The 144,179-nt window shown below is 44.9% G+C and overlaps 1 protein-coding gene and 1 long non-coding RNA gene across 4 annotated transcripts; one reads left to right on the top strand and one right to left on the bottom strand.

Moving 5' to 3' along the window:
• The first annotated feature begins 24,556 nt into the window (after positions 1–24,556).
• Positions 24,557–42,161, top strand: LOC137226058 (uncharacterized). The gene is made up of 3 exons (XR_010944152.1): positions 24,557–24,853; positions 34,559–34,724; positions 39,661–42,161. It is a non-coding gene; the product is annotated as an uncharacterized lncRNA (long non-coding RNA).
• A 14,693-nt stretch (positions 42,162–56,854) lies between these two features.
• Positions 56,855–142,655, bottom strand: COL6A3 (collagen type VI alpha 3 chain). Of its 3 annotated transcripts, none has more exons than XM_067740124.1 (43): positions 137,791–137,962; positions 126,296–126,413; positions 118,307–118,909; positions 114,109–114,693; positions 111,831–112,430; positions 109,977–110,549; positions 107,942–108,550; positions 104,576–105,181; positions 102,609–103,223; positions 100,775–101,374; positions 99,795–100,132; positions 98,632–98,710; positions 97,486–97,631; positions 95,834–95,926; positions 95,269–95,322; positions 94,088–94,159; positions 92,916–92,942; positions 92,781–92,825; positions 92,608–92,661; positions 92,092–92,154; positions 91,428–91,493; positions 90,940–90,993; positions 88,707–88,742; positions 88,047–88,109; positions 87,489–87,551; positions 86,101–86,163; positions 85,150–85,212; positions 83,660–83,710; positions 83,435–83,470; positions 82,892–82,954; positions 81,576–81,638; positions 80,278–80,310; positions 80,160–80,196; positions 80,045–80,056; positions 79,454–79,947; positions 77,740–77,836; positions 76,422–77,120; positions 75,127–75,229; positions 72,094–72,635; positions 70,439–70,717; positions 69,308–69,406; positions 58,401–58,565; positions 56,855–57,645 (listed from the first exon to the last, which is right to left on the bottom strand). In XM_067740124.1, exons 1-43 carry the CDS (start codon positions 137,893–137,895, stop codon positions 57,605–57,607), a joined length of 9,207 nt encoding a protein of 3,068 aa, XP_067596225.1. In that variant the 5' UTR covers positions 137,896–137,962; the 3' UTR covers positions 56,855–57,604. The 3 variants fall into 3 exon arrangements, with proteins under 3 accessions (XP_067596225.1, XP_067596224.1, XP_067596223.1); XM_067740123.1 differs by lacking the exon at positions 137,791–137,962 and adding an exon at positions 124,161–124,778; XM_067740122.1 differs by lacking the exons at positions 56,855–57,645; positions 58,401–58,565; positions 69,308–69,406; ... (5 more) ...; positions 79,454–79,947; positions 137,791–137,962 and adding an exon at positions 142,454–142,655 and having other exon boundaries at positions 80,013–80,056.
• Between the last annotated feature and the right edge of the window lie 1,524 nt (positions 142,656–144,179).

Raw genomic sequence — 144,179 nt, 5'->3', positions numbered from 1 at the left:
TAACATCTGTGCCAGGCTATGTTCTTGGTACTACATTTATTATCTTATAATCATAATCTCACCTGACAGGTAGGTATTAACCTCCATATTTTGCAGAATACCAAAGGGTCTAAGATGAACTTCTTATTTCTGTAAGCATGGTTCCAAGTTGGAAAAATAAAATAAGAAAGGGAAAAGGGGTTAAATTTGACTATATGGCTTAACAGACTTCTGAAAGCACTTTTTTTTTATGATTCAGGCAAGTGCTGGGACAATCATGTATTAGAGTTGCCTTCAGTGGGAGTGATTTTATTAGCAGGGAATTTGGTAAAACAGATGTGGGCCAGGCTTCCACAGCCATCACAGACCCCAGACACGTCTTATCTCCAAAGTCTAGAGAAAAGTGTTTTTCATTCTATTTCTTTTGGGGGATAAAGGAGGAGAACGTCAAGAAGGAAGGAAAGAGGAAGAAGGAAGCCAGGGAAAGTAATTCTTTGATGTTTGCTAAATGTAGGATATCTTCCTACATGTTGCTAAGGACTCTCATCTCTGAGAGACTGAAGCACTTTCTAGGAATGGTAGAGCTGTAAAGTTATAGCCTCAAGTCCGTCAGAGACCAGAACCCACTTTAATCCAGTGGGTGGTTGCTTGCATGGTTCGTTGTTTGGTTTTCTGGCTCCACATCCGTAATTTACATGGGATTCTCCACGCAGAGCTCTGCAAGTTTGAATCTTTCAGGATGACTTTAAATACAATATTTTAAAGTGAATGTAAGGCGAAGTTAAACACAGTAAAGAATTTATGGTTTTGTGCCCTGTGGGACTCAGCAAGAAGGTGGCCTTCTGAAAGCTAGGGAGGGACTTCCCTGGTGGTCCAGTGGTTAAGAATCTGCCTTCCAGTACAGGGAACCTGGGTTCAATCCCTGGTCAGGGAGCTAAGATCCCACATGCTGCCGGGCAACTAAGCTCACCCATGTGCTGCAGCTACTGAGCCAGTGGGCCACAACTAGAGAGAAGCCTGCTCGCCACAACTAGAGAAGCCCATACACCACAAAGAAGAGCACGTGTGCCGCAAGTAAGACCTGATGCAGCCAAACAAATAAATAAAATTTGTAAAAAGTAATAATAAAAGCTAGGGAAAGAGCTCTCACCAGAACCCGACCATGATTGCAGACTTCCATTCTCCAGTAGTTTGAGAATATAAACGTCTGTTGTTTAAGCCAGTATTTTATCACATGGCAACCTGAGCTAATACAACTGTCTTCACAACTTTTCTGTAAATCTAAAACTATTCTAAAATTAGAAGTTTCTATTTCAAAAAATGTATAACCTAATCAATCTATTTCATCAGCCAGGAATTCAAGCATAGACATAACTCTGGTCTTTCAAATTAGTTGTTTGCCACTCCTTTACCCTTATTGTCAGAAAAGCAGCTCTATCCTAAAGTCTGCTTCCAAACTCCAGGAGGAGAGACCTGGAAAGGCCATGTACGCCCAGACCGTGCTCCCTGTCCTGAAGTCTTGCTGTCGGACGCTGGCAGGCACCGCTCACGGATGCTCATCACTTGTCAGGGTGCTTCTACTCAGCCATACCCCTTCCAAGGTCCCCCAGCCACTTTAGGGGTGCTCTCTTGGGTCCCAGGTTCACACCCATTCCTTCTGCCATTGTTTCCCAAACACCAACACTCACAGACTGGGGGCTCCTCAGGGCTTCTAGCTCCAGGGACCCTGAGCCAGAGGTCACGACCTTGGATGTCTCCATGGCCAGGCAGGAAGGTAAATATGTAAAGGGGCCGGTGGGTAAGCCTCTGCCAAAGAACAAATTAGAACTTTGACTTTGCTGAGCCATACTGCAACCAGACGATAACGATTTTAAAGTCTAAAGTCAAAAAATACAAATAGAAAAAGAGAAATCATCTTTTATTCAGTTGTTTATTTGAAATTTATTACTTCTTTAATTTAGAATTAAAATTCTGATTTTTTTTTCTGTCCTAAATTGTCAACAACAGGCATTGCGTTTGGCGTTGCTTCTGAACACTGTATACTCTTGGTAGCACGGGACCTCTACCAGTGGAGTGGTGGAATTCAGGTATTCCAAAGTTATCCTGTGGGATCGTCAAGCATCCTTTGGTTTTCTATGCTAAATGGAATGGCGGTTCAACAACTCCTATCTCTAGCTTTCATGCACACTGCCATACAAACGAGGGAGGCACACTGAATGATGACAGGTCACATTCAGAAAGCTTGAAATCAGAAAACCTTTCCTGGGTCTCCGTGTTCATCCCTGCAGTTTGAGGGCTGCCATTCAGGCTGAGCTAAGGAAAATGGGCCAAATCATTCTACATGAGTTGCCCAAAGAAATGTTGCTCCAATATACAAACTGAATCTCAGATCTGTGTAACAACCTTTATGTCCCAGCAGAGACCAAAAACCCAAGTGTGATGTAGATTTGTTGAGTTTATGAGGAAGCTGAGTCCTGATTCCAAGTTTGCTCTTGGTGATACGGATTTTTCCGTGTAAGATGCTACCTTTTGAGTTTAAAACACCTTCTTGGCACCACACCCAGGCTAAAGCCCCTGAGGGTCCTATAGCACAGCCAACAGGGACGTTGCACATCAATTCTGCAGTCCCCGTGGACAGCTGCTAGCGGGCCCTGTGCAGGAAAGCATGGTATTTACTGAGTTAACTCTATGTCAGAGACACATCCTGCTTTAGCACAAAGCGTCTCCCGGGGAATGATGTAATGGACTAATCAAGTTCTTTCTTGGGGAAAGCACTGCCAGCTTGGGTTGAACAGCTTGGACTGGGTCACAAGCCCGGCATTTGGAGCAACTATGGAAGGAGCCTAGTGTGTGGTCACATATGTTAATTTTGACTAGTCTGTGCTAAACTGTAAGACTTTTCTCAATATTTCAAACCAAGTCACTCCTCAGATATCCAGGCTTTCTTGCACAAGAGGTCCGAAAGTTCTGTACTCACAAAGATCCTCCCTAACACCTGGAATCCATGCGGCTTACTGGGGAGCAGTATTTATATCTGGACTCTCATCAGTTACAAGAAAATAAGGCTTATTGGGGAGCAGTATTTATATCTGGGCTCTCATCAGTTACAAGAAAATAAGGCTACAAAATAAGGCTGGGATTCCCTGGTGGTGCAGTGGTTGAGAGTCCGCCTGCCGATGCAGGGGACACGGGTTCGTGCCCCGGTCCGGGAAGATCCCACATGCCGCGGAGCAGCTGGGCCCGTGAGCCATGGCCGCTGAGCCTGCGTGTCCGGAGCCTGTGCTCCACAACGGGAGAGGCCACGACAGTGAGAGGCCTGCATACTGCAAAAAAAAAGAAAAGAAAAAAAATTTACAAATCATTAAGAAAGCGATAAATATATACAAATTGAAAAAAAGACAAACTGAGGAATTACAAAGAAATAACACAAGGAACCAAAAAATATATTTAAAAGGTTTGAATTTAGTTTATCAAAGATTGATTTTAAAATAATTAAGATGATCACTTTTAAAATTCTAAGTGAAAAAAGAAACGAAGACTAACAAAATTCCTTTGTTGGCAAAAATGTAGAGAAGTAGGCTATGGCTCTGCTCCTGGGGGAAGACAACTTGGTTTAAGGTTTTTAGAGAACAATCTGGTCACAGACCCTCTGGCCACTTGAAGGGCTTTAGGAAATCCTACTAAGGGGCAGTTAGTCATGCAGATAAAGTTGTTAATCACCTCACTGTTGTAATAATGAAATATTGGGAGAACTCTACATGCCCCAAAATAAACAATTGAAAAGCCAAGTAATGAGATTCCATATAACCATTACATGAATCATGTTGCAGGACAGTGTCTGATGGCACAAGGATATACTTCCCCTTTAACTTTAAGTTAAAAATTGGTCCATTCACATAAACATCCATATATGGACAAACATTTGAAGATTTTATACCGAATATTAATGATGGCTATGGTTAGGCGATAGGCTGTAGCAAATTTAATGACATGGGAAAACATGCATATATTAATGTTACAGGAAGAAAAATACAAATTTATGAATGATTGTAATTTAATAATATTTTAACTTTGTTTAGAATTATATACTTATTTTAATTTTGTTCAAAAACAGAAATAAAGAGTAGGCATAATATTAATATCCAGGGTACAACCGTAAGAGAAGAAAAGCAAAAATATTATATAAATTATTACACATTTCTTTAAAAACACAGAATGAGGAATAAAAGGAGTGAATAAAAGAATGGCACCTAGAGTCAAGGATAGATGTGGAAATTAGGCTTTATTTTCTCTTTTATGTTCTTCCTTCTTCCAGTGTTCTTCAAGGAATATTTATTACTTTTATAATAAAAATATTGTTAGGGCTTCCCTGGTGGCGCAGTGGTTGAGGGTCCGCCTGCCGATGCAGGGGACACGGGTTCGTGCCCTGGTCCGGGAAGATCCCACGTGCCTCGGAGCGGCTAGACCCGTGAGCCATGGCCGCTGAGCCTGCGCGTCCGGAGCCTGTGCTCCGCAATGGGAGAGGCCACAAAAGTGAGAGGCCCGCGTACCACAAAAAAAAAAAAAAAAAAAAAAATTGTTAAAAATAGTTTTTGCCTTCACTTCTTTATAAAAGAAATGAAATATCCTTTGAAAGGACCCAGACAACATTTGAGTTTCATGGGAAACAAATTCTGCTGTTCGTATGTTTACAGATTTCCTTTTCATCAAACAAATGTTATGTTGCAACCTATAAATCACAGATCTCATTTTTCTTTGATATTCGATCAATATATTTCATCTGCAGTAAAATGATTAACGACTTTCTTTGGGAAGATCATTCAGATATGTAAGTGTAATAAGAATTTTATATACATAAAGGCAGAGAACCTTTAATTCTCCTGTTGACTGAGAGGAACACCTAAAAGTCACTTTATTCTGGAACGAATAAGATGGTTCTATTTCTGTCCCAAGTGACCTCATGCCGTTTCTCTGGTAAAGAGTCTTTATCAATGGAAATAGCTCTTTCATAGAACACTCAGGCTGCCCAGGTTTGATGTCACATCTATACTTGGTGTCCTTTTTGGAATTGTCACCAATGGGTGATGGTGAGTTTGGATCATCTACCAAGTACCGTCTGTCAAGGAAAATAACTCAGAAGCTGCCACATTGGACCAGGCGTTTGCCTCATCTGGAAGTTTCCAGACCTTATCTCTTGTATATCAAAGACAGCTTTTGGAATGGCTTCAGTTCTGACACTGGTGAAACTTCAGTCTCAGGGTCCATTGTGTGCACTAGGCCTCCTCCAGGGCACGGTCCATCTGGTCCACCCTCCCTCATCCCAAGCCCCATCACCTCTTCCCCCCGGAACAGCTCTACCCCCGGTGCCCAGAGGCACAGCTCTGCCTTCTCTTTTGGCAGGTCTTCACTCTGCCCTCTCTTTTGTCACATGTGTCCTTCCTCCTGTCCTTTCAGCAGGTGCAGGGGAGAATCTCACAGCTCACTAGGACACCTTGCTTGCACGAGCTCCCAAAGAAGCAAAGAGCTTGGACTCTGGATCCACACAGACTGGGTTCGAATCCCTGATCGGCCCTCACTGGCTGTGGGGTCCTGGGGAAGCCCCTCACCTGCCCTGGAAAGTGGAACAGTGAAGGCACCAGGCTCCACAGAATTTGTGGGGGAAGAGAAGAGCTAATGCTTTTTGTCAACTGAAAAAGAAAAAGCAGAATGTGAGAGCTGTGAGTTAAGGTTTATTTGGGGCAAAATGAGGACTACAGCCCAGGAGACAGCGTCTCAGAGAGCTCTGGGGAGCTGCTCCAAAGGGATCGGGGGGCAGTATTACTTGTGATTTTAGTGGACAGGGACGTGCAGTCAGGCACACATGTTGGCAGAGGCTGGCTGCCCATCACGAGGAGCGGACGTCACTGTTAATAATTTCAGTGCTTTTCCAGATACGAGGAGATGCAAGGAATTGAGCTAGAAAAATCTTCTCCTCAAAGTACCTATCTGAAGGTCTGTTCTGCCAGTTTTTCCCAGAGCACAGAGGGCCTCATTCCTGATCTCCACCCTGCACTCCTTTCAGGGTGTGTTGAATGACTGCGGTGGCTAATGACTCAATCCCTGCAGAGCCAGGTGGCAAGTGCCCATTGAGTTGGCATCTCCAAGTGCTGAGCGTGGGGTCGGCAGATCCCTCACGTGGTGAAAAGAAGTAGGTAGCATCATTTCCCGAGCACCTGCTTACAGGCGTTGTATGTACGTCTCAGTTCATTCTTAGAACAATCTTCTGAAATGTACATTATCGACATAGGACTGAGGCTCAGAGAGGTTCTGCGGCACGCCGGCACTCCCGGGCACCAGGACTAATGGAGTCCCAAGCAGTCCTCACTCTTCTCTGCTTTCCCAGGCCTTTCAACTCAAACGGTAAAGGAGACTCCCTCAACAGAGCATCTGCCTGAGCACTTCACTCTGTTATTTATTTATATAAATAAATAAATGAACCATCAATTCATTGGGTGCAATTACTGTGTGATTAGGTACTTTGATCTGTAGTGTTTATTCACATGGCTAAAAAACAATCACAACTAAATGAAAAAAAAAAAAAAAACCCAGGGCTTCCCTGGTGGCGCAGTGGTTGAGAGTCCGCCTGCCGATGCAGGGGACGCGGGTTCATGCCCCGGTCCGGGAGGATCCCGCATGCCGCGGAGCGGCTGGGCCCGTGAGCCATGGCCGCTGAGCCTGCGCGTCCGGAGCCTGTGCTCTGCAACGGGAGAGGTAACAGCAGTGAGAGGCCCGCGTACCGCAAAAAAAAAAAAAAAAAAAAAAAAATGAATATGTAAATGCAGCCACCTAGGAAACACAACGTGGGCTTATGTTTGAATGGCTTGAATAAATATCAGTATTTCTGCCTATGAACATAGACAAAGAGGGCTACCGAGTTCCCTGTGGCTTTTCCCTTGCCCTTTCATTTGGCAAAGGTTGGTTGCAGAACTTGAAATTGGAGTTTGAATTTTTTTTCCATACTGGGCTGGTCACTGCCAACTGGGGAAAGGAGTTGGCCTCCCGATACTGCCCGCCGGCAGAGGCCCTGGAGGCCAGGGTCCAGGCCAGGAGACGAGGGAGCACGCTCCGCCCTCCCCCGCTCCAGCAAGCTGGCAAGCGGGGCTCACGACCCGCTCTGTGTGTGTCGAGTCCAGGCAGCAGGCTCAGCCCCGCACGTGGGAGAGTGTGTGACGACTCCATGCAAGAGACAGGGCAGTCCTCGTCTTCCTTTGGAGTTTTCTGGAGCCAGGCAGGGAAGCAGCTGTGACACTGCCCTGTGGATGAAGCCACAGACATCCACCCTGTGCCAGGCCTGACTCCCAGACTTTCGCCCAGTCCTCTGACTCTCCTGCAAGGGGGCTGCTGTTATATCTTCATATACCTTGATGTGATTATTCTCAAGTGGAATTAAGAGTTTTCCAGGGACGTGGCTTTGCAGAGTTCCAAACCAAGGACCACTCCCCACACATCTTGTTTTCCTCCAGTACTGAGATGGCAGTTCGGCTGCCACGTCCAGCCTCGTGGGTGTCAGGGTCCCGCATGTGCCCCACACTTGCTTCCTCTGCTCTCTAGCAAGTGTCACACGAGTTTCCTGTCTAGGAGAGCCGGGGAGACTCCCTTTATCCCTCGGGGACGTGTTGGGGGACCCCTGAGCTGATCTGGTTAGAAAGGAAAGGCGGCAGTAGGCAGGGAATCTTCCTTCCGTTCAAGCCTGTGATGACAGTTACCTTAATTTGATGAACTACCCCGGTAGAGACTGCATGGATTTAGGGGACATAGGACTTTTGTTGCCGTTACCAACTTTGTTCATCAGCTAGGGCCCAAGCACAGCAGCAGGTGATGGTACAAGAACCAGCCTATTAGCAGCCATTCCAGGCCTGGGTGACCCCGCTGCCCAGCATCCCACCACCTTGTAGCAAACTCCACTGAGATTCAATCCAAGTCCCCTGGGCCCTTGTGTCCTCGCAAACATGAACTCCTAGGACCACCAGGCTGATGACAATGGAGGGTCTTCTGACATCCAAAGGCAGTTTCTCAGGCTCCCCGGGGACCCCGCTCCCCTCACGGTGTGTCCCCGCCGGGCTAGCACATCACTTGCAGAGCAACTGAGACCTTTATGTTGACTTGAGCCGAGCCCAGGAGAGGCCGCTCTGGCACCCAGCTATGCAGATCCCCGGGTTTCAAACTTCCATCCCCCACCCACTCACTCAAGGAAGGCAGGAGGCTCCCTCCACAACCCCGGGGGCCAGGGAAGTTTCTCAGAGAAGGCTGAGGCTCGAAGCAGGGTAAACCTGAAGCTGAGGCTCGAAGCAGGGTAAACCCTGTGGGGGAAGAGCGTTCGCAGAGGGGAAGGAGGGTGAGCGGAGGTGAGGCAGTAGGCAGGGCCTGGCAGGACCAGGGGTGGCCAGCGGGCGTGATGGAGACAAGATACAAAGCAGGGGTGGGAGGGGACACCGAGGACAGAGAGACTGTCAGAGCAGCAGTCCTGAGATGACCCCAGCGTCTAGGGTGGGAGGAGGGCATGGCAACCATGACCATGACCTCTCCTGTCAGCCAGCCAGAGGTCGGACTCAGCCACTTTCTCGACCGTGTGACCACGGGTGGCTCACTGTCCTCTGTGAACCTCTGCTTCCTGTTGCAATAGAGGCCCCGGAGAAAAAGCAAAGGCATCTCAGCAAAGGATGGGGCCTGGGAGAAGACAGAAGGGATCTTGGAAAAGGACAGGGACCCAGGAGAAGCCCTGCCTGTAGCAGTTTCTGATCTTTCTCTCTACCCATCTCTCCCTCCCTCCCTGGGCCATCTCCCTTCCTTCCACATTCCAGCACTCCTGGCCTCTCCTCCCAACTCCTTTCCCTTAAAAAAAAAAAAAATCAGTTTGCAAAGATAAACACCAGAATAGATTAAAACAAAAACTGAGTATGAGAGGGAAAAGAAAAATAATAACGATCCAGGAATAATAATAATAATGATAGAGAAAGAAAAATGATCAGGAGTGAAGTCAGCACCCAAGATGAAGCCTGTGAGGATCTCACACTCGATACAGTTGCGGTTAAACGTGGTTCTGCTCTTTCCAGCAGCAAGAGAGGAAAACTCGATTGAGTGCATGAATCAGAGTGTCCCTGAGGAGAAGATAAATGAAAAAGTTACTTTGACAGACAGGCAATGATAGCTGGTTTTCCTCCTACAGTTCATCCTAGGTTTCATATCTATCTATCTATCCTTCTATCTACCATCTGTCCATTCAACCATTCATTCATTCATCTATCTACCTGTCACCTATCATCCATCTGTCCATCCCTCCCTCCCTCCGTCCATCCATCCAACATCCATCATCCCTCCCTTCCTCCCTCCCTCCATCCATCCATCCATCTATCATCTATCTGGATCTCTTGATTATCTATCCATCACACTTTCTATTTTCACAGAGAATGCAGGATCAGATTCAGTATACAGAAACTCCTACCCTTCCATACGTTCACCTTGGAAACTTTAATATCATGAAAAGACCTGTGACCTGAGCAGAAACTCCAGCTAGACCCTCCACTCACATGGGTAATGACAGTAATCTGTTTTGTGAGGCTCTGGACCTAAACACAACAGAACTTAAGGAAAGGAACCTGGATGTGTTTAGAAGACAGGACTGAATGCAAGCCTGCATTTCTAAGTCACAGTGCAGAACAGCCTGGTTTTAAAATTGTTCAGAACTTACATGGCTCAGCTTCTGGGAGCTGGAATGTTGACCTCTGTAGGGTGATCAGTTTACAGTCATAGATCCTTAGACTTAAATGAAGCTGAACACATGGAATAATTGCCTATTTTTTTCCAGAAACTTACATTAGAGCATGAAAGTGTTCGCAATCATTCCATAGGTTAGACAGATATTTGAAAACATACACTTTGACTCAGCTCTTATTTCGTCCAACTACTATAAACACAATAAGCAACAGGGAAGCTGCCACATGTTTGCTCTGTGTTTGGGGTAACACTAGTTTGCTACTCCTTCGTGTTAATCATTTTAATAACTGATTAGTGGTGTACATCTCTCCTCTATCAGTCATAATGCAGGATGAAATCTAGAATATCCTCTGTCTATATTTTTAGTAAGAAGAATCTAGCCAACAGAGAGAAAGGATGTTCTATCTTCCATCCATTGTTAGGACTGGTGGAGTCCGAGAGAAAGGATGTTCTGTCTTCCATCCATCGTTAGGACTGGTGGAGTCCGAGAGAAAGGATGTTCTATCTTCCATCCATCGTTAGGACTGGTGGAGTCTGAGAGAAAGGATGTTCTATCTTCCATCCGTTGTTAGGACTGGTGGAGTCCGAGAGAAAGGATGTTCTATCTTCCATCCATTGTGAGGCCTGGTGGAGTCCCACTTGCTCATTTTTGCTCTTGCTGCTTCTACTTTTGGTATCATATTCAAGAAATCATCTCCAATCAAGAAGTAGCAGAGTTTTGTTTTTATAGGTGACCATGTGAAATATCACACAAATTTGACACATTGATCTTATCTGTTGAAATGAGTCACTTTTTTTTTTTTTGCAACTTGTTCAGTGGCCCAAATTACAAAGCCTTGCCCTAGACTTTTGATCTTTTTATTTTGTTTTGACAGCTCTCACTGGACTACCAGGCTTTCTGAGCCATGATGTGATCTGTAAAATCCCCTCACGGGACATGAATCTCATAGAAATTCATCACAATTGCTCACAGTCGGCCTGGCCTGGTTTTAGTTAAATTAGTCCTGGTTACCAAATGAGGCCACTGCTTCCCGTTGCTCAGAAGTGTTACACCCAGCGATCACCAGAATGCCGACCGGTGATCCATTTTATGACCCACCTTGGAGAGAATGATTTTAAAGAAAAGAGATTGCCTACCCTGCTATCACTGTCAATATAACCTCGTGACGTTGCTTTAGAATTGTTTAGCAGTGTATTTAAATATTGAATGAGCCTTTAATTCATAGCCTAACCTATATTTGTAATCTGTATTTCCACACACGGAAGTCCTACTGCCTCTGCAAGGGCCTTGTTTACTTTAAATTGGAAGCAGTGATCCCTCTAATTTAACCTCTTACTGACTCTCAGATCTGAAGGCTGATTCCAGCTTGACCATCACCCCTCCCAAGGCCCCCGAATCACAACTATAGTGTGCACGCTCCTCTGTGTGTGTGATGCGGGGAAGGGGGGGGCGGTGGCAGGAAGCATTAAGGGGAGAACGAGAGGACACCAGAGACACAGACTCAGACCAGATCAGGCAGGACACTGCAGCGAATGGAAGGAAAACCAGGAGATAGTAGAGTCATGGCAGCTGAGGGAAGAAAGGTTTTCAAGGAGGTCAAGGTACTAAAAGGCCCAGCAGTTTAGGTAAGATGACAACAGAGTCATAGCCATGGAATTGGTAACATGGAGGGCATTGATGATCTGGGGAAAAGCCACTGCGGTGGATACAGAAGCCTGGTTATAGTAGTTACATTATAGCCGATAGAAGGGGAGGCTTCACCAGGACATAGAGTTGAGAAGTGAGGTGGCTGGACAAGTTCGTGGAATGAAAAAAAATGGACGATGTTGCTTGTTTTAGGCTCTACACACAGTAGACACTCAAAGCTATGCTTCTACTCAACTGTCAAATGAGACTGATAACATCTGTATCTGTATCACCAACCTCACCAGGTTATCAGGGGGCACAAAGGAGAGACACTGCTGGGAGTCTTCGCAAACATGGACGTTCTCCAAAAGGTATATTTAGCCCTTCCTGAAACGTATAACACCTCAAATAGGTTGGAAATAAGTTTCTAGTTGACTGAATTTGGGGGTTAATCAAATATTCTTTTTGTTTCAACCTATTTGGATGGACCTAGAGTCTGTCATACAGAGTGAAGTAAGTCAGAAAGAGAAAAGCAAATATCGTCTATTAACGCAAATATGTGGAATCCAGAAAAATGGTACAGATGAACCTATTTCCAGGGCAGTAATAGAGACGCAGACATGGAGAACGGACATGTGGACACAGTGGGGGAAGGGGAGGAGGGGATGAATTGGGAGATTGGGATTGACATAAATACACTATCATGTGTAAAATAGAGAGCTAGTGGGAACCTGTTGTATAGCACAGGGAGCTCAGCTCAGTGCTCTGTGATGACCTAGACGGGTGGGATGAAGGGGTGGGAAGCAGGTCCAAGAGGGAAGGGATATATGTATACATATAGCTGATTCACTTTGTTGTAGAGCAGAAACTGACACAGCACTGTAAAGCAATTATACTCCAATAAAAAAAGTTTCTAAAATGTTTGTCCATGTTCATTCTTTAGTAACACCATCTGGGAGGCAAATTTTAGCCCCCTTGGCTAAAGGGTACAGAGTCAGGGGTGAAAGGTTGGAGCTGAACAGAAAGGATATTGGCCCCATTAGTATGTATGTTTCATTTCTAATCAATTTCCTGGCTGAGACAAGCTCCATGAAGACAGCAGTCATGTCTGCCTTGTTCACAACAGGATCCTTAGTAACCAACAAAGCATCTTACTTTCAGGAGGTGCACAATAGATATTTGTTACATGAAGAAGTTCCTGATATTAATCTTGTTTTTATTTCTTTTTCTTCCAAAGAGATAATAATTAATAAGATTGATGTTCTAATTGGTTGAAATAATTTAGGGTGTTACCATCTTCACAGAATAATAATTATCTTCAAATGGAAAATCAGAATGTTTAGAGAATGACCACTGATTGTTCTGTCTACATGTAATCAAAGCGTAAAGTGAATTAAGAACTTTGTAAAGCAACAATTCTAATGTCTATCATCCTGGTGGCAAAGCCCAGAGGCTCTCATTGGCTTGGGGCAGGACATAGGGTCCTGCAGGAGAGAGCAGGCAGAAGGATGAACATCAAGGAGATGGGTCAGGTTAATTATGAAGACTAGAAAAGTCCAGAACAAAAGAGGTTCCTCGGCAAGAAAAATTCTAGAGACCTAGACAAACGTGTCTACATCTCCTAATATCGTACAGACAAAATCACAATGAAATTACTGTAACTTTGAAACAACTTGAACCAAACAACAAAAATCTTGCCCTAAGTGTGCATGCGAAAAGGGTCCTGCCTTAGCTTCAGAGTTACTTCAATTTCCTTTTATTAACAAAGGTTCAGTGTAAAATATAATGTCATTTTTCTCCCAAAAGGATCTGACTCGATGGTAAGCGGTGATGGAGGTGGTAAGGCAGTGGATGAGTCTCTGACACTTGCCCTGGGGAGTAAATTGAATAGAGCTGGAGGCCTCTGTGACCACAGCCCAGGCAGAAACCCAGCCACTTCTCGATGGTAGGACTTCTCAGAAACAGGCTGGTTTGTGGGAGATCCCAAGAAAAGTGTTCCAAGTTCATTGACCTCAGTTTGGAAATCACTCATGTCTCCTCTCAAAGACAAAGGAGCCCACACACAGGGATATGGATGATAGGATTTACAAATCCAACCACAATTTAAATGCCAAAAGCTTTCTAGACCTGCAGTTTCAGTTATGTCTACAGGGATAATCATATATTAATGTGTGGAGCAGTGCATACCTTTGTGAAAAACACTTACTAGAGAAATGTTTGCAAGGGAAAATGGGGAGGGGACAAGAGGAGGCTGGGGAGCCGTCAGACCACGAGGAATGTTTGATGTTTTGTCAAGGAAAGAGGGCAGGAATGGAGGTCAGTGGAATAGTCAGAGACTACAGTGCAGCTCAAGAAAGTTTGGTAAGGCCAATGGGGAGTTCCTGGGCCAAAATCAGCTTTCAGAAGAGTCAATCTCTCCTGGAACAGCATGCCTTAGAGTTCCTGCTCTGCCCACTTATAGAGAAGCATGGTTTCAGTAGGAACATGATGTAGATTTCAGAGTGCAACAGCTAGGGCATCAGTTCACTAAGGTCCCCATCTTTGGAGATCTAAGAGGTACATTTTCAGTCTCCACAGCCTGCAGATCCTAAGGGAGATGTCCATACTAGCTCAAGACCCTACCTTAGAACTCCCATACCACCCAACACTCTTTCTTTATACAGCTCATTAGATATTTAATTGTTTACTTGTTTTAATATCTGTCTGCCCAGTCAGACTATAAGTTCCATGAGGGCAAGAATTATATCTGTTTGTTCTCTGGTAAGTTCTCAACACCCAGTAGAGAATCTGGACTAAGACGTCCTCAATAAAGATCTACCTTTCAATGAGTGAATAAATGGACAACAATACAAACACAGCCATAAAGAAAACAAATATCTGGGCTTGCCTGGTGGCGTAGTGGTTGAGACTCTGCCTGCCGATGCAGGGGATGCGGGTTCGTGCCTCGGTCCGGGAAGATCCCACATGCTGTGGAGCGGCTGGGCCTGTGGGCCATGGCCGCTGAGCCTGCACGTCCGGAGCCTGTGCTCTGCAGTGGGAGAGGCCACAACAGTGAGAGGCCCACATACCTCAAAAAAAAAAAAAAAGAAAAAGAATACAAACATCTCATCGGAATCCAGATCCCTGAAGTGCAGGCAGGACTCATAGATTTGACCAAGACAAGATTCAGGACTTTGTTGGATTTGGGGCAACTCCAGGAACTTGATCAAGCTGCTTCTTTGGCCTCTCAGTAGCAGAAGTCTACTCCACTCCTCCGTTTCCGCTTCTCTTTTGGGTGTGTTCCCTTCTCAAGGTTAACTTGTGAATTACCAAAACTTCTCAATTTAAATTCTGAGAGAAATGAGATGCTACTTCAGCTTAGGATGGAGAAAGTAGGAAAGAGCACCAATCCCACCCTAACAACAAGAAAAGCCAGATAAATTACAAAGTCATAAACATCCTTCAACCAATCAGAGGGCTGAGGTTACAGGGAAATCAAGTGGCCTAAAATCCAAGGAAAAATTGGTCCCCCCCCCCCATAAAAGAAGCAGAATGCAAACACAGGAGGAAGACATTCCAGGTACAATGCAAGCAGATAAGAGGTATTCAGATAAATTTTGTAACACTTTTCTAAAGCAAAGTGTGGGGTGTGACAGTTAGGAGCTCCTGAGATTTCCAGATAAAAAGGGAGGTTGCCACCATCAGTGCTCTTATCCATGGACCTCCACCTGGTGTTCATTACTGAAACTGGGGGTGGGGGTGCATTACATCAACCACCCTGGGCTGATTCAGAACTGAAGGAAGGACTAGAACATGGTGCAAAAATTTTAAACCACTGTGGAAAGGGCAGAAACCACTGTCACCCTCAGGGTAAAGACCCATTGTACCTCTTGGAAGAGTAAGAAGAAATCCCTCTGTCCATGGGGAAGGTACAGAAAGAGTCCTGGTCCAGAATTCTATACCAATGTCATTAGATGTCTCCTGCTATTGGAGAAAGGGACAGGATACTAAAAAATTTGGCTGCCATGAGGAGGAGAAGAAGGACCATTGAGAAATACCCACCCCCGGTCTGCTTAAGACTAAGCCTGGACCAGGACAACAAAGAACTCCCATCATCTCCCCCACCAAGCTAGAAACCACAAAGAAATGAGAAATCGCAGTCTACAGCTTAGAGAAGGGCAAGGCCATGGACAGAGAGCCTGTCCAAGGATCAGTCTCACAGAGAAGGCTGAAAGCAGAGCAGGGATGTTGAGAAACACCCTTGAGCCCCACCTCTAAGCACAAAGGAATATTAGAGGAATTTGAAGCAGGAGGCTCACTGAAGGTAACCCTAGCAACAGCAAAGTCAAACTGTAGTTCAACTCCTGGCTAGACAGATTCAACTCCCAAACTAGTAGCCTATCTAAAGAAAAGGTATGCCCATTTCCAGGAATAAATAGTATTGACTCCACACTTTTCTGTTTTACACATGATATCTGGCATTTGATCAAAAATTACGAGATATAGATAAAAAAGCAAGACATAAACAACCCACCACCAAGAGACAAAATAATCAATAGAACCAGATTCAGAGATAACCCAGATGTTAAAACTATCAGAGAATTTAAAATAACTATGATTAACATATGAAAGGCTCTAGTGGAAAAAGTAGGCAGTATGCATGAGCAGATGAGCAATTTCAACAGAGAGATAGAAACTATAAAGAGTCAAGTGAAAATGTTGGAGAGGGAGGGAGGGACAGATTAGGAGTACGGGATTAACAGATACAAACTAGTATACATCAAATAGATAAGCAACAAGGATTTACTGTATAGCACAGGGAATATTCAAAATCTTGTAATAACCTATAATGGAATATAATCTGAAAAAAAACTGAATCACTATGCTGTACACCTGAAACTAACAAAATATTGTAAACCAAATCATCTTCCATTTTTTTAAAAAAGAAAATGCTGGAAACAAAAATATAATTGAAGAAAGTTTCCACAGGCTCTTCACTAGACTCAACACAACCAATGGAGGAAGAACTTCAAGATGACGGAGGAGTAAGACATGGAGATCAGCTTCCTCCCCACAAATACATCAAAAAAACACCTACATGTGGAACAACTCCTACAGAACACCTACTGAATGCTGGCAGAAGAACTCAGACTTCCCAAAAGACAAGAAGCTCCCTGGCTGACAGGGTCTTGGTGCTCTGACCAGGTGTCAGATCTGAGCCTCTGAGGTGGGAGAGTCGAATTCAGGACATTGGACCACCAGAGACCTCCTAACCCCACATAATATCAATTGACGAGAGCTCTCCCAGAGAACTCTGTCTCAACGCTAAGGTCCAGCTCCACACAATGACCAGCAAGCTCCAGTGCTGGACACCCCATGCTAAACAACTAGCAAGACAGGAACACAACCCCACCCATTAGCAGAGAGGCTGCCTAAAATCATACTAAGTTCAAAGATACCCCAAAACACACCACCGGATGCAATCCTGCCCACCAGAAAGACAAGATTGAGCCTCATCCACCAGAGCACAGGCACCAGTCTCATCCACCAGGAAGCCTACACAACCCACTGAACCAAACTTAGCCATTGGGGGCAGACACCAAAAACAATGGGAAGTATGAACCTGCAGCCTGTGAAAAGGACACCCCAAACACAGTAAGTTAAGCAAAATGAGAAGACAGAGAAATACGTAGCAGATGAAGGAGCAAAGTAAAAACCCACCAGACCAAACAAATGAAGAGGAAATAGGCAGTCTACCTGAAAAAGAATTCAGAGCAATGAGAGTAAAGATGATCCAAAATCTTGGAAATAGAATGGAGAAAATGCAAGAAACGTTTAACAAGGACCTAGAAGAACTAAAGAGCAAACAAACAATGATGAGCAACACAAGAAATGAAATTAAAATTTCTCTAGAAGGAATCAATAGCATAACAACTGAGGCAGAAGAACGGATAAGTGAGCTGGAAGATAAAATAGTGGAAATAAGTACCGCAGAGCAAAAAAAGAAAAAAGAATGAAAAGAATTGAGGACAGTCTCAGAGACCTCTGGGACAACATTAAACCCACTAACATTCGAATTATAGGGGTCCCAGAAGAAGAAGACAAAAAAAAAAAGGGACTGAGAAAATGTTTGAAGAGATTATAGTTGAAAACTTCCCTAATATGGGAAAGGAAATAGTCAATCAAGTCCAGGAAGCGCAGAGAATCCCAATCAGGATAAATCCAAGGAGAAACAGGCCAAGACACATATTAATCAAATATCAAAAATTAAATACAAAGAAAAAGTATTAAAAGCCACAAGGGAAAAGCAACAAATAATATACAAGGGAATCCCCATAAGGTTAACAGCTGATTTTTCAGTAGAAACTCTGCAAGCCAGAAGGGAGTGGCAGGACATATTTAAAGTGATGGAAGGGAAAAACCTACAACCAAGATTACTCAACCCAGCAGGATCACATTCAGATTCAGAGGAGGAATTAAAACCTTTACAGACAAGCAAAAGATAAGAGAATTCAACACCACCAAACCAGCTTTACAACACATGCTAAAGGAACTTCTCTAGGCAGGAAACACAAGAGAAGGAAAAGACCTACAATAACAAGCACAAAACAATTAAGAAAAGGTAATAGTAACATACATATCATAATTACCTTAAATGTGAATAGATTAAATGCTCCAACCAAAAGACATAGACTGGCTGAATGGATACAAAAACAAGACCCATATATAAGCCGTCTACAAGAGACCCACTTCAGACCTAGGGGCACATACAGACTGAAAGTGAGGGGATGGAAAAAGATATGCCATGCAAATGGAAATCAAAAGAAAGCTGGAATAGCAATTCTCATATCAGACAAAATAGACTTTAAAATAAAGAGACAAAGAAGTACACTACAAAGAAGTACAAGAGACAAAGAAGTACACTACATAGTGATCAAGGGATCAATCTAAGAAGATATAACAATTGTAAATATTTATGCATCCAACATAGGAGCACCTCCATATATAAGGCAAATGCTAACAGCCATAAAAGGGGAAATCGACAGTAACACAATCATAGTAGGGGACTTTAACACCAGACTTTCACCAATGGACAGATCAACCAAAATGAAAATAGATAAGGAAACACAAGCTTTAAATGATACATTAAACAAGATGGACTTATGATATTTATAGGACATTTCATCCAAAAACAACAGAATACACTTGCTTCTCAAGTGCTCATGGAACCTTCTCCAGGATAGATCATATCTTGGATCACAAATCAAGCATTGGTAAATTTAAGAAAATTGAAATCATATCAAGTATCTTTTCTGACTACAACACTATGAGACTAGATATCAATTACAGGAAAAAACTGTAGAAAATACAAAAACATGGAATCTAAACAATACGCTACTAAATAACCAAGAGATCACTAAAGAAATCAAGGAGGAAATAAAAAAATACCTAGGAACAAATGACAATGAAAACAGGACAGCCCAAAACCTATGGGATGCAGCAAAAGCAGTTCTAAGAGGGAAATTTATAGCAATACAATCCTACCTCAAGAAACAAGAAAAATCCCAAGTAAACAACCTAACCTTACACCTAAAGCAATTAGAGAAAGAAGAACAAAAATCTCCAAAGTTAGCGGAAGGAAAGAAATCATAAACATCAGAGCAGAACTAAATGAAAAAGAAATGAAGGGAGCAATAACAAACATCAATAAAACTAAAAGCTGGTTCTTTGAGAAGATAAACAAAATTGATAAACCATTAGCCAGACTCATCAAGAAAAAAAGGGAGAAGACTGAAATCAACAGAATTAGAGTTGAAAAAGGAGAAGTAACAACTGACACTGCAGAAATACAAAGGATAATGAGAGATTACTACAAGCAACTATATGCCAATAAAATGGACAACCTGGAAGAAATGGACAAATTCTTAGAAAAGCAAGACCTTCTGAGACTGAACCAGGAAGAAATAGAAAATATAAACAGACAAATCACAAGCACTGAAATTGAAATTGTGATTAAAACTCTTCTAACATACAAAAGCCCAGGACCAGATGGCTTCACAGGTGAATTCTCTCAAACATTTAAGGAAGAGCTAATATCTATCCTTCTCAAACTCTTCCAAAATATAGCAGAGGGAGGAACACTCCCAAACTCATTCTACGAGGCCACCATCACCCTGATACCAGACAAAGATGTCTCAAAAAAAGTAAACTACACAGATGAGCATAGATGCAAAAATCCTCAACCAGATACTGGCAAACAGAATCCAACAGCACATTAAAATGATCATACACCATGATCAAGTGGGGTTTAACCCAGGAATGCAAGAATTATTCAATATATGCAAATCAATCAATGTGATACACCATGTTAACAAATTGAAGGAGAAAAACCATACGATCATCTCAATAGATGAAGAAAAAGCTTTCAACAAAATTCAACACCCATTTATGATAAAAAAAAAAAACTCTTCAGAAAGTAGGCATAGAGGGAATTACCTCAACATAATAAAGGCCATATATGACAAACCCACAGCCAGCATTGTTCTCAGTGGTGAAAAACTGAAACCATTTCCTCTATGATCAGGAACAACACAAGGTTGTCCACTCTCACCACTATTATTCAACATAGTTTTGGAAGTTTTAGCCACAGCAATGAGAGAAGAAAAATAAATAAAAGGAATCCAAATCAGAAACGAAGAAGTAAAGTTGTCACTGTTTGGAGGTGACATACTATACAGAGACTCCTAAAGATGCTACCAAAAAACTACTAGAGCTAATCAAAGAATTTGGTAAAGTAGCAGGATACAAACTTAATGCACAGAAATCTCTTGCATTCCTATACACAATGATGAGAAATCTGAAAGAAAAATTAAGGAAAATCCCATTTTCCATTGCAAGAAAAAGAATAAAATAACTAGGAATACATCTACCTAAAGAGATAAAAGATGTGAATGCAGAAAATTATAAGACACTGATGAAAGAAATTAAAGATGACACAAACAGATGGAGAGATATACCATGTTTTTAGATTGGAAGAATCAGCATTGTGAAAATGACTATACTCCCCAAAGCAATCTACAGATTAAATGCAATCCCTTTCAAACTACCAATGGCATTTTTCACAGAATTAGAACAAAAAATTTCACAGTTTGTATGGAAACAGAAAAGGTCCTGAATAGCCAAAACAATCTTGAGGAAGAAAAACAGAGCTGGAGGAATCAGGCTCCCTGACTTCAGACTATACTACAAAGCTACAGTAATCAAGACAGTATGGCATGGTACTGGCACAAAAACAGAAATATAGATCAATGGAACAAATAGAGAGTCCAGATATAAACCCATGCACATATGGTCACCCTATCTTGATAAAGAAGGCAAGAATTTACAATAGATAAAAGACAGCCTCTTCAATAGTGGTGCTGGGAAATTGGAAAGCTACATGTAAAATAGTGACATTAGAACACTCCCTAACACCATACACAAACATAAACTCAAAATGGATTAAAGACCTAAATGTAAGGCCAGACACTATAAAACTCTTAGAGGAAAACATAGACAGAACACTCTATGACATAAATGACAGAAAGATCCTTTTTGACCCACTTCCTAGAGAAATGGAAATAAAAACAAAAATAAACAAATGGGGCCTAATGAAACTTAAAAGCTTTTGCACAGCAAAGGAAACCATAAACAAGATGAAAAGACAACCCTCAGAATAGGAGAAAATATTTGTCAATGAAGCAACTGACAAAGGATTTAATCTCCAAAATATACAAGCAGCTCAATATCAAAAATCAAACAATCAAAAAAAGGAAAGAGACCTAAATAGACATTTCTCCAGAGAAGATATACAGATTGCCAACAAACATATGAAAGGATGCTCAACATCACTAATCATTAGAGAAATGCAAATCAAAACTACAATGAGGTATCACCTCACACCAGTCAGAATGGCCATCAAAAAATCTGTAGACAATAAATGCTGGCGAGGGTGTGGAGAAAAGGGAACCCTCTTGCACTGTTGGTGGGAATGTAAGCTGATACAGCCACTATGGAGAACAGTACGGAGGTTCCTTAAAAAACTAAAAATAGAACTACCATATGACCCAGCAATCCCACTACTGGGCATATACCCTGAGAAAACCATAATTCAAAAAGAGTCATATACCACAGTGTTCATTGCAGTGCCATTTACTATAGCCAGGACATGGAGGCAACCTAAGTGTCCATCAACAGATGAATGGATAAAGAAGGTGTGGCACATATATACAATGGAATACTACTCAGCCATAAAAAGGAACGAAATTGAGTTATTTGCAGTGAGGTGGATGGACCTAGAGTCTGTCATACAGAATGAAGTAAGTCAGAAAGAGAAAAACAAATACTGTATGCTAACACACATATATGGAATCTAAAAAAACAACAAAAAAGGTTATGATGAACCTAGGGACAGAACAGGAATAAAGATGCAGATGTAGAGAATGGACTTGAGGACACAAGGAGGGGGAAGGGTAACCTGGGACAAAGTGACAGAGTGGCATTGACATATATACACTACCAAATGTAAAATAGATAGCTAGTGGGAACAAACCGCACAGCACAGGGATATCAATTTGGGGTTTTGTGACCACCTAGAGTGGTGGGATAAGGAAGGTGGGACAGAGACTCAAGAGGGAGGGGATATGGGGATATATGTATGTATATGTATAGCTGACTCACTTTGTTGTACAGCAGCATCTAACACAACCATGTAAAGCAATTATACTCCAATAAAGATGTTAAAAATAAATAAATAAATAAATAAAATAAAATACCCACAGCCAATGAATCACTGAACATAATGGAAGCTCAATAGTAAATTACCAAATTAAAACACAAATAGAAAAATAATGGAAAAAATAGAGAGAACAGAGAACCCAAAAGCTTTGGGGTAATATCGAAAAGTCTAACATAAGTGTAATTGGCATCCCAGAAAGAAGAGCGTGGGAGAGAGAGAATCAGAAGAAATATTTGATGGAATAATGGATAAAGACTTATTGAAACAGTGAAAGAAAGACATTAGACCACAGATCCAAGAAACTGAAAGGATCCCACAGTGACAAAGAGAAAACACACATAGACACATCATATTCTAACCACCTAAAAATGAAAATAAAGAAAGAAACCTTGGAGGCATCAGATACAGATACATGACCAACATAAGAACAGAGATGAGAATCAGGGGACTTCTTGTTGAAAACCATGCAAAGTAACTGCCACAGAGTGAGAGAAAGACTGATCTTGACTGTCGCAGCTGACTACTATCCTCTGAGCTCTGTGTGTCAAGCTGACTCATGGCTCTCACAAAGTGACCACCTTCACCCCTCCTCAAGCACGGAGTGACTCTCCCAAGCAGGGCCTCTACTGAGAGGCACATGTGGGCTTTTGCACACTTATTTGATAAGGGAACATTCTGAAACAGTTACAGAAGAAAATGCTGTTGATAATTAAATTTCATTTCCAAGTGCAGTCAAGTCAAAATACATTATATAGTCAGCTGACCTGGGCACCAAAGAATAGACTTTCCAGCAGGAAAAAAAGACAAAATCAGAGTATCCCGGAAGGAGAGGTATTCCAGTCCAGAATACTGAGGTTGGCCTAATGCAGCACATTTCAGACTCCATGGGAAATAAAATCTAGAATGAAATCTTGTGACCTCTCAATGATTAGAGTTTTATTATTGTGGTTTTTAAAAGAAAAGGGAAATAGAATATGGATAATAAAGATTTATTTTTCAGTTCCATTTGCACCCTGCATATTTGTATTCAAACACTTTACACTGAGCCTTTCTACATTTAAGAAGGAATAAGGTAGTGGTTAAGACTCTTCTCAGTCCATGGCTCTCCCTCTTAACAGCTTTGACTTTGGAAATGTTACTTTGACTCTGAGTCTGTTTCTTCATCTTCAGAAATTTATGATGAGGATTAACTATAATTCCAGGGAAGTGATTAGCAAAATGTCTGGCCCCTTATAAACACCCAATAAATTGTAGTTGCCGTTAGCTTAACTATTATTTTTTTGTTTATTACATTATTATTTTCATTATTATTTGATCAGAGCCACTTTTATCTCAGCAAAGGTATAATCTGGTAACTGCTTCTCTTTGCCTTATTCCTTGGGTCTCTCCAAAGAGCCGGGCACATTTTTCTGTGACTTTTCACACTCACTGCTCATTCTCCTTTCTGAGGTCGGAAAGGTGAGTGCCAGCTCTGACACTGGAAGCTGGATAGCTCTGTGCAGACCCAGAGCGTCATGTGCTTTCCCTGCAATGCAGCCAGAGAGCCTTTCCGTCCCTGCCTTTCCGCCCATGTGTGCTGCCTGTTAGCTTTGCCCATTTTTGAGGATGGGGTACAGTGGATTTGCATGAAGGGATCATATGAGCTTTAACCAAATCAGCACTGCGTAGGGCTATAAAAATATGTCTCAGATTGTTTTGTTTGTGGCAGTTATCATCAGGCTGACCTGTTATCTTATTTCCTGGCTTCACTTGCAATGACGTTGCGTTTTAGATCCGGGGTTAGCAAACTTTTCTGTAAAGGACTAGGTGGCAAATATTGTGTGCCATGTGGGCTACACACAATCCTGTTTCATATTCTTTTTATTTTTTTTCACCACTCTTCAAAGATTTTTTTTAAAATTCTTAACCTGTGGGCTATACAGAAACAGTCTAGGGGCCCAAACTGACCCAAAGGCTGTAGTTTGCTGACATTTCTTCTACTCTCTTATTTCCTTTGTATTAGACAGTTTGGCATCAAGAAGAATGCACACTTAAACTTTTTTCTCTTTGCTCCCATTAAAAGTCAATCTTGTTTTCAGGTTTTCAGGAAACTGGGTTCTTTCAGAGATGTAATTGAAAGCGAAGAGGTATTTCATTGAAATAACTTTTGAAATACATTGTGTATATTTACAGACACTCACACGCATATGACCTCTGTACTCCAAGTTAACAAAAATGTCCAAGCTTTCTCAGTTGGTTTCCAGGTTTCCATGGGAACACAGGTGAAAACAAAACGTATATCCTAAACAAGTACCAGGTTTTCTGGCTGATGAAACATTTTATGAGTTGACTTTGGGGGGGTGGGAGTTTCATTTCCATCATTGCCTGCCTGGCCACCCCTCCTCCCTCCCCTCTCCTCCTCTCTCCCACCCCCTCCTTCCTCTCCGTGTGCTCCCTTTGCCACATGTGTTCCCCATGGTCTCCCGTCTGCGGGTCTCTCCCTTTCCTCCCTCCTTCGCCCTCTTCTTTATGCTGCCCTCGCTCTGTGAGCCTCTGAGATGAAGTTTAAACATCTGGTTTCCATCTCCCTGCACTGTTTAACTGAAGCCCAGCCGACCCAGATTTCCTGTTCATAAATCATGACTCATCTGGAACACACTCAGGACCACTTTGGGGACTGTTTACTCAGCGTATCTCCTTTTTTAGAAGAACTGTTTCCCTTCCACTTTGTTTCGAGTTGGCTGCCATCTTCTACGTTGGTAAGTTTCTCAATTTTTATTTTCGAAATGTAGAGAAAAGGAGAATGAATTCCTTTGATAAGGTATTGAAATAAATTGTATCAAAACTCGAGTTTGACAGAACGTGAGATTTTATGATAATAAAAGTAGTGAAAAATTGGAGGTCCACGTATATTGTGTTAATAAAATAAGATATTTGTTATCTTAAACTTTTCAGAAGTAGAGGTGTTCACACATGATCATAGCTATGTGCCAGGTGGTGCTTAGAATGTTAACTCATTTAATTCTCACAACATTACCTCAGAACAGGTACTATTAACCTTGTTTTACAGATGAGGAAACAGAGGCCCAGAAAAGTTAAATACCTTGCCCATACATTGAGTAAGTGGCAGTCGTGTGAAGAGACTCCAGACAGTCTGGCACCAGAACCTACTTTCTTAGACAGCTGATTCAACTGCGTCTTATTTTCTTCAACTATAGACTTATCCCCATTTCACAGATGGGGAAACCAAGGCACAGAGAAGTTCAGCAAATGAAGCCATTGTAGCTATTTTCAACTTTTTCTAAACATTGTCTCTTTTCTTCATACTTCTGGTATATTTCAGTGCTGCACTCTCTGTCTAGGTTTACACTAAATTTCCAAGAAGTGTTTTAATTCTTCTCTATAGAATTAAAGTTTAAAAAACTATTTCCACTTTCATATTTTTCACAGAAACATGTGATGCATAGATTTCTCTTAACCAACATCTCATAAGAGAAATAAAATGAATGTCAAAATATTTTTACCTAAAAATTGACCAAGTCAATCAGATGTTTCTCCTATGGTCATAATTATTTCAGAGGAAACTAATAAAATGAAAATGTGAATTAAGGTAAAGGGCAGTGAGTTGTGCTCTAGTTCTTGATTGGGAAGGACTTGGCCATATGTCCATACATAATTTTAAGGGTCATTGGAAAGCAGAGTTTTGGTGTGCATCCAAAGAAGAGAAGACTGGATTTTGCTGAACAGCTTCCAATCTCTATAGAATGTTCTTCCACTAAAATGTAAGTTACTTGAAAACGGCAACTTTGTTTTGTTCATGGTTATATGCACAACGCCTAGGACAATGCCTAGAACATAGTAGACATTCGATAAATTCATTTTAAATGAAGGAAAATATGAACATAAGTAAATTTGATGTGAATGTAACCTGAGAAGGCTTGGGCTACAGTCCAGGGCATATTTGAGAACAAACTCCCCCAGACTCACACCCTGTTTATCTCCCCAAGTGTACTTCCCGCAGATCATTAAATTCAAAACTAAGGAGATTCAAAAGCCACAGAGTTGCCCAAGTATGGGCAGTTCCCTTTAGGGGGCCGGACGAATAAAAATCATGATTATCCAAAATTTCTGGCGTTAAAGATTTACAAGTGTATACCCCAAAAATAGAAGAGAAAGGAACCTTGGCAATATTTTAAGTACATAGGTCACTAGAAAACTCTCCAGCTTAGCTAAAAGAGTCTTGAGATTTTTCCATCAGTTTCCAGGATTCACCCCCATGTTTCCTGATCTTCCATGCACCCCGGAAATGGATTAGAATGACTAGTTACACAACACACACACACACACACACACACACACACACACACACACACACACACACACACACACACACAGGAAATCTGTCTTTTTCAGTCCACGTCCAGGGCAACGTCTCAGCCCAGGGCTGGGCTCCTTCCTGGGATCTCAAGGAGAGAGTCTGGCCCCTTGGCCTCTCCTTCTTTGGAGGCTGCTAGCATTCCTTGGCTCATAGCCCCTTCCTCCACCTTCAAAGCCAGCCACACAGTATCGCTCTGACCTGTTGCCATTATCATGCCTCACTCTCTGATTATGATCTCCAGCCTCCCTCTTCCACTTTTAAGGACCCTTGTGATTATATTGGACCCACTGGGATAATCCAAAATAATCTCCCTATCTGCTGTTTAGCAAACTTAGTTCCATCCGCAAAAATCTCAATTCCCCTTCGCCATGTAACGGAGCATAGTCACGGGTTCCAGGGATTAGGATGTAGACATCCTTGGGGGTCCATCATTCTATCTGCATCAACGTTGCACAGCTAACAAGTAAAAGAGTTTGCATTCATATACGAGTCCAATTACAAAACTCATAGTCATAACCATGACATTCTCCAGCCTCTCATCTGGTTACCATGCTGCTGTTTCTGCCCCTTGAATGACTTCTTGGGACACTTCAAGCCTGCATCCAAGACGTCTTCATTCTTCAAAACTCAGCGTGACTTTCATCTCTGCCGTGGAGCATTTCCTGAGCACCAAAGCCATGGTCAAACCCGCATCTGTAATCTTCCCTTCCAAGTGTTTGCAGAGTCTGGGATAACTGGAACCCAGCCTTACGCAGGCCACTTCATCTTCTACCACCTACCCATCTGGTTTTAAACCTTAGGAGTGAAAAGAACGAGAATAATCTTTCTTCTATAGGAAAGCTTTTCACATATATGCAGGAAATAACCAATGACCTCTCACCCCACGTCTTCTCTTTGCCACGTAGAAGAGCTCTGTTTCCTCCAGGCATCCTCACAGGCCAGGGACTGGTACCACCTCCACACCGTGGGCATTCTCTCCTACACATACAAGTTTACCAGTGGGCTCCTTATGGAGCAGCAATTCCTTTGGTGTGGTCTAACCAGACCTCCACCTAGACACCATATTTCTATAAACTCATGTGAGATCAAACTAGCTATTCAGTGGGTATTTCATAGTGTTTACTCAGATTTAACTGATAGTAACATTGATTAGAGTCCTTCAGATACTTGCAACATGCTATTACTATTATTCCTTTATCCTATATTGGAAGGTAGTTTATTTGTGTGATTTGGATGAGCAGATCCAAACAGAAGTATTCACATGTATGCCTATTAAAGTGGATTTTTACAGATTCAGCCCCCTTCAGTCAAGGTCTCCCTCCCAGTTTCACGCTACCTATAACTGTAAAAATAGTGACTTCTGTTTCCGTCCATGGCACTGATAAAAATGCTCAATAGTCTAGAATTGGAGAGAGTTCTACAACACAAAGACCAAAAGCCTTTGGGTGACTGAGTCAACAACTCTTTTGGACACCATTAGCCAGCTAGTAATTCACCTCATTGTCCCAGACTCCACCCCATATTTCTTCAGCATGTCCACAAGAAGATCATAAAAACTGGTCAAATACCTTGACAAGGAAGAGATGATTTACTATGCTGACAACATTTCCCAGCTAAACTCTTATGAAAGAAAGAAATGAGATCTGGGTAGTGGACCCTGTACATCGAGTAGCTATTTTCCCCAGATCTTCCAGTGAATGACATGCAGTTGTAGAAATATTTTCAAACCAGTCACCTTACACAAAATTACAAGTATCTTTTTTTAATATTGTGGAAATTATAGAATCAAAGAGCAGAGTCATATAACCAAGTCTCCCTTCGATGCCTTTGGACATGTCAGTGTTCTGTCAATGAAACGAACGTAGTATCTGCTGTGCCTGTCTACCTGGGCTGTGGTGACTATCAATTTAGCCAAGATAATGAACCTGCACTGTGAAAGCCACAGCACTATGCATTTAAGGTGACCTTGACATCATCCGAGAACACCTTTCACGGCCCTGCCTCATTATCCTCAACCAGCTTGGGAACGCCATACATATGGGTGCAAACCTCAGGTGAATTGTAGTAGCAATAATTTCCTTAAAAATGCATCTACTACGGATGGACAGTTTGAGTGTTAAGAACAATTCATGTATTTTATGTTTTATTATATGAATTGCTCTTAACTTCCAAACTGTTCATATGTAGTAGGTGCAGTTTTAAGGAACTTATTGAAACTAGAACTACTGTATATAAAATAGATAAACAACAAGGACACAGGGAACTCTATTCAATATCTTGTAATAACCTAAATGGATAAGAATTTGAAAAAGAATATATATATATATATATATATATATATATATATATATATATATATCTGAATCACTTTGCTGTACACGTGAAACTAACACAACATTGTAAATTAACTATACATCAATTAAAAAAAAAACAATTCATATAGCCAAAAACTTTAATAGTACTAATCCCAAGAGAAAGGTAATCCTTTTAATAGAACAATTTCTAATTCACAACCGAATTTGTATTTGTGAAAGTGCTTAAGCCGTAGTTGTGGCATCCTTGGGTTGGTTTGTCCAAAGAAAAGAGTTAGCCAATCACATTGAAAGGATACCTTTCATACATGTGTGGTCACACCTGCTAGTTTAGCACCATTCAATAACCAGAGAGATGACCAACACAGAGAATGAGGGTGTGTTTTCTCCAACTCTCATCTAAACACACAGAGCAGGGACCTGAGGTGTGTGAAATGTGGTGAAACAAACATAATAGGCAAAAGACCAGCACTCTTCATTCATCAAGTGTGTGATCTTGATGGGGCCACTCCAAGTCTCAGAACTTAATTTCCTCATCTGTAAAATAGGTTCATTGTGCATTCTCCACACTGCACCTTCTTTATAGAGCTTTTGTGAGGGTTAAGTGAAATAATGTATATGAAATTGCCAACGCCAACGCCAGGCTAGACCACAGGATTTTCCAAGACTAACACGGCAACAAATGTTTTCCTTGAGATGAACCATGGCTAATTCATACAAGACCAACTTCCACAGACGACTTCCACAGAGGAACATTGCCTTTGATCTCCATCTTACCATTCATGGTGGTGTCAGAGATTTCAGTCAATATACCACAGTCCCAGCATACCCACTTTGGGCTAAAATAAAACCTTGTTTTTGTACTTGGAAGTATAAGCACTTCCAAATAAACTGACTTGTCTGCATTTGCACTAACAAAATCCCAAATGTAAGAAGTCGCTTAAAAGTAGGGAGCAGTGAGACCATTCACTCTTAACTAAGATCTGAAATAACAGAAATGCAGAGTAGCTTCCAGCTTCAGTGGTGATGTTTGTAATATACCTTTTTGAGTTTTATTTATTTTTAAAAAATTTTTATTGGAGTCTAGTTGATTTACCATGCTGTGTTAGTTTCAGGTATACAGCAAAGTGAATCAGTTATACATATACATATATCCACTGTTTTTTGGATTCTTTTCCCATATAGGTCATTACAGAGTACTGAGTAGAGTTCTCAGCAGGTTCTTATTAGTTATCTATTTTATACATAGTAGTGTGTATAATATCTTTTGATAACGAAGAAAAATAGTGTTCTGTAGTAGAATAGTAAATACTAAAGATTTAAAACAAAAGAATATATATTGATCTGTGCAATTTACTAAGAACATTCCACACACCTTAGCTCAGTGAACCCCTTCTGAAGATGAGAAAACGGAAGCTTAGAGAGGTTAGGAAGCTTCCTCAGTTCTACGCAGATGTTCAGTGCTCAAGCCGAAACCCGAATCCAATCTGTTCCACTCCAAAGCCCGTGCCTTTTTTCTCTGACAGCAGACACTTTCCTGTACACCAAGCTGCCTCCAAGCTCTTAAGTCACCTCTTGCCACTTTCTTCCCTATTACTTGATAAAAGCAATGTCCATGTATTGAGGTTTGGGGAAGTTGTTCTGGCTTATACACGAGCTAACTTGAATTTTATGCTAACTAAAGCAATCTATCAAACGTACATTGTACATCTGCTTCAATCATTAAAGAAAAGGGTGCATTGATCAGAAGTAAAGAATGTCCATGTTAAAAATAAAGATGAAATGCCTCCCTTCCTGGGACGCCGATGCCGGTTCTTCTTCAGTGATAAGACTCCCTTCCCAGGGCCAAGGCCATGCTGACTCTCTGTGTACATGCTGGTCTGTTTTTCTGAAACCTTGAAGAAATGTATCCCTGACATTGTTTTTTCTTTCTTTTTTTTCATATTCTTTTCCATTATGGTTTATCACAGGATATTGGCTATAGTTCCCTGTGCTATACAGTAGGACCTTGTTGTTTATTCATTCTCTATGTAATAGTTTGCATCTGCTCATCCCAAACTCCCAATCCATCCCTCCCCCGCCCCCCTCCCCCTTGGCAACCACAAGCCTGTTCTCTAGGTCTGTGAGTCTGTGTCATAGATAAGTTCATTTGTGTCTTATTTTAGATTCCACTTACAAGTGATATCATATGGTATTTGTTTTTCTCTTTCTGACTTAGTATGATAATCTCTAGGTCCGTCCAGGTAGCTGCAAATGACATTCTTTCTTTCTTTTTTAATGGCTGAGTAGTATTCCATTGTATGTATATGTGTGTGTGTGTGTGTGTGTGTGTGTGTGTGTGTGTGTCACATCTTCTTTATCCATTCATCTGTCAGTGGACGTTTAGGTGGTTCCCTGACTCGTCTGATGCTCTCTGTTCTGACAAGGTATGCAACTCTGCTGAAAACCGTGCTCTTCCAGAACAGCTCCTCAGAGTTACCTGGGAGGCTGGCTTCCGGGCTGTAGTCCTCAGCTTGGCTCAGATAAAAAACACTGCCCTACTTTTGTTATAGACAGCTTCCGATTATTTTCATCGACTTTTACTGAAAATGCCTCCCTGAGCTCTCTCCACTGATGTTTCCCTGTCTGGTTACGATGAAGAGTACTCGGAGGTGAGAGATGAGGATACGGGTCACACAGGTTGTGGAGTTAGAGGGGAATAGGACATGGCTGGGGGAAGCCAGGAAGCCCCATGGCTCGTGTCCAAATGGGGAAAATGCATTCAGAGGTATCCAAATGAGGCCAATGAGGCTACCAAGGAAGAGCCATCAGGTTGCTTCGCATGTGGGTCCGCTCACATCCCGAACAGGAGGATCTCGAGCTCCTTGTGCACTGGGCTCAGGTCATCTGCAGCCAGGGTCTGGAGCAGAGGAACCAAGACCCAGCGCTCCTGGAGGGGGCGGGGTCAGGCAGGAGTCAAGACCTCAGCCAAGACAGGGGTTGAGGCTGAGTTCCAGACTCAGGGTGAATGGCAACATCAGGCAGGGAAACAGAGCAGCCACGGTCACTCCAAGTGCGTCTCACTAGGGGCTGGGGAAGCAGGCATGGGATACCAGGCAGAAGAATAAGTCAGGATCCTGCCAGGTTAGGAGCCAAGGATGCTGACGGAGTCCCTGCCCTGGTCAGAACTGGCCCAGAAAGCATGAGAACTGATCCACCCAAGGCAGGAGGTCAAAGTGAGCCCAGCTAGGAAGGGTCAAGAAAGAAGGAACTCAGAACTCATCCAACCTGCATCACCTCTTCACCTCTGCCCTGTGACCACTGTGCCTTATTATTATTGCTGTTGTTGTTATATTATTAATATTATCACTATTATTAAAGAATTATATGTCCATTGATCAATAATGATTCATTGAGTTCCTACAACAAGCTAAGGGTTGTACCAGGTGGTGTTTATACAATGGTAAGGGAAGCAGTCTGGTCTCTGCCACCACAGAAATGTACAGGCCGTGAAAGGACATTGGTAATGGGCAGAGGGAGGATGAGATCAGGGTGGGGCAGATGAGTCACTCACTTTGGTCACAAAATTTAAGGGAGAACCAAAAACCTCAGCAATCAAGATAAATAATATTTAAAAACAAAATAAATGCAAGAAAATCCATGATTAACAATATATGAAAATATCAAATAAAACAGAATCTTCCAAGAGAAACACGCAGGGAAGAAACGAAAATCCCCTACTTTCCTGAAACCAGGGACAGTACTGCAGTGAGCCTTTCCTTCCTGCTTTTAAGTATGTTTATTTGCATTTTCAAAGGGAGTCATGGCTCTACCCTTAATTTGATCCTTCAAGGTTGCATTTTAATCAGGATCTATCACTGGAAAGTGTTCTCAGTTTCGTAGTTTACTAGTTGAGCTTAAGTAGCAATTGATGCTTCCAAGCTGCAAATTAACTACAGCCACCATATTTCCTACTCATGCAATGTGTCTACCCAGGGAACTCTCCTAACCCTAGCCCTTGGGATCCAGGCTGATGGAGACCCATGTTGTATTTACTTCCTCAATTGTAGAGGCAGGAAAAAGGAGTCAGGCCATCGCGCCCTCTTCCAACTTCTGCTTCAAAGTGAGCTTGCCGATTCCATCCACCTTATCGTTGGCCAAAGCCAATGATGTGGCGACTCCCAGCCTACAAGTGTCAAAGAAGGTCAACTGTACCATGGCTTGTGATGGACTTTAGTGACATCACAGCCACCCTCTGACCAACCAGGACAGTGAGAAATTCTTGCCCCTTTTGGCCACCATGGAGGAAGGTGAGCACCAGGTTTGTTGTTCCAACAGCAAAGAAAGAAATGACTGTCTGGAAGAGCAGAGAATGCTGGGCAGTCCACAAACAACAACCATGCACTGCAGTAAGCTGTTCAGCTATGCACCGTCCATGCACCCTCGACAGGGGCCTTCTCCAAAGAACAACACTCCCAGTTAATGTTTTCCTATTTGGATGTCATTTGGTTTGGGGTTTTGGTTTTTCTGTTTGTTTGGTTTTTTTTAATTAGTAGACTTTATTTTTTAAAGCAGGTTTAGGTTTTAAAAAAATTGAGCAGAAAATATTCGGGAGAATTCTCTTGGATCCCTTCCCCAACACACACACACACACACACACACACACACACACACACACACACACTTCCCTTATTATTAACATGGTGCATTTGTTATAATGATGAACTCAGTTGGTTGAGGTTCTTAGCCAGGGAAGAGCCTTAGTTCTCCTGGCTGAGGAGTCTGAGCCCTTGGTGGTCCTGCCTCCATGGAAGAGCAATCGTCTTCAGTGGACCTCAATCACTGTACGTGACGGTTCAATGAGGCACAGCAGAACATCCCACGGGCTGCCTCCGTACTCCTCTCCACCTAAATGTAGCAAACAGCTTTTTACCCTTGAGGGTCAGGATCAATCACGTAGGCACTGTAACCCTTCTTTGCTTTAATCCAGTAGCATGAGGAGTCCTGAATGGCCAAGTGGCAGCAATATTTCCTACTCAGTGGATGTACCATTATTGAAAGAATGGAAAGCTTACTCAGTCCTTCCTAGGGTACTGAAATCTTTAACCCAGAATATCCCAGAGTCATGTAACACAAAGGAGAAAAAGGCAGTCAGGTTATCGGGGATACTTGTGGGAAACTGCACATCCCTTTTCACGTCATCGTTCTTAGATTCATATTTATTAACTGCAGAAGAAACAGCAGCATATATTGGTCTCTGGCTAAGAGAATTTAACACAGGCTGAAGGTCAGCTGTTCAAAATCACAAGCCAGGACAGATCTGATCTTCAGTAAGACATTTCTTTTAATCATTAGGTTGATCACATATATTCTGGTTCTCCTCTCCTTCCCGAAACCTAGTAGGAAGGTCCTTCCTCACGCCCTGGGAGTCAAGTTTAACCTTGTAACTTGATTTGATCAATGACATATAATGGGAAGAGATAACTCATGCCAGGGTGTGAGTTGCCTTATCTTTTTTTTCCCTACCTCGATAACTGTAGACACATTTGCCAAGATGAAACCTCTGTCAGCCTAAGTCCAGGTTGAGTTGAACCTGAAATGTGAGTGAGAAATAAACCATTGTTATGTTTGGGCTTGTTGATTATGTCACCATAACCTAACCCATTCTAATTGACTCACCATTTCCTCTCTAAAGGCCAGTTGTTATGGGCCATGGGGTACATGATGAAAGTAGTGAAACTTCATTTGCTATGAAGAGATTCCCTTAATTTTTTAATTATTATTATCTTTTTCAGAGGGGGGCATGCTGCATGGCTTGTGGGATCTTACTTCCCTGACCAGGGATTGAACCTGTGCCCCCTGCATTGGCAACACGGAGCCCTAACCACTGGACCGCCAGGGAATTCCCAAGAGCTCCCCTTTAGAAGCAAGCCTGTGTGGCATCCTGTGACAATGAATAAGGTATTTGATAAGCCCATGGATGGTGGTGCTGGCAGAGCATGGTAACCAGGAAAAGCAAACCCAAATTCAGAACAAGTGTCTGTTCCTAGTAGGACAAATCACTGCTCCCTTGTGGTGGAGTGAGACCAGTGCTATCAACCCTCATGGAGTTGTAGGTTGGTCCCTCAAGATGCCACATCAGGAGATCGGGGTCAGCCTTCATTGGCTGGCAAGTAGACCACACAACAGCAGCAATGGCCAGACTTGATGAAGTGGAACCCACGCCACGGTTTCCACACGTAGGCTTTATCACAAGCTCCAGGGCCACTTGGTTTGTTCAGCCATTGATCGCTGGAGGAAAGAAGCTAACGAAGATGCCCCAGGGTCTTTGGGTGGGCTTTCAGACAGGATGTGAATAGTCTGAGCTTCTGGGCTCATCTCAAAAGGTCCAACCTTTTTCTCCAGGTGTCGTTGTCTCTAATCCTCCAGGCATGCTCATTTTGAGTCGATGACTCTCACTCTATGGTCCATGGATCAGTGTAGAGCCTCATCTTTTGCCCTGTCTCCCCTCTGGTTACCACGAAAGAAGTAAATGTGAAGAGGACATGGTACCTAGCACATGACTGCTGGTAGTTACCTTCCTCCCTGCTAGGGTGACTTCATGCTAAGTGGATAAGGGAATGGTTCAGAGTTCTGCCTGTAGGAAGGTTTCCCTTCTCTGCTGAGGACACCCCAAATAAGAGCTTAACACAGCATCCACCCACTGTCACATGGCATTGACACTTCTTGCAGAAACATCTATACACCATGTTCTATTTTTCCTCTCCGTAAACTGTTACCGGTGCGGGTTGAAGAGGTGGTGCCGTTGTAGCAGAAGTAGGAACATGAGCTACTTGCTCACGCCAAGGTCCAGTGTCTGCAGACCTGCTTGTGTTGACCCAAATATTCCACTGAATGATGGAGTGATGCTGAGCACATCTGACTAGGTGGGTGGCTAGGTAGGCTGGGAAACAGCTGGTTCATGACTGGGGACCTAGGTGGCATTGTCACCTTGCACTTACTACTATGACAGGAGCTGTTTCCAAAGGAGAGTCTTTACAATCGTCAAGGGGATGGGGATGCCTCCAATCTCCATGGGATTCTGTGGTGACTCCATCCCCTGGGGGGTTGTCACTGGCTCTTCACAGTTCCCTCATGTCCACGGAGCGTTTGGGGAGGACAGGCTATGTTGGACCAAAGACACACATAAGGGCCTCACAGCTGGTCCCCATATGCTGGTTCCATGTGTTTGTCTTATGATAAACTCAAAAGTCTTTAAAGAAAATAAGCGAATAGCTGTAAAAATAAATTTAAAAGATCCAAGGCCTGAAGTTTACAAAGTAAATTTTGGAAGAAATGGAAAGAGTAAATAAACAACCTAAAAAGCTTTTACATTTGAAAAGGAAAAATGAAGCAGCATAAACTGAGATTATGAACAACAAAGATGCTATTAAAAAGGACTTAAAAATGACACAAAGTTTTGAAATGATTCAAGAGGATTAAAATAAAAATAATTGAAAGATGGAGGATTAGGGAATAAAGCTGAAAAGGGCAGAAAGACAGTAATGAAATAAGATGGCAATTCAAACTCGAATGCTTTACTTGACAAAGATGAACCCACTGAAGGACCCTTCAAATGGTCTACATGGACCCTCTGACCTCCAGTTTAGAGGGGAGACCAGGCAATGTCCTCAAGTTGGCATCCAATCAAACACTTTGGCTCCCTGCCTTTGAATAAGCAAGGGTTTGGAAGCTGGAAGCCTTGGTGGTTGAGGCAGTTTTGCCCTCAGCGGGACATTGGCACATAGCCGCATGTGTCCCGAGAGATGTCCTAATAGCCTTCACTGCCAAGCAGCCAGCATGCACACATTCATTCTCCATTCCATGCATACGCGTTGAGTAAGAGGTCCTGTGGGTCACGAGGGACACACACATGAACTAATCCAAACCTCACTCCCAAAGACTCATGGAATCATTAGGAACAAGAGTTATACACAAACATTCCTGGAACCCAAATGTCTGCTTTTTTCACCCCCACTGACCTCTGACCTTGAGCTTTTCCCATCTGCATGGGAAAAGGGTCTTTGCTTTGGGTCCACACCAACTTTGAACTGATATTCCTATGTTATAGTTTTACTCAAATGTTTTTGGCTCAGAAGAGGTAATGCATTACATACAGAGCATTTCACTGAAAAAGTCAGACACCTGCTCACCAGATCTCTTTCCTGGTACCCGACCACGGGGTGCTTCCTGACTGCCACAGGTCAGGGACCCCAGACCTGTATCTGAGGTGGAGATTTGCCAGCAGAAAGGTTATTTATTGGGACATGCTCTGAGGATCAACTCTGCCATCTCTGAGAGTGGTCACAGTTATTAGGACGGAGGAGACTGTGGTGAAGACAGTGATAAAGAGGTGGGCAGATGACAACAAATCAAATGGAAGGGAGGTGTCCTCGTGAGGTTGGGGGCAGGTCAGTAACAGCCCCGGGAGGTGGTGATGGGGAGCAAAGACAGCAAACTCATCCTCCGGCACCGGCATCAATGGGATTCAAAAAAAAAAAAAAAAAACCCTTGAAAGAATGGAAGCAGAGAGCATTCCCCAGAGCAGAAAACCAGTCTTCAAGTAAGGCAAATAGGAGAAAAAAAAAATCACTCTGAAAACTTTATTGACATTACAAGGGGAGTTTGCTGATGGTAGCCATGATTCAGAAGACACAGGGGAAAGGTTTGGGAAGCAGGGAAGAAGCGGAGGATGAAGAGTCTAATTGGACGATGTAAAGAGCGTGTGGGAGGAGACTGTGTGCAGTGATGAATGAGAAAACCTCTCATGAACAAGCGATAAGATATAGCCTCACACTAGCTAGTCCGGAGCTTCTTCAGAAAGGCTTCTGGGCTGCTTGTGAAACTTACAAGCAGCCATGCTCCTGCATGTTTCAACCAAGTAAGGCACTCTTCCAGACCCTACCAAAAGGAAAAGAAACCAACACTCTGAGGTGTCAGAGTCAAGAAACAGAAGACGGACGAGGCACCACTTCTGCCATGCCCTGCATTAAGCAAAGAGGAAGATGTGCTCCTGGTCTGGGCATCCTGCCAGGAGAGGGGGGAGGCTGGGCAGCCACGTGATGCCATGGTGCTGCTGCTGCTGTGGCCCCATTTCCAGAGGACTCTCTTTCTCCACATGCAGGCCACTTAGAGCTGGGGTCAGACACTTGGTTCTCCGGCCCAAGGATGACAGAGATGCTGAGCGACCTAAGGCCTCTGTTCACGAGCCCTGGGTTTTCCCTGGCTACAGACCCTTGGTGAGCTGCCTCTCAACTTCCGTTTGTGGTACCTGTGGTGTCTGTGCCACGGCAGGACATCTCTGAGCCAGCCATTCTTAAGCCCCTGACTGCCTAACGCAACGATCAAAACCACTTTGCTTCTACTGGTTAACAGTTGGTCTGGGGGTTTTTCCCTTTGCTGTGGTTCCTTGAGTGAGATATGGCTTCTGACCCTGCGGCTGGGGGGATCAGGTCACAGAGCAGTTGTCATAGAAGGGGCCCAGGGCCTGGGCAGATGGCCAAGCAGCATCTAACGCACAGTTTTATAACCTGAAATAGAGATTTCATTTATAAGTATGGTAGCAAAGATGAAGTTTATAAGGGAAAATAAAGATAGATATGAGTTCAGAAAAGTGTAGAGCCTCATAAATGAAAGGAAGATGGTGAGTACTTTAAAAACTGGCAGCATCTGTGAAAGTCACTTAATACGTAAAGAAATCTTTCGAATAGAACAATAAATAGGCCAAAAGGAAAACAGGCAAAGAGGACAAGAAGTCAAGACAGACTTTCAGACCATGTTGAATTCAAAAGCCAGTTTGTCCACTAGCAGCTGTGTGGCTAAGGGTGATCACAAAACCTCTCTGAGCCTCCATTGCACTGCCTACAAAATGAAGAGCTGTTAATAGGCTCCTTTCCTACCTCCCTGCTCCCCTTGACATAAACCTAACAGTTCTCAACAACAGAAAGTGGGAGGAGATTGTGCAGCTGTGCTGAGATATAATCGTGTCATATCCCTGCTTACATTTCAAGACAGTGTCCTCTGCCTTCAGAGGACACTGAAGGTATGAAACACACACTCTTTTGAGTGACAGCAGGGCCCTTGAAGACTTACTAGCTGGCTTTCAGTCCAGCCTCATCTCTACCATCTCAGGAAGGTCCAGCAATAACAAAGTTCACATCCCCTGAACACTTACTTCTCTCCAAAGCCATCAAGTGTTTGCACACACTCCCGGACACACAGCGTTCTTACCTCCATTGGAACAAATATCTTGTATCTTGTCTGTACATTGGCCTCTAAATGCTATTTAAGAGCCATGGCCAAGGTGTTTCTTTTTCTCGTCCTACCGCCTTTCTCAGGGCCCGACGGCAGCGGTGTGTCCATCGCGTGCATGCCTTTATCAAAGCTCTTGCCCACAGGGAATTCTACTCAGTGTTCTGTGGTGACCTCAATGGGAAGGAAACCCAAAACAGAGGGGATATATGTATATATATAACTGATTCACTTTGCTGTACAGTAAAAAAAAAAAAAAATCTTTTGCCATATTGCACTGAGAATATTTTGTTTTTAATTTTTATTGGGGTACAGTTGATTTATGTTAGTTATGTTTAACAAACTAATGTTGTGTTAGTTTCAGGTGTACAGGACAGTGAATCTGTTATACATAAACATATACCCACTCTTTCTTAGATTCTTTTCCCAAATAGGCCATTACAGAGTATTGAGTAGAGTTCCCTGTGCTATACGGTAGGTCCTTATTAGTTATCTGTTTTATACATAGTAGTGTGTATGTGTCAATCCCAATTTATCCCTCCCCGCCCTTACCGCCCGTAACCATAAGTTTATTTTCTACGTCTGTAACTCTACTTCTGCTTTGTAGATAAGTTCATTTGCACTGCGATTATTGTGTGCGTGTCTGTCTCCCCTACGTGACCAGACAGAAGACGACTCCAGCGTTTCCACTGCTGTCAACACAGAGTCCAGCTGAGCGACGCACACACAGCCCCAGCCCTGAGGGTCTGACGGCACGCACCAAACCAGTTGTCAGACTCACACGTACCCCCATGCACGCCAGCATGACTGCTCTTAGAGCTGTTTGGATTTTGTAATTACTAGGTATGATGATGACCAAAAAGGGAAAAATCCCCAAGGCTGGAGTGAGAAGGAGGAGCAGGTCTGAGCTTCCCTTCCAGAAGCTTCTTCCTCCAGGCACTTCGTTTATGATAACATCTTAAGCATTTGGCTCATGTGACAGGTCGGCCTCCTCTTTCCTCGAGACCCTGAATGCCCTCCAGGACACTCCCTGCATTGTATCATGTACTCTGTTTGTTCTCTGTGAAAACAGCCTTGCTGAACATAAGGAATCTGCAGACAATTCTGACAACTCTCACGGTCAGGCACGCATTCACCATTAGACCTGCAGACCTTGTCATCTGCTCTGTCCTCCTGTTGGGGTCACATCCAATGATTCTGAGGTCAAGTTGGGGTGTATTTCCAGGCCACAGCTCAACGTCTTGCATAGTCGTATAGAGCAGAACAGACACAGCAACAATGAATTTTAACTCAGTGCCTCCAAACAGGAGATTGCAAAGTGGTGGCCCGAGTTGACTTGGTATAGCAGCGTATTAAAGCTATAAACCCGAATGCCCGTAAGGTGGACATTCCCCCCTCCACACCCCAAGCCCTAGCAGTCCCTCCCCTGGCCTTGCTCACCTATGAAACCTGCCAGGCCTTGAAGGTATGTGTGCCCATGAGACCACCCACCCCACATACTGAATGAGCTCCAAACAGATATGGGGGCTGGGACTGAGGGTAGGTCTCTGATGCATCATGGTGGCTGCTTTGGCTGCTTTGAAAGGACACCTTTCCTCTGCACTGCCCCATTCTGTCCACTTTGAAGGGTGGGGACCCCAGGGCCCAGAAGCCTAGGAAGGCGTGAGCCTCACTGTCACGGCGATTACAAGAGGGCGTGGCCTGAGAGCCCCACGCTGGTGAAGCTCTTCTCTGAAAAGCAAAAATTAATTTGGGGTGGGGTTGGAGTAGCAACTTCTGCCAAACAAGGGAATCACAGAGTCCCAGCGAGACCCAGCAGTGGTTCCTATATTTTCACAACAGCTGAGAATGGCTGTCGCAGCGAAGCCTGCTTCACCCCGCCTGCTATTTTTAGCCTCCTCTCTGCCACGCTGGCGAGGCCGTGCTGCCACATGGCAGGGAATGGGATCCATGTGTGCAGACTGGACCACTTCCAGCGGCCGAGTGTTCCCTTAAAAGGCATGAGAATGTCAAATCCGACGGCTACAGGGACAGGAGCGTGGACTCCAAGCGGACGGCGAATTTCCATCTCAGAGAGCTCTTTGGGGACCAGGAAACTAACAAGAGCCTGCGTGTCAGCATCCTTTCAGTGAAGACGGGTTTTCATTTTGAAACTGAAATCAGGATGAGAATTTGAGCTGATATATATGTTGCATTCTGGTCGTCCAAGGAAAGACTGCCCCTGTGTGATTCATTTGTGGCAGAGACTTGAGAGCCGCTCATGTAAATTCCCTTCAGACATTTACTTTACAAATCAAAGCTGTTTGGCCATTTGGTTAGAGCTGGATGCTAAACAGACCCAGTCTCAGCTCAAGCCTTTCCCAGGGCAATCCCACAGAAGGAAACAGTTTTCTGAATGTATTCTAATATAGAATAAAATGAATAGAATAAAGTAGAAGACAATAAAACAGAATTAGAATATATTCTAATTTAGGACGCTTATTCTGAATAGTATAAAGCGTGCATAAGTTTTTGTTTCTGGAAATGATTAATACTTATTTTTATTATCCTGAAGTTGTGTCTTATCATGAGTAGCATAAATTCCCTTGATGAGGTGGGAAATCTAACCAACTATTTATTGTATATAAATAAGGGCCAAACACTCTAACACCGAATCCCTCTTTTACCTCACTAAAGTAGAGAAAAACAACGATGGAGAAATGTTTGAAGTCTTTTTTCACCTACTGTTTTCCAAGCATTGCCATGGGTCACGAGCATTAGGTCTGGTGCAGGGATGAGTTAAGGCCACCAGAAAAATTCAGAAGGTGGGGAATTAGGCGTGGGGCACGGACCACTGACACCCACGGTGAGAGATGCAGCGAAGCAGCTGCCTTGCTGATACAGTTAAGTTGACAGTCATGACTTTTCCTGGACCACAGTGAGGGAACCACAATAGACAGGAAATGTCAGGAAGCGCCATTAGTTCAAGTGCTTTCCTTAATGAAAACTATATAACTTTGTTTCTGCTGCTCTGTTTTGCTTTGGAAACTATCAGGAGTTAATTTAGAAGAATAAAGATTACGGCATTGGGTGAAGTACACACGGTTTGTTAAATGGCACATTGCTCTGTCATGGACACACACTCACAAACCTACGCACGCACAGCAATGAATACAGTCAACCCCCATCCCCCTGACCAGAGTCCCACTGACCTTCGTCACGGGCCTAAGGGAAGTGGGCTTGTTTGTCTGGGAGTAACATCAGTCATCTTGCAAATGATTGGCTCAAGGAAGGCCACCTCAGCCAATTCTAAACATTGGAATTCGGGCGGGAGGGAGCTGCTGGGAAACACGCTGTCACTCCCGAGAGAGCCACAGAAAGAGATGGTCTTCCTTTTCCATTAAATATTGCTGTGTCCAAGTGAGGGGACCATCTCATTACCAACCTGAGGGTGGAGCCCACACTGAAAATAGCACAGAGAGATGAATAGCAGCTGGTCTTTGATGACATCATTCAACCATCTAATTGACTGACCCTACAGCCCATGCTCTGGATTTCCTGTGAGGTGGGGATAAAAAATATCTTTATAGGCAAAGCTAATATGATATGGGGATTCTGTTCCTGGCTGCTGAGGCCACCTAATACGCCTGTCAACATCTGCACGAATCTTCTCAAGATTTCCCCTGCCCTCATTTCAGCAGCATTCAACACAGCTGAACATGCTTATTTTCTTGAAATAGTTGCTTTTCATACTTTCCAAGATACCATATTCTCTCCTGGTTCTCTTCTATTTGTTCCAGATGTTCCTTCTCAGACTCTGCCTGGGCCCCTCTCCTCTGCTCACCATCTAACTGTCAGTGTGCTGAGAGGTCTATTCTAACCTCCTTTCCCTTCTCTGTGTACACTCGCAAGCTGGGTTATCTCCTTTGGACCCGTGGCTTAGAATATCCTATGCTCTCCCCAAGTGCCAGCTCTATACCCTCAGCCCCAGTCACTGCCCTGAACTTCAACTGCCTTCTTGACGTTTTGACTCAGACGTTCAACTGGCATCCCAAATTATGATGCATGTGAGGGAATTCTTGATTTTACACCCGTTTCTAAAAAGAAGCAAATGGCACACCCAAAACACCATTTCTCCCTCATTTGCCCTCATCACAGTAAAAGGCATCTCATCAGCCATTTATCACCCTTTCCTTCCCCGTGTGTCTAATTCGTAAGCAAGTCTTATTGACTTTGCTCCCAAAATAAGTCCAAACCCACCCTCTCTTCTCCACGTCCTCTGTCTTTTCCAACCAGGGCTGCAATTCCGAATCACCCCTCCCCGGTGTGCTCCAGGCCCACTAGCCACCTTGCTCGTTCTCCAACATGCCAGACTCAATGTGTCAGACTCAGAAGACCCAGCTCTACTCCAAACCCAGAACCCTCCTCCCTCAGGTCTCCCTGTGCCTGGCTCCCTCTTGCCTTTGGGGTGTTAACTTATAAATCAACTCTTCAGGGGGCGGAATCAAGAGGGCATACTAGGAAGATGTGGAATTCACATCTCCTCAAAACTAAGGCACCTACCAGGTACCAGTGGGGGACCATGGACGCTTAAGGGGACGGGAAGAACCCCCAGCAACCAGCTTGCGAGATCTTGGTTCCCAGGCTGGAGGTCGGGCCCAAGATCCTGTGGTGGGAGCTCTGAATCTAAACCGCTGGACTAACAGAGAACCTCAGACCCCAGAGAATATCAATCGGAATGATTCATCCCAGAGGTTCTCATCTCAGCACCAAGACCCAGCTCTATCCAACTGCCTGCAAACTCCACTGCTGCACGTCTCAGGCCAAACAACCAGTAAGACAGGAATATAACACCACCCATCAAAAAAAAAAAAGAAAAAAAAGAAACAACAAAAAAATATATTACAGGCAAAGGAGCAAGGTAAAAACCTACAAGACTAAATAAATGAAGATGAAATAGGCAACCTGCCTGAAAAAGAATTCAGAGTAATGATAGTAAAGATGATCCAAAATCTTGGAAACAGAATGGAGAAAATACAAGAAACATTTAAAAAGGATCTAGAAGAACTAAAGAGCAAACAAACAGTGATGAACAACACAATTACTGACATTAAAAACACTCTAGAAGGAATTAATAGCAGAATAACTGAGGCAGAAGAACGGATAAGAGAGCTGGAAGATAAAATGGTGGATATAACTGCCAGGGAGCAGAATAAGAAAAAAGAATGAAAAGAATTGAGAACAGTCTCAGAGACCTCTGGGACAACATTAAATGCACTAACATTCGAATTATAGGGGTCCCAGAAGAAGAAGAGAAAAAGAAAAGGTCTGAGAAAATGTTTGAAGAGATTATAGTCAAAAACCTCCCTAACATGGGAAAGGAAATAGTCAAGTCCAGGAAGCACAGAGAGTACCATACAGGATAAATCCAAAGAGAAACATGCCGAGACACATATTAATCAAACTATCAAAATTAAATACAAAGAAAAAATATTAAAAACAGCAAGGGAAAAGAAACAAATAACATACAAGGGAATTGCCATAAGGTTAAAAGCTGATTTTTCAGTAGAAACCCTGCAAGCTAGAAGGGAGTGGCAGGACATATTTAAAGCGATGCAAGGGAAGAAACTACAACCAATATTATTCCACCCAGCAAGGATCTCATTCAGATTTGATGGAGATTACAACCATTACAGATAAGCAGAAGTTAAGAGAATTCAGCACCACCAAACCAGCTTTACAGCACATGCTAAAGGAACTTCTCTAGACAGGAAACACAAGAGAAGGAAAAAACCTACAATAACAAACACAAACCAATTAAGAAAATGGTAATAGGAACATACATATCTATAATTACCTTAAATGTAATTGGATTAAATGCTCCAACCAAAAGACATAGACAGGCTGAATGGACACAAAAACAAGACCCGTACATATGCTGTCTACAAGAGACCCACTTCAGACCTAGGAACACATACAGACTGAAAGTGAGGGGATGGAAAAAGATATTCCATGCAAATGGAAATCAAAAGAAAGCTGGAGTAGCAATTCTCACATCAGACAAAATAGACTTTAAAATAGGGCTTCCCTGGTGGCGCGGTGGTTGAGAGTCCGCCTGCCAATGCAGGGGAAACAGGTTCGTGCCCTGGTCCGGGAAGATCCCACATGCCACAGAGTGGCTGGGCCTGTGAGCCATGGCCGCTGAGCCTGCATGTCCAGAGCCTGTGCTCCACAACGGGAGACGCCACAACAGTGAGAGGCCTGCGTACTGCAAAAATAAATAAATAAATAAATTAATTAAATTAAATTAAATAAAGACTATTACAAGAGAAAAAGAAGGGCACTACATAATGATCAAGGGATCAATCCAAGAAGAAGATATAACAATTGTAAATATTTATGCACCCAACATAGGAGCACCTCCATATATAAGGCAAATGCTAACAACCATAAAATGGGAAATAAACAGTAACACAATTATAGTAGGGAACTTTAACACCCCACTTTTACCAATGGACAGATCATCCAAAATGAAAATAAATATGGAAACACAAGCCTAAAATGACACATTAAACAAGAGGGACTTATGATATTTATAGGACATTCCATCCAAAAACAACAGAATACACTTTCTTCTCAAGTGCTCATGGAACATTCCCCAGGATAGACCATATCTTGGGTCACAAATCAAACCTTGGTAAATTTAAGACAATTGAAATCATATCAAGAATCTTTTCCAACCACAATGCTATCAGACTAGATATCAATTACAGGAAAAAAAAACCTGCAAAAAATACAAACACATGGAGGCTACACAATACGCTACTAAATAACCAAAAGATCACCGAAGAAATCAAAGAGGAAATTAAAAAATACCTAGGAACAAATGACAATGAAATCATGACGACCCAAAACCTATGGAAAGCAGCAAAAGCAGTTCTAAGGGGGAAGTTAATAGCAATACAATCCTACCTCAAGAAACAAGAAAAATCTCAAATAAACAACCTAACCTTACACCTAAAGCAATTAGATAAAAAAGAACAAAAGCACCCAAATGTCAGCAGAAGGAAAGAAATCATAAACATCAGAGCAGAAATAAATGAAAAAGAAATGAAGGAAGCAATAGCAAACATCAATAAAACTAAAAGCTTGTTCTTTGAGAAGATAAACAAAATTGATAAACCATTAGCCAGACTCATCAAGAAAAAAAGGGAGAAGACTGAAATCAATGGAATTGAAATTCATTTCTAATAGAAATGAAAAAGGAGAAGTAACAACTGACACAGCCGAAGTACAAAGGATCATGAGAGATTACTACAAGCAACTATATGACAATAAAATGGACAACCTGGAAGAAATGGACAAATTCTTAGAAGAGCAAAACCTTCTGAGACTGAACCAGGAAGAAATAGAAAATATAAATGAACCAATCACAAGCACTGAAATTGAAACTGTGATTTAAAATCTTCCAACAAACAAAAATGCAGGACCAGATGGCTTCACAGGCAAACTCTATCAAACATTTAGAGAAGAGCTAACACCTATCCTTCTCAAACTCTTCCAAAATATAGCAGAGGGAGGAACACTCCCAAACTCATTCTACGAGGCCACCATCACCCTGATACCAGACAAAGATGTCTCAAAAAAAGTAAACTACTGGCCAATGTCACTGATGAACATAGATGAAAAATCCTCAACAAAATACTAGCAAACAGAATCCAACAGCACATTAAAAGGATCATACACCATGATCAAGTGGGGTTTATCCCAGGAATGCAAGGATTCTTCAATATATGCAAATCAATCAATTTGATAAACCATGTTAACAAACTGAAGGAAAAAAACCATATGATTATCTCAATAGATGCAGAAAAAGCTTTTGACAAAATTCAACACCTATTTATGACAAAAACCCTCCAGAAAGTAGGCATAGAGGGAACTTACTTCAGCATAATAAAGGCCTTATATGACAAACCCACAGTCAACATTGTTCTCAGTGGTGAAAAACTGAAACCATTTCCTCTAAGATCAGGAACAAGACAAGGTTGCCCACTCTCACCACTCTTATTCAACATAGTTTTGGAAGTTTTAGCCACAGCAATCAGAGAAGAAAAATAAATAAAAGGAATCCAAATCGGAAAAGAAGAAGTAAAGCTGTCACTGTTTGCAGATGATATGATACTATACATAGAGAATCCTAAAGACGCAACCAGAAAACTACTAGAGCTAATCAATGAATTTGGTAAAGTAGCAGGATACAAAATTAATGCACAGAAATCTCTTTCATTCCTATACACTTATGATGAAAAATCTGAAAGAGAAATAAAGGAAACACTCACATTTACCATTGCAACAAAAAGAATAAAATACCTAGGAATAAACCTACCTAAGGAGAAGAAAGACCTGTATGCAGAAAACTATAAGACACTGATGAAAGGAATTAAAGATGATACAAACAGATGGAGAGACATACCGTGTTCTTGGATTGGAAGAATCAGCATTGTGAAAGTGACTGTGCTACCCAAAGCAATCTACAGATTCAATACAATCCCTATCAAACTACCAATGGCATTTTTCACAGAATTAGAATAAAAAAATCTCACAATTTGTATGGAAACACAAAAGACCCTGAATAGCTAAAGCAATCTTGAGAATGAAAAACGGAGCTGGAGGAATCAGGCTCCCTGACTTCAGACTATACTACAAAGCTACAGTAATCAAGACAGTATGGTATGGTATGGTACTGGCACAAAAACAGAAAGATAGATCAATGGAACAGGATAGAAAGCCCAGAGATAAACCCATGCACATATAGTCACCTTATCTTTGATAAAGGAGGCAAGAATATACAATGGATAAAAGACAACCTCTTCAATAAGTGGTGCTGGGAAAACTGGACAGCTACATGTAAAAGAATGAAATTAGAACACTCCCTAACACCATACAACATAAATTCAAAATAGATTAAAGACCTAAATGTAAGGCCAGACACTATAAAACTCTTAGAGGAAAACATAAGCAGAACACCCTTTGACATAAATCACAGCAAGATCCTTTCTGACCCACCTCCTAGAGAAATGGAAATAAAAACAAAAATAAACAAATGGGACCTAATGAAACTTAAAAGCTTTTGCACAGCAAAGGAAACCATAAACAAGACAAAAAGACAACCCTCAGAATGGGAGAAAATATTTGCAAATGAAGTAACTGACAAAGGATTAATCTCCAAAATTTACAAGCACCTCATGCAGCTCAGCATCAAAAAAACAAACAACCGAATCCAAAATTGGACAGAAGACCTAAATAGACATTTCTACAGAGAAGATGTACAGATTGCGACAAACACATGAAAGGATGCTCAGCATCACCAATCATTAGAGAAATGCAAATCAAAACTACACCTGTCAAAATGGCCATCATCAAAAAATCTACAAACAATAAATGCTGGAGAGGGTGTGGAGAAAAGGGAACCCTCTTGCACTGTTGGTGGGAATGTAAACTGATACAGCCACTATGAGAACAGTATGGAGGTTCCTTAAAAAACTAAAAATAGAACTACCATACTGCCCAGTAATCCCACTACTGGGCATATACCCTGAGAAAACCATAATTCAAAAAGAGTCATGTACCACAGTGTTCATTGCAGTACTATTTACAATAGCCAGGACATGGAAGCAACCTAAGTGTCCATCAACAGATGAATGGATAAAGAAGATGTGCCACATATATGCAATGGAATATTACTCAGCCATAAAAGGAATGAAACTGAGTTATTTGTAGTGAGGTGGATGGACCTAGAGACTGTCATACAGAGTGAAGTCAGAAAGAGAAAAATAAATACCGTATGCTAACACATATATACGGAATCTAAAAAAAAAGTGGTTCTGAAGAACCTAGGAGCAGGACAGGAATAAAGACACAGACGTAAAGAATGGGCTTGAGGACACAGGGAGGGGGAAGGGTAAGCTGGGACGAAGTGAGAGAGTGGCATGGACTTATATATACTACCAAAAGTAACATAGATAGCTAGTGGGAACCAGCCATATAGCACAGGGAGATCGGCTGGGTGTTTTGTGACCACCTAGAGGGGTGGGATAGGGAGGGTGGGAGGGAGATGCAAGAGGGAGGAGATATGGGGATATATGTATATGTATAGCGGATTCACTTTGTTATAAAGCAGAAACTAGCACACCATTGTAAAGCAATTATACTCCAATAAAGATGTTTTAAAAAAAACTTGTTTGAACTAGTAAATAAATAGACTTTTTTTTTCCCTCGAATATATAGAGGCTCCACCAGTTTTTTCGTATTGTCTCACTATTTCTTTGTCTAACCTTTCCTGGAAAATTTGCGCAGACACTGGAACTTCTGCATTCCTCTTGAATTCAAACATGCTTGGCTGGTTTTCTCTGCAGCTCCCCGAATCCCTTCCACTAGATGACTTTTTGTACCAGTAGCCTGAAAGTTTTCATAGACACCTTTTATTTAAGGCAGGAAAATCGTACGTACTTTCCAGGTTGAGTCTTACTTGGAAAGTGTCACCCTTATGCAGAGTCCCTTTCTTCTTTGTTTCCCATTACCCTCTACCAGGTGTCTTTGGGCTGGAGCGACTGGGTTTTTAAACACTCCTTCTTCAGTGTTTCACTCTCGGGCAATTCTATGCCCACCACGTGAGTCGCAGAATCAGGAATAGTGCGGAAAGGGATCACTGAACTTGTTCACGCTGGGCCTCGGGACCTCTGAAGGACTGTCCAATTCTGAAGTCCTGACTCCAAACAAACAGGAAGACCCCCCTGGGAATCCGATGGCACTAAGAATAGCACTTCAGCTCCAGGGAGAGACAGGAGGCACACACAACATCAAAAGTCAGAACCCTGAACTAAAATCGGAGAAGGAGCAGACCCCTGGGCAGCCCCTGGACCGGGGCCTAGCAGCTCAGCACCATCAGCAGACCCCAATTTCCCCGGAAGCCACACCCAGAAGGCCGGACTCCGAGAACCTGACCAACAGCCAGGTCCAACTGGAAATATGACAACGAGGGAAATTTGGCAGTGTAATCTGAACAATTCCCTAAAAATGAATCACCGTGGGGGAGAAATCTCAAACTGATGTTGAGGGTTCAGGATATTGGCTTCCTACAGAAAGACTGGTGCCCATTCACACTCCTTGTGATTTTTTAAAAATTATGTAGAATGTTGTAAAGGGGGTGGGGGTGGGGGGGAGGAGTAGAAGGCACTTATATTCACAGATCCAGCAAAGCTGACGAAAGGATCGAAATGTGCTGATAGTACAGTCCAAACAGATGTCTCAATGACCTGGCCTCGGAGAACCAGGCACAAGCCCAGAACGGCTAGCTTTTCTAAGTCCTCCCCTGAGCAGCTCCGGATAATGAAAAAGAGATGGGAAAACTGTCATTAAAGGAAAGGGAAAGGAGAGAGGGACTTTCTGCCCGCTGAGAGTTTCAGAAGGTCTTAGAAAGGGACTGGGTAGGCCGTGCTTTGTGCTGGACGAAGATACGGAGCTTGAGATTAGATCCAACTTTCAGGGAAACAGCCCCTGGGGAATGACAGCGAGGATCCCGCAGGAACCAGTACACCTTTGGGAGCTCAGGGAGCGCTTCTGGGTCATGCTGACTTTCTCAGATACAGTCTCCATTAGGTCGTAACTGGGTGAACTGGAACACTCTGACCCTCTGTTTCATCATCTAAAGAACTAGTATAGTGACCGCTACCAGACAGCACTGCCTGAGATAATGTGGGTGAGACAGTTAGTACAGTGCCTGACACACAACTGCTACTGGGTAGAGGTAAATTGTGTTAAGATTACACCGTCTTCTAGAACAGCCCAAAAACTCAGTGCATTACCCGAGTAGAAGTTTAGTTTTGCTCACAAAATTCAAAACAGGTGTTCTTTTCTGGCAAGCCACCTCTGTGCACACAGCCAGGCTGGAAGGTGTCCAAGGTTGCCCCATAAAGCACTGGGTGGACCCTCGGGTCAGGGGCACGCTACAGCGCAGGCAAGGATGTGGAGACCGTGGCACCGTCTGACAAAGAACAGGCCTCAGAAAGAGGTCCACAGCTGTCTCAGGTCAGGAGTGCAGCTCAGACCACGCTTTGCTGAACACAAAGTCAGCACAGATGATCTAACATCTGTTTGGTTCTAGTTCCTTTGTGGAAATAATGGGTAAAAAACTGTACACAGACATTACCTCAATTCTTGCACATTTTAGACCAAAATATACCCAGAGTCCACACTTCATTTCCTCTGCTGTTGCTCTGGTCTTGGTCACCATCGCATCTCACCTGAATTTCTTCCATGGCCTCACCACTGATGTCACCACCCCATCACTGGTGTCACCGCCTCATTGCCTGAGGTCTTGTCCCCACAGAGCAGCTAGTGGATCCTGTGGAGTTCAAGGACGTTCCTGTCGGTCCCTTGATGGAGCTGCTGAATCATGGCTCCAGGTCACTGAGTAAAAGCCTGTAGATCGACCCGGGCCACCAGTGGCCCCTGGGCCCCCGCCCTCACTTGACAGAACCCAGCCCAGGGCCTTCTCCTCCATCCGAGGAACACGCTGCTGTAGGGGTCCCATCTGCCCTGAGCTCTCTCCTCAGTTACCCCCTTGACTCACCTTCTTCAGGTGTTTCTCAAAGTCTCCTTCTCAGCGAGGCCCACGGTGATCGCGCTACTGAAACATGGTGGCTGCCCCAGCACAGCACCGCCTGCCCCTTACCCCACCTTCCCTGCCCCAGAGCCGCGTCACCTCCTGCAAAAGCACTTCTACCGTTTGCTTCTTCTTCATGGTCCTTGCATTCTCTCTGTCTCCCACCAGCAGCATGTAAGCCCCTCGGGGGCAGGGACCCTGTCTGGTTTGTTCAACACTTTATCCTAAAAGCCCAGAGGAACACATACAATGTGCTCAGGTGTCAAATGAATTAGTGTAACCAACTGTCTCCACTGAACAAGGCAGAATTATGTGGAAATGGGATCTTAGCGTGAGATGCAAAATCAGCCTGATTTTCCAGGGGTGGGATGAGCCCACTAACGACTCTCCCTCTCTATTTTATAACTAACATCGGGATAAAATGCAACTTCAAGATTAGGGCCTAGACACTGGGAAGGGTAAGTGCTGTAGTTGGGTGGGGGCATGTCTGGTGGCCAAATGGGGTTTCTAGGACCACAGCCCTCCCTCCAGTGGTGTCTGATTCTGCACATCTGAGCACCCCTGGGTGTGGAGGTAAGCTGGGGCCACAGGTGCTGTGTGTGCCCTCAAGCTCTCCTAAAGTCCACGTTTTCTCTTCCTGGGAACCACATGCTAAATGCACGAGGGCAGGGTAAGAAACCGAGGGAACTGGAGAGGCGGCTGCGGTTATTTTTCTCCTCAGCTCTTCCCACGTCTTCATGCTTTACAGATGCATTTGTGTTGCCTGGTTCCCCCAGTAGGTCAGTTCCAGCGGAACTGCATTTCCAGTGCCTAGACCTGGATCTAGCATGTGACACATGTTCAGTAAAGACTTGTGGAACAAAGGAATGAAGGAAGGAAGGAAGGATGAGTGGTTAGGTACATCCACACAACACAGATTCTAAAACAATTAAAATTTATGAATAGTGCAATCCGTATATAAAAATATGTTCAAGTTGAAAATAACTGTTTGATAAGGGTAATGCACAGGTTTATTTTAGAAACAAATTTAAGTGTAGGAATATTTAAAGAACACTTAAATCACCACGCCAGAAACAACCGCTGCTTAAATTTTGTTGTATTTGCTTTTGTTATTTTCCTTCACAAAAGGGAAATATAGGTGTGTGCATGTGCACATATATATGAAACTATCATATTAAATATACAGATTTCTATCTTTTTAACATCATATCGTATATATCAACTGATTAATGGCATCGACCATTTACCAGCATCATGATGTATTTTTTAATTAAATTTTATTGGAGTATAATTGCTTTACAATTTTGTGTTAGTTTCTGCTGTACAACAAAGTGAATCAGCTATCTGTATACATATATCCCCTCTTTTTTAGTTTTCCTTCCCATTTAGGTCACCACTGAGCACTGAGCAGAGTTCCCTGTGCTATACAGTAGGTTCTCATTAGTTATCTATTTAATACATAGTAGTGTATATATATCAATCACATTAATGGCTATGTTTTTCTTTTGTTGGTGAAGCAGGATGTATGTAAGCATCCTTTTCTTGTTGGTCATTCTGATGATCTCGCATTCACTTTTGTCATTGCAAATAAAGCCATATCCTTAAACATAAATTTTTGTGCATCTCCGATTGTTTCCTTAGGATAAATTTACTGGGAGAAAAGTCATGATAACTTTAAATGCTGTTCACTCGCACACGCAGCTGGATGGGGCTAAGGGAATGATGGCCATCACGAGTGTGGTGAGGGTTCTGTGCATGTATTCATTTGTCAAAACTCATCAAGCAGCACACAGAAGTGGATGCATTTTATTGTACGTAACGTTGTTTTTTTTTTTTTAATGTGATGGGGTGAACCGACCCCACGTGAACGGTGCAGGAAGCAAGATGCCCACCATTCCGCCCTCTCTCGGGCTTTGGTTTTCCCAGTCAAAGCGCCCCCACTGAGGGGAAGACCTGGAAACTGCTGTAAGGACGGAGGGGATTTCAAGCAGCAGGGGAAGGAAGAGGAGGGGAGACTTGAGGTCGTTGTTGGGCAGAGGAACTTTGGGGCTGAGAGAGCTTGTTAAAGGGTGTGTGTGAAGCCAAACCATGGACATGTGATGAGCCTTCTCCCTCATCCCCTCGAGGAGACTTCAGTCACTAACGTGTGGCGAGGCAGACTCACACACACCAGTGGGGTGCCTTGGGGTGCCAAGGCTCACTTCTAGGAAATCGAGGGGCAGAGGAGGAAAAGCAGTGTTCAGCCTGCACTAGAGATCTGGGGCTCAGAGCTCTCCACTCATCAAGTTCCTACAAGAGGCTGGTGGTGGGTGCCTGGTGGATCCTGTTTTCCCAGAGTTGACGGCTAAGGGCCCCAGCTTAGAGCACAGTAACCAGTCACTAATGAGGTAAAACAGGGCCGAGGGAGAGGTGGGGGGGGGACTTTCGAGAGCAACAAAGCGCTTATGAAGAGGCCACACTCTTCCCTCACTCCCTGCGGCATCAGGAAGGGGTGTCCACTGGACCCTGTCCCTGAAGACAAAGAAACACTCAAGACTTGGAGATGATGGTCTGAATCATTCCTTCCCACCACCACCAAGTCAGGGGCTGGAGACCAGCTCTCAACTGACCATGTTCCTGACCCCTGAACCCGCAGGACCCCTGACCCCTGGTCGAGTGGAAAGACGGATGTGGCAGTTGATGTGGCAAGGTCATGGGCATTTCCTATGGATTAAGTGACCCGAGAAGGTGGCTGGACTTGAGCCAACTGGCTTACACTGCTCTCCAAGGGGATGCTCTCCTGCACAAAGACACCAGCACCGAGGGTCTGTGAAGAGGATGACCCCCAGTAAGGGGCTGTGAGGGGCAGAAGAGGTTCACAGAACTGCCAGGCTAGGGCCCCTCAGCTTCCGCCAGAGAACCGACATACACCCCGAGAGAGTCAGCACGGGACCCTACCACAGAAAGGAGTCAAGGAGAGAACAGAAGCCAACAGAGAGTCAGCTCCAAGTTCACCTATGGAGCCTGGGAAGGAGCTCCAGCCCAGAACTCCACAGGCTTGGGGAGAAAAAGGAAGGTGGGAGGGAACAAGCCATGGGCTTCTCCACTCTAATCATCCAGTACCTGCGCTGGTCTACAGGGAAAAGGGTCTGCACAGCATCTGGGATTTAAGTTTTGAAATGAATAGGACCCAGCCTGAAGATCCAGTAGTGATGGTTTCAATAACCAATGCCAGTGAGGAAGTGACAGCATTCAACTGAAATCTCTTAACTACAGCTGCTACCTTGCTGTTAACAGTGGATCGACAGATCAGAGTTGGGAACTGGTATTGGAAACCCTAAAACTGTGTTATGGGTTGAATTGTGTCCCCCCCCAAAAAAGATGTGCTGAAGTCTTAACCCCCAGGACCTCAGGATGTGACCTTATTTGGAAATAGGGTCATTGCAGATATAGTTAGATAAGATGAGGTTATACCAGAGCAGAGTGGATCCCTAATCCCGTTTGACTGGTGTCCTTATAAGAAGATGACCATGTGAAAACAGGCAGAGATTGGACTCACATGCCTATAAGTCAGGGAATCACGAGAAAGTAGGAAGAAGCAAGGAAGGACTGCCCTACGGGTTTCCGAGGCAGCATGGCACTGCCAACACCTTGATTTTGGATTTCCAGCCGCCTGACCTGTGAGCGAATACATTTCTATTGTTTTAAGTCACCTGGATTGTGGCACTTGGTTATGGCAGCCCCAGGACAAATGCACACAGACGGTCCCATCCACTACACCAGTGAAGCTGCCTTTCCCAATCCCCCTGCAAATGTTTCTCTGCTCCAGTGGGATGGGATGCGCTTGGCTTGACTACCCACAGCCTGAGGGGAGGCACGCAGGCCTGTTTCTGTGGAAGGGGGCTGCTCCTGTGGGGCTGGAGAGAAAAATCTCTAAGAAAGCCATAGAAGGAACATTTCCCACCCAGGTTGAGTACCTGTTTGAAAGGGATTCATGGCCATCACGGGGCCCTTGGTAGTTCCATTTGCTTGGCCTCACGCTAAAAAGGGGGCCCTTCAAAGGTGGGGAGGCAGTCAGCATGGCCTAGAGGGCGGACGTGGTCCAGGGGCCCCCTGACTGTGAGAGCTTCTCAGGAGTCCTCAAAGCCATGCAATCTACCCCGGGCTACCCTGATATTCAACCAGGCTCTCTCCATCCCGACAAGGTGCCCAACGTCTTGGATTGTGAAGTGCTGAGTCCTCCCCCAGATTCCTGCAGATTCCAGCAGAGGGGTCCTTTGCCCACAACATCTTCCTTCCATCTCTGCCTTTGGCTGCATTCTCTGACACACCGACTCGGGGACAAAGCTCAGTTCTTCCTCCAATTGCTTTGCAGATGTGCTCACTTTGAGCTCATTTGTGAATTTAGAAATTGCACCCAAAGATCTGGGTGGAAATCACAAGGAGTGGTCTCTGTGACTTCCCAGCCTCTCCCCACCCATCTCCGTGGCTCTACACACCCTCTCTCTCCTCCTCCCTACCTCTGATCAATAGATTAACTGACAGATCCTTCCCCATCTTACATAAAACCGTTCTGTCCACACCCAAGGTCCCTAGAGCTCGGCAGGAAGCACTTGTCAGAGTAGATGTGTTTTATCAAACAAATTCAGTTTCCTTCCCAAGTGGAGTTCAGGTACCACCTAAATATGTATTTATTTGTTTCTTGTGTTATTTCTTAAGACAGGAGCAAAAGGGTCTTTAAAGAAACAAGAAACTTTATGCTTCATCTTTGAGACTCCAGAAAGGGGACTGGGGATTCCTGGGCCAGTGACATCCCACCTCTCAGCCACTGTAGGCAGGAGCAAAGGGAACCCCCAGGAAACAATTATCTTAAAGGGGCAGGGAAGGAGGCCACATCTCTGGGACACAGCTAGAAGTTAAAGGAGAGCATGAAAGCCAGCCTGGTTCTTAAGACTAGGAAGACTCCAGGGGCCCTAAGCAAGGAACGTGACCCACCCGGCCATGGAGAGCTGGATCCACCGGGTTTCCCACTGTCGACAGAGCGCCCTTGCCCCTTCGCTGGAAATCAAAGGGTGGTACCCAAGACTGGGGGCTTGAACGGGCTCCAATTCCCCTGTCCTGGGGTGATTCTGACAACAGGTGCTAGGGAAACGACACAGCCAAGAACACCAAACCCACACCACTTTCAATATACTTTATTAAAAAGTTTCTTTGTATAAATTTCCTAAAAATTTTAAAATTAAAATTAACACCCCCCCCCAAAAAAAAACAACACAGACACAACATTAGAGGAATGCCAAAAAAATCTCTATTATGACTTTCTTTACATCCTTTAATTAAGGCATTGGTCCCAAAACAGTGCACAAAGATTAGGGGATTTTGCTTCCCTCTAACTACATTGTTTGTTAGAAGCTCTAGAAAAAGGAAAGTCGCTCAAAATCTAATCCAGGAAACTGGGGGGGAAATGGAAAAGTTAGACTCTTGTTTTTTCTCCATACACAGGCTTTCCATCTAAAGTCATGCTTAATTAAGAGGGGAAAAAAATGAACCAAGCAGAAGTATATAGAGTAGCTGTGAAATTGGGGGTTATTTTCTAGATCTTACACTTGCCTGTCACAGGCATAACGTGAAACTCCAGAGGGAATTTGAATTTATAGGAATGTTCACATAAACACCAGCAGTGGATAACTATTACACAACGTTCAAAGTATACAATGTAATTGCCCGGAGACAAAGAGGGTTGACTCCACAGACACATTTAGCACCATATTGATAGGTCATGCAGCAGACGTTTCCTCCCAAGTTCGAGTGTAAATCAAAGCATGAAATGGTACAGTGCAAGGGAATCTATACACAGAGCTTCTACAAAGACGGCTGGCGATGGCGGACTCCTTCTTCTTCAAGAGGTATGTGTCACTGGTCGGCCGCGCTAGGTCCCAATCGCAGCAATGACTCCGGGCTTGATGAGCACTGAGCATGGATGGCGGGGGCGGCGGGTGAGGGTGGAAAGGAAGAGGAGGGGAAAAGTCACATTACTGACCCAAAAGGACACTGTATTTCTCATGAAAATATCCATGGCCTCTGGCTTTCATCACCAATCTCACTTTTCAGTTCATTTCCTTCAGTGGCTCCCCTGGAGCTCCTTGGCCTGGGGTTTGGGGCTTTCTGTGCCATCTGAGCCCTTTCTCTCTCCTGGCATCACCTGCCTGGCCTTTAAGCAAACCCAGCGCTCCCATTCCGCCCCAGAATCTCTGTGTAGCTGTTCTGATTTTATTACCAATCACGTTGCCCAGCATAATGGAGATATCGCATGGCCTGGCGGTCCACATTATCATTTAGAGGAAGCAAGATTATTTAAAGTTGAATAGACTATATAGCAGTTATTATTAATTGTTCATTATATTATTTTCCTAATAACCATGTCTGTTACAGTATTTTATGAATAACAGAAACTTAGTAATATTTCTGAAGGGTGAGGCGTGGTCCACCATATGTTTCCTCATCGGCAAAAATACAAGGATACAAGTATGTTTTTAGGAGACCATAATAACTCAGAAAATTAACCCCGTGTGTTTTATTTGTACACCTTCCTCATCTAAAAATTCAATTTATCTTCTTTTTCAAATCTATCATCATCATTATCATTCAAATATCTTTAAAAGGTGAATTATTGGCCTGGATCCCTTACCTGCAAAAACCACCAACACAAAAGAAGAATCACTTACCAGGAGGGCAAACCTTTTCACATTCATCCTGCGAATCAAATCTGTTTTCATTTCCACCACAGCCTCCATACCAGAACCTGGCGCAGCTTTCAGTAACGGAGTCATAGTACCATTTCAATATAAAGTCCCTGCAAGTTCCTTCTTCTTTTGGCAACTTACATATATCTTGAAGAACAAGATGGGGAAAGAGGATTTATGAGAACGTGTAAGTTACTGTGCTCCCAGCGTGAGGGGCTGAAGCTCTAATCACAGTGCCGTCAGAGAGAGAAAACAGAAGAATTTCCAGGAGGAAAACTTCCTTTACCTCCCCAGTCTTCAGTTTCCTCACTGTCAGGTGGACATACTAATCACCTACAGATCTGAGAGCAATAAATACAATCTTATCGATGAAAGGACTTCATAAACTACACTTGGAATCCCAAATGTTGGCAATTATTATTGGATGATTTCAGATTAAATGAACTGTGTTTTCCCCTTTCCAATCACTGGGTCACTTAGTCTCCGGTTCTTTCAATGCTCAACCCCCGGAGAAGAAACCTAATTTTAAAACCTTGGAGTTTTCTACTCCTTGCAAAATAACAATTAAGTTCTGTCAGAATGTCATTCAAAAACAAGACTCTCCATTTCACTACAAGCCAGGTAGATTAAGAACAAAAGTCAAAGTGCAAAAAGAAAATCCTTTATGAATATGTGTGTAGGGACTTCCCTGGAGGCACAGTGGTCAAGAATCCACCTGCCAATGCAGGGGACATGGGTTTGAGCCCTGGTCTGGGAAGATCCCACATGCCACGGAGCGACTAAGCCCGTGCACCACAACTACTGAGCCTGCACTCTAGAGCCCGCGAGCCACAGCTACTGAGCCCACGTTTCACAACTACTGAAGCCCGAGTGCCTAAAGCCCGCGCACCACAGCGAAGAGTAGCCCCCGCTTGTCGCAACTAGAGAAAGTGCACACACAGCAACAAAGACCCAATGCAGCCAAAAGTAAATAAATAAATAAAATTTTTAAATGTGTGTATATGCACACATGTGTTGTGTCTGTGTGTGTGTAGCTACTACCTTTGTGACCAGTCAAATTTAACAAGCCAAAAGAAGAGCTAACACTGATGCAAAATTCACAGAAGCAAAAATGTCACATAGCAAAGCTATTCTGAAGACAGCATTCTTTTTCCAGTTAAGGAAGTTTTTGTTTTAAATGCATGCTTCTGATGCAGTCCAGCTGCAGAGTAAAAGCTACATTCTCCACCACGCCTGGAAAAAAAGAAAACTTTACAGTTCACACACAGTAAAACTTCTGTTTACAGTGTTTTCTGGCAAACTCTAGATCTGGCTGGAAAAGAGAAACATTAATATCAACTGTTATCTGAAAGTTTGAAAAACGTAAAACAAACCCCTGGAGTGGACAATGTTACATGTTTATGTGCGTAACTAACACCCGTGAATCACCGGCCCTCCCCACACAGGGCTGACATTTCCGGGGGCCTTTCCCCCAGCTCCATGGATGGCAGGGGTGGTAGGCATCTTCAGGGATGGTGGGTAACAAGAAGTAAAAGGAAAATCTAGGTCTTCAGGTAGAAAACCAAAGCTCAGGTCGAAAACCAAAGCTCAGGTCAAGCATAATGGACCAGACTTCCAGGCACAGGATTGAGGCTCAGAATTGGTCTAAGACGCTACCTGGTGACTCTGGGGAGGCTGTCACCCCCGCCCCCAGGAGGAAAGTGGCCCCACACCTACAGCATCTCTGAGTTGCAGACACTTTCAGAGCCCCAGAAGGTCAGCAGTGCTACCAAGCGCTTTTGAAGACCCAAATGAGGCCAGGATAAAATGATGACAACTTACAAAAACAACTTGCTTCCTCTCAGATGTGCCAACACTAGAGGAGAAGGCCTGGTTTGAAGGAATGAGGGGACTGAGCCAGGCAAGATCGTTCAAGCACCAACACACATCCCTTGTTTGCCGGTGGGTCCCCTGTTAGCGTGGGAATTTGGCCAAATGGTCGCCTCATCCCCTCCCCTTTCTTCCCCAGAGCATCCCCCAGTGGCCCAGGTTGGTTCCACTTTGTCCCAAGTGCACCCCGTCCTGGCCATCTGTGTTCAGCTCTTTGGGTCCTACTCCCCTGTGCTCTTCTGAAGCAACAGAAGTCTTCCCAGACCCAAGGACACCCAGCCTGGAGGCAGCCCAGCAGCAGGACCCTGCTCCCTGACCAACTGGCTTTTCCAATTTCCCTTGATTTTCACCTTCAGCCTCCGGTACCAAAGTACGGCTCTTGCATTCTACATCCTTTATTCCAGCAGGAGTTACTGCCAAGACCTTTAAGGTTTACTAATGGAATATGAGGACGCTACTACTCTGGACACGTAAATTCTTGGAGAACCAAGAGAAATATGTTAATGTGGGCCTCAACTTTATGCAAAGACAAGAGCCTGGGGTTCTCTATTTTTAAAGCATGAAAATGGGAGGTTTTCTGTTCTTAAGAAGAGAAAGTTTTAAACTCCCGTCATTTGATCTCTGAGACCCATGCAGGCTGGACTCACCCAAGCTATGTCTGCCTATGCTAGAACAACGGTGTCAAAGTCTACAACATTAAAGTGTCCTATAGTCCAAAGAAGGATGGTTGGATCTCATTGAGTTTTTCCCTAGAACAAGTCTTTGGACATGAGAGCTATGTATGTTTCCCTCCAGAAAGAGATTTCCCTTGGGGCCCAGCCCTGGGGGAGCCTGGGGTCCTTGATCCAAGAGAAGTGTCTGGCTACACATTCATTGATTTTCTCCTCCTCATACTGAGAACCCAACCAGAGCCTAAGAGACCATGGGGAGTGAGAATTATCACCAACCTTTCCTGGTTCACTTTTGCCTAGAATAACAATGTAAATAAGCTTCATTTTATTTATTTTTTATTTTTTTATAAGTTTCAGTTTAGGGCTTCCCTGGTGGCACAGTGGTTAAGAACCTGCCTGCCAACTCAGGGGACACTGGTTCGAGCCCTGCTCCAGGAAGATCCCATATGCCGCGGAGCAACTAAGCCAGTGCGCCACAACTACTGAAGCCCGCGTGCCTAGAGCCAGTGCTCCAAAACAACAGAAGCCACCGCAATGAGAAGCCCGCGCACCGCAACAAAGAGTAGCCCCCGCTCGCCGTAACTAGAGAAAGCCCGCGCGCAGCAACGAAGACCCAACGCAGCCAAAAGTAAATAAATAAATTTATAAAAAATAATAATAAGTTTCATTTTAAAAGAGAGACTTGAAAGGCTGCCTGATTCAGATCCCCATCTGGTGAAACTTCCTGGTGAAATAGTCAACGGTTACTGGGCTTCAGTGAGCTTCCAAACATGAGAGGAAACTGATGCAAGCGTGGTGCCTGGAGAAACCCTGTCCGAGGAATCCCACGCTCACAGAAACCACAGGAGCCAACCTACATTCTGGAACAACAGCCATGGGGTGGAAGGCACCCAAGGAAACACAGCCTACTTTTGCAATAAAGACGTGTGTGTGTGCACGTGTAATATTCATGGGAAAAACCAGGAGAGCTATGCATTGGATCATTAATGGTGGCCATAAATGGCCATCAGTGTTTGATTATGGGAATCATATTTTCCTTACATTCTTCTGTATGTCCTGAATTCTTCACAATGAATATCTATTATGTTATTACTAGAAAAAGTGTTTGAAACCAAAAACATGTTGAATTGGAAAATCTTGCCTTTTTTATCAGTTGAGATTTGTATAGTGTCTAAAAGCAGCAGTTTTTTTTAGTTCTGTGATTCTAAAATTATCATTATTTATTTCTTTAAACTTCTTTTTTAAATTGGGGTACAGTAGCTTTACAATGTTGTGTTAGGTTCTACCGTACAGCGAAGTGGAGTTCCCTGTGCTATGTAGTAGGTTCTCATTGTTATCTATTTTACACATATTAGTTAGTGTATATATGTCAATCCCAATCTCCCAGTTCATCCCACCCCACTTTCCCCCCCTTGGTGTCCGTACGCTTATCCTCTATGTCTGTGTCTCTATTTCAAAGCAGCATTTTTAAAGGCATCAATTTGACATTTTCCAAACCAGCAAGTTATCAGTATTTAAGTTCTTTCTTAAGCAAAATCGTGGGAGCTGAGAGGAGGGGAAAGGGTTTAGGCTGCAGTTGTGAATATGTGTAAATATGTTCCTCGTTAGTTTAATGGTTTCAAAACAAGAATGTTTAATTGCCTTAGGATCAGACATTGTTGACATGATATAAAGTGCTTCCAAACCTCTGAAACAGATACAATTGGCAGGAATGAATAAAACTTTCCTGTGTCTACATTTTGAGTGTGGATTGGCTCAAAAATTACCAAAGAAACTTTTTTTGTACTTTTAACTTTATTTTAAATGTAGCTGTAGTTGCATTTTAAATGTAGTTTCAGGTCTTGACCAATAGACTTTTATTTCATAAGACTTTTATAGCTCACAATAAAAATATACCAAATGCCCTTGGAGACCCGTCATAACCCAAACATGGTAGCTGACTTAGCTACATTCTCATGCAGCAGTAAACACACAGCCTTGAAGACGGCTACGTCTCTTCAAAGTAGAGAAAATATTTGTAGCCATTGAATGTACCTCAACTTGTGGGGTTAAGTTAGTTCTTTAAATTATTATCAACATAAAGTCATATATTTTCCCCATCACATTGTCTTATGGCAGCCAACGCTGTATATTCATGGTGGAACACAGCCAAGCAAATACTGGATTTCATCAAAGCTAAGACATCTTAATTTTATAATGTACTATTGTTTTATAATCCACTAAGTAAGAGAAAATGCTGCCAATAAGCCATGACATGTCATCAATGTCAAGTCACATTTCAATTTCAGAGGCACTACAATGGGGAAAATTATACATCTTAGAATCAACAAAGTAAGTAAAACATTGCTGAACTCATTTCCTTCAGAGCTGTGTAACTGACCCAGGAATGCCTGATCAGACAAAATATGGTCATTTCTACAGATTGCTAATTTCTAGGGTGAGTAGAAAAGAATGTTACACGTTGTGTTAGTTATTTTTATTCTCTTCTGCATTGAAACATTTCTTCACACATGGGTGGGCCAATAATTTAGGATTCATTCTTTTCTGAGTTAAATTTTTTTTTTTTTTTTTTTTTGCTGTTTAGAAACTTCAGAGTCTTAGCTTTACTAATCATATGCGTGTAAAATATTCATCCAAGTCTTCTTTGGCCAAAAATGAGAAGGAGAAAGAGAGAGATGGTAACAAAAACCTAAAACCAACATTAGCAACAACACAGCATCCTCAAAACTAGCAGCCACAAAACATACTGCAAAAATGCCTAGCACAGTCAATACTTTTTTAAGACTGTGATAAGCACTGAAAGATTTGTTTAATTGCTGCTAACTGCCATTTTCAGGCAGCAAATGTATCTCAGAAAAGTGGGTGTGCTGCCCTTACGTGCTGAGGAAAGCAAAGAGTGGGGTGGGATTTTTCTTTTTGCAGGGCTTGTTTTGTTGAGGAAAATACAAGTATTAACCATTTAAAATGGAAGCATGTAGTATTGCAAAGTCTGGAATCCTGAATGGTTAGTAATGGTGCTATTGGTTTGCTGTAGTAATCAACCTTCATCTCAAGCTGAGGCCTTACTGCCACACCTCACACTCCATGTGACACAGGGCCAAGCCTCAGATGGGGGACAAAGAATCCCCCCGCTAGGCTATCCTCCCATTACATGCCTGTGTCAAATTTCTGGTAAAGAAGTACCTATTAAATGTGAATTTCAAAAGGGGCAAATATTAACATATGAAAACTCAAATATTAGTACTGCTCCATCTTCTCCCCCTTGGATGCCATGGACCAAAGACCTTTTATCTCACAGGATTTTTGCCCACAAATTCCTGCATAGATTCAAACACTGGTCACCATGTTTCCTAAACCCCAAGTGGTAAACTATGACAAAATTCAGTTCCTAAAGATAGAATCAAAACCCAGTAAATCTTTTATTCATAGAGGTAAAAAAGCAAAGAAGAGTGTCTAGGGAATTCCCTGGTGGTCCAGTGGTTAGGACTCGGTGCTTTCACTGCTGTGGGCCCAGGTTCGATCTCTGGCTGGGGAACTAAGATCCCGCAAGCCGCATACCAAGGTCAAAAAACAAAAATAGTATCTAGCATTTAAAACTAAGAAAGGAACACATCTCTGTAAGCACAAACTGTGTTTGTGCTTACAGAGATGAACTGTAATGAACTGGTGCTGGAATTCAACTGCATTCACGTCCACATATAAAGCTAGTTTTAAAACTTATTTTTGCCTGAATTGTCTAGAAAATACATCTTTGGAGAAATAATGCATATTGTGGCCATTGATATTTAGATGTGAAATATACCTGAAACTACTGAGCAAAAATATAGTTAGTATATTTTTAAAGTTTCTTATAAACAATGATTTGTTGTTACTCCTTTTCTATCTGCAAAAATAGGAATATATTAAAATGTTTCACCCCCTGGAAAAAATTTCTAAGATGCCTTGATTATATGCGGGAGCGGTTGGTAGGGAGGAGGGAAAACAAGCTTCCATCTCCTAATCCTGTTTACCCATTTTCAATTTATACATTTTAAAGTAAATATCCAACTAATTTCATTGAAGAAGAGCATTCAAAATGGTGTGTGTGTGTGTGTGTACACCTACATATGTTCATTTAGCAGATGTTTATTAAGCGACTTCTCCAGGCAAAGTGCTGGGTTTTTTTTTTTTTTCAAAGCGCTGTTTTGTTACTTGCAGGCTAGAGATGAATTATGCAGAAACTTGTTCTTAAGAAGAGCAAGTAAGGGACTACCCTGGTAGCCCAGTGGTTAAGAATCCACCTTCCACGGGCTTGATCCCTGGTCGGGGAACTAAGATCCCACGTGCCGCCGTAATTACTGAGCCCACATGCCTCAACTAGCGAGAAGCCCGCATGCCACAACTAAGACCCGATGCGGCCAAAAATAAAAATAAAGAAAATAAAGAAAAATTAAAAAAAAAAAAAGAAGAGCAAGTAATTTATATTTTCAGGCTGACTTGAATCACTAGGGGGGAAATACACACACGTGTGTGCGCACACACTCATGAAAGGAAGGGTGAAAGAACATTCAAGTCCTGGGTTTGAGGGCTCTGTACTGATCAGAAGGAAGGAGAAAGGCTTTGGACTCATCTGTATGTAACTACCACCCATCGCCTTGAAGGACACAAAAGCCCCGGTCTCAAAATCTCTTTTCTGTCTGTCACATGAAGAGAGGAGACCTAAGTGTTGAAGGTCTAGATTGAAAACACCTTCCTATGTCTGAATCTGTGACTCAGTCTTAAAAAACAAGACAGCCCAGCCAGATTCTTGCTTAAAGATTGTGTTGTTTATATTAACTCAACACTGTTTATATATTCTTATTCCCTGTGGACCATACATAAGAGAACCAAAAACATCCCCAAATCTCACGTGTAATTTATTCCTAATCATTTTCTCTCAGTGAAGCACTGAATTTTCTAGAAGTTGTACTTTTCCCACACTCTGTGAGGGGTGAAGTTACCAGCAAGTGGCAAATAATATGCACAGATTTCAGGGACTTTGAAGTCAGAATGTCATCTGTCCTGACCCATATCTTTGGTGAAATTCTAGTAGGTCCATTGTGGCTTCTCTGAGCTAAGCATCGTGTTGGGAGATGACTCAGGAAGGTAGCTGGGGTGCACTAGGGCCTGCAGGGAACCCTCAGTGCAGGGGACAAAGGCTTATCCATTGTCCCTTGATTATGAGCAGAAATCAAAGGAGTTGAGAAAACTCTAATTTAAAAAGATACATGCACCCATGTTCATAGTAGCACTATTTACAATAGCCAAGACATGGAAGCGACCTAAGCGTCCAGCAACAGATGAATAGATAAGGAAGACATGGTACATATACATAATGGAATGCTACTCGGCCATAAAAAAGAGTGAAATAATGCCATGTGCAGCAACATGGATGGACCTGGAGATTATCGTACTAAATGAAGTAAGTCAGAGAAATACAAACACCCTATGATATCACTTATATGTGGAATCTAAAATATGACACAAATGAACTTATTTACAAAACAGAAACAGACTCACTGACAGACATAGAAAACAAACCTACGGGTACCAAAGGGGAAAACGGACAGGGGAGGGATAAATTAGGAGTTTGGGATTAGCAGATACAAACTACTATATACAAAATAGATAAACAGCAAAGTCCTTCTGTATAGCACAGGGAACTATATTCAATATTCTGTAATAACCCGTAATGGAAAAGAAAATGAAAAAGAATATATATATATATACGTATAACTGAGTCACTTTGCTGTACACCAGAAACTAACACAACATTGTAAATTGACTATACTTCAATTAAAAAATAAGAAATCAAAGGGGTTGAGACTTGTTTTCTTCTCCATCCCAAACCACCATGCCACATCCATACTGGCATTTTTTTAGTTTGATTTAAAAATCATAGCATTAAAAGTTTTTATAAAATCTTTTTATACAACTCTTAAGTTAAAACTTAATTACCCAATCTACCATGAATTCTTGAATTGTTCCCATAAATTTATGTCAAGAGGAGAGAATTTCTTGGTTTTCTGTCAATCTTTCCATTGGAAAGGCAAAAGGAGTCTGAAAAACACGTGGCTGTCTCGAACACAGACCAATTCCTAAACTTGTTTCTAAAAGTAAACTATTTTAAAACATTTTGCAGCTCTATCAGTAGTTGGTTTTTTGACCCTTATCACACATCTGTGTATGTAATAGTTTCATAATTCCTGCATTGACTCATCATCTTCTTTCTAGTAACTCCTGATACCACATGTCAGTATGGGTTGTGGATGAATTAAAAGATAGATAGGTAGATAGATAAATGTAGATGTACAGATATAGATCAACCATGTATACATGGACACAGGGAAAGTCCATCAATGGAATAAAATACTATTCCAGCCACTATGGAGAACAGTATGGAGGTTCCTTAAAAAACTAAAAATAGAACTACCAGATGACCCAGCAATCCCACTACTGGGCATATACCCTGAGAAAACCATAATTGAAAAAGAGTCATGTACCACAATGTTCATTGCAACACTATTCACAATAGCCAGGACATGGAAGCAACCTAAGTGTCCATCAACAGATGAATGGATAAAGAAGATGTGGCACATATATACAATGGAATACTACTCAGCCATAAGAAGAAACGAAATTGAATTATTTGTAGTGAGGTGGATGGACCTAGAGTCTGTCATACAGAGTGAAGTAAGTCAGAAAGAGAAAAACACATATCGTATGCTAACACATATATATGGAATCTAAAAAAAAAAAAATTGTTCTGATGAGCCTAGGGGCTGGACAGGAATCAAGATGCAGGTGTAGGAAATGGACTTGAGGACACAGGGAGGGGGAAGGGTAAGCTGGAACAAAGTGAGAGAGTGGCCTTGACACATACACACTACCAAATGTAAAATAGATAGCTAATTGGAAGAAGCAGCATAGCACAGGGAGATCAGCTCGGTGCTTTGTGACCAGCTAGAGGGGTGGGATAAGGAGGGTGGGAGGGAGACGCAAGAGGGAGGGGATATGGGGTTATATGTATATTTATAGCTGATTCACTTTGTTATACAGCAGCAACTAACACAACAATGTAAAGCAATTATACTCCAATAAAGATGTTAAAGAAAAATACTATTCTGGTAATAGAGAAGATTCCCTCTAGAAACAACTAAAAGAATTGAGAGCGCTGTATTTCCAAGTGGCCCCAAAGAGATGGGTGTGTGGAGTCAGAAACCACCCAATTTCATTTAAACACTGATGAGATACGATGCAAACTCTACAAGAAGGATGAGGTGGAGAAACAAGGGTCACTTTAAAACTTAAACTGGAAAGAGTAAAATAGGGAATCCTTGCCAACAGCTCAAAACATAATGTGTTGCTGCTTCTGACAATGCAGGGCATATCGAGAAAGCACAGCTGCTTTTAAATCTAGCACTGTAGGAAAGCAGCTGGGCACTCGATATACGGCTTTCGTCATAATCCGTTGCAGAAATTAACAACATAAAGAGATATGCCTTCCTCCTCCTGACTGTGGCCAATATATCAAAAACTAATGAACTGTCCCTATAACTCGTGGAAACCCTTTGCTTTGGGGTCTGTAAACAATAAGATATCTAAATACCCTTGACTGTGGAATTAGTACCAATATCTTTTGCAGAATACTCTTAAGCAAAGCATATCGGCTATTTCAATAACCAGTTTCCCACAGAACAATCATAGCTCATGTTCCCCTGAAGAAGAGGTTACGGGTCCCCAGCGTTCCACTGCCCAGGACAAAAGCAAGTCACAACTGTCACTTCCAGAAACACATCTAACTCATCATGGATTTCACATAAAATGTGCACATGCTTGGGGTCAGACACATAGAGAATGGCAGGCTAGACTAAGCCAGGGCGTGTGCTTAGGAAATTGGGACCAGAACATTGATCCCATGGGTCACTTCCAAACCCATTTATTTCATGGATTCCAGTCTGAATTGTCTTGTATTCTTCTAAGCAGTTTTTTATTAGATTAAATCACCAAGTGGATGAAATCTTATGCTTCGCTGCATCACACGCCGCAAATCAACTCGAGTCCCAAGATGAGGCACCAGGGAAATGACTAAGGGACACATGAGTTCCTGGCTACGGCTCCCAAAGCAGCCCTCATTCAACTTTTTCTAAGATCCTGGGGACAGGCAACTTGGAATGTGCGGAATAAGCCCAGGAGGGGCCACACAGAGCCACTTTGAAACTTTCTCCATACAAGTCTCTCCTGGTCTGAGAATTAGAACCCCAGCAGATTAAACTGTTCAGAAGAATGCTTTCTTAGTGCTGCAGTGGACCTGATAGTTTCACAGCTCACCTGTTTTACTCCCAGCCAGCCGTTCTGCGGTCACCACTAGATTGATGGTTGAACTAGAAGCTGACCTCGCCGTTTGCGGAGATGGAGGCTGAATTTTCTCTATAAAAGAAAAAGATACACCACTAATAGGTAACTCAGAAAATGAAAGGCTTAGGAACCCTATGGGACTGAGGCAGGCTTGCCGTTCTGAGTCATGTCTTATGTAAGGAGGGGCCACTGAAACGTAGAGACCCAAGAAGTCTCCACACACACTGCGTATGTCTGTTGTCTGCACGTTTGATTCATCTCAACGAGCAAACGGAGGAAATTTCTGAACCTGGAAGAGATCCTCCCATTTTTCCACATAACATCTTCTGCTTCCTTCCAAGGAAGCAGAGCCCTGGGGTTGAAGGGTCTTTGGACTCAAACCTTCATGGGTTGTATGGTAACTGATGGGAATTGCCTTTCCTCAGTCATAGTTCCTTGATATGAATAACTCTGGCCCAAGAGAAAAGAATGGGAGCCTCCCCTCCACGTCCCAGGAACAGCAGGGGGTCGAGAAGAGTCAGGGGTGGGGGTGAGGGTCCAGGAGAACTTGGGGACGGGGCTGGGAAATCATGCAGGCCAGGACTCGGGGCAGCAAAGGAGCCACAGGGCCAACACAGCAGAGGGCAGAGCCTGAGCATGATGAGACCAGGGGAGGGAAACGCTGGTGCCCTTTCGACTGTGCCTGTGGACATCCCGTGGCCCCTGGGATGAGACTCCCTAAGGAGCCATGACTCAGTGGTGTTTTCTGTTCACTGACCATGGAAACATGCTTCCGACACGGGACATGGTGGGCAGCCGAGACCCAGCCAGGTTCCATGGCCGTATTTCTTTCTCCCTGGGAAGGGGCTGCACTCGGGCCACACGGATCTGATTTCCTGCATCAAGTAGCCCAGGACCCCCAAGGCAGGACAACAGTTCACAACGAACCCATTTTCCATTTCGTTAAGTTATCAATTGGGTGCAACCGAAACACACAGGATTTCGCTTTAACCTTGTTGCTGTTTCAGAAAAGGTCAGTGAATAAGCACTGTTCCCTTTATGGCACCGTTGGATATGCCACGCAGAGATAGGTACCAACCTTCCTTAAACCGACAGTGCACTTACTTGTACTGAAACTGCCTTGGTAGATGGCTCTGACCTGAGACCTTAGGTAACAGATCACCGTGACATGGTACGTCTGCCCAGGGAGCAGGCCCCCGATGACGTGGTCTGTGACCGTGAGGTTCTGCTTCAGAACCGGGGACTGATCGTGGGCCGAGGTGATGGTGAGGTTGTATAAATAAGGGCTGGGGGGCTCGGGCCTCTCCCAGTGGAGTTTGACGCTGTTCTCTGTGATTTCAGACACGTGGACCTCTCGGGGTGCCTTAACTGCAAGATGGAGTGCTGAGAGCAGGAGACAGAAAATAAAACCCTAAATGACTGTAACACACAGGCCAGAGATGAACTCTAAAAGAGCTATACCAGTACACGGTCGATCTGAAATTTAGGTGAGGCAGACAACTAGCTTCTCTTTCAAGCTCCAGAGAAATACTGATCTTGTAACCCACCAGCATATGTGAAACGTGAAATTCACAGTAATCAAAAATCTCATTGTTCATCGGCCAGGTACACGATTACCCTTTTTTTTCCTGTTGAAAATCTCTCTTATTAAGGAAATACTTTGAAACTGTGTGGTTCGGGGTGCTTAATCTGAAGCGTTCAAGACAGAACGAGGCCCCTAATTTAAAATATATTAAATATACATCATGGAACTTTAGGGTATGACATGAAATTCTTTCAAAGAATCCCTGCTTCTCTCTCTTCATAAAATGAAGACAATCTCCATTTTCTCAGGAGCACATACATCCTGCCTTCACTTTTCCATACAGTTTGTGACTCTATAGGAACTTCTAGCATCTTCTTTGTGGGAAAAATAAAATAACACAGTCTGAGTCCCATTAAGCCCACCAACCCCCAACCCCCGTATCTAATCCAGCCTGGAATGCATTCTTCCCAGGGGCAGTACCAGCACGTAGTTCGGTCTGTGGGGACAAAACAATCGTCTGGGCTCTAACTTTTCAATTTGCTAAACGCAACGCCCCAATGTTGCCACAGCACGAGGCTTGGGCCTCTTCTCTATGGGTACATGCTTCCCAGCGGGGACAAGGCTTCTGCAATTACAAAGCTCCAACCAGACCTTCGGGAGTCATACTCTAAGGGAGGCGGGTCTGGCTCCAGAACTATAGCACAGAAGCATAAGCTTCACCACTTAAGAGCTGACAGCAGGCTTTCTCTCTCTCTCTCTCTCTCTCTCTCTCACTCCCTCGACGGGGTCTAAAACCCTACGTCTACTTAGAACTCATCCCTTTAACTGAAGACAGTTGCATTTCCAGGAGAGGTGGGTGGTGGCCGCCCACTGACACCCCTGAGAGAATGAGCCGCTCCCATGCTTGTCCCGATGGGGGTTTGGGGCTGGGGTGGGGAGTGGGAAAACGGGCAGCAGAGGCGGCGGAGGGGTGGGTATTTCACCTGCTCTTTGCTTGGAACTCACCAGCCTCACGGCAGGCGGGGGGTGGGGGGGGAAGAGAAAGATTACTTTCTAATATAGATAAAGAGGGATGTTTTGGTAATTCCATGCTCAAACCAGCACCTTTCAAAATACATCATCTAGATGTCAGATTGCAGATCAAGGACCATGTCTGGATTGCTTTGTAAACAGCCTTCAAGGGACAAGCCCTGGACACAGTAAATGAGACATCCCAGGTAGGTGGCTTTCTTACCCATGGGCTTAGCAGTGGCTGGCCTGGTGGCGGCCAGTTTGGCTGCCTGGGGCCTGGGGGCCTCGGGCTTTGCGGCCATGGGTTTGGCAGCAGCAGGGGGTCTGGCAGGGGCCGGCTTTGCTGCTGCGGGCCTCGCGGCCAGTGCGGGTCTGACTGTGGCTGTCTTCGAAATCTCCGGCTTGGTGGCCTCAGGCTTGGTGGCCACAGGCTTGGCAACTTCGGGCTTGGTGGCCTCGGGCTTGGTGGCCACAAGCTTGGTGGTCACAGGCTTGGCGACCTCGGGCTTGGTGGCCACTGGCTTGGCCAAGGGCTTGGCGGCCTCGGGCTTGGCGGCCTCAGGTTTGGTGGCCGTGGACTTGACAGTCTCAGGCTTGGTGGCCATGGGTCTCCCAGCCACGGATCTCTCGGCCACAGGTCTCGTGGAAGCTGGCTTTGAGGCTGGCAGGTTTACCACTGTTATTGGTTTGGTGGTGGTGGTCACTGGCTTTGCTGTGGTCACTGGTTTAGATGTAGGACTTGAAGTAACATTATTCGGAACATTTCTGTTAAAACATATTAAATATTATTTCAACTCATACATATTTTCTTCTGCTATCTAAAATAGACACAGACATAACTCCATGCGCTATACAAAATTTGCTATCTCACCAAAATGCATGCAGTGGCTTTTACATATTACATATAGCATTGCATATACTAAGTTCCTTCCTTTTAGGATCTGTGCCACAGAAAGACATTGAACAGCATATAAAAAATAGAATTATTAAAAATGAAGCCTCTATTGTACTATAAATACACCTGAAATCTTAGTTTCAATTTATAAAAGCTGGAAGAGAGCAAAGAAACAGAAATAAATATTGTCATAATAATAATACTTTTTGTTCATAATAAATAGTAAAGATAGAATATTTAAATAATGCTCTAATTATAAAAATTGACCAACTGAAACGCATACACCAAAAACTAAGATCAGTTAATAGCTACGCGCGTTATAAGAAAGTAGCCGCTCAACCAGATGCTGTGTTAAGTAAAGCTATATCTACGGAATAGACAGACATAGAGAACAGACTTGTGGTTGCCCCAGCTGGGGGGGGGGGTGGCTGGGGGAGGGATGGAGTGGGAGGCTGGGGGTTATCAGATGTAAGCTATCATATACAGGATGGATACATAACAAGGTCCTGCTGTATAGCACAGAGAACCATATTCAATAACCTGTGATAAACCATAATGGAAAAGAATATTAAAAAATGTATATATGTATAAGTGAATCACTTTACTGTACAGCAGAAATTAACACAACATTGTAAATTAACTATACTTCCATTAAAAAGTTTAAATTAAAAAAATAAGCAAGATGCTGTGTTGAGCTGGAAAATGATCAAATCGGCATACGCTTTCATTCCTAGGGCGTGTTGTATATTTTTGTTTGTATTAATTTTTGTGTATGTGGTTGTTTTTCTCACAATTTCTTGATTTACTGTGAATCCCTAAAGAGAACAGCAATATAACCATCAGACATGCTAGCGCAGACCCAATTTTGTTCATTACTTGCCCTGAGATGAACATTCATTATTTTATAGAAATGTCATGCTATATGGCATAGGCAGTATACTTTCAAGTTGCTGTCATAAAACTTCAGATACTAGGTTGCTTTGTTCATTCTGTTTTCCTAAAGATAAAGTTGAGCCAACCTGATGGAATGTTCCAGGGAAATTATACAGATAATACAAGGCTAGAAAAACAGAACCTGTGAACCTAGATCAAGCAGAATGAGCATCACAGCACCAGAGAAGGGTCACCGCTGCCTTGGGAATGATTTTCAACTTACTAGGCTGAAATGTGAAGCGTTCCCTCTGAGGACAAAGACAAGAGCTGAAGGAGTTAAGGGGTGTAGGGAGAAGCATGGGCGGTTGGAAGAGGTCACCCTGGGGCTCAGCCAAGCGTAAGGCAGGCAGTCACTTTACAGGGATAATTCGAATCTGCATCTCATCTGAATGCAACAGACAAAACCTCCCCTTCTCCCAAAGCATGATCCTCTGTGGCCTTCTCTTGAGGGACACAATTGCTGGTCAGTGCCTGACCTCACTTCCTGCCACCACGTCCCCCTTGCCCAGCCCTCTGTCACACAGCCACAGTGCCCTCCTGTCTACTCCTGGAGTTGGCACCGACGATGGCACTGGACATAAGGCCACGGAGCATATGCCGAGCAGCCAGCATCACCATGGGCACTGCAGCCCCACCCACCTCCCATCCATCTCATCGGTCTTCCTAGGAGACCATGCATGCCCCCTCCCTTGGCTAACACCATCACCTGTGTCATTACAGCATTAATCATTTTGAGAGACAGCGAGTCCATTTCTTGCTTAATGTATCCAATCTTTCTGTATGAAATCATTGCACACCAGTTATAGTAGACTGTTGGGACATATGGCCCCAGTGGCCCACTTTCTCTGTACCCACACCCTTTGCAATGTGATGTGGCAGGTTCCCCCAACAAGCCCAGCTCCCCACTCTTGAATCTAGCGAGGCCAGCTTTGGTCACGCTTTGGCCAATAGGATAGGGCACAGGTAACAGTGTACCAGCTCTAGCCTAGACCTCAGGAGGCCTTGCTTACCTCCACCTTCTCTCACGGAACCCTCCCAGTCTCCTTGTGCACAAACCCACGCTTGCCACATGAGACCACCCTAGACCACCAGTCCACAGCTGACCAGCAGCTGACCACAAGCATGAAAATGAGCTCTGTAGAGGCCAGAAGAACTGCCCAGCTGAGCCCAAGCAAAACCCACCAGCCCACAGAATCTCAAACTACATAAACAGTTGTTATTATAAGCCACTAAGTTTCAGGTAATTTGTTACACAGTAAAAGCTAATGGATACAACAGACTCTTCCCCTGAAATGCTCCACGTGACATTTGGGAAGTCACGTTTTCTGGATCTCAACATCCTCACCCCATAAAGTTAGGCGTTGGCTGAAGGACCTCTGCATTCCCTCTAGCGCTCTAATTTCTAAGACAGTTATTATAATCACTTACATTTGTTTGTAACCAAACTGCACAAGATTCTTTGCCGGTTGGTCCCCTTGGAACCAATCACACTGTTTCCTGATATCTGGGGACAGGTAAAAAGCATCTTTACCTAGAGAAAAAGAGAGAAGGAAATATTTAAGGGCATGTGAACCACATGCAAATTAAAATCAATCTGCTAAGGTGTTAAATGGATCACGTATAGGTAGTTCGTGAATATTTGTTGAATTAATTCATTCTTCCAGACAATCTAAGTCCAGTGATTCAAAACATGAAGCATAATGGTGCTTGATCCATAAAACGTCTCAAGCCAGTATCTCCTATTTGGCAATATTTGGGTGATTAAGTTAAAGGTAACACTTCCTCAATGTGAGGGAAGACAGGAATAGAAGAAAAATCAAGTGCAGAATGTACCAAGTTCCAAGCTCTTGGACATCACATTATAATAGAATTACTTTGAACATTTTCTCAGTGCTGTTTAACAAAACTTCTGTTTTAATTGTCCGAAGACGGTAATAGTGGCTCCTGGGTGAACTTGCTGGCCTACCCTCGCTTCACATTTTTCCCCTAAAACTTTAGGGAGACAGGTCATACTTTATAAATCTCCCTCATTTGTTAGATGCTTTTCTGCGCCTGACTCCATCAAGGCAGTGATGAATGACACACCTTCTCCAGGATGTGCAGTCTACTGGGACCACATACCCATAAATGAATGACCAACGGGCCATGTGATAGATGCGGTAAGGACAACATCCTGATTAACAATGCCCGAGCCTTGGGAGTGGGGACCATCACAGTGAGCAGGGGGTCTGGAGATAATTTTTGAAGATGAATGCGGGTTTGTTGCTGAAGAAAGTGGAGATCATTTAGCGGAGGGAGAGCCATATCGGGTAAAGGCTCAGAGGCATCCAAGTGTATGGTTGGGGGCTAAGCCCAGATCAATGCTGCTCCTTCTAGAAGCTTCCCTGATCCCCATCAGGGCACACTCAGTGTGACATAACAGCATATCATGTCATGCCTAATGAATGTGCACTTGACCCCTTCACCCACCTAGACTGTAAACTCCCAGGGACACAGTCCATGGCTGGGAGGGGTCTAGTCAAGTCTGGTTGAATAAACGAGTGAACAAGGGCAGGATTCCCGTCTGTGTCAACTGCCAACCCCAGCTCCTAACAGTGTGTCTGGGATGTGGTAGGTGCCAGTATATACTTGTTGAATGAATGGATGGGTCAACATGGGCACACTAGCTATCATTCCCATGCCTGAGGCCCCATCCCTGGGGGCCAAGTGTGCGCAGGACTTACTGCTGATGAAGGATGGCAACAGCCTCCCGAAGCGCATCAGAGGCTCTTCGTTGAGCTCAGTAGACTTGTCCATGAGTTTGAAGAAGACGTCGTTTGGTTCACTGGCGAAGCTGTACAGCTCCTTGACGTTCACCTTCCTACCAATGCCCAGGATCACGAAGAAGTAACCCTTGCATTTGGCCTGCAGGATGGCTCTCTGGGCCTCCTGCAGCTGCTGGTTCTGCACCTCGCCCGTCAGCATCAGGACCACGAGCTTCAGGTCCCGTGGGTTGGGTGCACTTTCAAAGATGTTCTCAATGGTATAGTCGATGGCGCTGCCCAAAGCCCTGGTCCCCTGGAGCTGTGCCATCCTGCTGCCGAGGAAGGCCAGGAGCTTCTCCTTGGAGCCGTAGTCAGTCAGGGAGAATTCCACCTTCACGGGCGGCACGCTGGCGTTGCCCACGGACTCATAGGGTGCATGCTGCACGACCGCCACTCTGGCGAAGTGCTGGGAGGCCTTGGGGTCCAGGCTCATGTCCAGCTGTTGGACCAGGTACTGTATGTACTTCCTCATCTCATTGAACTGGAACGGAGTGGTGGACTCGGAGCTATCTAAGATGAAAGCCATGTCGATATCCACGTCGCTGGCCGCTGCTCTCCGGTCCCTGAAGGAAGGCCTCCAGTTGCCAAATCCACAGGATGGGTCGATGTTGCAGATGTCTAGAAAGAAGCATGGCAGCCCGTTTATTCTGCGACTCTCCTTGCGAGATACTGCACGTCAGTCTGCAGGGAGCCTGGGGTCATTAGAATTGTCACATAATGTAGAAACCTATGTATACCTTGCTGACAATATCATGGCCAGATTTCAGTTTTCATCACCTAGCACTTACTAGAGGAAACAAATCAAGCCGAAATCCTTGTTAACATACTGTGGCATTGGCACAATGAAAGAAAAGGAAAGAAAAGAAAACTACCTTTGCTTCCTTGCCACTCCTTGAAGAAATGTGTTCCAGAAACACATTACCAGATAATAAAACAAAACCAGATAATAAAATTCTGGACTCCAAGGTCAAAATATAAGCAGAGCCCACTTCCTCCTTTGTTACCTATGGAACTAATCATTCTCTTCACAAAGAGAGGCTCTGTCTGGGGGCAGTCGGCTTTAAGGATGGAAACTACTCACGCAGCATAGACACTGGTAAATACAAGACTATGTGAATCTTCATTTAACTTAAGCTCTTTGTGCAGATGATGATTATTCACTCAAATGTCCCTCTGTAGATAGTGTGTTTTGCAATTGCAGCCGGACAGATTTTTTTCTCTTAGAGAAGCATCTTACCCAAGCAAACGTGACAAGTCAGGACTTTCTCCAAGAAGTCCGTGAGGTCTCCACTAGCTGGTAGGACAAGGGCATGACCCACTGCTGTGTTATTGATCTGGTTTAAACAAAAGGAAATCCTTAGTAGGAGTACACAGGGTAAGTTACCATTTGAAAATGCAGCCGAAGAATACACATCAATTAAATAAACACAATTATTTAATAAACACATCAATTAAATAATTATTTAATAATTATTAAATAATTAAATTAAATAATTATTTAATAAACACATCAGTTAAATAAACCCCCCAATAGATCAATATCTTCTCTTTCTTGGGAAGCGGGGTTAGGAAGGAAGGCACTGATTATGATAGGAAAACAGGTTTTCTCCCAATGAGATGAACCGGAGTTCAGATCCCACTCCTGCTGGACCTGAAGCACAATTATTTAACTTCTCTGGAATTCAGTTTCCTTAGCTGCAAAGTGGAGATAATGGTGAATTCCCACGAAGTTATTTGGAAGATTAAATTGGATAATGTATGTAAAGTACCTGGTAGAGCCTCTACCAAAGAGCAGGGACCTAAATGTCATTGTTATCTAGCAATAATAATAGCGACTAACAAATATTCAGTCCGTCCCTCTCCCATGGGCCCAGGTCTAGAAAGGGATTTAACAACAAAGCAAGTTATGAAATCACTTCCAGAAGACTCAGAATGTCCTGCCCATCACAGCCCCTGGCACATCATCATTAAATTGAATAAATGAATGAATATTTGACTTTTTGAACTTGCTGAAACTATGCTTTTTAGGAAACATGCGTGGTTCTGGATCACTCAGCCCTCACAAGGGAGATGTATACATGATCCCCTAATAGGAACGTAAGGCTGGTAGCCCAAGCCGGAGCCGAAAGCCCAATACTATGTTCTCCAATTGGCCTGGAGTTCGGCAGAATAAACCCTAAGAGATGGTGCCAGTGACCCAACTGTCTCTTGCTGACGTGGCAGTGATAAAACCGTAGAACATCCGGTTTGGAAAGGAAGACGCTAGGGACCATCTCATCCACCAGCCCCTGTTACAGGTGAGAAATCTGAGGCACAGAGAGCATAAGTGACAGGGCCATGTTACTTTCGGTGACTTAAAGCTAGAAGGTGGTTGGACTGGCACTAGAGCCAAGACCTCCTCACTCCTGGTCCCGCTGTGTCCCTTCCTACCCATCATCCACCCATCCTGGACTGCAAAGCCAAAATCAGCACTGAGTAAATATTAATTGACTAATTAATCTTTATATATATATATTAGTGGTATAACAATTATACAAGTCATTTAAGCAAAGAATAAGGAAACACTTAGCTGCTTCATAGGCTGAAGCTAATGCTTCCTCGTCCTATGCTTAAATAACTTGTTTCATTGTTAGATGCCAGCCTGGCTGAGAAATACTTGAACAGGGATGCAGCTTGGGTGTTGGGCTGGCTGATGTCTGGAGAACCTCCCAAGGAGACTGTAGGCCTCCAGGGTCAGCCTGGGAGAGTCTCATCCAAGAAGCAAAGAGGGACCTAGTGGGAATAAGTCATGGGCATTTGGATGTCCATCTAGTGCCAGAGCCATCAGGATGTTCTGGAAGTCTCGCAAGTGAGACCAGCCTCATCTAGAAGCTAAGGGGTGCAAACCCATCAGGGAGGGTACAGTTGCACCCAAGCACCTTCTCAGAGTCAGAGATGCCCAGAGCACAGACCTGCAGGGCGTTGACCAGCTGCCGGTCCTCCTGGCTCGTGAGGAACAATGGTGTGATCCCAGCATCCGAGAGCTTGAGCACGGCCTCCCTGAGCTGCGGGGACTCCCTCGTGGGTTTATTGCTGAAGAAAACCGCCACCTTCCTCATCAGGAATCCATTCCGCACCCGCTTAAACGTGTTTCTGGCCACGAAGGACATGGCAGTTTCCAGACTCTGCTGCTTGGACGTCAGAGCCACCTGAAGGTTCTTGATCTTGTCCTGGAGAACAGACTTCTTCTTGGAGTCAGCAAAGCGGATCTCCGTGGTGACCTCATTGTTGTAGGTGACCACGGCCACGCGGGCGCCCCGCGGGCAGTTGCTCTCGGCGATGGTCAGGTCATCCACGATATTCAGGACCACATCCCTCATCCGGCTGAATGCATCCTGGGTGACTCCCTCAGAGGTGTCCAAGGCGAAGGCCAGCTCCGTCGGGAAGACAGGGCATTCCAGGGGCCCTGTGGGAAAGGGGAGGGTTTTCACAGACAAACTACTTCCTGGAAAAGGGATCTTCTGCTTTCCTTGGAAGGAAGTTCAATTACTGAAATGACTTACCGTAGCAGCAAGCTAGAAGAGAACAGAGAAGAGAGTGAAAGCCTGGTCCACCAGGTGCGAATTTCACACATAAGGATAAAAATGAGGCACAGACGGCAGAAAATCGTGTACTTACGACATTTATCTTTGATGCTCTGGACCAGGGCACATTGCTGGAAAAGGAAAGAAGATGTAAGAGAACAGACAGAGAAAGCTCACAGGGCAAGGGCTCGCGAGGCACACATGCAACTTACGTCCATCGAGTCACCTCTGCTGCCTTTGTAACCCTGCAAAACAAGGACGGGGGCTGAGACCTCGCAGATGTGAGGGCTGTGGAGCTTCCCACCAAGGAACAGCCCGGGGCCCACAGACGCATGACAGAGAGAACAAGGTGGGCCCTGACTGACCTTGATCATTTACAGGCTCTCCCTATAAATTTGATTTAACTGCTCGAAGAGCAAAGGAGAGACTTTGAGGACAGAAGTGTTTCCCCTGTAAGATAAATAGCTCCATGCCCTGGAATCCAGGATACTCATTGCAAATCAACGTAAGTCACACATTTGAACTTGAGTCTAAACGCTGCTTCTCCAGAGAGAAGAGCTGCCTTTCCCCTGCTGGCTTCCTACATCCTGTCAGAGGAGGGACACCCAGGAGTCACTTAGCTACCCTGAGGCTCCAGGTCTAAGCATCCCGGGATTCCACCCCAGGGATATATTCATGGCTGCCCTCGGCATCTCATCCCAATGTGTGGCCACCGAGGGTCAAGCTGTCACCTCATGGGCTAGCCAGCATCTTTCCATCCAGTGGCCCCTGCTCATCCGTCCCCCACTTCAACTGGACTAACCATCTCCCGTTAAAGGCTCCTCTCCAGATTCAACACCTGACTCTACCATCTTCTCCTGGGTTCAACCAATCCAATCCTCTAACCTTTCTTTCTAAGGATGATTTTTCCACTTCCTGAGTTATCTTTTCCATTCTTCTGTGAACCTCATCAATTTCAATGTCAGGAGACAGTACAGGAAGAAATTCAAGCAAGGAAACAAAGACATTCATGATGAAGGATATGGAAGGGTTGGAGAAAGGTGCCCTCCTGGCTCTAGGTCGCTAGTGGGGTTTCAACCACAAATCAGTAGCTCCCTTGGGGATTTTATAGACCAAAGGGAATCTTCCCCAAACCGAGGTCTATACTATACTCCTTCCACAAGATGCAATCAAAAGGTATTCAAATGTGTTCTCTTTAGTTTGTCCTCAGCACAAACCTCAAGCAAACCTACACCAGGAAATTGTAAAGGCAAATTACGATACACCCTAGATTATAGAGTTCCATGTGAAACTTGCTTTAAAATTTTCTTGGTACACTAAAGCTCAAAGGCTCTTTTCTCCACTGTGGTATCAGAAGGGAAGTGGTTAAAAAACAAACAAAGAAACCACAACAACAAAAATGCAGACAGCTCTTTTGGGAGGAAAAGAGATAGTGGAAAGTTTTCAAGGAGGACCATGTGTAAGGCACCCAGCCCTCGGGCAGCTTGATTGGAAATGGGTAGGTACTCACAGATGGTCCTGCGTAACCAGGGTCTCCCTTCTGTCCAGCTATCCCTGGAGGTCCTGAATTTCCCTAGAAGCAGAACAAACATTGCTCAATTGTGGCAGAAGATGGAGACTTCTCAGCTTCTGCAGTTGGAAGGGGTGGTGGAGATGATCTTGTCTAATGTCCCCCATCACCACAAGGAATCTCTCACTTGAAGAGAACTTAAGTGTCTCCAAAATTCAGGTATAGGAACAAGTGGCCCTGACAAAACCGATGTGCATCTCCCACAACTCTGTTCTCTGGCAGGTCAAGGTGAGATAGATGCTTGCCTGAGAGCCTTTAATAAGACCACTATGGATGCATAAGAAAGCAGTAACTGACAATTAATTAGCTCACTTTTCGATGTAGATAACCAATCCAATGTTTTAAAACTCTACCGTGAGTAATAAATGATCTAGTTTGAATGTCCTCACTGAGAAAATTAACAGGATAATGACAATGAATTTCACTATATTTTAAGCTAAATATAACTGTTAGAAGCCTTTACCCGATTCTAGGCCACAAGTTGCTAATTCAAGACTCAGGGCAATCTTAAAAGGATGAGTAAACATCCACTATGGAGAATAATCCAGAATGAAAAGTAGCTTAAGAAAGAGGAGTCTGGGCTTCCCCTGGTGGCGCAGTGGTTGGGAGTCTGCCTGCCGATGTAGGGGACACAGGTTCGTGCCCCGGTCCGGGAAGATCCCACATGCCGCGGAGCGGCTGGGCCCGTGAGCCACGGCCACTGAGCCTGTGCGTCCGGAGCCTGTGCTCCGCAACGGGAGAGGCCTGCGTACCTCAAAAAAAAAAAAAAAGAAAGAAAGAAAGAAAAAGAAAGAGGAGTCTTTTCATGGTGGGGAGGCGAGAGAATACATGGGCTCAGCCTGGCTTGCCCCTGAACTTGGAACCCTAGTAAGCACTTCGTGCAGCTCATGAGATCCTGTCTCCACACCATCTGGCGGGCATGACCAAATATGTCTGCGCAGACTTCTGATGTCATTCATTGTGAGACTTGAGTCCCCCGGCACCATGCGCGGAGTGGACCGTGGGCTAGTGACCTTTGAGACGTATTAGACGAGGGGGCCCTCCAGACCTCCCTCTAAAGGGAGCATGACCAAAGGAAGATAGCACAGACACAACCGCAGGGTGTCCTGAGTACATCCCGTCTAAGGTTTAGGATTCCTCTACTCCCACCCCATACTATCTCTGGCCAGGTTGCAAGTGAAGAAGGGTAACTTTCAAAGAAGCAATGGAGTCTTCAGTGCTCAGACCGGCTACCAGGAAGGTGCAGGCAAACTTACCCTTCGGCCTCTGATGCCTTTGGGTCCCAGGGCTCCGTCTGTCCCCGGCTCACCAGGATTGCCCTGGGAAGAGAGCCAGGAAGCAGCACATTAAGCTCTGAGAGGCAGGTCTAGCTGAGGGTCCCTGGGGGCCTCTGGACCACACTTCCCAGCGTGGCCAAATGGCTAATTTTGATGGATTTTTCACCAAGTTACCGGCGCAGCTGTGGCATTTGCAGACTCAGTCTAAGCTTCCTGAACTTGGACTTAGAAGTTACATTAATGATAACATCATACAGATTATACTCGCATCTTAAGGTTTATAAAGTATTTTATTGCAGTGCCACTTCATTTAATCCTCACGAGCACCATGACAAGGGCATATTGTCATCTCCATGTGACTGATGAGGGAGTGTCTTGGAGAGGGTGGGCCTTTCCCAAGGTCACTTGATTAGTAAGTGCCTGACTGAAGACTAGACCCAAGCTATGGTGACCTTCAGTCCATGGTCACATCAGACTCATCCTAAAACAATGATGCTGTTTACCCCCTAGGGGAATATTTACCTTTGGTCCTGGGTATCCGGGAAATCCTCTTTCTCCCTATAAAAAATAAATGACTCAATATTTGATCCCAACTTAAAATCATCTAACAAATTATTCTCGAGCAGAAAAAATATATCCGTAGCATCGGCAAGAGAAAAAATTCACTACATTACAATTCAATTTTGAGAGATAATTCTTTAAAAGTACAGCATGTCAGAAGTTCAAGAATCCTCGGCAGACACATACTTTTTTGCCTCTGCGTCCTTCACTGCCAACTCCATCTCGTCCGTCATCTCCCTAAGAGTGGAAAGACAGCGTTACTGCAGGTGCCCCTGTCAGGCACACCATGACCTTCTTTTTCTAAAGCCCTGAGCAGTGGGTCTTTGTGTCCCTGGAATGTTCCCAGATCAAGGTACAGCTCAAGGAAGAGTTCCTAGTCTTATCCCACCCTCCAGTCCAAATAAGACCGTGTCTATACTAAAGAACACTACAAGCTATTGGTAAAGATGCTGTTTGGTTGTAGAATCAAAGACGCATGGAACCAGGGAATCTTAGAGTTGATCGGACTCTTTGATCTATGCATATATGAGTCTTTGTTTCTACTTCAAAGCAAGAACGCAAGACTCAGTCTCGCACCCTCCTGAGTCTTCTGTGCTCAGCCCTTACTCCCCTCTCCCCGGTGCCCCTTCCCTTCCTTCCAGGTCATGCCTCTAGACTGCCTTCCTTCCCCAAACCCACTTCCCTGTACTCGGAGATCTGCCCCTATCACTCTCTCCTGGGGGGCTTTCCAAACTGGACACTGTTGATTATTTCAAAAGAATCAAAAGAATTTGCATGAAATATACATTAATATCTCTAAAACATGCACAGAACATGCTCTTTAGTTAATTTACAGTTTTAAACAGCTAAAGAGTTGTTGGCCCAAATTTATAGAAACAGAATCAGGAAGAGATTTCATTCAATGGTTTGAGTAGATTTTAAAGTCTGGTTTTTTTCCCCTCCGCTTCTGAGACAGTAATAGCCATGGATTTTTAAATTTCAGTTAGCTGTAGGGAAATTACAAACACAAGAAAAGTATTTTCAAGCTTTGGGGTTGTGAATCAGATCAACCTGGTCCACTTAATGTAGTTTTTAGGTGTAATGACTCATTTTACAGAAAAATTCCCAATGTACTGGAGATTTCTTTTTCCCGGATAGAAACGTATGTTACAACGTTATTGCAAGACAGCAGTTAGGGTGTTTTTAAATAACTTTTTAAAATGAATTCTCAAAGTTAGAATTTCCATTGCTGGGATGTCTCCTTCAAAACAAACCGTTTCAACCTGAATTGAGATCTTATCAAAGCCCATTCCATTTTAAACCAAGGACGTTTATTTCTTTGCAGAAAAGCTCCATCTATTTGAGCTCCAAAAGCATTTGCAAGACCTGAAATGAAGGTGGTTCAAGGGTCAGTAAACCACCACATTCACTTCTCAGAAAGAAATCAAGAAAAAATGTCTCTATTCACTCCTCCTCCAGTGAAATAAAAATTAGTTTGAAACTTACAAGCAGCAGGTTTCACTATTTTCAATCACATCCCCAGTAATATAAGAAGCAGCTACCAAGCTGTCTCTTTGTGGAACCAACCCAAGTTGCAATGACAAAGCCCAGCCCAGCACAAGGCCACATCCCCCTGCTTCCTGAGCACCTCAGCAGAGTCAGCGGCAGCCTGGGCCCCGTGCACGTGTTGATCTTACCGTCTCCCCACGAGGACCCCGGTTCCCGATGCTTCCTTTGGGTCCTGGATCTCCGGGCTCGCCCTAGACATAAGAAACAGGGCTGAGACACCTGTGGGTCTGGGACAATTTAAAATGTAATTCCAAGCCCTGCACTTGTTCTGGGTGACATCATTGGTAGGGCTGCCACAAGCTGCTAACTTCACCTTTTAGATTTTGATGTTAATGATTTTTTAAACTGCAACGTCCACGTGTGGACTCCTGGAAGAGAATCCAGGAAGGCTTCTGTTTGTTCTTTTCATCATCATGGCACGGGGATGTGCCAACGGGGAAGAGAGAGAGAGACGGGATAGAGGAAGGCGTGGAGTCAGCAGTGAAAGCCAGTGGCCCCACGAGGAGCGGAGAGGCAAGGCTGGAGTCACATGAACACACTGCTTTCCCCAAGAAAATGCTGCCTCTCAGACTGGTTATGCTGAATAGTCGTTCTCAAGGCTCACAGAAAGGCAGCCTGCATATAGCAAGCTGCTGCTATCCAAAGCAGCCGGGCTCTGGGACCCTTGGATTAGCTGCACGTGGCCAGCGGGGCTGCTGTGCACAGCGTCAATATCTGGAGAATATTCAGTGCAATACGGAAGTGGTCCTAGTGCCGCTGGTGTGCTCCAAGGGCCCTGGGGATGCTGAGCTGTCCTCACAAGCCTGTGCTCGAAAAGATAGGGCAGTTCAGCAGCGGCTGGCAGTTCTGGTTATGAGAACGCAGGCCGACCCACTGCACACAGCCCATGGGTGCCCTCAAGGCGGGGACAGTGATCCCACTGGCGCAGCCACTGTCAACAGGGGAGGGCTGGTGGAAAAGACCAGAGGGGAGGAGAAGGGATATGCAAGCCAAGCAGCTGGACAGACTGACAAACAAGGGAGCGGTGACATGGTGTCTGGCCAGGCCCAGGCCTGGGGAAACACGAGCTCCAGACAAACCTTTCTTCCCAGGGGCCCGGTTCTGCCACGTTCTCCAGGAACACCTGAGGTCCCCCCGCTTCCCTGGAGCATGAGGAGAGGAGAGAGTCAGTGAAACATTCACCCTCGGAGCCAAAGCGGCGGAAGCCCGCCTCCCGCAAGCCCCACCCCACCCCCTGCTGCTCCTGTGTGGAGGTCAGATCCTGCAGCTCTCTGCCACTCTCAGCCCTGGAGACCCCAGTGCAAACGTGCATGGAGATGGCTTGTGCAAACCTAAAATATGAGTGTGACCAGTTTTCACAGGTGTGCACACGTCTCAGTAATTAACGTTCACCTCCTAAGTTACCAACTAGGGGACAAACACCCGGATTTATATGGCTTTACCTCCTCTCCCTTTCCACACCTCCACAACGAGCACCTGACTTTACAGGTTTGGAAACCTATACACACTTTCTCATCGAGTGAGTGAATAAGTCAACAAAGGAACATAGGTCTTCAAAAGCAGTGCAGCCTGCAGAGTCCAGAAATGACCCTGACAGATGCGGCAGATCCAGGTGGTGGCAGCTGTTTGTACTGTTAACTATTTGAAGAGCTTCAACTCACCCGTGCACCATCTTAAAGTCTTGACTAATCAGAGCTTAAATAAATATTTAAAATGAAATAGGTATTTATCAGATTTCAAACTTGGGAAGGACTTTCCAAGCAAATAGGGGCTCTCACAAAGTTCCTGCTTCCCCTGTAAAACATTCTTGCACGTCTATGTCGCCCCAGGCCAGTTCATTGCCAGTTTATTAGTCATTTACTAATCTCTGTAACAAATTATAAGATGGTTCCCTGTTCCTAGTAGACCCAAGGGACACCAGAGTATGGGCACCTGGTCCTAGCTCAGCTACACCACGTTTCTGCTCATCATGGATAACAGCCAAGATAGATGTTGATGTTTGCATTGACAGCAAGTTTAAGGGACATCTTCCATGTCGAACTTGAGGATGGGGAGCTCCTTACACAAATACCAAACTGCAGGGGCAATTTCCAGGGGCCAAATATGAAATAACACAGAGTAATCTGAGAATTTTGGTCGATTCATCTGACTTTCTGCAGATCCACCCTAAGACTTCTGCAAGGAGGCCCCTCCTTCCTTTGCTCACCTCCCAGGTGGCCTATGTTTGGAAGGGGCAGCACTGGGACTTAGCCCCTGGAGCATCAAGAAAAACGCCCTCTAACTTCCTCAGGGTGAACGAGCCAGTTGCTCCGAGGACTGAGGTTGGCCCCAGGTCTGTGCTGCCAAAGAGTGGGGCTGAGGGGTCTGTCTCCTGTTCCTCCCTTCGCGAAACATGGAACTCTCACCCTGCTGGGGCAACATGCTACCCGTTTAGCTAAAGAGAGGGGTGGGATCAAGACAGACTTACCCGAGGTCCGAGAATGCCTTGTTCACCGATCAGGCCTGGAGGACCGATGGGACCAGGAGGACCCTGAAAAAGTAAAATGCCAATGGAAGTGCCGTGTGGAGGTGGCACACCGTGACTGCCATAGTGTCTACACAACGGAATATCATTCCACCATGGAAAGGAACCAAACACTGACACCGGCTACAGCATAGATAAACCTCAAAAACCTGGTGATGAGTGAGGAAGCCAGACACAAAACCTATTACATGATTCCATTCATATGAAAGGCCCAGAATATGCAAATCCACAAAGACTGAAAGGAAGTTAGTTGGTTATCAGGAGCTGGGGGAGGGGCATGACTGCCTAATGGGTACAGGGTCTCCTTTGGGGGACGATGAAAATGTTTCGAAACTAGATAGAGATGATAGTCTTGCAACATTGGGGATGTGCTAAACGCCACCTTAAAAGATGAATTTTGTGCTCAATTTTGTAAAAGCAATGGTCACCTCAATTTTTTTAAAATGGTAGGGCATCTGGGAACATGTCACAAGGCACGCAACCACACCGGGGGGTACTGACCTGTGCACCTCTGGTCCCCTGCTCTCCCACAGAGCCCTGCTGGCCGGGACCGCCCTTGTTGCCCTTTGAAACAAGAGAAGATGGAGGGAAGGGTCAGCCCTCTGTTCTACAGTCACATCTGCACAAGGGTGCAGGGAGGCAGTCACAGCTGTACCAGGGGTCAGAAGTGAGAGCGCCATAACTCCAGGGAGAGACATTCAGTACTTGGAGCCACTTTGCACTCTTAGGATCGATTCTCACTCTTCCCTCACCTTTTCCTCAAGATGACTTCATGACCTGAAGCTATTTGGGACCCAAACCTGTCTTGCACAGGTGAGAGGACAGAGCCACCAAGACAGGTGACTTGCTGATGACCAGGTAAGTGGGCACATCACGGGCAAGAGGTCCCCAGGACGCTGCCTCCCCAATCATCTCCTTTCCCTTCTCCCCTCCCCATCGTCACTTTCATTTTGATACTCATTTCCACCACCATCATCGTTTCTGCAAGTCGTATAGAAGAGGCTACATTTAAGGAGATGGTAGAAAAGATGGGAGCTACAAGCTTTGATGGTGAAGGAGAGAGTAATTTTTAAATTGTGGGTGGGGTGGGGACCCTCTCCCGAGAGCACACAGTGACTGACATTGTGATGACAGCAAAGAGATGGTGACTTTGAGGCTTACCTTAGCCCCTGCTGGTCCCCTTCGGCCAAAGCCGCCCTGAGGAAGAAATCACACCAACGGTGAAAGGGAGGCAGGGAGGCTGGGGGAGGCCAGGCTCCCTGGGACTTAACCCGCACCTTCACGACACCGGCTGGGCCCCAGACACTGTGCCTACCCAGCCCAGAGGAAACTCTTGTGAAGGGACACCTTTCCTCCTGCACTCCCCTCCTGCCCAGCCCTTCCACGCTGCCCTTGTCAATCCTCCACATGGAAGGTTTGAGGATGACTTCAGACCTGCCAACCAAAATAAGGACCCCTCGGGCTGCACGGCCCCAGACAGTTTCAAGTAAGGAATGTGAATCAGGAAGGTCGACCTGTCTATTTTTCTTCCATTTTCCTAACTGGAGGGAGAGGTAAGACGTTAATTATAATGGAAGGGAGTCCCAGACTCTCCACACTGTCCCGGCCAAATATAACACACACTCGGTTAAGTAAAGTATTCAGCGTGGGCGTATGTGAACCTAAAAGCCTGGCTGTACTTGGTCTGGGCTCATGACTTGGCAGTATCTTCCCCGATGCTCCAGAAGTGAACCTTAGTGCAAATAAACGTGGGCTCGCTCTTAAGTAATCCATGAATTCCCACCTCAAGGCGGCTTCCCCTTCAGTGGAAAGGTTTGGGGTGGGAATCCATCCTGGATATATCTTCGCAAGGTTAGGGGTTGAATGCTGGAGCCTGTAAGGCACCAGCCTGTTACAGGCTTGGCCTATCTTCTGCATCAACCCAGGAACCACCTTCTCTTCACCCAGTGAAAAGCCCCATGATCTTCTGGGGCCACCCTTCTGCCCTGCTTCACTGTAATGGCAGCTTCTTTAATGGAGGACCTTGGCTTCCTTCCAGGGATGACACATGGACGAGAGGGGGAGGGGCGCGGCCAGGCCACTCTCCACAGAGTAGCAGTCTGCCTGCCGCTTCCAAAGGGGACCTCACCGAGTATGACCAGAGGCCACCTGCGCTCAGGCCACGTGAGGAGTGAGGTAGCCCAGGGGAAGGATGCCTTTCATGTGGGCATGAGCCTGGCTTAGTGATATCGTAAGGGAAGACAGCCCTAACTTGACCACACTGATTTCAAACCCAAACTGGCACCCTGTGCATAGAATTAACACAAACTGTATGCCTGACTGTATTTTAAGTCTCTTCATGGAAACAAGCTTTGGCTCTACTCACGAACTAAGTTGTTCAGCACATAATAACAATGGAGTGTTTTCCTCATGTTTTTTTTTTTCATTGTAGAAATCAACAGCACTATTCAAACATAATACTCAAAAGCTTTTAAGATAGTATTTTCAAAATTTAAGTTTTCTTCTGAATTTTCAAAGCAAGGTTATGCCCATAGTATATCATTTGCCTAGGGCCGAGAGTCATTGCTTTTAAAAGCCCTTGTCAGCACACACCTTCTGATCGTCCACTGCAGATCCCTAACCATGTGACTGCCATGGGGGAAAGGGTTGAGGGGGCCCCGATCTGGCCCCCGTCCCCAGCCAGGTGCTGAGCAGACACCTTTCTCAGGCACCCACCAGCGCCCTGAACCAGCCGTGAGAATTTACAGACTTCCAGACACATCTCCTCCCAGCTAGGAGGTCTGAGCTCCGTGTAACCCTGGGCCCTGGAAGCACTCAAACAGCTTCCCAAAGATCATTCATCTCCCTTTGGCTTCAGCAGTTCTTCAACAAGACACAAAGACGAAGCGTGCACTGAGCGGTCTACAACAGGCATTTCTGAAACGTCTTGAAAAAGCAATTGCGAAATGCAATTCACTAGAAAATTGACTCTGGTTTCACTGCTGGAGTTACAGCAGTACGAGAAAAACAACTATCAAACAAAACAAACATACACCCCATCAGCCTCCCCGCCCTTTATCCCCTCACTCCCTCTGTATTTGTGTTTCTGTTTAGATTTTTTTAAACATTCAGTGGGATAAAGCCCAGCCAAACATTCGAAAGCAGCAAAGATATTACTTTTAAAAGCGTCTATTCAGTATGTTTTGGAAGGGGAGGGAAGCAGCCCGGGGAAGTCCAGAGTGAACAATAAGAATGAAGGGTCTGCAGAAGCAGCAACACGTGGGGGACAATCGTTTCCGAAATGGCCTTAAATTCCCTAAATAAAACGTTGCTGAGCAGCTCTGCCCCAAAGGGTGTCTAGCAGAGTTAAGTAAATATCACCACAGAGCCCCCGCAAACCCCAAGAGGCACTCACGCTTTTCCCGGGTTCTCCAGGCGCGCCAGACACCCCATCTGTCCCAGGGAGACCCTGTCATGGGAAAGAAAATTAACGTAAGATTCTCGTCTGCAAAGAAGAACTTGTAGCTCAAATATCACACAAGACGCTGGGGAAAAGGAATGGATACACACAGGGCCAGTCGCACACTCTGGGGGTGCCTTAGACCCAGGTGCACTCTGCCCCCCACAAGGCTCAGGCTTGATGAGCACTTTCTGGAAATATCTATGGGGCACAACTCTGCCGAGAGGAAGCCCCTCTTGGGAGGGGCTGTTGCTGTTCCTCTTGGAGACCGCTTTGCGCGTGTGCACACTGGCTTCCCGGGGCTTCCTGCTCCCAACCTCAGCCTTGTACATCCACAGCCTTAAAGACCACGTTGTGGCCTCCGGGGCTGGCAGTGAACTAGCTTGACTTTAGTTTCTCGGGCTCTCGGCACAGGGGGAGTCTAGGTACACAGAGTACTGTACCATGGGGCCGATGTCTCCGGTTTCTCCTTTGGGTCCTCTCTGCTGGCTGTCCTGTCCTGAGTTACCCTGAAAAGAGAACAGGTCGGGGAATAAGCCACGTGTGCAGGGAAAGCCACTGCTGCTGGGTCAGTGACTAGGAAAATATTAGTGGTGGTCTGAATGCCAGTCGCTTTGGCCACATCCCATCTCCAGATAACGCCTGCCGTGGGGTCAGCAATCACTCTGAGCCCCAAACTGGGGGGGAGATGGCTCTTCCTCCCCACGGGAGGATGGTGGCCAGGCTCCCTCTTGCCTTGTCCTGGTCTGGACCAGAAGAGGCTGGCCCAGCGATGGTCACTTGTTGACAGGTTTTATAGACCCATAAAGCAAGAAAAACCGAAAACTCTTCCCTTTTCCTAAAGTGAACTTAAAGTGTCCTGAGACCACATTTTAGGGAACTTTCTCGGGTCTTCACATAAGAGGCTTTGCAAAGACTTATCTTTGCAGCGAGAGGGCAAAGACATCTCCAACCACCCCAAAATTCTAAGAAAAGGGCAAACCACATATTTTGCCAACATGTTTTAAAGCAATTTCAAGAGTAAAATTCTTCCTTTCAACCCACTTCTCCCCACAAACCCTTTCCCCGGACTCAAGTCTCAAATCGGTGACAAGGATTTCCCCTTACCGGGTCACCTCTGATCCCAACATCCCCTCTTTCTCCTTTGTCTCCTTTGGGTCCTTTGTCACCCTAAACAAAAACCACAAGCAGAGACTGAGAATTAGATGAGTTTCACATAGTTATCTCAACCTCAAAATTGCGTTCTTCCAATCACAAATCTTAAAAAGAACAGTGTTTCAGCATTTGCATTTACTCATTTTCCATGAAGGTAAAATTATTTCCAGATACTTCAGGTAACCCACAAGTATTTATTGGGGACCCACTCTATGCCAGGAGCTGGGGATCTATTTCAACAAAACACACTCAGTCCTTGCCCAATGGGACTCTCCAAACAAGAAAAATATAATGTAAATATGTCACAGCTGACAAGGGACATAGGAGATGCCGAGGATGCACCCCAGGAGGAGGTCAGGGAAGGCTGCCTGGAGGAAGCGGTCTTAACATACACAAGTAAAAGAAATAATCCCTCAGTGAAATGTTCATAGTTTTTCCATGACAGTAACAATGCAGAAATATACTTACCCTTCTTCCTGCATTCCCTTTCTCTCCAGAAATACCAGGCAATCCTTTGTCTCCCTGCCAAAGACAATGATAAAATGTCATTCCTGGCACAACTTCTACCACAGACTGAGGTGTTAGTCACTGGAATCTTCAGGACCAAAAGTAATTTGCACTCAGAGTCCAAAATCACTTACATCTTCACCGTCAAGACCATCCAGTCCAATTTCTCCTAATTCACCCTGTGAGGGGACAAGACACACAGGTGAGTGTAAAATATGGCAAAACACTGGGAAAGTTTTAAATATAAAAAGAAAAGCAAGCTTAAGTACCTTCTCTCCTGGGAATCCACGAGAGCCCTAAAAGGGAAGGGAAAGAGGAAACATTAGCTCCTTCCCGGAGGCTGAATAGAATAGGCTAGAATAGGCTAAGGGCTCCCCTCTCCCCGTCCCCAACTTAAAAGTCAGTGCCTAGGGCTTCCCTCTGGCTCACTGGTTAAGAATCCGCCTGCCAATGCAGGGGACACGTGTTCGATCCCCGGTCCAGGAAGATCCCACGTGCCGTGGAGTAACTAAGCCCGTGTACCACAACTACTGAGCCTGAGCTCTAGAGCCTGCGAGCCACAACTACTGAGCCCGTGTGCCGCAACTACTGAAGCATGCACGCCTAGAGCCCGTGCTCTGCAACGAGAGAAGCCACCGTGGTGAGAAGCCCACGCACCGCATCGGAGCGTAGCCCCGCGAACCACAACAAGAGAAAAGCCTGCACACAGCAGCAGAAACCCAATGCAGCCAAAAATAAAATCAATAAAATAAATTTATATTAAAGAAAAGTCAGTGTCTGAAAATTCAGTGTTAGAGATTCATCTGTTTGGCTAGCTCTCTCTCTATCATGAGGGGATCATAAAACTAACTTGCCTGGACCTGAGCACTTGGGTAGTGTTGGCTCTCTGGCAGGAGGGCTGGGCCGTGAAGGCCCGGGACAGGAGCTCCGAGGAGGCCCCTTTATAACATTGCAGTGGCCTGTCTCTCAAACGGCAGCAAATTGAGGAGAAGGTTCATCAGCCCTTGACTCCAAGTATGTCACACACAGAACCTTCCAGCACATGAGTCCTTTCCCTCTGTCTCTGGCCCCCTCCAATTCCCTCACTCCTCCCAGGTCCAGGGGCTGAAGCTGCCGGGCACCGGCCTTCTCTCTGCCCTGGCCCACATCCTGTCTGTCCTCATCAGTGTGTCCTGACTGCTTCACACTGCCATGCGAAACTGTTTCTCCAACCTCAGGCTCCCTTCCCGGCACGGCGTGCGCTCCTGAACCCGCCAGGCCCTGGGCTGCCTCTGTGAGAGGCCACTGGCTGTCTGCGCTGAGCAGAGAAGCTGGGGCAGGCATCTTCCTTCCCCAGGAGGCACTGGAGAAAGTGTCCCCCTTCTGTACGTGCCACCAACCGCCCTCTCCCCGCTGGGGCCCGGTGCCACGGTCCCCCACACACACGTGGGGGTCACTGTACCTTTATGCCCCTCTGCCCGGGGCAGCCCTGGAAACCTTGAGTGCCGTTCACACCAGGCGGGCCGCGCTCACCCTGTCAGGAGAAACAGAGGCATTTTGCGAGTTGGAACTTCTTGTCACGTGTCTCCACTGAGTAGGGAGCTCTGTGAAAGGTGTGCATTAGGAAGCAGTCCACTGGCTGGCGGGCTGATGTGCCAGGCGGGGCCTCCAGCATCCCCGCCCGCGGGCCCCGCAGGCCGACCTCTGCCCAGGGCCTTGAACCTGCAGTTCCCTCCCCTGGAGGGAGTGGGGTCTGGGGCACCTCCTGGTGGGCGGAGGATAAGCAGGCCTCAGGGTACTGGGTCTGGGTGGGGGCTGGGCCCGTGGAGAACCCTCGGGCTGGCTGCTTCTCCATATGGTCCTGGGCTCCCAGCTCTCCAGTGGGGTCCAGGCTCAGCCCTGACACGCAGCACTGCTGGACGGGACCTTGGGGGCTTCAACTCCTCCCGCTGGGGCCCTCTCTCCCCACCCCAGGGCTGGCCATGGTCCTGGGTTCCCACCTCTTCTATGGGGTCCAGGCTCAACCCTGACACCTGGCACTGCCGGACGGGACCTTGGGGGCTTCAACTCCTCCCGCTGGGGCCCTCTCTCCCCACCCCAGGGCTGGGTCTTGTTCTAGTGTCTCAAAAGTTCTCAAACCACTTCTGGGCAGGATTCTGCTTCCCGAAGGCCCCGCTTCAGGCTCTACCCACCCCCAAATGGACCCCTTGGTGACTGGTAACCCATACCGGCAACTGCCCTCTGGGAGGCTGCCCTCAAAGGGTGTCACCGCTGCAATCCTGACTGGTTTTCCCCTGCACCCCGGCTCCAGCGGCCTCTCATCTCTGCCTGGATGTCTGAATTTGGTAGATGCTGGGTTTGCCATCCTCAGTGGTCCTCTGTCTCAGGAGCCATTTAGCCCCTCCCTCTGAGATGGAACACGTAAAAACCTGCACTTCCTACCCACACGTGTCATCCTCAGATTCTCAGGCTGGTCTCCATAGTGTAGAAATCTGAGTCAAGTTGTTAAGAAAGTTAGAAAGTAATTTTTTTATGATGGAAAAGACTGGAAACGGAACAGATGAGGAGCCCCACAATTCAATCCCAACGTGTAAAGAACAAGGAGGGAATAAAGACTTAAGGAATAAAACAACCTTTACTTACAGGTCCACCCTCGTCACCAGGATAACCTCGATAGCCATCCTCTCCAGAAATACCCTAGAAGAAAGTCAATCGTTTCCTTGGTTAAATGCTGTGGTTTTCTCTGTTTCCTATTTAAGCATCTCTTCACCCCCCTTCATTTGGTAGAGCGGTGCTTTCGGTGTCCCTGGAACGTGACAGTTTCCTACTCATTATTTCAGTGCAATTGTTTTATCAGGATATTTAAGGCTCTTGATCTACCAAGAAATCCTGTGCATTTCCTATAACTTAGAGGCAAATGGGAAGCATCCCTGCTGGCCGTCCTAGTGAGGCTGCCAGTCAATGATGCCACTGGTCTTAACATAATTTTATAAAATGAAGAACCAACACATAAAAGAACCCAGTGGAAAGGGAGGAGGGAGCAGACACAGGGACAAGGTCTGGACCTCAGATCTGTCATACAGCACAGCTAGTTCCTTCGCCTCCCTTTTCCATCTCCCCACCATCATAGCAGAGAAATTCCCCAGCCAAAGTAATGACGGCTCTGAAATCTAGTCTCAGGCGTAAGAAAAGGGTAACACCACCGTACCTTCGGCCCAATGCTGCCAATGGGCCCTCGGTCTCCTCTTTGTCCAGAGCATTTGCAGGGAACCCCACAGCAGGCTTTCTCGGCAATGTTGTCCTACCAAGACAAAAAACGAAGTTCGGATCTCAATAAATGTCTAGAAAAAAGGCATAAATGTGCCGTCTGAGGACTGCGGCCTCCACAGCAAGAGATAAGTCACCTCCTACGGCAACTCCCTTGAAGGCTTAGCCATGGGTGGGTGATACAGTGTCACAAATGGACTCTGAAGAACCACCAAAGATAATGCATCTTATTCACAATGTCACCTCAGGCTGGGCCTTATTTCTAGAAGTTTCCAACATAGATATTCAAGCTTCAGATGTTAAGTATAGCTTACATTTTTTTTTTTTTTTTTTTTTTTGCGGTACGCAGGCCTCTCACTGCTGTGGCCTCTCCCATTGTGGAGCACAGGCTCCAGACACGCAGGCTCAGCAGCCATGGCTCACGGGCCCAGCCGCTCCGCAGCATGTGGGATCTTCCCGGACCGTGGCACGAACCCACGTCCCCTGCATTGGCAGGCGGACTCTCAACCACTGCGCCACCAGGGAAGCCCAGCTTACATATTTTTAAGCTCCAGAAAGCAAAACCTGACAAACCATTGCAGACGGCCAGGATGGAAGGTGGTTTCAGAGCAGAGACCGTATGCCCTTCCCCAGAACCCTGGCCAGAGTCACGGAACATGGCGTCAGCCTGGAGGAAGCCTGGGAGCAGCTGCGGGGTGGGATCCCTGCCTCTGAGCCACAAGCACTGCACCGCCAGTCACCAATGACTCCAGCGCCCATCAGACACCCTGGACATTCCCTCCCTTCCCAGCCCCCGGCCTTATGCGGGAAAGCGCACACCCAAAGTACATTTCTACCTGCTAAACTCATGATGGTCAATGCCTTTTCTGGCAGTGAATTTCCTAGAGCTTTCACTTTCTCCCATGCCCTAGGTTTGTCAATTAACTCAACTTCCTTCCACTCAATAAAAAAATCCGAATTGCATCCCTGGGAAGAAGGTCAGAGGCCCGGAGGGAGTCAGTTCGTCCCACAGGGCACCGCTGCCTCCTCCAAAGAACCTCTGAGTTGAACGCTCAGCCCCCTCACGTCCCAAAAGCCCCCAGCCTCACCCCCAAACCCAGACGTTAACCCCACCTGCTGAGAGGCTGAACCCAAGAGGATTAGGAAGCCTATGGGGAGCCCTCATTTGCTCCAAAGGAAACTAGAGGAGAAGGCGACGGAAGCCCCTTTCCACCCAGAAATGGTCTTTCGTTTCCTGCATATTCTTGTTTTCCCTGTTTCCTGTTTACAGAGGGAAGGGTCAAATCTCAATGTATGGCTTCTCAACAATCTTATAAATGAAAAGAAGTCTCTTTAAAGGGAGCAGAGGAAACTCTAAGGCGACAGCTGCCTCGACACCCGTGCCCGGGTGGCCGTCTTTCCAGTTCTCAGATAGCTCCATTTCCAGGACTCATGTTATGGCAACAAAGTAGGTCCCAAGTAAATTACATGAATTAAATTGCCCACCCAGCGGTCTCTCCTCCGTTTGCCTGGTGATGACGGACTGCGTTATCCTGAGATGCCCAATATTGTGCTATCTAAACCAGTTTGTGTGTAGATACACAAAACACTCACAAGTTGCTCCGCTAGTTCATAGTCTAGGTCCAGCAAGTTCAGTCTCAGGGGCCGGTTGTACGTGAATCCTCGCCCAAACTCCAGCTGCATCAGCTGCTCCAAGTTGGCGACACGTTCAAGGCCCACCAAGATCAGAGCTCGGACGCCTGGGGGGACAGGTACACTTAAGAAGCCTTACCTAGGCATTCAAGAGCCTCAGTGCTTTTCCTCCTGACTCTCTTTTATTTTTTAAAGAAAACTTCAGTATAAAATTTGGCCTTTAACTGAAACTTGCTTAATCACACGGATTAGCTGCTCCGAAGAGTTGAAATACTGGAACTCTGGACTCCTCTGAGCAATTGTTTCTGATTTGTCAGTAAGTAAATGGATTCATGTAACTCTAGGAAACACCACCATGAAGTTTATTCATCCATAAATTCTCAAGCTCTGGTCTTACGTAACACAGGTATGCTGTGGGAAGAATTGAAATCCCACATCTCCCAAGTCAGATGACAGCAGTCTCATCTCCATTGCTCTGGAAAAGCAAGCTAATAAATAGAACATTCTTATGATAAATTTGCTTCAACAAATTCTCCTTAAACCTCTAGTGTGGATATCCACTTTTTTGATAGCCAGTCCTACCAAATTCCAAAGCAGATGAACAAATAGTACACCTGATAACAGGTATCATTGCAAACCAGTCACCTTAAATTTGGAAAGTATGCTTTCCAAATTTTATGTGAAAGTGTATCTTTTCTTAACGCTGGAGTATTTTTGAGCTGTGATAACTGCAAATGGAAAATACAGCAAGATTTTTTGCTATAAAATTAATTCCTAGCTTATATAATACAGCCAAATGAATCAAAACTTCATGTTCTTTTACAAAAGCATCATGCTTTCTAGATGTCCTACCACAGGAATGAGCCTGAGACCCCGTGGGGTCTGTGCCAGGACTTGGTAATAGAGCTGTCTGTGTAAGTATGGGATCCTTGCTGCCCCATCCTGTAGCCCCAGGCAGGTGACAGAAGACCAAGATGCCGGGATGAGGTGTCCTCCAAGAGAAGCCGCTTTCCCAGAGGGTCCCTTGGTGGAGTTGTTTCTCTCTAGCCCAGCAGTGCGCCTGCCTCACCCAGGTTTCCTTCTCCCATAGAAAGCCCCAGAACCCACCTTCTTGTCGGAGTTTCTCCGATGCTCTTTGTAAATCAGCCAGATCTCCATCCACCCCATCAGTAAAATGAATGACCACCTGAAGATAAAAGATACGTCAAGCGCCAGCCAAAGTAAAAGAAACATCACAGACCCTTGAGAGAAGGATTAGCCAGTTCAAAGCCTCCACTTTACAGCAGAGGAAACTGGGGGCCAAGGTTGAGAAACAATCACCCCATGTTCATAGTTCCTTGATACTGTGCAATAAATGAGGTATAAAATAAATGGGTATAGGGTAGGACTTGATTGATTAAAAAGCACAGTCAACAATGGGTATAAAAAGTTTATCTCATTATCTTATTTAGGAGATGTAGTTTCTAGAAATCATGTGTATGCGTGGGTGTGTACATGCGTGCGTGTGTGTTTGTGTAGCCCGTGCTCCAAAATTCATATTTTGAAGTCCTAACCCTCAGTGCCTCAGAGTGTGACCATGTTTGGCAATAGGACTTTTAAAGAGGCCAATAAGTTAACTGAGGTCATTAGAGTGGGTCCTCATCCAATATGACTGGTGTCCTTCTAAGATGAGGCAATTAGGACACAGAGGGAAAAACACGTGGCGACAGAAGGAGAAGATGCCGTTTCCAAGCCAAGTTGAGAGACCTCCAGAAAAACAACCCTGACGCCGCTCTGATCTCAGACTTCCAGCCTCCAGGACTGTGAGAGAATAAATTCCTGTTGTTTAAGCCACCCAACCTGTGGAACTTTGTTATGGCAGCCCTAGCAAACTGATTGTGCGTGCGTGCGTGCGTGTGTGTGTGTGTGTGTGTGTATGAACCAATACAGAGAAAGAGAGAGATAAAAGTAAATACAAATAGAGAACATAATGCATTTAATGGTCAGGACTATGATTAAACATGAATTACTCACAAATTCAATGCATTCAAGCTTAATTACTGATTTCCAAGATTTTTTTTAGAGCTTTAGTAAAACTAGAAGAAGATATTCCATTTCAGCCCAGTTGATAATAAAGGACTCTTACATACAGGCATCACCAACCCCATCAAACATGAAGAGCATCTATAGAAGAACCGTTTGGGGAGGGGGCTTCTGGGCATCGAGGTTTGCCCCTGCCCAGTAAAACCCAGAGATGGCCCAGGAAGCGGAAACGAGGCAGCCGTCCTCACCTTCACACTGTCTGGCGAGGCCTGCCGGAACTTGTTCTGGTAGAGCTTCAGCGTGTCTGCAGTGAGGACGTAGGGGTGCTGGGTGCGCATGTTCTGGAACTTCTCAAACAGCTCTGGCTGGTACTCGGCAAAGTCAAAGGCCTCCACGGGGCCCGAGGGCGCGTTGGCCACCACGGACACCCGCACCGTGGGCAGCTGGCTGCCGCTGCAGCTGATCCTTTGCATTTGGCTAATTCTATTCAGGATGGTGTCCACCTTGGACTCAAAGCCCCTCTGAGCCACAAATATGTTCTGATCTCTTGAACCGTCAAAGCCCAGAATCACATCCAGGTCACAGACTGTAAAGGGAAAAGCAGGCCGTGAGCTCGAAGTCGAGCTGCCGAGATGTGTTCAACCTACAGGCACAGCTCGGGGCGTGGACCAGGATGCCACGCTCAAGTGCAAAATGGGACCTTCTGTGCGTGAGCTCTGAGAAGCAATTAGATCTGCCTCTCTCACTGGGAGAACTCACACTGACTCTTCGGAGCCAAAATTGTTTGCCATTCAGTATGTTTGCTTTCCTGATATTAATCAACTTTGGCAACGTATACAGTCAGTGTCTATCTAAGTGCATCCCGAGTTTGTGCTTTAGACTAAACACACTTGAGAACGCAAACCCTCTGATCTCAAATAATTGATCTGATAAACCTACAAACAGAAACAGGCATCAATCAGTCTGAATTATTTAGGGGATTAAAGAGTAGGGGATGGGGAGTAAATCTGGTAAGAGCAAGAAAAGACAGACATCCACTCCTATCCTGGAACCACATCCGATCACAGTGGTAGGTGACAACCAGGACCCAACCCACGTGGACGTAAGTCAATGGCTGACACACCAGATGCTGTAGGAGCCCAGAGGCCAGCGCTGGGGATCTGGGTAAACAGGTAACTCACCAACATCGACAGGACATGGTTGAAAATATGCACCTAAAGGGCATTACCTTTGGAAACATCAGGCACACCAGGACATAAGGTTTCATGCATTGCGTCATGCAGAGTTTCCAAAACCTGCTCGCTCAATTCCGACAGCTCCTGGACGCTCCCCACTCGGAACGCCGTGGCACTATTGGACGCGATCTTCCCAACCTCCTCTGAGTCGATGTTCTTCACGCCCACCGCGAACACTTTGACGCCTCTCTGGGTGAGTGCCAGGCTCGCCTCCTGGGCATCCTCCACCGACCTTCCTCCAGTGATCACAAAGGCAATCTGTGGGACTCTCTGATCCAGGCGACTGCCTGCCTCTGGTATGAAGTGATTCAGCCGCAGGTGCTGCAGGCCCACGTTGGTGTTTGCGTGCCTCCCCCCTTTGTAGACCACCTTGTTGATGGCATCAATAATCTGCTCCTTGGTGGAAAAGTCCTTCAGGAAGAATTCGTCGGTGGGGTCAGAGTTGTACTGGACCAGCCCCACTTGGATGGAGTCTCCCCCTTCATAAACCGTGTCCACAATTTCAGACACGAAACGGAGCACTTCCTGGAAACTGTCCCTCCGGAAATTGATGGAACCATCCAACAGGAACACGATGTCTGCTTTCTTTTTCTCTAAAGACGATTACAATGAAAAAAAAAAAAGGAGAAATTTGGTTTCTATATCCAGAGCAAAAACACAAAACATAAAATGATTAAAATAAGGCATTCCTGTAATTCATTCACAGTGGACACCTTGGACTCTGTTCCATGACTCTAGAGTTCCTGAATTCACAGTCCTCAAAACACCTTTAGGTGATAAATGATAAATTACCTAAACAAAAGGAAAGGAGACATGAAAACTCAGCGGAACTGAGTCCCAGTTATCCCGTGCAAAATGAGATTATGCCATGGATTCAACAGTCCGTGATATCAGGGGTTTTAGGAAATGCCACTACACACTTTCCTCCTGGTCAAAAATAAATGATAGTGTCTGGAAGGAGTTGGGGGAGTTGTGCTAGAGACGGGGAAAGGGAGGGCTGGGAGAAACAGATTGGAAAATGGGAAGCAGACTCCATGCACCTTTGGAGGATCACCAGCCAGCATGCCAAGAGCTTTGCTGGAGCCTGTGACACTCAATGACATTTGGAGATAATTCCCTGGTTCCAATCAAGGGATCAAGACTGGAGTAGAGAGAAAGGAATCCGGAGCACTGTGAGATGTTCCACCACCAGCGCAGAAGGAAGACAACAAAGAGCTAAGTGGAGTGCAGATGCCCCATGGAAAACCAGCCCTAATCATTTGCTCCAGATGTCTGAGGGCCTATCACCTGGGGTAGGAGCTAAGAAAGACGTGGGTTGGTGGAGGGACTCCGTTTGCTCTTGGCAGCCCCAAAGGTCAGACCAAGGAGCATGAGGTCAAAGCTATAGGTGGACAGCTCTAAATTCCCGATGATACCAGTCCAAAGAAAGAGGGTTGACTGGACCAGGACCCCACCAAGGAGAGAGGCTGACTTCCAATCATGTTCGGAGGGGCGTAGATTGAACAACTTCAAAGATGCCATTTTATTCTGAGAGCCAATGAGTCTGTGGCTAACCCTCAATGCACTTTTATAGAACCTTTCAATGGGGCTATGATTAGCCTCGTGGAAGCTCATGGAAGAATCAATGACCATATGCTTTCTGAGATGCGTTTCCTTCTATTCCTCCTACAATTTCAACTCAATTATTTTTCCCGTATTTAGTTTCTAATTGTATGGCAGCCACGACCCTGAGAGAAGAAAATTATTAAAATGAATGCTAACTGCTTTTTTTCAATTAAAAAAAAAATTGGTGTCCCGCTCTGCCGTCACAGGTACCACAGCTCATACCTGGCCGTGAGGGAGAGGGCATGTCCACTCCTGGAGGTGCAGGGGTGACCTTGGAGGGTCCAAAGGAGTTCACGACCCTTTCTTCTATGTTGGGGAGCTCTCTGAACTCCCGAACCGTGAAGACTAGTCTGGAGTCATTGGTGATGGTCTGCAGCTCCGTTCTGTCGATGTTTCGGTCTCCTATCCCTAAACTCACAATCCCCGAGGAGCTTATCACCTGGGAATACCTGGAAATATCATCCTGGGATTTGCCACCCAGAAACAGAACCAGGTGTTGGGGCACCCCGTCTTCTATCCGGCTCCCGGCAGACTTGACAAAGAAATTCCTTGCCACGAATTCCAGAGCTTTGCCAGTGTTCAGCGGAGACCCCCCTTTGAACCTCAAGCGACGTATGGCATCCAGCACGCTGGCCTGGGATTTATAGGTCTTCAGGTAAAACTCTGGGAAGACATCATTGCTGAACTGCACGACCCCAATTCTCACTTTATTAGGGCCAATGTTAAGTCTCCGCACGACCCCGCTAACAAAGTCCCGAATGTGTGCAATGCCATCTGGCCTCACACTGTCAGAGCTGTCAATTAGGAAGACGATGTCTGCAGCATCACTCTCCAGGGCTGTGGATGAAAAGGAAAAAGGAAAACTCAGTGCAAGACTGGCACGCATCTGGTTTCGTTTCTGAACTTTGCTCTATGTTGCACCAAAATATCAATTGACATGAAAATTATAAGCCAATGTGCATGTGTTTATCTCTTTGGCTTTTTTTAATCAATCATTACAAATTGGGCCTTTTGCATCAAAACAATTTCTGCTTCTTGAAATATTTTAAGTTCTCCAAAACTTTCTCTTTCTGGGTTTACTCAATTTTAATTTTGGCTTTGGTGTCTGGGTTACAACTCATTTCAAAAATATAAACAGCACTTAGAAACGAATCCTGGGTTACCATAATCTATGAATCACGAACTGTTACTACCAGAAGGGATTGAGATCACCAGCATCAACATCTTTGTTGTGCAAGAAAAGAGACAGCTGAGGACAAAGGCCCTCACTTCATCCAAGGCCACCACTTAGCTAGTGACAGCCCGGAGAATCCCAACTCGCTCCAGCAGGCCACACCATCATTCCTGGTGTTTGATTCATAGTATTTCTTTTTCTCACATATCTCTAGCATTTATACGAAGTTTTTATTTTCACTATTATGCCCCTATTTTCTTTGCATGAATCCATTTTTAACTATAAAATTAATCAAAAGTCCTAGGAAAGATGAGCCATGGCTTCCTATTGATTAGAATTCTAGGTACTTCTTGGATGCCATTTATTAAATAGCTCATATCTTGCCTCTCAACAAATTCAACATTTGCCTCATAAATCACTGGCTACTTATAGTGGAAACATAGCACAGCAAAAGCTGAGCAGGTCATGGAATTGAACCATCTATCTTGAGAGAGAGAAAAGCTGGCCAGGCATACACAGCCAGGACTTGGATTCTCCAGTGGCACATAAAAGATTTCACAGAACATCAGTATCAGAGACAGCCACGCCCTGATCATATCTGAACACTGACAAAAAGGAAACAAAAATCACCGGACACTCCCCATCCTGGATCATAGGTGTGACCACTGCTTCTGTATCAATTTCAGCGTTAGCCATGAGATTTGGTAAGATATCCAATCATAAAATTACTCCTTCTCGACAGCATTCGATCCGGGGTAAAGTCCCATTTCCTCAAGCCATCTATGATGAGTTCAAGTCCTATCATAAGCCCTTCCTAACACCCTCCCGCTGAGATGCCCTGTGGCTCACCAGCGTGTGTGTCCTTCCTCCCTGCCACAAGCAATAGACCCAGCTGGTTCAATCTCCGGTGTCCCGTTATTTTAATTTTACTTGTGAGCACCATGGCCTTAGAGCCTGTTATTTTTTATATTTTTTTGAAAAGACACAACAAAGAACAAGAAACGCCCAACCTTACCTGGAGGAAGGTAGGGCGTGCTGGCCAGGAGCTGCTGAATCTGCTCGGAGGTTAGGGTTGTGATGGGTGTCAGCAGTTTCTGCTCCAGGCTGGGCAGCTCCCGGAAGGTGCTCACTGAGAACACGTATTCAGGGCTCAGGGAGATCTTCAGCAACTGCTCCTGGTCTGCGTTCCTTGCGATGGTAAGTGACGCCACACCGAACTGCTTGAGCTCTACTGCCGATTCGTCTACCTCATCATCAGACTTCCCGGAAGAAATGAGGACCAGGAACTGAGGGACACCCTCTTCAATCCGGCTCCCCAGAGGCCTCTTGAAGATATTCTTTGACACGTACTCCAGGGCGCCCCCAATGTTGATCTGCCTCCCGCCCTTGGGCCGCAGCCGCCTCACCGCGTTCTGCACCTCGTCCTTGCTGGAGTGGGCGTTCAGCAGGAACTCCACCCTGGGGTCCTCGCTGAACTGGATGACGGCCACCCGGGTCATGTCGAAGCCCACGTCCAGGTAGTCAACCAGCCTCTCGATGAGGGTACGGATGTACTGAAACTCGGGGCCGGCGCTTTGGGACCCATCGATGAGGAAGACCACGTCCCTCTTGCCGCCGACACCTGTGAATCAAACGTTACCATAGGGCTTCAGCTTCACCGACACCAAATTCTTAGTGTTAATGAACAGCCTCCCAATTTGTCAGAGAATTGCCACCTGACCGGTAAGGTATCCTAATTCAGACTATTTGAGTTAGAATACCAGTCCCAGGAGAGAGTCCTGGGCATTTCAGTGATTAAAAGTCAGAGGGAAGAGGAGGAAGCAGCAAAGGGCAAGGAAAAGTAAGTCAGCAGGAGGAAGAACCTAGACACGCAGGAGCCAGGTCTAGACCGAGTGGGGATGGGGTTTGGGGAAGGAGGGGATCGAACCTGTGACAGATGACACTCATAGGTCAAGTGGGACAGTGCCCGACAACTGACTACTGGGATTTGCCAGATGGAGGGACCTTGACCAGAGCACCTTCTGTGGAGCAGAGAGAGCAAACAACAGGTTAGGGTGTGTCCAGAGAAGAATTGTAGACAGCAACACTTTATAAAGGAGCCTGGAGCACTGCTGCAGGTGGGAGCAGGGCATCAAGGGAGAGTTTTTACGAGAAAAGAAAAGGCATTGCATTTGTATCATGAAAGGAATCACCCAGTACGTCAGAGAACTGATGATGCAGGAGAGAGGAGGAGAGTTGCAGGTGACACCCTTGAGTAGGGAAGTGGTGAGGCTGCCCAGGGAAGCAGTGACAGTTCACCCAAGTAACGAGAGGAAGCTGAGACATGGACACTGATGCTGGGACAGACAGTAAGGCTTCTGGAAGTTCTTTTCCAATTTACTTATATTTTCTCAGTGAAATGGGAATCAGGATCACCAGCTCAGAGTAAGCTGAGGGAAGAGAAGTGTAGAAGAAGCAGGAGAAGGAGAAGGTAGAAAACAGTCATCTTGAAGAGCGGGAGAGCCGATAGACCAGGAGTCGTACTGTTGTAGAAACATAGGCTTTTGTGTATAAGTGGGCTGCACACACACGATGACAGCATTTCTGAAGTGTCTTCTTGGGAGTACCAGTACCTCCAATGCACCGTAAAAAAAGATGGTGGGGGGGATAAATTGGGAGTTTGGGATTGACATAGACATGCTACTATATTTAAAATAGATAACCAACAAGGACCTACTGTACAGCACAGGGAACTCTACTCAATATTCTGTAATAACCTAAATGGGAAAAGAATTTTAAAAATAATAGATATATGTGCATGTATAACTGAATCACTTTGCTGCACACCTGAAACAAACACAACACTGTAAATCAACTAGACTCTAGTAAAAAGTAAAAAAAAAAAAAAAGAAAAAGAAAAAGGACTGCTGCAGCCAAACAAGTTTGGGAAATGCTGTGTTCCCTTATTGTACTGGGGATACACAACACATATCAATTAGGGCCCAACCAAAACCAAAAAGACCCTCACTTCATTTATCCCACTGCCTTCCCAAATTTATTTGATGGCAAGCCCTCTAGAACATTCCAGGGAAGCCTTGCAGGGCGAGCTGCACTCTGTGTGGACATCAGAGAGGGAAGCAATCCCTTTCTGCAGCACCGTGCCCATCAGCAATCCCTTTCTGCAGCACCGTGCCAGTCACCCTCCCTCCCTCACCCACCCAAACAGCACTGCGTCCTACATCGACTTTCCTCTCACTTGCTTTTACTCTTCCCTCCCCCTTCCCCGCGAGCCCTTCCTAGTTTTCCCTCCCCAAGCCTTGATGTGGACGGTTCTGTAGAATGTGAACCACACGGGAGTGAGGATGCATGTGCCTGTTCACCACTGTGCCCTCCCCACCCAAGTGTCCAGGGAGGGCAGGCGCTCTGTGGGCATTTTGGGAAGGGTGGGTCTATCTGAGCCCCCTTCCTTCTGAGCAAGTAAGGTTCCCTCCACTTTCCAGTTCATTGTATCAGGCCTAGGAAAGGGGAACAGGAAGGAGGAGATAGAATAAGCCGAGGTCATAACAGCCAGGTGGCCTTCCTGTCAGTTAAGACACTTACTTCTCTGCACCAAGCAAAGACACAGACCTACTAGAGAATGGACTTGAGGATATGGGGAGGGGGAAGGGTGAGCTGTGACAAAGTGAGAGAGTGGCATGGACATATATACACTACTAAACGTAAAATAGATAGCTAGTGGGAAGCAGCCGCATAGCACAGGGAGGTCAGCTCGGTGCTTTGTGACCACCTAGAGGGGTGGGATAGGGAGGGTGGGAGGGAGGGAGACGCAAGAGGGAAGAGATATGGGAACATATATATATGTATAACTGATTCGCTTTGTTATAAAGCAGAAACTAACACACCATTGTAAAGCAATTATACTCCAATAAAGATGTAAAAGAAAAAAGCAATCTTGACACATTGGGTCTGGAAATAACAATGTTTCAGAGACTGTGCTCTAGCCTGATAGGCCACCTGTGGTCAAACTCCCTCCTCGATCACAGGAGGCGGCCAGCTGGACCGACCAGGGGAAGCCTGGACCCGGCATTGAACTGGAACTATCAGTTAGATGGCCTCTCTTTTCGGTTGGTTATACAGAGCCTTTATGCAGAATTAGGGGTCTGAGCTGAAAGCCAAGCCTACGCCCATCTTTGAGACTTGAATTTGGCCCAAAACATGAATCTTAGCATCTTCCCAAGCCATTTCTGGCACCAAGCCCACGTGGTTCCTGATTCTTCGCGTAACTCTGGTTTTCACTCCCTACAGCTGAGGAAACAAAACTGAGAATACTTTGTAACACACAGGCCAAACAAGTAGCCCCAGATAGTTCAAGGAATGAAGAGCCAAAGAATCCGCTCCTTACCCGGGCTCGTTACAGGGACCACAGATGCCCGCAACCTGCTCAGCTCCTCGCGGCTGAGCTGGGTCACCCTTTCGGAGATGACCTGTTGGATGGTCCCCAGCTGCCGGAAGGTGGGAATGGCCACCGCGAAGTCCGGGATGAGGGAGATGGTCTGCATCTCGGTGATGTCAGCGTTCCCGATGCCGATGCCGATGGGCACGGCCCCTCCCCTCTTCAGGACCACCGAGGGGCCTCTCACATCATCCCCAGACCTGCCGGCCGCGAGGACGACCAGGAGCTGGGGGATGCCTTCTGCTATGCGGCTCCCGGCGGAGCCAATCAGGATGTTCCTCAGGACGAAGTCCAGGGCGGCCCCGGTGTTGGGAGTTGGCCCGCCCAGCAGCGTCAGCCCGCGGATAGCACTGACGACGCTCTGCTGGTCCATGTAGGAATTCAGGTAGAACTCGGGCCTGGTCCGGTCGCTGTACTGCACCACAGCTACGCGCACCCGGTCCGCACCCACGTCCAGGCTCTCCACCACTCTCTGGACAAACTCTTTCAACAGCGGGAAGCCATTCCTGACACCGTCGGAGCCGTCGATCAGAAACACCACATCCTTCTCACCTGAAACTAGAAGGAAGACAGCCCCTGTGACTCACACGGGACACAATAGGGATAATTTCATACCAATCTGTGGTGGACCGAATAACTCCTAAGATATCCAACTCCTAATCCCTGGAATTTATATGGAAGAAAATCTGCAGGTGTGATTCAATTAAGGGTTAGAGGCGTGGGGAGATTGTCCTGGATTATCCAGGTAGATCCAGTGTGATCAATCTCGTGTCCTTATAAAAGGGAGATAAGAGGATTAGAGTTAGAGGGAGAAGAGGTAAGGATGGAAACAAGAGGCCAGAGATATGAGAAAATCTGCTGGCTTTGAAGATGGAGGAGGGGGCAGTGGACCAAGGATGCAGGCAGCCCCTAGACACCGGAAAAGATAAGGAAGTGGGTAATCGGCCAGAAACTGCAGAAGGAAAGCAATGCTGACACCTTGATCTTAGCCCAGTAGAACAGGTTTTGGATTTCCGACCGCTAAAACTTAAGATAGTAAATTCATTCTGCTTTAAGCCACTAAATTTATTGTAATTTATGAAGGCAGGATTAGGAAACTGATGCACCAATACATACAGGTATAGCCCTTTCACTTTAGAACTTTTCCACGTTTGAACAGTATTGTTAAGTTTCAACGTTGTCCTCAAGAAGAAATGTTGGGAGCAGGGAGAGAGACATGGTCGGCGGAGTCTGCACAACCGTTAGCACTTTATAGATGAGAGGTTTCAAATGATGTACTGCAAGTCACAGCGGATAAATGGGGGAAAATGTAACCCAGATGTCCAGGTTACAACCCGAAACCCACAGCGAACGTGCTCAACAGCCAATGTAGAGAAGCTCTAGATGCTCTATTTTCAATCAAAGGGATCATATGTGAAGTTAATTACTCTTTTTGCTGCAGTTTTATCACCAAATGCAAAGTGGTTAAGCATGAAGTCATGGTAACAAAGATGAGTACTGAGAAACTTTAATGCAGCGTTTATAATGGGAATGTGCCTGCCTCTCTTCATGCTTTATGGTTTTCATGAATGCAGAGAATGAATTATGACACAGGGATACCCCCTTAAAATAAGAAATTGGGGAACTACATGAAGATGAAAACCGTGTTAGCTCTAATGTGACCGTGTTATATGGCTTTTATTATATATATAGTAAAAACTGTGTTTTTTTTAAAAAAAAAGGATTATTTTTAACCACTGATATAGCTAAATTTTATAATGTCCTTAAAAATAATCACCCTGATTCTCCTGTTTTGCCCTAGAGAGCAGTTAGAGAGTCACCTCGGGGAAAGAAAAGCCATATTCCATTGTTCCTGCAGAAATCACCTATCTTTCTTGGAAACCCAAGGAGGGCTTCTACCCGGAGACCAGGAGCCAGCCGCCTACCATCGACTCAAGCATGGGACAACTGGGCTGCAGAAGCAACCAGAAGTTCTATGCCTTACCTGGTGCTGGCGCCCCGTTTTGCACCGATTTTAAGAGGTTTACAATCTGTGGTTGAAGGTCTCCAATCTTGGGAAGAGACTCTGCAGCCAGGATGAAAGCAGGGGATGGTACCATCTGCTCCAACTCGGCAGGGTCTGCGTTCTTGGCCTGGAGGATGAAGGGCACCACACCGCTCTGTTTCAGGTTGAGAGCTGGCCCGTCCACACGATCGGATGACCTTCCTGCCACCAGCAGCACCAGGAACTGAAGCACTCCATCCTCGACCCGGCTTCCAGTGGACTTCACAAAGATGTACCTCTGTGCGTAGTCCAGGGCATAGCCCAGGTTGAGGGCTTTGCCCGTCTTGATCTTCATTCTCTTCACGATATTCAGGATCTCGGGCTTGTTCTGGTGCTCATCAAAACGAGACTCCACCCTGACATCGTCGCTGTACTGAGCCACCGCAATCCGGGTCCTGTCAGGTTTCACGTCCAGCTCATCAATGACCTTGTAGAGGAAGTCGCGGACGGCAGGGAACTGGCCCACGAGATTGGCTGAGCCATCAAAGAGGAACAGGACGTCTCGCTTGCTCTCTACAAGGAAGGAGAGTTAGGACACAGTGAGGGACAAGAACACAACAGGCACCAAACTGACCTGAGCCCAGAACCACCAGCTTTTGGTAATGGGAGTTCACAAAATTCATCTGGTATCACTGCACCAGCAAGGGAAGAGAAAACCCACACCAGGTGCCTTTCAAATGCCCCCTTTCATCTATGCACAGGATTAGGACAACTAGATCGGTCTGCCCAACCTAACATCATGCTTCCTCAACAAAGCAAGCCAAGGAAAAGCCCAGAGGGTCCTGTTCTTATATCAGGTGGCAACCACTCTAGGAGAACAGACAGTGTTTTCAAATTGTTATAAAGAGAACTATTGAAAATATGGTCCTGTTGTTCTTCTGCTTAAAAATGGATCTGTCTCTAGTGACAAAGGCAGATATGGGATATCCACCTGACACATAGACATGCTCTAATTAGATTCTCTTTTCATTAAATTTGAGCTTATGGGTTAGAACCCAAAATAGTGTCCAGTGTCGGTCTGTGGGTCAGGATCTCTGTCAGTGATTTCCAATCTGCTGTGATCAGACAACAGAAAACACGGACATAGGGGGCTACGGCATGTCATGTGAACATTATTTTCAGCACACACGGTTCTTAGAACTATTTTGATTATGTTTCAGTGGGATCTATCTTGCTACCCATCTGTGATGTCAGCGACTGGTAGATCTAAGAGTCTGTATCTCATCACCCTAGTAATTTGCAGTCATCGTCATCACCCAGACTTCCTTTGGAAACCGTTTTCCATTTTGCCATCACATAAAGATACAGCCTTCATTGGGCTTATGACAAATAATTTTCTAGATACAGCAGATTTGGAACATAAAAATATCATATCAGGAAAATCCTTTCCATTTTTAAATGCTCCCAGTGCATACTCATGTATGAAAGGGAATCCATCTCTCTCTCTTTCTCTGTTTTTCTCCCATTTCCATCTGGATTTGCTCACCAGAATCTTCAGAGGTATTGGGGCAAAATAAATAAATAAGTAAAGCTTCTGAATCAAGAGTGGGACAACCAGGACAGAACGTAAACTGGATTTTCTAGACTTTCTTTCATGGGCAAACATCCTTTAGACAGAGCATCTAAGCTTGCTGGTAGAGTGTCTCAAGCCCCCCCTTCAAAATCCTTCAACTAAAGAGAGCCCATCATCTTTCTATAGCTTATTGCCACGCTCTGGAGTTCAGATCGGGCCATCTGCCTGCCAACGTGGTGTCAGGGGGGAAGAGGGAGCCCGGAACAGTCGGAGAGCGTTACCTGGCTGGGCGAGTGGTACTTCCTCCACACCTCCACTAACATAAGTGGTTAGGGGCTGAATCAGCTGCTGAGGCAAAGCAGGCAGGGAGCTGAAATCATCCATGAGATACACCAGGCTCGGGTTAAAAGCTATCTGCTCAAGCTCTGCCTTATTGGCCTGGCTAGTGCCCACACAAAATGTCAGGATGCCTGCGCGTGCTAGGGCGTTGGCAGCTTGCAAATAAGAGTCCTCAGACTGCCCGGCTGTGAACAAGAGCAGGAGTTGCGGCACACGGTCCTGGATCCTGCTGCCGCCAGCTTCGGTGAAGTGGTTGTCATGGACATAGCTTAGGGCTGCGCCCGTGTTCAGGCCCAAACCCCCCTTGAGCTGCAGCTGCCTCAGGTGAGCTAGCAATTCTGACTTGGTCTGGTAGGTGTTTAGAGAGAACTCCGTCACCGGAGTGTCACTAAATTGCACTAAACCGACACGAATATTGTCGCTTCCAACATCAAGGCTGTTAACTACATTCATGGCAAAGTCCCGCACGTAAGGGAAATTGGTCTTTCCAACGTTGAACGATCCATCCAAAAGAAAGATGATATCCCTTTTGTTTACGTGAACTGCAGTGGAGCACAGAAAACAAAGTGAGACATACACAACCGCAGAGGGCTTCCTCATGTGTGCCCACAGCCCAGGCACACATGCCAACATGTAGAACACAGAGAACATCAGTGAGGCCAAGCACGTCCATCTCGTAAAATGTGGCATAAAGCTGCTTATTTCCCTCCAGTGGGGGCTGGTGTTTGTGAGGAGAATTGATAGCCGACATTACAAAACAAGTGGGCTCACAGAGAGATACGGTGCCAAAAGCTAGAATGTTTACAACCAACAAAAGTGATCAGAACCCTTGAAACAGAACACTCCTTCCCTGGAAATGAATTCTGCAAGGGTGTTGCTCCTTCTGCACCACTCGCCTTATGACCACGGTCAGAGCCAGGTTTACCTGGGCGAGACTGGGTCCCCCTGGGTTTCCCTCTACACAGTTACAGATAAATTTCCACTTACAGATCGATTAGAAGGGTGAGCCCAAGTTAACCTGAGAACATGAGTTCCCTAAGGCTAAAAAAAATCAGCAAAATTAGGCTGTTCTCATCTTGAAATATTCCTAGGGAGGCCCACTTGTCACTCTCTACCAACTCTCCCATAGAAGAGTCACGGCATTGGCGGGCAATAATCCAACCAGTGCCCACGGGATTCCTCCTGAGTGAGATCAGAGGGTCACGGAAACACCTTAAAATGCAAAGAGACTCCTTGCTATGCTTGGCTGACGTTGTGCTCATGAAGAATCGAAAGTACAATTCTCAGATCGGAGTGTTTTCCCCAACACATGCTACCAGATGCTTTCCCATCTCTTCCCTGACGTTTCACTAAAATGGAAGCCTAACAACTACTTATATCCTACGTTCTGTCAAATTGAACCTTGGCTCTGAAAGTGTGGATTAGAAGTCTTAAGGAAATAAAAGAGAGAGAGAGAGTGGATTTTAGAAGACCAGAGAGCTTGAGGAGAAAGCATGCATCCATGCACCGTGGGACATGCACCGAACATCCTTCCAGGGGTAAAGCTTGTGAGGCAGAAAAGCTTGTTTCTGTGATATCCATCTTCTTTAAGGACGGTGAATTGCACTGATTCAATTCGTAAGCTCATTGACTGTTATCCTGTCTTTAAAAATAACTGTTCAGTGATAACCGTAATAAATGAGGGGTTTGGAGGACCACTGGGTTTTTATCTGCACACGCATCCCCTCACTATGCTTCCCCATTGAAGGAAATCCCTTAAAGAGAGAGGACAGAGGATGAATGCTCAGGTTTGGACCGTTTAGAAGTAAACTGTCTACTTGGGAAAGGAAGAGCCAGGCTTCATCTTGGTGGAGGTGGGAGGGGGCTGGACAGGAGTCACCAGTAGAGACAGAACACTAAGACCTCAAGAGGGATCAGAACAGAAAGGTGATCTCTCGGCCAGAAGCTTCAAAGACAGGCAGTCTCTGGTCCTATAGCCTAAGTCACACGATTCTTATTTTATGACATTTTAAGACATACAGTTGTATCACATGGTGTTTTAAGTCATATATTTCTCAAGTCAGGGTAAAAGGAAACCCGAAATAAATCTTGGTTGCTATGGTTTCCATCATTTAAAAGGTGTTGCTCAGCTGAACACAAATAAAACTTGGGTTTGCTTTTTCCCCAGAGACTCTGCCTGGAGACAGCCCTCTCACGTGTCTGACACCCTCCCCACCGCACCTTCAGTGGTTCCAGTGAGGGTCCTGAGAGGCGCCAGCAAGCCAGGCAGCACACCCTGCAACGGGGCGGCTCGGAACTCGGCAGGAATGAACACCAGGGAGGAATCGAAAGCGATCTCTTCCAGCTCAGCCCGGTCGGCCACCTTGCTCCCGACGGCAAAGGCCATGATGCCGCTTCTCTTCAGCTCCTGGGCAGGCTGGCTGACTTCATCTAAGGACTTACCACCTGTAATCAGCACCAAAAGCTTAGGGACCCCCTCGGCGGCCCGATAGCCGGCCGCCTCCGTGAACAGGTTGTTCCGAACAAAGTCCAGAGCAGAGCCTGTGTACGAGGCCGAGCCATCCATGGACTTCATCTTCCTCACGGCGGTTATGACCTCCCTCTTGGTGGGGTAGGTATTGAAATAAAACTCCGGCCTCACTGTGTCTGCATACTGAGCCACTGCCACCTGGATATAATCCTGTCCGATCTCCAGCCTCTGGATGACCTTGGCAACGAAGTCGCGGATTGCATTGAAGCTGACCAGTCCCAGTGCAGAAGAGCCATCCACCAGGAAAACTATGTCCCTCTTGTTGATTTCAATGACTGTAGGTAGCAACGTGACAAGGTGAGTAGAATAGCCTTACGCATCACATTCAGTATGACTCTCTACACAGCTAACACCACCCAAGGGGAGTTCCCTTTGCCCTGGCCAATGTCAAGTCCACGGGAGCCCCTGAGGAATTTGTCCTAACACACACATTAGTTATAGCTGCGCTAGTTATAGCTTCCCTACGGCTGGCAAGTGGGGCTCCCCAAACCCCCACCCTCTCTTAGTACTTTTTACAAAACAGTTGCACAAAAATCAACGTCGATTTATTCAACACTTATTTACCCTATTGTCACTAAAAATGTCAGCAAGCTCTTTTCTACCATAAATCTATAGCTTGGGTTTTCGAGGTGAGAACGAAGCCATAGCTCAAATAATTAAAGAAGCAGTCAGCGTCTGCTCGGAGAGCCCTGTGCTTCACAATCCTGATTTCATGAACACCTACTGCCAAGTGCAAAACTTGAACAAGCATAAGCACCTCTATTCCTTTTGGTACCCTTGTCCCTGCCTTGATTTTTTCAGGCAAGGGAAAAAAAAAAACACCAATTATTTGGCATCCTAAACTTATAAAAAGGATATCAATGTCAAAACTAGGAAGTGGCCCAGAAGTATTTGCATTTAAGAGAGAGGCGTTGTGCAGGTCCCACGTTACATGTTAAGGTTATGACAACCCAAAGACAACTCACAAAGCAAAAACACCTTAACAAGATCACTGCCTCCAAGTGACTATGAACTTGTGTCCACCTGCTGTATCGACACCCAGGCAGCACACCTGAGTCTCGGGAACCGAGGCTCGTATCGGACCACAGCACCCCATCCAGAAAACGGAGAAGGCTTCCAAGACTCATAAGATCATAAATGGTTCAAGCAGAGGCAGGAGTGTTTGCAATTTATTAAATGATCATTTGCATATGAGGAGGCCTCATTACCCCCTGCAGTCAGATGGATGGCACGTAACACTTCAGTTCACTTGACGTTTGATTATATTGACAGCACTGGTCCAAACTCTCCTCTTTAGGAGAAAACATGTTAAGGTACCGTAGATACAAAGCATTCAGGGACAGGCACGTGGGGACCACTGCTTTGGCATTGAGTCGTGGTGTAAACGGTGAACTCCAAGTCCTCCAATTCTCCATCGAAGCCTGCAGACACGTGGATTCTCCCTACCCGGGGGGTGCTGAGAGACCCTGAGAGCCACACCCCCTGCTTCCTCCCTCTCCCTCTCTCCATATACACCTAAAAGCCATATACACAGTTGTGCAGCTAACCACGTGTGCTTTCTAGACACATACAAGGAGAGCGAGCTCACCTGGAAACACCCACTCTCACAACGTGCCTTCCATACCGTGGGTGTAGGAGTTGAAACGATAAATGCAGAGCTTCCTGAATTCACTAAGGTGCATGCAACACATGGATAGATGGAGAGGAAGGCAGATCCCTTTCACCCCCAGGTCTCTGGGCTGACTCACCCCCACCTCGTCTCCTCCCTCCCCCTCCAGTAAGAGTTCTCCTCTTCCTGCTGCGAGATGCCAACAGAGCCGTCTCCCCTCTTTCACACGGTTCTGCTGGGGCTGGGTGTGAACGCCCTTACCACGGTGACCCTGAAGGTCCTGTAACCAGTCGGCTGCAGCCCTCACCCCCCTATTGACCCAAGGATGCCAAGCCCCCTGCAAGCCCAGGACCGGTGGCAGTCCTCGCTCTCCCACGCTCCTGTTCCCAAGCAAAATCTCCTCCGGCAAACGTCCAGCCCCCATCGCCCTTCCTCGCTGCTGTCTTCCTCTGCACCTTCCTCTTAGGGTGACTCAAGGCTACTCCTAGGTGATTCTTCTCAGTGACTTGGGGACCCTGACCTCCAATAAAGCAGGTCCTCTGTCCCCCCCAGCTTCACTGAAAAAGATAGAAGCCACTGGAGGACTTCACCCAAGCTGGTGATGTGCGCGCCCTAACCCAGAGGCTTCTCCAGGCTTCCAGGCATCAGTGAGCTCCAGCCCCGCCTCCCCCTGACAGTCCTGGGTGCGGCCGGGTTCCCTCGTGCTGCACGACTGACCGCCACACCTGGCACCTTGTTCCTTCTGCTTCTGTCCTGCAGCTCCTCACAGCAGCCTTCCCTGGCCACTTGACCTACAGCTCTCTTTCCCCCTTCTTTCCCTGACAGCCCCCTTTAGTGTCCTCATCTGTCACGCTCTGGGAGTAGTTTTCTGGTCGTTGGTTTACGTTTTCGTGATCTATCTCCCCATTATACTGCAACGAGCCAGTGGCCACATCAGTCTGGGTCCCCAGTGCTTGGCCTGGTGTCCAGCACATACCTGAGAGCTAAGAATATCTGTTGAACATTTACAGATGAAGCACAAAGATTAAAGATGGTTTTGTAAGTGAGGAGTGAAAGTCAGCTAGGGAAAGCTGAAATAAGGGCCTGGACTGCCATAGATAAAAATGAACTTGAAACTTCTCCTGGAACAGAAATATCCTTTCATCCTCTGTCATCAATTCAAAAAAACTGGAGCCCAGAAAGTCTGTGTGGGCTGCCCAGGATCACACAGCTTGTTAACATAAGACCTGGGACCAAAGGCCCACTCTTCGGACAGCAGCCATGGCGCTCTCTGAGTGTCTACAAAACCTATGGAAGTCATTCTTTTGTTTCCAAAACCATGCAAGCCCAGAGAAACTTTAATATTGATAGATTGTATTCCAATCAGAGGGAAGTCTGGAAATATCAGGAGAATTTTCTGGATGTAATTTTGCATCAATTCTTAATTTACCCCCCCAGCAATATGCCTAAAACCATTAATAATAAAATCCCTGACGGACGGGTGAGATCATCAGTGATGTAACCTGGTCCACCTGGATCTGCCAGATTTTTACCTGCTACAGCATCAAGCACCACTGGGTTCTTACTGAAATTTTTAAATACACTTCCCACCTCCCACGTCCGTGAAATGTGTTTTCTTATGTGACTTGCTCAGCTTTATATGTTATTTTAAAATGACTCCAGTCGGGCTCTTTTGCCAAAGGCCTCCCATCTGAGTGTATAATCTCTCCGTCAACAGAGCTACTCTACAACTCAGTAAACACAGGAAAAACGGTTTTCATAAACATCCCCCCAAGCGAGTGCTTTGTTATTTCTTACCTCCAGAAATGCCACTCCTGCTACGCATCACAAAACTGACTTTGGGGAGACAGTTCTCACATGTCAGCACACTCTCACGGGCTGACTTTTAGAGCTCAATGCCATTATCCTGGAGTAACTGTCTCAGAACCATAATGACCCCCAGAGATCCATTTTTAAGATGACTGCATTATAAGTAGATCATACGACAATGTTTAATAACCAACGTAACAGGTTTGTCGAATTAGCCCTAAAAGCACACTTTCTTGACAACTCATGCTCTAAAAAGAACTTTCCACTCAATCACAGATCTCTGTGTTTTTTGGAACACTGCAACCGTCACAGACACCACATCCAAGAACTAGCTCATCGTGGAAGGACTCGGCTGTGGGTACTTACAGGTTCTCCCGAGGCGAATCATTCTGCAAGGTGCCCACCTGACTGCTACAAAAACACACACAGACAGCCCACTACCACACAGATGGTGAGAAAAGCATACGTACCTTGGGTGACAATGGTTGGCGGTTGCAAGACAATGTGCCTTTGGGCCACGCCAACAATGTACGGCAGTAATTGCTCCTGGACGAGCCCAAAGCTACGGAATTCCGGGACAGTAAACACCAAGTTGTCATTGGTAGCTATGTGCTGAAGCTCTGCCTTGGAGGCGGCCTGGGCTCCGAGGCCAAACGAGAAAATGCTAGCCTGCTTCAGTGCTATGACCGCGTCTCGGATTTCATCACTAGAAGGCCCAGCACTTATGAGGACCAGCACCTGGGGAACCCCTTCCTCCACTCGGCTGCCCCCTGCCCGGGTGAAGTGATTCTCCAGCACAAAATCAAGGGCCAGGCCGACATTGGCCAACTCCCCACCGATGAACCCCAGGGCTTTCACTGCGTCCAGAACCTGAGCCTTGGTGGAATAGCTGTTTAAGGAGAACAGCGTTCTGGGCTCATCGCTATATTGGACCACCCCCACTTGGATCTGCTGAGTTCCAACTGAGAGTCTCTCAAGGAGATTTACAAGGAAGTCGCGAATGACTGCGAAATTGACACTTCCGGTGTTGTTTGATCCATCAATTAGGAAAATAATGTCAGCAGAGTCTTGTGCTTTAAAAGAGAGAAATGCAAAAAATGTGAAAGCATTAGAACAAGTGACCACATGCATCGTTCAGTGTTCTGACATGTTTCTTGGGAAACCAATAAGAAACACGAAATATGGACAAACAAAACACACGTTGATTAAGGAATGTGAAATTCTCTTTTAGTTCTGCATTCTGAATGGATAAGAGGCAACTTCTTAACATCATTTCTTAACAGAAATGATGGTGTTTAGTAGGGCATTTGATATCAAATTTTCTTCTGTGTCATCTTTGTAGTCAAATTTCAACACATATTCAATTTCTGGGTATATTCTGAAAATTTCTACTAAATTTGGAGGGAACTGTAGCTGCATGGAATTATGCATTACCGTACCTACAGGAGAAAGTAAAGGAGTATATTAACAAAGGTCCAAAGATGATTTCTAATTTGAGGACGTTTCTCTTATAATCCTCAGGTCATTATAAGAATTTTCTTTGTCCAAATCCACAGCACAAGACAGAATCCCAGATTTAGGGTTTGGTGATTCATCGTCCCAGTATGTTAAACACTTGATTCCTTGAGCAACTGTTGTTCCTTCTTTTTTATTTAAAAACCAAAGTGGCTGTGTATCTACCACTTTGGGAATACGAAAAGGAGAACTCAAACAACATTTACGGTTTTGATTCAAAAATGCTCTGATACATTTTGGTTTGATTTTTGTTTCTCAAATGACGTTTGGTTGCGTGAAACTCAAATGCAAGTCTGGGATTCAGCTAAGTGTTCTCTTCATTTATTTTTGCCATTGCCTCTATATTCAATCACATAATGCAGAACAATGTTAAGCAGAGTGATATGAAACCAGTCATGACATAATTATCCAACCTTATTTTTATGACATCGTAGACCGAGTGCCTGGCAAGCCCATGGGCATCTAGTAAACCCTGAATCAGAATTAGCTCCGGAGTTATACAAATGGACATAAAAAGGCTGACCAAGATCTCTTTGCTCCCCACAATGGCAAACATGACACTTCCATTCTGTTACTGAGAATGGGGGTTTCACAGAAGCACTGAGCAAGGAATAGCAATCAATAAACTATGAACCTGGGTGGAATATTTCAAAGGCTCATCTGCTAGAATGTTTAAATCTGGCTGAGTTAAACGATATGAAAAGTAAAATTATTCTAGCAAATATATTTTAATAACCTAAGTAGATGTTAGGAATAGGAAGAGATTTTATGTGAGCATATATGGTATTTATATTCTGGATTTTAGGAAGTTATGTTTGGAGTATAATTGTCATATTATATATACAATCATTCATTCTGATATTTTTAATGACAGTGAACATTTTATACATAAAATTAATTTTTCCTGGTACCAACAAAATTGCTTTTATTTCCACAATGGAAACAGGAAACAAATCTTGTCTCATGGAATTAAGGAATTTTGCTATAGTGAAATGATGTTCTTACCCAAGCTCTCCCCTTGGGGAATCTTAGCCAAGGATGGCTGCAGTTGGGATTACTGGAATCAGAACTGCTCTCTTTCTCCCCTTACATACATGAAACCCCTAACAGCAATTTTGTAGAGGCATTCCTTTCATAGGGAAAGATACTAATGTGAAAATATCTTGTAAGGTTTTATAAGATATTAACTTAGCGTTTGCTAAGAATTGCAAAGCATTTGCTACTCTTTAACCAAACCGTAAGGTTCCTGAAGGATCTTATGGGATGGTGCGGTGTCAGCAGTGTGAATTATGTTGCAAGCCATAGAAATGGCCCACATGGTGCCGGGAGCTCCAGGTTCAGCAAATCATACCACAAAATTCCTCAACACTTCCCAGGCCTAAACCAATGACCCTGAGGGACAAAGGAAGATTTGCCCCTTACTCAGCAAACCGAGACCTTTAAAGGAAGGACTAACTCTGAACCTAAGATCAATAAAAGAAGAACGATCCCTAAATCACAGATGACTCATTCCTTATTAATTTATTACTTACTTTTTGATTGCAGTTCACAATAGAATAAATAAAATAAACAAACACTGAGGGAAAACCCTTGATTACTGCTCTTCTAAAAAGCTGAACCACAGCAGGTCATAGAAAAATGTTGGATAATTTGTCATCACTGAAAAAACCACGTTGTCCTCTTATGCACACAATGATGGGACACACAAGGGCATGCTGTTATCCAGGAGAGCCGAAGCCTCAGACAGACACAAGAGAGACCGGTTCCTGTGTACAGCAAGGCATACCAGGGATCGATATTAACTCTAAGAGGAATCAGGTCTTTCTAAAATTCAAAATGTGAAGTTGTCTGGTTTTCTGCTTTTATGGCTCATGTATCACACCATCTGTGGCATTTTCTATGGAAAAGTTTCGAAACAGCCATGGAAAAATCATAGGTTCCTTTAACATCGTTGGAAACACTACTTTCCTGAGCACACTGGTGTGGGCACAATGCTTTCCTAAGCTCATGGGATGCTTCCTTTTTCCAAGCAAAATTTAAAAGATCACATTTGTATTTCCTATGCAAACACAAAACTGCAGATAGGTTTTGCGAGTTTTCTAAATCTTTATATTTTGCAAAGAAAAGAAAGTTCATCCTCACGGATACATAGGTCACCTTTAGCTCTTGCTTTAGAAAAGCTTTTGTATTTTATATCCATTGATAAAAGGGATTTAAAAAAACACAACTTTCAGTGATTACTTGAGTACAGTTCATTTAGAACAGCGCCATCATATATATATTCATGGGGAAAAGTTACCTACCTAGTGGGCAGGAAACGGAAAGAAGTGGCCCTAACTTATTAGCAGTCTCCATAATGCCTTCCTGACTACCTTTCCCAAAAACTATAAGCAGAGAATTTTTATTATTATTATTATTATTTTGCTATGGAACATGCAGTGGGACATGATACTGGCAGAATTGCAGAGTGAAGTTAATTAGAAAAGACAACATGAATGGATTAATATCCCACCCCGGTGCTGCTAGCGGCTTGGACACTAGAAGACAGAGATGCTTTCTTGGCATAAAAACAAAGGTTTTGTCATTTGTGTGGAAACAGACTATGTTGACAGGCTCATTTAGCATTCATATGGTAATCTAATCGTTTATCCATTTATATAACGGTTAAACATAATGGCAAACTCATCCACCCTTTTTCCTAAATTGGCCAAAACACCAATAAAGAGAAGATGTTCCATTTCTCACCTGATCCCTTTCATTGTTTTTGACATGGAAGAGTTATTATCCCTATATCCAGAAAAGCAATGATTAGTGAATTATTGATGCTGAGCACATTGTAGCCAATGGAAAAGGTCATTAGAGCTGCCATCTTGTAACCTCCTTGTAACCTGCAGTGCTTGGTTTGGGGTGCTCTCAGGGTCCACCTTCTTTTCCTGTAATCTGGCAGGATCGACACTAGTGTCATAATGCAGAGGTGAGACACATCATTTGAAGTAGGGAATGCTATTCAGGTTTAATGCAAATGATCCAGACTGTGCATCACCCCTCTCTTAGAAGTAGACCCACTGGTAGGGTCATGAGCCCTCCCACCCCTATCAAAGCTGAAATCACGGATAACCATTGGGGAAACCATTTTAATCTCCTGAAACGCCTCGGGGTTGGTTAGTTCTGTAACCCTTCTCTTAACCACGATCTGCCTGCCCGGCTCCTACCTAATGACATCTACCCATCTTGCTCCCCACTCCCTGTTTTCAGAATCTCTCTTATGAAAAACTGATGTCTAGTACTATTTGCCTAAAAACACCATTATTCTGATCATAATCCAGAAAGTCTTTCTCTGGACTCCTCCTCAACTGCCTCTAGGTCTCTTCTGCCTCATCCTGGCCCCTGCTCCTCTGGCTTTCCAGAAGTCTCCCAGCCCCTTCCAGCTCTCATCTGCTTCCCTGCCCAGCCAGGTCCCCAAGGCGGGCTATTTCAGGAATTTACTAGCTACCGTCTTAGCAATGATAAATTTCCTTCCCAAGAAGATCTTCTTGCCCCTCTATCATCCTCTCTTTGCAAGCTCCAACCTTCAAAAATAACTTCGATTCCTCCAAGCTCCCAAGCACCACTGCTTCTCTCCCTCTGCCATCTTCTCTTATTGGATGATTGATGCCTACTCAACCTGAACACTCTCAACGTCTCCCCTTTCCACCTCAGTATCTTAGAAATATGATATCCTTCTCCTCCTTTCCCTTCATCTTGTGGGACACACATCTCTCCTTCTGGAGCTCATCTCTCGCTTGAGCTCTCCCACCCTAGCTTTCTGCCCATTCTCCTAGAATTCTCTCCTACCCACAGTCAGTTGGCGACATGGACTCATTTGGGGACACAGGGAGTTCCCTCTGTCCTACTCGTCGCTGATGAGGAAGCCTAGCCCTGGTCAGAATTGCTGTGGTGCAATACATTTGAAATTTACCTGTGGAATTCCTTCCCTATCAGTCTTTAGGCACTTAGCACTGGCAAGAGAGCTAATAGGTGTGACTGGTTAATTGACTTGCCGGACAATTAGCTCCATGCACATCACCATGCATGAACACATCCATGTAACGTCGCTGCATCATCGGTACTTCCAGAGTGGCACTGATGAGGACCATTGGAATCTCAGAAGCATCTCTATGGGCACAGCCATGGTGACAGCGTGGAGGAGAAGTGGGAAAACCCACTCCAGAGCCAACATGTAAGGGCCTCCAGCTCTAAAACTCAATTTCTTCAAAATAGATTTGGACTGGATCATCTCTAAGGCCTCTCACAATTCTAATTCCATCAAATCTCTGAAATAAATCCCATTGAGTCAAAGAGAGGAGCTCTGCGTGTTGCTTCACTGGACCCAAAGTGGACCCCCCCCCCTTCCCCCTCCACTCAAACTCTTTCAGACACGGAGCTTTCTTTAAAGGAAACAGGCTCTCTATCCCAGAAACAATGAAGGGATTTTTGTTAGATACCTGCCCAGCCACGCTGAGTCTGTCTTGTCCAAGGAAGGTAGAAGCAACCTCTTGTGGGGTCATAATATCAGGATGTGCTTTTTTAGAGTTAGAATATTAATTGTCTCAAAAGCAAAGAATTCCTCTTGAAGGTAGATGAATTGCTCTGTTTTGGAAGGAGACTACAGAGAATATTCAAACCTTTGTTTTTAGACCTGTGAACAGGCATCTCTTCCCTAATCCGCCCACCATCTTTTAGCCGTAATATTGCCTTAATGCCAGCGGTTGCCAAGCTTATCTCCAAAGAAGAGCGAGGCAGGCAGCAGCTTGGCGATGTTGCCATTACCTGTGATGTCTTTAAGGGTCTCTGTGCCTCCAGCCCTTTCTGGAGTCATGGATGAATGCACACAGGCCACTAAGTTTCCTACTATGTCATGAAGTGAGGTAAAATTCTCTAGGTTGAAAATATGCATATTGAGCGGTTCACTTGCTGTTTCTTTTAACGCTCCTTCATCTGCATCCTCAACTCCAATTGCAAACACGTTAACATCAGCAGATTTAAGTTCCGCTGAAGGCAGAGCAAGGGCATCCTTCGAGTGTCCATCAGTTAACATTACGATAACCTGAGGGACTCCATCACTGGCCCGGCTTCCGGCAGCCTCAGTGAGGTGATTTTGCATTACGTATTCTAATCCTTTTCCAGTCTGATTGCTTCCCCCAGTATAAGACATGTTGGAAACATGGGAGAGGACTTCTTGTTTAGAACGATACGTATTTAACAGGAACTCGGTATCTGGGCTGCCGTTGAACCAGACCAGAGCAAAACGGAAATCGTTTTCTCCCACAGCTAAAGATTTTATAACATCATATAGAAACTCTTGAACAAGTTGGAAATGTTCCTTTCCAATGCTCCAAAAGGAATCCACTAGAAATATTATATCGGCAGCAGCACCATTTTTGACATCTTTAAAAAAAGACATTGGTTTAGATGTTTCTCCTGTTCAAGAAATGACTTCCCATCAGTGCAAAGTCTTCCTCAACTCATTCAGTTTCCACTCTGCCGTTACTAAATAATTTACACCTCATGTGTGAAACAGGCGGGGACGCTGACTTACCTGAGAAACAGGGACCTGGACACATGGACCCAACAGCTGCCGGTGCCCAGTCATTGACCCAAGTTCCATATGCAATGACTGCCATACATGGACCAGTAGCAGGTTCCACAATGGGGAAAAACATTCCCTGGCATGTCCTTTAACTCTAGATGATTCTTTGTGGTAGTTTGTACCCCAAGACCCACCTGCTCAGGTGGGAAGGATATCCTATCACAGGTAACCAAGCATCATCTTGGAAATTCCTTCCTCAGCTTTGGGTCTGAAACTGGGCCCCGACAAGATAGAACACTGAAATCTACTACAGTTTTACCTCTCATGCTTTGGGTAATTTGCCAGAAAAATAAGTATTATAAATACATCTTAAGAAGACTTGTATAACTGTAGGGAAGGGCAAAGTCTCATTTTTTCAGACTTTTTAGCATGAAGAAAGGTACCCTAACTCATCACTACATCTTCAGAGCCATCAAGCCCTCTTAGATGCTGAACAGTATTCATCTTTTTCAAAGATGAATCCAGTTCTCTCTTAAAAGTAGGAGCAAGAGGCTCCAGGTGCCAGGCTATGGGTGGCTGGGAAGTGCCCTGCTGCACTGGGCCAGGCTGGCTGTGCACAGCAGGCCCCTGGACTCTACTCACCTGGGGCTGACCTGATGCCCCAAGCCATGCTCCCCTGGCATTGAGGTGGTCCTCACCAGGCCACCATCTAAGAACTACCAGGTCCAGTGGGAGAATCCCCATCAGAAGCTCAGCTCTCCAAGCAAAAGAGAGGGACCCAAGTCACTCCTTCCCAGCTCATAATACATGAACCATTTCTCATTTTTCTAGAACTCTGCAAGCAAGTTCTTAATAGGATGAGTTGGGATCCATTTTTAAGTAGTTTAGGGAAACTGATATTTAAAGATTTGATGATTCTGGATGAAAAACGTCTTTTCCTATCCAGACTGAGAAAGAAATGGCGACATTTGTGTTTGTTTTTGTTGTTTTTTCAGGGAAAATAATTTTTTGCTCTCAACCATTGTCTTCCCTGGGTTTTATGTGCTCAGACATCAACCAGTGCCAGAAATGTGGGAAAGCTCTTCAGACGGTAAAATATTCTCGACACAAACTTTCTGCTCACACCCAAGGTAAAAACAAACCACTTGCAAACCACCGCCAAGATATCAAACCCAAGTTTCAGTAAAAAGAACCTCTCTCTCACTGGATAAAAAGGAGCAGAAAGTCTGTAAAATAAATGAACATCCTGTAGTCAATGGCTTGACTATCTCTTCAAAGCTTATCTAAGCTCTATATTCAGCACATGATGCCTAAGATCTAAAATCAGAGAATACTGTTCCTTTTAATGAAATGAAGAGATGTTTCTGGATCTTACCTGCTTGTTGCTGCGCACGAGTAAAGGAAAAGCCTGAGAAAAAAAGGCAAAAGATGGCCACTAAAGGCAAATGCCGATGCTTCCTCATTTTGATTTTGTCTAAGCACCAAGTGAGAACCTACGAGAGAAAACAGGACAAAGGAGAATGATCAGGTATTGACTCCCCGATTACTAACGAATGAATCAAGGATTTGTCCCTTTTATGAAAAATAGTTTTGACCAAACATAGACATGAGAATTTTTGAATCTAGTGATTGTAGGACTTTGGCCATAGCTAAAAATTGTGCAGTTCAACTTTTTTTCCTCTCAAATTGAGGCAGGCAAAAATAGTATATCACGAAACAAATGGTAGGATGAAAAAGGGTCAGGAGAAAAGGTGCTCAGAGGCACAAAGGGGCAGTTTGGTGATGCCCAGCCCAACTGTCAATCGTGTCTAAAGGAATCCCGCGGGGAAGCTTCCGTTCAGGGAGGGAACAGGCTTCATCCAAATCACAACGTGTGCCAACACAACCATGGCAGCTGGAACCATTTCGAACCTTGCCCTCATTCTCTGTTAATATTTAGCACTTTTCCTCCACCAATAACCTGCTGTGTGTCCAACGTCAATCACAGGATGGAGCACACCCTGGGGTACTGAATTAGCAAGATTGAAGCCAGTCATGAGGGCTGACGGCCACATAGCATGGTCTCCCATGCAAATTTAACTGCCAGCCAGCCGGGCTCAAATCTGGATGGGCGCAGTGGGCTGTGTCACCATCACTTTTCCCTTCAAGCAAACACCACCTTCTCCCCATGCCACATCTGAAAGCACCCTGACCCACACCAAACCTTCAGGTCAGCATCTTCACCCTCCAATCTCCAGTGACAGCAGCTTGAGGGTCTGCGCTCTTCCTTATGACCCTCCAGAGAGCCAGCCTAGGTCTTCTCCACCTGGGCTTAGGTCCCCTTGCAGGACATCACCTCTTTTCTCTTCCCCTTGATCCAAGGCTCTGGTTTCCCCCAACTCTTTCTTAGGTCTTGGGTATATGACCTGTGCAGACCCACTAGACCCCATGCTTGATTTAATGATTTGTTGTTGCTGTCTTAACATTCTTAATAACTTTTGGACAAAGACGCTTCATGTTCATTTTGCATCGAGCCCACAGATTCTGGAGCTGGTCCTGGCTACAGCTGTGCATGTGTATCGATGACTCTTCTTACCCTCACCCAGACTTGGCAGGGGTTCCCTGGTCAGAGCCTTGGGTAACAGCATCAGAGAGGAGGGGCGTGCCGGTCAAAATTATTGGTTATTTTTTCTTGTCCTTAGTTTCAAGCAGTACTATTTAATATTTAAAATTATGTGGTATAAACTACAGTCAAGCGAGAAGTCCCATTTGGTTTAAGAAACCTAAATATTTTCATCTGGAGAGATTGGGTTACCATCATAATTTACAGTTCATTGTTAGGGTTTGAAGATTAAGAAGGTGGCCTTGGGAATTACAGCATGAAAAGGTAATCATCATCAGTATAAATAAAAATCAAAAACCTCTCACTCTGGGGCATTTTTTGGTAGAAACAGAAAAACAAATCCTAAAATGCATACGGAATTTCAAAGGACCCAGAAGAGCCAAAGCAAACTTGAGAAAGGAAAAATAGAGCTGGAGACCTCATATTTCCTGATTTCAAATCATATTACAAAGCTACTGTAATCAAAACAATATGGGACTGGAATAAAGACAAACATGTCAACCAATGGAATAAAATAAAGATCCGAGAAACAAACCCTCAAGTATATGGTCAAATAAGCTTCTATAACAGTACCAAGGTTACACAATGGGGTCAGGATAGTCTCTTCAACAAATGATGCTGGAAAAACTGTATATCCACATGCAAAAAATGAAGTTGGACCCTTACCTTACACCACTTACAAAGAACTAACTCAAAATGGATTATAAATGTAAATGTAAGACCTGAAACTACTATACATTTAGAAGAAAATATAAGAGAAAATCTTCATAATATTGGATTTGGTAATGATTTCTTCCATATGACACCAAAAGCACAGACAACAAAAGCAAGGACAGACAAATGGTACTATATCAAACTTAAAAACTTTTACACAGCAAGGGAAACAATCAACAGAGTGAAGAGGCAAGCTACAGAATGGGAGAAAATATTCACAAACCATATATCTGATAAGGGGTTCATATCAGAACACATAAAGAACTCCCACAACTTTACAACAAGATCTGATTTAAAAATAGGTAAAGGACTTGAATAGACATTTCTCCAGAGAAGACATACGAATGGCCAATAAGCATATGGCATCAGAGAAATGAAAATCAAAACCACAATGAGATAATTCAAAAAGAGTCACGTACCACAATGTTCATTGCAGCTCTATTTACAAAAGCCGGGACATGGAAGCAACTTAAGTGTCCATCGACAGATGAATGGATAAAGAAGAGGTGGCACATATATACAATGGAATACTACTCAGCCATAAAAAGAACCGAAATTGAGTTATTTGTAGTGAGGCAGATGGACCTAGAGTCTGTCATACAGAGTGAAGTAAGTCAGAAAGAGAAAAACAAATACCGTATGCTAACACATATATATGGAATCTAAAAAAAAAAAAGTGGTTCTGAAGAAACTAGGGGCAGGACAGGAATAAAGACACAAACGTAGAGAATGGACTTGAGGACATGGGGAAGGGGAACGGAAAGCTGGGATGAAGTGAGAGAGTGGCATGGACATATATACACTACCAAATGTAAAATAGATGGCTAGTGGGAAGCAGCCACATGGCACAGGGAGATCAGCTCGGTGCTTTGTGTCCACCTAGAGGAGTGGGGTAGGGAGGGTGGGAGGGAGGGAGACGCAAGAGGGAGGGGATATGGGGATATATGTATATGTATACCTGATTCACTTTGTTATACAGCAGAAACTAACACACCATTGTAAAGCAATTATATTCCAATAAAGATGTAAAAACAAACAAACAAACAAAAACCACAATGAGATATTGCCTCACATCCACTGAGATGGCCACTATCAAACAAACAGTAAACAAGAAGTGCTAATGAGGATGTAGAAATATTGGTACTCTTAGGCACTGTCGGTGTGAATGTAAAACACTGCAACCACTTAGAAAACTGTATGGAGGTTCCTCCAAAAATTAAAAATAGAATGACTATATAAGCCAGCAATCCAGCTTCTGGGTACATATCCAAAATAATTGAAAACAAGATTTTGAAGATATATATATATACACCCAAGTTTAATGCAGCATTATTCATAATAGCCAAGACGTGGAAACAACATAAATGCCCATCAATGGATGAATGGATAAAGAAAATGTGGTATATACATATAATGAAATATTATTCAGCCTGAAATAAAAGAAAGAAATTCTGTCATAGGCTACAACATGAATGAACCTTGAGGACATCATGATAAGTGAAATGAGCCAGTCGCAAAGAGACACGTACCGCAAGATTCAACTTACATGGGGCATCTGAAATAGACAAACTATTAGAAACAGAAAATAGAATGGTATTCGCTAGAGGGACGGGGAGGTGGGAAGGAGAGTTAATTTCCAAAGGGTACAGAGGTTCAGTTCTGCAAGATGAAAAAGTTCTAGAGATCAGTTACACAACAAGGTACATGTAGATAACACTACTGTACTATTCACTTAAAAATGATTAAATTTGCTCACTTGCTCTACTCTGGGAATCTTCCAGGCCTTTCTATCCAGTCATACCTTTCTTCCCCACACTCTGCTAGACCTATTCCTGAGTTTGTCCTTTGAAAAAAAAAAAAAAAAAAAGCACATGCAATATTTGTGGTCTAAGTTTTCTTAATTGAGGATATACAGTTTAGAATCGTGTAAATTCTATGTCATGTGTGTTTTACTACAATCTTTCAAAGGATAAGAAAAGTTACCTGAGATTTTTTAAAGTGTGGATTACTCCATACATCTAAAATGTGGCCATCAGTTTAACAGGAATGGTATAAATGTGGCATCTGTTTTTTGAGGCATGAGTCTTTAAGAGCTAAAACGGGAAAACAATACAACAGCACATATCTTCTTAAAGCATATGTATGTGCCCCTATAATTAAATAACACAACATTTGTCCTTGCTCCTAAATAATATTTGGAAAGGAAGAAGAAAAGAAGTATTTGGCAGCAAAATACTAAGGTTTGGGGAAGAGGACTTCAGTCCCAGGAAACTGAAAAGAATCTGATATGAACACTGAGATGTGGTACAAAAGTTATTTCTACCCCAACCAGTGTCATCAGAGCTACAAAATCAGGTCTGCCTAAGGCCTAGGCTTTTGTACCTGCTTGACCTTCCTACCTTGACCTTCCTCTCACCATAGGCCTTCCATGGGCCTGGTGATTCTATTTGTGGTTGTCCGTTGTATATATAATTCAGGAATCCCATTTTCCCCTCATTGCTAAGGAAGACAATGTTAAGGGTGGTCTAAGGTTCTCAACCTTTCCATCTAGAGCAACAGAAATAATGACAGCAAAGGAAAAATCTGTCTGGTTAATTAGCGACCTGGCCTTGGCAGGGGACTCGTGTCTAGATGGACTTCTTAGCAAGATGCACAGAGGGCCAAGGAGCCCCTTATCGAAGGTGTCACCCAAGGACGTGGATGAAGTGGGCTCAGTCCCATGATTTTTCCTGCCAGAGATCAGGCCCGGAGGGAGGAGCTGGGGTCCAGATCCTGTGGCCCAGCTGTGAGGAACAGCAAGACAACAGAGTGTGGGCCCCAGGCCAGCCCAGTCAGCCAAATTGGTGGGATAGAAAAAGACAAAACCATAAACAAGAGAATGGATTCCAAGACCCACTGTTGCTTTGGATTTTCCAGGGAGGTCAAACCGAAAGTATCACCTGTGATAAAACGAATTTACCCTGTGATTCAAATTCTGAAAGCTTGAAGATACAACCCCAGCACCTAATACAAAACCACCTGTCAATACAACTTTCTCTTGGAAATGTATCAACAGGGAGAAGGAAAGGTTTTTCTGATGTTCAGAAGGTCAGTCATCAAGAGAACGTATTTCTTTCTACAGTGTAGTGACAGCCAGTGGTGATAATGGTGCGTTCCAAAAACACAGCCCAATCTTCTTGGCTTGAAACGGTCAACACGTGCTAGGCACAGATCTGCACGATACAGGAGGGCAGTCCTCAGCTCGCCGTGCTTTGGTTCCCCAGCGTCTTCAAGTCCTGGCCAGTGCTCAGGGGAGTCCCCTCAGGCAGTATAGAAACCCACGCTTGGCTGGTTGGTCTGTTTTCTTCACTGAGGATGAATGCCCAAGCCACGGCCCCCATGTTGCCCCATTGCTCTCTAGAAATCCTGCAAGACCATGCTCTACTCTAGGAGTCTTCTAGGCCTTTCCACCCGGTCATACCTTTCTTCCCCACACTCTGCTAGACCTGTTCCTGAGTTTGCCTTTTGAAGAAAAAAAAAGCACATGCAGTATTTGTGGTCTTTGTAAGTGTTCTTAATTGAGGATATACACTTTAGAGTAACGTAAAAGTACATCATACGTATGTTATGCTTGATTCTTTCCATTAAAATTGAACATCAGGTTTCTTTACCAGCAATAAGCATCCTACTAGAAAACTCTTTTTTGGGAAAATTGTCAGCCCACATTATTTAAATTTTACTGGATTCTTTCCAGAAATATATACTGTCCTTTCCAAGACAGCCTGTAATATTCTAATTGGTCGAGAACTTTTTTTAAAATGTGGGATCCACAGATTTTTTTTTTAATATGGGATCCACAGATTTCAAAGGATCTGCCAACCTCCCCCAAAAGTGTACAACATTGTTTCTGTGTATGTGGGAGTCTCTGGGGATAGCATCCAAGTTCACATGTGATTCTAACCGCCTCTATTCTAACTCCCCACTAAAGTTCAAGCACCACTCCTTTGAGAAAAAGATTTGATGCAGTTCTTCCGGGAGGTCCAGTTCAATTGTTTTAAACATTGGATCCGTGCACAAGAGGCAGGATTTAAAGTAGCATTTTTGTTTTGGAATGAGGGCAAAAAAATAGTATAGGACCTCACTGCAAAGCATTGGACAATGTAATCCATGTGGAAAAAATAGGACATGACCACTGCTGAGTGTGGGATGGGACGAGCTTCAGGCTTCTCTGCAGACAACCTTGACAGAGAACATGGGTGAATTGTGCACTGAGTAGGTTTCACTGGTTTTGGTTTTGTTTTGTTTTTACTACCCCTATACTGTCCCTATACTATCCCTATACTGTCCCTATACTATCCCTATACTATCCCTATATCCCTGTGTGGGATCTCTATTAACAAATTCCAAAGTTTGGTAGTCTTTGGTAGAGCTCAATAAAATCAAAATCATGATAGAACAAAGTCTTAATGTCTTTCTGAGGCACTAATGAGTTACTTCAACTATTCTCTAAGGAAAATGAATTTTAAATTGGTTGAAAATTATATGTAAAGATTTTTATTTCCAAGATCTTAATCTTATAAAAGAGTAGACCCCTAAATGAATTCCTTCTCATTGGGACACAAAGTAATGAAAAAACATTCAGTGCACTGGAATTATCTTTTCTAAAACCTATCCAGATGTTGAGGAAAGGGAAAGAGGGGAGAGGGGAAGTGGGGGAGGGGAGGAGAAGGCAGAGGGGGGCGCAGGAGGGCAGAGGGGAGGAGCTCTTCCAACCCTGAAAGTGAAGGACAGAAAATGATGTTTGTTGGATGATGAGTTATCCAGGCTCCACTGATGATTAATGGACTCACATGTTCAGTTGAGCTGAATTCCCAGGTGGGGAAAAGGCCTTTAGATCCACACACTTTTCCTGCCACAGGGCTTAGGAGCCAGTCATGGGGCTCAAGCGTTCCTAGACCAGCTGGTGAATATTTGTTAATGTTTTTGTTTGCAGTTAAATCTCTCCTAGTGTTTACCATGCCATGGCATCCCACTTTTTAAAACTGCAGTTCCTGGCAACAAAGCTTGGAGAATTTTTTTCATTTAGATTTAAAAGACGTCAAATGATCACCCAGTTTGTCCATTTTAATAAGGGGGAACAAGTCACCCTCCCATTACCCTTCCTTAACTCTCCCTCCCACCCCCAAGAAATAGAGACAAAAGAGCACAAGTCATATTTTCTGGGCCCCTGTCTCGTGGGTGGGATTTCACGCCCTTCTCCCAGGAGCCCAATGGCTGCACTGTCCCCCATCTTATAGCTGGGAAACTGAAAGCAGGTGAGGTATAGCGTTTTGCCCACTGCCACATTAAAAAAAAAATTGAACCAGAATCCTAATGAAAGTTTGTGTTTCCAAAGCCCAAGGGAAGAACCCCAGGAAACCCCAAGAGGATGTGCCGGATTTGGCCCCAATCTCAAGGAAACTCCCGACATCTTTCGGGGAAAAAATACACTAAATTTCTTTGGTGGTGACACACCACAGATTCTGTATCAACAGACGCCATTTGTCTGCTGCTGATCTTTCAAATATGAAAACAGTCAAAATTGGCTGCTTGAGACCCTCGTGTTGGGTGGGGTGTCAAGCTGCTTTGTGTCACAGATTCTGTCCTAAAGGCAATAGATTCAATCAGAGAAGTTCATGAAATTCTTATCTTTCTATTGAGCATTAGTCATTCCTTTTTTTACTTGGCCTCATTCTGAAAAGGATTTGAGATGCCTTTTTCCTTTCTGTAGCTGTCCACTTGAAACTTAAAAAGATATCTCTTATTATGAAGACTGCTCTACATGGGCCTTCAACTCAAAATTGTATTCAGAGTCCAGTGACATTCCCCAGCCATTGTGCAATTCCATGAAATTAGTTTTCATTAAGTCTCCTCAGAAGCTTTTTCATTTTCCATGTCTGGAAATCTTTTTTAAGACAGACACACACATGCACACAAGGCAATCTTTTTCAAACAAAGACTTAAATACATCCAGAGCTCCCATTTTGAAGTCATTTATTTGGTCTTCTCCAAGCACTGCTTTTTAGAATCAGGCTGGTCCTCCTAACAAGTTCTAGGACTTCTGTTAACTCCTAACTGTCCCATTTTAAGTGGGAGCTGCAGAAATAGTGGAAGACTGCAGCGACAGAACTATGCCCACCTGCCGTGAAATGAAAAGTCACATTTCAGTAAACCCTAGGGGTCTCTAGCTTGCAGCCACCCTAGTTCTCTCTCTTTTTCTTACCCTTCTTCTCTTTCCTGCCTGAATCCTGGGAAAAGAGCCCCCATTCTTGTCCCCAGAGAGGAAGCTATGAGAGGACTTAATCTCCTCCGGTTAGCGAAGGAGGAGAGCGGAATTTAACATGTTATTGCTACTTGAAAGAGCTTTGGGGGAATCCTCAAAAGCAATCCATTTGGAACAACTCTAAGAAGATTCCTCCAAAGAAATGCATCGGAAGCTGCTCTTCTACAGTTTATTTTACAACTTGAATCTCGCATTTCCATTCTATGAAATTGTGCTAGAGAAGAAAATAGCAGCCACGTGTACACATCTGTAAACAATTATCTGCTCGACCCAGGCTCTGAAGGTGTGTTCTGTGAGAGCGATCCTGTGTATTGACTTGGTCTCACTGCCACCTACTGGTATCCTTGTTAGACACTCAGAACTGGGCCCAAGATCTTTGGCTCAAGTAACACAGTGTCTGTTCATGTCTGGGCTATTATAGATAGTGCTGCTCTGAACATTGGGTGCAGGTATCTTTTCAAATTAGAGTCTTCATCTTTTCTGGATATATGCCCAGGTGTGGGATTGCTGGTCATGTAGTAGTTCTATTTTTAGTTTTTTGGGGGGGTTTGGGGGGTTTTTTTATGGTACGCGGGCCTCTCACTGTTGTGGCCTCTCCCGCTGCGGAGCACAGGCTCCGGATGCACAGGCTCAGCAGCCGTGGCTCACGGGCCCAGCCGCTCCGCGGCATGTGGGATCTTCCCAGACTGGGGCACGAACCCACGTCCCCTGCATCAGCAGGCGGACTCTCAACCACTGCGCCACCAGGGAAGCCCTATTTTTAGTTTTTTAAGGACCTTCCACACTGTTCCCCATAGAGGCTGTACCAATTTGTATTCCCACCAACAGTATAGGAGGGGTCCCTTTTCTCCACACCTTCTCCAGCATTTATTATTTGTAGACTTTTGGTATCCATCAACAGATGAATGAATAAAGAAGTTGTGGTATGTGTATATATATATATATATATATATATATATATATATATATATATATACATATATATATATATATATATATATACACACACACACAATGGAATATTACTCAGTCATAAAAAGAATGAAATAATGCCATTTGTAGCAGCACGAATGGACCTAGAGATTGTCATACTGAGTGAAGTAAGTCAGACAGAGAAAGACAAATACCATATGATATCACTTATATATAGAATCTTAAAAAATGATACAAATGAACTTATTTACAAAACAGAAACAGACGCACAGACATAAAAAACAAACTTATGGTTACCAGGGGAAAGGGGATAAATTAGGAGCTTGGGATTAGCAGATACACACCACTATACATAAAATAGATAACCAACAAGGATTTACTGTATAGCACAGGGAACTATATTCAATATCTTGTAATAACTTATAATGGAAAAGAATCTGAAAAAGAATATATATATATGCATATGTATAACTGAATCACTTTGCCGTACAACTGAAACTAACACAATATTTTAAATCAACTATACTTCCATTTTTTTTAAGTGTCATTCTTGTTTATAAACAATGACTGTTCAACAGCTCACGCAGTAGAACAGAGCAATCCAGAAGGGGAGGGTTTGACTGAGCCTTGACAAGTCAGCCTCCTCCCGGAATGAGGTCACGTGAGGATGTGCCGAGCACCGTCTGGGGTTACCTTCCTTCTCCCCATAAAGGCAACTTGAAGAACCTCCAGATTAACTGCCCAGATATTTGGAAATTTATTTAAAGACGTATTCCTAGCGTCCAAGATAATGAACATGAAGCAGAAAGTTCCATATCTGCTATAGTTGGAAAAGCTAGACACCACGATGCACATGTAAAAGACATTTCACCCTCTTACATATAAGCTAGACACCACGATGCACATGTAAAGGACATTTCACCCTCTTAAATATAAGCTAGACACCACGATGCACATGTAAAGGACATTTCACCCTCTTAAATATAAGCTAGACACCACGATGCACATGTAAAGGACATTTCACCCTCTTAAATATAAGGCAGCCCCACAGAGCACTTCCTCCATTTTTCCTGCTAATTATAAACATTAGGCAGAGATTAGTTCAGATTTAATGTTAGGGCAGAGAATGCCTTAGAAGACGCTTCAGAAGGAATTGCACAAACACCCATTCCATTCCTGCCCCGTGACACACACAGGGCCGTCGGCTCCAGGGTAGATCCCTGCGCTATCCTCCCTTCCTGCCTTGGCCATGGACTTTTGGGGCTACTGGCCTCTCCAAAACCATGGTGTTCCATTGTAGAACTGTTCAAACACAGCGGCTAAAGTGTCCTCCTTTCGTAAGGAAAAACTAAACATCTCGTTTTCTAGTCTGATTCGTGATCAAGTCTAGAAGAGAAAATTATTTAAAAGAGACTTTTTAAAAAATGACATTGAAACCTCAGATAACGTATCACCCGCACTGTATTTAGTGTAATATCTGGGAAAAATTCTACTTAGTTCCTGTCTCTATCAGTAAAGGTCAGTTAATCTCTCCCAGACTCACTAATTTTACGTGTAAAATGAGGCTGATTGCCTGATGCTCTAACCGGCAGTGATTCTGTGACCGCTTTCTTTCATCTATTACCCTAGGCTCTGACCACCGGTGGGTTTCCTGCTGTCCCCACAAGAAACAGAGAGGCCCGCAGTGCACGGCGGGGCAGCCTGTGGGCTTAGCTGAACTGGCTCTGGGTGCTGGCACTGAACTGCTGAATCAAATGATGAGGATTCCAGAAGAGAAAAACCAGTTTCCTGGAATGGCTTCTCTTGAGACCTGAGTCATCTCCAGCTGCTGTTCAGTTCTTAATTTTGAAATGCAACCAACCCACGAGCTCTTCCATCTAGCGGCCAATTCTCGATGCTCTGGGTCCATGAAAACTGAAGGTATGGGTCAAACCAGGGGGATTTGACAGAAACGTTTGCCATTGTACCTTTCCCCAGCCATTCCTACCTCGCAAATGTTTCTCTGTACTTCATGAGTCTTAAAATTCAGGAGGACAGCAGGACTACGCTATGCAAAACGCAGCCAGACCCCTACGAAAGACTAACAACCTGCCTCTGGGAGAGGGTTTGGCAGAACGTTTCATATTTGTCCTACTTTTCTGCTTTGCTTTCTCCTTCCAGATTTTTTGAAACAACAATTACCTCTCTGCTAAACAAACTTAAAATATGCTACTCTATAAAAGACTGGCCGATGGCAAAAAGTGCCTTTCTTCACGTGAAACTCCAAAATATACTCTTGAAGACTTGTACTCCCTTGATATTCCTGGCCTTAGACACCTACCTGGGAGAACACGTGAGCATGTGCCGGGGCACCCAGGAAATGCTGATTTTGCTTTCCTTCTAGTACTGGGACCTCAAACCAGCAATTCACCTCCCTGTGTTCCATTTCTTCATCTGAGGTGTCAAGGGCGTGGGGAGACCATCCACCAAGGTAGTAATTTGGGGATATTTCCAGTAGCCAAACGGAAATCATATATTTGCCGACCAGAGGGCAGGGCCTAAGTCTTAGTCATTTTTGTCCCCTCCCTCGAGCCAGAGCTCCACGCCCTGGAGCACAAGGGGGTTTATTAAGCTTAAAGGAATATGAGACGCATAGACCAAGGGCAGGTAAGGAAAAGTTTGGGAGTTACTGGATTAGTTCATCTTAACAACATCTCTTCCAGTTGTAAACTTCAAAACTCCTACAGGGATACAGCATTGCACGAATAGGCAGCCTTGATCTGGTTCTGAAACACCTTTGTGTTCATTCAATTTAAACTTTTTTCTCAGTAGATATCAGTAAAACGTTTCCTTTCAAAGTTCTGGCTTGGTTCATGCCCTTGTCATGAATGTATTTTAGAAAGCAGAATGCTTCATTGCAAGCAGAAGTTCACCTCAATACATGCATACCTGAGCATAAGGAAAAAATAAAATTCTAAATGTACATTTGCTTCAGATATTACAGTCACATTTTTTAAAATTCTGTATTGGAGCGGTCTCCAGGTGAGTCCCAAAGTGACCCACAAGCTCTGTTGAGATGTGTATCAACAGATTCCCTGTGGTCCCGGAAACCCCACCCCAGGGACTCCCTACGATGCACGGAGATTTTTCTGGAGCTCAGCGGGATGCATCGTCCTCTAGAGGACGATGCATCTTTCCTCTACGCTTTCGGGAAAGACTACACCAGGACAAAGGTGCTACTTCACAATTTCATCTGCTTCCTAAAATAGTCTGATGAGACCAGAAGGTACTAAAATTACGTTTTCAAAAATTAATATAATGAATTCCTGAAAAGAACCCCTCTTTGTAAATCAGGGTGCCGCAGGTGATCCCTGAGTGTGACACGGCCATCACCCATGGTTTAGAGGGGACAGGCAGTGTCTTTTCTTGAAAGGGTAGGATTATCTCCTACCAGATTTTTGGAAAGAGGGAATCCATATCTAGAAATGTGGGTGAAAAGAACCTTTCCTTGTCTCGCTCAAGGCTGTCTGAAGAAGCAGGAAATTTTTAAAGCTTCCCTACTTAAAAACCTGAATCATTTTGAGCTTTCCTTTCCTCAGTGAGAGCTACTAATAGGATTTTTTTAAATGCCAGGTTACTCCTCAAATCGTCAACTATTTATGCAGCAGTGGTGTGGTTTTTACAGCCTGCTTTCCACAGCTAAGACACCAAGAAAAGTTTGCTCCTGTGGGTTTCCGTGGAAAGGCTGCCCGGGACACAAAGTCCCCTTCAGATGGGAACCAGCCCACTATTCTTCTCCAAGAGATAACAATTCCTCAGTTTCTTCCAAAAAGAACAGTGACAAGAACTAATTTTCAAATAAAACTTTTGCCTAAAGTGATTAGCATACCTGCAAGACAGTCTCATGCAACAGAATTCGTGACCTGCCTGTGTATTTTAAACCCTAAATGTGGAATCTCACATAAAAGTGGGTAATGAGGGCTTCCCTGGTGGCGCAGTGGTTAACAATCCACCTGCCAATGCAAGGGACACAGGTTCGAGCCCTGGTCCAGGAAGATACCACATGCCGTGGAGCAACTAAGCCTGTGCGCCACAATTACTGAGCCTGCGCTCTAGAGCCCATGAGCCACAACTATCGAGCCCGTGTGCCTAGAGCCTGTGCTCCGCAACAAAGAAAAACCACCGCAATGAGAAGCCCGCGCACCGCAAAGAGTAGCCCCCACTGGCCGCGACTAGAGAAAGCCCACGCGCAGCAACGAAGACCCAACACAGTCAAAAAATTAATTAATTAATTAAATTTTTTTTTAAAAGGTGTGTAATGACAAAGACCCCTGTAACCAGTTGTCTAAATACTCTGAGCAACAGCACAGATGAAGCCTCCATGGCAAAAGTCTACTAACTTTCAAAAGGGAAGGAGGTCTGATTTCAAGCCGGCTTTAGCGGCGGCATCTGTAACCTCCTAACCTAAAACTAAGGTCAGGTGGGGAGCCTCCCTTGAGTCATGAATCCATCATCAATCATCAGTTGAAGAGAGGGGTTTCTTCCTACTTTATCATCAGTGTTGTATCAGGTTCTAAGGCATGAAATCACAGAAAGCACTTATGATGACAGAATGAGCTGCAGGGAATCCCCAACACTTTGAAAATAGAGGGAGGTGCAGAAATAAAAACAATTCTATTCAGAAAGATAGGAATTCTTCTTGCCTTACATCAGAAGTAGCCTTAAGACCCCAAGTTTGGACGTTCACCATACATCCTGTCACCTAAGGACCACAAAGCATGGTGGGGTGGGGCACACACCCTCCCAAGGGCTGGAAGAGCCTGGGCCAAGGGCTAGCATTCTAGAGACTTCCCCAGCTGCCTCCCAGGAAGGTGGGAGTAGCTACACCCTCCAATTCCCCCACTGGAAAAGGGCAGGACACCCACGCTCACCACCCTGCTATGGGATTCTTCCCCAAGTTCTCCTCTCCACCAAGTATCTTCTCAACGGCTTCCTCACTGCCGTGAGCGGGGAAAGAGAAAAATAAACCTTATGGTGATGGAAAACCCATGCCTCCTCCAAGAAGAGACGAAGACCACAAGACCATAATTCGTATAGCTTGAATTCCTACAAAACCCCTCACCTCCCCACCCTTCTGCCTTTACCCTCAGCAAAGCCCACACAAGATTGGGACTGACATACATACACTAATATGTATAAAACAGATAACTAATAAGAACCTGCTGTATAAAAAATAATTAAATTAAATTAAAAAAAAAAAAAAGAATGAAGCAAAACGCTGGTGCCGTCCCTCCAGGCCCCCATCTCCAGAGGTGGCCTGGATGAGAGATGCCTGCTCAGCTGCTCTGGTCACAAAGCCAGTGTCGGTCCCTGGGGACCAGCTCTCTTCTCTGGCACGTCTTTCCCCGTTAGTTGGTGGAGGCCCCGGGAAGCATAATCCAATTTCCCCATCACTTTTAATAGAATATGATAGGAGGACACTGTCTTCTGGGAGAGCAAATCAAACAGTATGTTCCAAATCTAGATGTAAATTAGCTCAGGATCCTCCAGTGCTGGGCCATCTGCTTTCCTGAAATGGTAAAGATCTGACTGCTGTCTGAGCCACCTACTGGTGCTGTGGCCTCAGCAAGTAATTGAGCATCTCAGAGCCCCTAAGCCTTCATCTTTAAAGCCAGGGAACCACACCTCAGTGCCTCCTAACCGAGAATCTCTTCCTTTATCTTTAGCCCAGCAAAGAACTCAGAAGTTTCAATAATGTCCAACAGCCAACTGGTGGTTTTCAACATCATTTTGCTTAGGAACAAAAAATACCTGATTTTAAAGCCACTGCAGTTTTTTGAAGTATTAAGAATGGGTCCCCTGGGAAGTTGGGGGACCCCAGTGTGAGAATAGTCTATCTGCATGAGCTCTGAGCAGCCCTGCAGCTCTAGGACCCTGCAGTTCTCGTGTGGAGGCAGCTGTGTGTAGGCTGGCATGGGCCAGCCCCTCTGAGTCCCCACTGGGGGGGACACTCCCCTCCGCCTACAGCAGCTTGTTCGTGGGGTCCAGACCAGCCTTTCAATTCGCTCCTTGGGCAGGCTGTGAAATGCCAGTTTCTGTTTACACCCCCCAGTACCCCTCTGGGGCCTCCTAGGGACCCCACCCCTGCTTCAATCCTAATTTTCTAACACGGTAGCCCCTGAAACAGGTCCCCAGAGTAGACTGGCAACTGTCAGATAACACTTTCCATCCTGGGCGAGAGGGCCGGAGCCCCACCCTCCTGGCTGGGGAACAGGCTCCCGGCCTCCGGACTTGGTACTTGCTCCACTTCTGGGCAACACAGGCCAGCCCGTGGCCCTAGGGGCCCTGCCCTCTCCACTGGGCGTGCTGCCCAAACACCAAATTCCTTCTCCTCCTCTGACCCCTGCAGCTCCTTTAAGCAACCCCAGAGGACTGAGGCTCCAGCAGTAACTTCAGATTCCTGAAAAGATGGAGCCCCGATGGTAATAGCTGAGTAACTCTTGACTGGGTCCTGTTCCTGGACACCAAGGTCACCGCAATCCCCCGGAGGTGACAGATATACCCAACCAGCCCACGCCCCGGGGACGTGGGAGAACTCAGAGTCTCCCCAAGGTAGCTCTCGAATCCTCGGAAAGACACTTCTGCGAACAAAGCAGATTCTCAGATTCCAGCTGAGCTGCAGTTTATTTATGTCCAATAAATAAACCGTGAGCCGAAAAGCACCGCAGTCAGGAGAGCAGAGGGTGATGGGGGTGGGGGGGAGGTAGCGGGGGACACGGCACGACTCGTGGGCAGCCGGGGCCTCGGCCCAGCTAAGGAAACCCAGGTGGCACAAACTGAGAAAGAAAAGTCGGCTGGATCTTCCAGAGACCAGCGGCGTGTACAGAAAACAAACTCTACGGGAGCGAACCTGAGAGCCATCGAGAAATGGTCAGCGGGGTTTAAAGCATTTCCCTCTGGCCACAAACCCAACACAGGGGGAACAGGGGTGAAGCGGCACTTACCCTGAGCAAACCTGGAGAAGCGTGTGTCCCTGGGCTTCGATATTCAATTATGTGCGAATCTGACACGTTTTCCCCACTTGGCTGCGTCTCCTTTTCCTTCTGCAGGAGAGGCGACCCCGAGCAGGCAGAGAACTCCCCCTGTGGTCCTTGCAGGGGGCTGCTGAGCGGGAGAGCTGAGCGGCCTTTGGTGGAAGACTGAGCTCCAAACTGGACCGTGTCCAGGGATACAGTCAAGGCTCCCTCCAGCCCCTCCTCTCCCCCTCCCCACTCGGGCCTGCCCCACACTGTAAATGAAAACCAGACTCTCACTCTGTTGCTTCTGGCCCAGCCACGGGCTGATGTCACCTCGGAAGGCTGTCTTCACCCTACGAGCCCGTAGCTGGATGCCTGCAGCTCTTAAAAAAAAAAAAATCCACCCTTTCTACTCATCACTTTAAAACTCTTAAAAAAAACTCTTAAAAAAAAAATCCACCCCTTCTACTCATCACCTTTGGGGCTGGGTCCCTGGCCGCAAAGAGAATGAATTTTGGAATGTTTCTGTGGGTCTCCATGGTTTTGCTGCAGTGTTTTCCAACACCATCTGAAAGGAAAACAGGAAATGCAGTCTCCCGCCTTCCCCTCACCACGCCCTCCCATTTCTTCTTGAAGTTTCTGAATTGAGACTTCTCCTAATAACCTCCCCTTTCAAATATAAAAAACCAGCCGTTAAAATCACCTTGGCGTTCTGCTAACCAAAGTTCTGTTTGCTGGTGAGAAGACAAGGAAAAAAGACTACTTTTTTTTTTTTTTTTGGTAATTCTGTATATAATGATTCTGATCATGAAGCTAATGGTCCCAATTCCAGGACACCTACGAGAGGAGCAAGAACGGTTATCGTGCTCAGAATTACAGGAAAATTCTTGAGAAAGAATTTGTGTTTCCTCAAGGCTTTGTACCTTTCCCAGCACTTTGATATGCGTTATCTCTTGTACCAGGAACGTCTCCACCTGTTAAAGACATATGTGTCGTGTTTTCTTAAGTGAGAGTATGATCTCATTTTACAGATGAGAAGAATCTGGGTTCGTAGCAGAGCTCAGATCAGAACCCTGACCGTGGACACCCCCAAACTGCTCACTGTTCACCCATCGCACGGCCCCCCCTTGAAAATTCGGTTCATGTGAGATGCCAAGAGACATCTGAAGAAACAAACTTATGGTTACAGGGGGTAAGGGGGAGGGAGGGGTAAATTGGGAGATTGGGACTGACCTACACACACTACTATACATAAAATAGATGAATAACAAGGAGCTACTGTATAGCACAGGGAACTCTTCCCGATACTCTATAATGATCTATATGGGAAAAGAATCTAAAAAAGAGTGGATATATGTATATGTATAACTGATTCACTTTGGTGTGCAGCAGACACTAACACAACATTGTAAATCAAGTAGACGCCAATAAAAATTTTAAAAAAGAGAGAGAGAGAGACAGCTGAAGGATACTTTTGACTTGGAGATCCTTCCAAAGCCAAGTTTGAGGGTAAAGGTATCATTAACTCCTTTGCACAGACGATGTCCTTCCAATTTAGGGAGGAAGGGGAGACGGTACAGGAGAGACAGTGCCTGCTCCCCTCCTGCAGCTCCAGGGTCCCCTTACTCATCCACAGGAAGACTCAACCCCTCTCTACACCCTGGGGGTTCAGCTCAAAGAGTGTCAGAATGGGGAGGGAGACCTGGATTGAGGG

The sequence above is a fragment of the Pseudorca crassidens genome, chromosome 6 (genome assembly GCF_039906515.1).
Source record: "Pseudorca crassidens isolate mPseCra1 chromosome 6, mPseCra1.hap1, whole genome shotgun sequence".
Taxonomy (NCBI): Eukaryota; Metazoa; Chordata; class Mammalia; order Artiodactyla; family Delphinidae; genus Pseudorca; species Pseudorca crassidens.
The sequence above is the reverse complement of the archived record's forward strand: the minus strand, read 5'-3'. Positions and strand labels throughout refer to the sequence as shown.

Bases quoted from the DNA above. Each gene is read 5' to 3' on its own strand.
- COL6A3 (XM_067740123.1), bottom strand. From the start codon at position 126,383: ATGAGGAAGCATCGGCATTTGCCTTTAGTGGCCATCTTTTGCCTTTTT. The intron at 124,779-126,295 runs GTAAGATCCAGA...CTTTTTTTAAAG, and splicing joins TCGTGCGCAGCAACAAGCAG to ATGTCAAAAATGGTGCTGCT. The intron at 92,943-94,087 runs GTACAGTGACCC...CTTCCCTTTTAG, and splicing joins CCGGGCAGAGGGGCATAAAG to GGCTCTCGTGGATTCCCAGG.